Source organism: Hippichthys cyanospilos, chromosome 13, assembly GCF_059441005.1.
Source record: "Hippichthys cyanospilos isolate Australia breed blue-spotted pipefish chromosome 13, RoL_Hcya_1.0, whole genome shotgun sequence".
NCBI lineage: Eukaryota > Metazoa > Chordata > Actinopteri > Syngnathiformes > Syngnathidae > Hippichthys > Hippichthys cyanospilos.
In genome coordinates, this window is record NC_142381.1 from 16,727,495 (window position 1) to 16,871,673 (window position 144,179).

The 144,179-nt window shown below is 38.7% G+C and overlaps 7 protein-coding genes across 14 annotated transcripts; all 7 read left to right on the forward strand.

The window, feature by feature from the left end:
- The first annotated feature begins 3,844 nt into the window (after positions 1-3,844).
- frmpd3 (FERM and PDZ domain containing 3) lies at positions 3,845-27,057 on the forward strand. 2 transcript variants are annotated; one of them, XM_088432192.1, is made up of 15 exons: positions 3,845-3,885; positions 5,631-5,785; positions 5,878-5,980; positions 6,253-6,298; positions 7,937-8,041; positions 11,175-11,282; positions 13,449-13,580; positions 15,331-15,450; positions 15,759-15,895; positions 17,763-17,889; positions 18,802-18,891; positions 18,981-19,160; positions 19,249-19,384; positions 20,004-20,888; positions 21,422-27,057. In XM_088432192.1, exons 1-15 carry the CDS (start codon positions 3,845-3,847, stop codon positions 24,208-24,210), a joined length of 5,154 nt encoding a protein of 1,717 aa, XP_088288318.1. In that variant the 3' UTR covers positions 24,211-27,057. The 2 variants fall into 2 exon arrangements, with proteins under 2 accessions (XP_088288318.1, XP_088288319.1); XM_088432193.1 differs by lacking the exons at positions 5,631-5,785; positions 5,878-5,980.
- A 2,802-nt stretch (positions 27,058-29,859) lies between these two features.
- Positions 29,860-39,657, forward strand: LOC148414049 (ribose-phosphate pyrophosphokinase 1). 2 transcript variants are annotated; one of them, XM_088431925.1, is made up of 7 exons: positions 29,860-30,194; positions 32,985-33,174; positions 35,164-35,262; positions 35,332-35,456; positions 36,677-36,850; positions 37,055-37,214; positions 38,579-39,657. In XM_088431925.1, exons 1-7 carry the CDS (start codon positions 30,073-30,075, stop codon positions 38,669-38,671), a joined length of 963 nt encoding a protein of 320 aa, XP_088288051.1. In that variant the 5' UTR covers positions 29,860-30,072; the 3' UTR covers positions 38,672-39,657. The 2 variants fall into 2 exon arrangements, with proteins under 2 accessions (XP_088288051.1, XP_088288052.1); XM_088431926.1 differs by having other exon boundaries at positions 32,985-33,168.
- An 871-nt stretch (positions 39,658-40,528) lies between these two features.
- Positions 40,529-43,838, forward strand: LOC148414050 (solute carrier family 25 member 53-like). Of its 2 annotated transcripts, none has more exons than XM_088431461.1 (2): positions 40,529-40,755; positions 40,850-43,838. In XM_088431461.1, the coding sequence occupies exon 2, from the start codon at positions 40,903-40,905 to the stop codon at positions 41,773-41,775; it is 873 nt and encodes a 290-aa protein (XP_088287587.1). In that variant the 5' UTR covers positions 40,529-40,755; positions 40,850-40,902; the 3' UTR covers positions 41,776-43,838. The 2 variants fall into 2 exon arrangements, with proteins under 2 accessions (XP_088287587.1, XP_088287586.1); XM_088431460.1 differs by having other exon boundaries at positions 40,902-43,838.
- Positions 43,839-44,150: 312 nt separating this feature from the next.
- Positions 44,151-51,830, forward strand: tmsb1 (thymosin beta 1). Its single transcript, XM_088431462.1, has 11 exons — positions 44,151-44,310; positions 44,777-44,884; positions 45,797-45,832; positions 45,960-46,055; positions 46,767-46,802; positions 47,947-48,042; positions 48,323-48,358; positions 49,262-49,357; positions 50,463-50,498; positions 50,984-51,079; positions 51,250-51,830. The coding sequence occupies exons 2-11, from the start codon at positions 44,785-44,787 to the stop codon at positions 51,294-51,296; spliced, it is 675 nt and encodes a 224-aa protein (XP_088287588.1). The 5' UTR covers positions 44,151-44,310; positions 44,777-44,784; the 3' UTR covers positions 51,297-51,830.
- A 1,270-nt stretch (positions 51,831-53,100) lies between these two features.
- On the forward strand, positions 53,101-66,245 carry LOC148414052 (SLAIN motif-containing protein-like). 4 transcript variants are annotated; one of them, XM_088432186.1, is made up of 9 exons: positions 53,102-53,398; positions 53,760-54,385; positions 57,005-57,141; positions 59,317-59,439; positions 62,094-62,234; positions 62,501-62,830; positions 62,902-63,045; positions 63,877-64,162; positions 65,374-66,245. In XM_088432186.1, the coding sequence occupies exons 2-9, from the start codon at positions 53,766-53,768 to the stop codon at positions 65,426-65,428; spliced, it is 1,836 nt and encodes a 611-aa protein (XP_088288312.1). In that variant the 5' UTR covers positions 53,102-53,398; positions 53,760-53,765; the 3' UTR covers positions 65,429-66,245. The 4 variants fall into 4 exon arrangements, with proteins under 4 accessions (XP_088288314.1, XP_088288312.1, XP_088288313.1 ...); XM_088432185.1 differs by having other exon boundaries at positions 53,103-53,357; XM_088432188.1 differs by lacking the exon at positions 62,902-63,045 and having other exon boundaries at positions 53,101-53,357.
- Positions 66,246-66,629: 384 nt separating this feature from the next.
- znf711 (ZFX family zinc finger ZNF711) lies at positions 66,630-74,561 on the forward strand. Of its 2 annotated transcripts, none has more exons than XM_088432091.1 (8): positions 66,630-66,776; positions 67,762-67,835; positions 67,934-68,046; positions 68,867-69,694; positions 69,771-69,917; positions 69,994-70,164; positions 70,237-70,380; positions 71,893-74,561. In XM_088432091.1, the coding sequence occupies exons 3-8, from the start codon at positions 67,968-67,970 to the stop codon at positions 73,074-73,076; spliced, it is 2,553 nt and encodes an 850-aa protein (XP_088288217.1). In that variant the 5' UTR covers positions 66,630-66,776; positions 67,762-67,835; positions 67,934-67,967; the 3' UTR covers positions 73,077-74,561. The 2 variants fall into 2 exon arrangements, with proteins under 2 accessions (XP_088288217.1, XP_088288218.1); XM_088432092.1 differs by having other exon boundaries at positions 70,237-70,371.
- A 4,168-nt stretch (positions 74,562-78,729) lies between these two features.
- Positions 78,730-105,263, forward strand: LOC148414054 (BTB/POZ domain-containing protein KCTD12-like). The gene is made up of 2 exons (XM_088431691.1): positions 78,730-80,031; positions 104,025-105,263. Exons 1-2 carry the CDS (start codon positions 79,188-79,190, stop codon positions 104,609-104,611), a joined length of 1,431 nt encoding a protein of 476 aa, XP_088287817.1. The 5' UTR covers positions 78,730-79,187; the 3' UTR covers positions 104,612-105,263.
- The last annotated feature ends 38,916 nt before the right edge of the window (positions 105,264-144,179 follow it).

The window sequence follows — 144,179 nt, forward strand, 5'->3', positions numbered from 1 at the left end:
ATTTCTCTCTCGTTTATTTAATGTTAAATGTTCTAGATTGCCTGAACCTGACATTATTAATCAGTTGATTTGAATCGACTTCTTTGCCACCACCCTGATGAGGATAGAAAATGGCGGGATGACGGATTGCCGGGATGTTATTTTGAACCAATAGCTTCACCTTACAAACTCATAAAGTATAACGTGTTACTTATTGTGTTTATTGTTGCTTAGCAAAACAGATCGATGAAACGGAATTGTAAACCGAGCGACGGGTCCTCCAGAGTCACCTTATCACACGGTCACAACTGATCACCTATTTTGCAGAGCTGTTATTTTTAATGCAATGCACCCCTCAAGCTAATGATGATAAAACTGTCAGGCCTGGAAGAAATGTGAGTGAAGGTCATTTATTGCCGCCTGACCCAGAGGCCACGAGAAGCAGTTGCAGCCTGCAACACTAGAGGGCAGAGTGTCGCAGGTACCCTGACCTCCGTGCCGGAAGGGACGCCGAAATCTGGCCACAGCTGCTACGTGGGATCACAAAGCAGCTGGCGAGCTCTGCCTAAGATGCAGCGACCACATCGCTATTCTCATCCACCCACGGGCTTCAACGAGCTACACCGAGAGCTGTCGTCATAGCAACGGGCAGACCCGCTGATGCCCTTGGGGATCATTTCTTGACAGAGTTCCTCGGTGTCCTCCCTTTTGGCATTTGCGAGATGCTGGTATTGCCGGCTGGATATGTTTGCTTCAGTGTCCCCTGGCAACCTTCATTGCTCTCGCACTTCTTCTTAAAAGTCAGTCGAGAATTTGAATGCTTGTAAGCATCTTACAAAGCCGCAAAGACACATCCTTTCATTTCTGCTTCAGTGAAAAGCCCCTAAGCAAACCATATTCGTAAAGGTACTTGCTAAATGTCCTGGTGACAAACAAAACAGTCTCAGAGGTGGGCTCCATGAAACATCGGTCTCTATTTTTTGCCTGTTTTTCCACAGCACGCTACTTACTTAGCTCAGCATGATTGCAACGCTATTGATGTCATTCTCTTAGCAAAAACAGGTTCAGTGTTCCACTTCTCTCCGCAAAGGGATTGGGACCAATTGTGTTGATGTCCAGACAACAATAAGTGAGACCAAGAAATAATCGAAACGAGGGAATATCAAGCCACGGACAAGTACAAATTAGGGCTGCACGATGATGGCCAAAATATGAATCATGATTGGTTTTTGCTCATTATTGAAATCATGATTATTAATCACGATTATTCATCATGTTTGGCCAAACATCTATATAGTGCCCCTTTTTTAATCAAGCGGTATATAAACAAGGCTTCAAGGTTTGATACTTACAAATAATAAGAATAAGCTAAAATAAATAAATAAGTAAATAATTAAAACAAAGGGCACAAAGGGCAAAAAAACTAACTTGCTTGCTGAGTGCAAACCAAAGGAAAAAAATAAGCCTACTTAGAACCAAGCACATTAAGCAAATGTTAACCAATTAGTAGTCAAAATGTCATTTTTGGTCATTTCAAATCGTATTTATTCCAATTTGGATTTTTCAAAATGGGTCTCAATTGACAGCTAGTACTGTAAACATTTGGAATCAGGTGAAAATCTCAATGCCATTTTACAAAGGCAAATAATATATTAGGCTCAGAAAAGATTTTGACATGCAAACATGTGGGAAATATTATCCCTTGGGGGTCGGATGACAAGGGACTGTGGTTGATTTCACGTGTAAAAAAAAAAAAAAAGACTGATTGTTGGTCATCAGATTTTTCAAAAGGGCAGAAACTAATATTCGCCAAAATGCCAAGTATCGCACCAGTTATCGCCCAGGTCAGCAATCAATAATCTGGAATTCTTGTTGAATTTCCAATCCAGGGTTAGGATTTATAAGGAATGACACAGTAGTTCTGCATACGTGATTGTTCAAAAGACGGCAGCAGCGTTACTTGAATTGACTTTTTTTTAATTTGTATTATTTTGTGTTGTGCCATCACTGTCAACATGCACACCAAGTTTCATCAAAATCAGCTTGATTATAATAGAATTCACCAACAGTTTGGTTGATGTTACAATTAATTTGCTCTTAACTTGAAATAAATTATACTGTTCCCATTAAAAACAGTTGATAATGTGGAATCCTTGTTGAATTCCGGTTCAGGTGAAATCACATTTGTGAAGATTGACCCAGTAATTCCTGATATATGAGGGTTCAACAGATGGCAATGTAAATATTTGGGAAACCGTAGTTCAGAAACTCCGGCTCCAGTCGAGCTTAAATTTTAGATTTAGTGTTACGCTATCACAAGCATAGTTTCCTCAAAATCAACTTGGTTATAAAACAATTTAACAATAGGTTGCTTCAGGGCTAGGGTTCCAATTAATTTGCTTTTAGTTTGAAAAATAATCTCCTGCTCCTGTCACAGCATGAAAAATATTTCAATTAGGTTTGCTGAAACCTGGAGAAACCCTGTTAAAATCTCACATAACCCAAGAAGTGATCTTCAAGTACCCTTAGAGGGATTTATACCCCAATTTGAGAACCGGTGATCCAGAAAATAAATTGACGGACGTAGCTTGAGTCTCATCTGCCAGAGATTTGATTGGAGGTGAAACTGACATCCAGAGTGACACGCTGTTATCACTCTCACCTGATGAGTGAGCGATCCTTGGCACCTCCTTGAAGACCCGCCAGATGGGTGTCCTATCAAAACCTGGAAAGGGAAGCAGATGGCAATTAAAACTCATTAGAGGGGCAGAAAGGAAAGGGCAAAGAAATGCAGGTAGACTTGCACTGTCAAGAACCCGTGGACGTAATAACAGACAATGGATTATAGATGAGGGGGCAGTATTCATTGTCGAAGAAAATGATCATTTTTCTGCGGCAGTACCAGCTGGGACGGTCACATTCATCACTGCTGTTCACCTCAAATAGTGACAGACGAATGTTGAATAGTTGATTAGCTAACTCCAGTTTTTTCTCTTCCCAAATGGATTTTCCATCATGTACATAAGATTTTCAAAGATAGTTATGCACCACTGGAATTGTAGATGAGCCGTGTCCCTTGCAAGCCACTGTTAACACAGACTACAAGTGACAAGAATTTGAATCAATAAACTATTGACCAAAAGGACTCAGCCTCCAGTTACTGACAGTTTGTTGTCCGCCCATGGCACTCGCAAAAGTGTTTACTTTTACATCCATGCATAATGCTAACTCTAAGTAATCTTGACATGGTCTTTCTCTTCTCCCCATTTTAAAGCATTAATGTCACAGCAGATTCCATCTAGGTCAGATGCTAAAATGCTTATGTATTTCCATCACATTTGTGTGTGTGTGTGTGTGACTTTTTTTCCCGCCATAGACAATCCAATGGCAAGTACACACTCCCCACAGTCTAGCTGTAATCTAGCTCTTACTTCCTCCCACACAGGCATCTGTAAAAGGGAACGTGTGCTTCACAACAGCAGCAGAGATATTGCTTGATTCTCTGTTAAATACTTCATTTGCATTCTGTGATTTTATGCCCTTGATAAAGGTTGTTTTTAAGGCAGGACTCTTGTGTCAGATGCTTTAATCATGGCTATCAAAGGGAAAATCTGTGAATTTTTCACGCTAACCTTCCTTCTGCAGTCTTGTGATTTTTAGATATATTCGCGGACCGCATGTTCACATTTACCTTTTTCATTTTTCTCACTATTCACTTTTTGATGAGATGTAGACAAAATGCCCATTAAGGAAATGCAATTTAATTTTCATGTCTGTTCCATTTATTCCACAGGTGAATGAATTTGAAAAGGAGTTTAGCCTTTGCAGTGCAAACCTCTCCCATGCTGCTTCCTCCGCTCATGGGATGGCCGAGGTCCAGGATGGACACACATACGCCTGTGACAGGTAAACACTTTTAATATTTTTCAGTTATTTGTTGAGTTAGTAGTTAATGTTTCTTGACGGCCTATCAATTGATGGTATTAAATATAAATTTTCTAAGCAAGTACTCATGAAATTTTAGTAGAGATAAACCGATACGTTTTTTTTTCCAGACTCAATACCAAGACCAATTATTAGTAGTTAAAAAGGCCAAAGGCCAATGATAGATATTTGGAGCCGATATTCCTTTTGAGTAAACGGAAAAGCACTGGTGTGACAAAACTTAAATAATACAAATTCCAACTCATATAACGTATGAAATATCTCCAAATACTGTAAATATGTTTTTTGAGAATTTTTTTTCAAGTAGGCAAATTGTTGATTGTTGATTTTGTTGATTTTTTTTTTTTGAATGTTGATTTTTTTTTTTTTTTTTTTTTTTTTTACAAGCTCTTTGGGAGAGCAACATGTCTTAAAAAGTAAATGAAAATTTAACAATAGCTCATTATAGTTTTCTACAATAAGAAATACCAAACATTAAAATGTCGCTGATCTTACATTTCAAACAAAAGCAAAACGTTCCAAAGTCTTCCAAATATCATGAGAACCATAAAAATACAATTCAATTCTATAAAGCAAGTATTGTATTTTCCGGATAAGGCGCACTGGTATATAAACTGCAGCAGCAAAAAAAGAGCAAAAAAATGATTTTTGTCTCGGATAAACCGCACTGGACTATAAGCCGTAGGTTATAACATCAGATCTTTACGCAAAAAGATGGTATATGAGGTTTATAATTTTTTTTCGTTTTTTTAATTTTTTTGCAATTGTCTGCCAACAGCAACATCCTCTCTTTGACAGCCAGAACATGCCTGCATGTTTAGTCCCAACATATTTATAGAAAATGGATGGATGGATATCAGCTAGTTAAATAGCAGTTCAAAATTGAAATCAATACTTCTATAGCATCATTTTTTCTCTCCCTTTGTTTGATAGTTTATTTTAGTGAACATAACAACACATTCTACATAATTCATATACAATCATAAATACATAAATAAAATCACATATACTGTGTCCTGTATATCAAATTTACACATCACAAATTTACCCAAATTGTATACATTCTCTTATTAACTTTAGACATATTTTTAATAATATATTGTTTTAATTCTTTTTGAGCACAGCCATTGATTTACATCTTTTCAGTTCTATTTGATAGTTATTCCATAATTTGATACCTCATACAGATACATTTGCTTGCTAGTGGCTAGCAAAAAAAAAACCACACAAATAAGCCGTACTGGACTATAAGCCGCAGGGCTCAAAACATGAGGAAAAAGGCTTATAGTCCGAAAAATACAGTATTTTTCCTCAAAAAGGAGTTTGAATGTGTGGGGTCTATTAAAATGATCCCCGCAAGTGCATGACATCTACACCATGACAGTAAAACATGGAATTTGATCCCTACAATATAGCAAAAAGCAAGGGCATGCCCAAACAAACACACGCAAGCACACATACACATTTAAATGCATAAATGTTAACCTTCTTGAATTTTAATTCTTCTTAGCAAGTCAGTGCCCCAAAACTGGCAAGCAATTATTAAAACAGACCCTGGTCCCTTCCTCCTACTTTATGTGTGCTTTAGGGGGAAAAAAAATTCTATAACTTCAAAGAGACAGCATATTGACTCAACTTTGCAATCATATTGTGCCCTGTTTAGACATAGCCTCAAAAATATCCCATTATCTGTTATGTGTGTTTAGCTCTGCAATGTTAGAAGAGAGCCAAGATGGTATGGACAGTGGTACCCTAAGTCCTGCCACAGCTAGACAAGTCACCATCCAGCGGCACCCTACTCAAGGCTTCGGCTTCATTGCAGGCAGCCAGAGGCCCGTCATTGTACGCTCCGTCTCTGCTGGTGAGTGAGAAAGTGAAAAGGAGTTACATAAGATGATTTACATGAACGCGTTTAACTTGCTACGCTGGTTGCGTATTGCCATCTATCTACAGACGGACCCTCCTTTGGTAAGCTTCTCCCTGGAGATCAGATCTTGGCCATTAACGAGGAGACGGTGAGCGACGCGCCCCGAGAGAGAGTCATAGACCTTGTAAGGTAGCATCCTTTACTGTCCCAGGAGGGAGGGTGGGGGTCTATAGGACCAGGGGAACAAAAGAAAGAAAAAAGAGGGCGGCCCAAAAAAAAAAAACAATGCTTCTGCTTCTATGACCAATACATGACCACATGAACACAAAATGGTGGATGAGTCAGTCCTTTCAGCGCTGAAGGACAGAGAGGAAATTGCAGCTAGAAAGTGGCGAAGCTCTCCAAACACCGTTCCGCACATGGCATTACCTAACCCACTCCACTCTGTTGTCTCCCCATAGACGCTGCAAAGATACTATTGTTCTCACTGTGCTGCAGCCTCATCAGGTGCGTCCAAGTACCTCGATCTCATCATTTCTTTTCACGCATGTCTTGACAAGCACGCCCACACATTTGGTGCTTAATTATTTGAGTACTGGTCATTTCTCTTCCGCTCTCCGAAAAGCTCCAGGTCGTTCATTAAAATCATCCATCTATCGTGGAGAAACGTAATTTGCAAAATAAACTGCACGTTTGGAGTTGGTAAAATGATGACGTCAAAGTGTAGATGGGTGTGTTTTTTCAATTCAAAGCTGAAAAGAAATAGCATTTAATTATAGGTTAGGCAGGCGTCATTGTTTACTGTGTAAATTTTGGACTTTTTGCCTTCATGGGTTTGTAAAACTGATAATTAAACGCCCACCAACAGTCCCAAATAGTTTCTGTCGCAAGTAAATAATGTAATACCCCATCAATTCACTACCTAAGCCAACTTCAAATAAAAACACCAAGTATTACAGTACATCAATACAATAGCCTTGTTAGGTTTTCATTTGTAAGTTATTACCCGCAGCACTGGTTATGTTCAAATTAGCTTGACACACCCAAATCTCTGGTCGTTGCTGATGTTGAGGATGAGACATATGGTGCATTCAACTGCAGTCAGAAGTTTCAAACTCTTTCAAGATAAAAGGTCATTATGACTTTTGAAGACTTGCATTATGGGAGTCCAGGCTAGGCCAATCATTTAAATCATTGAAAGGCTTGCAAATGTCATAAGTTGCCCGCTACCGCCAGCCGGTGGCTTTGGGGTGTCAACACAAAAATTTCTATTGCACCATGTTTGCAATTTGCTGTTGAAAGGATTCATGCAAGAATCAGGGGAAATACAAGGTAAAACATCGGGTATCAATATGTCTAAGATTTACAATATTTCCAATTTTTAATGGCAGTAAGTGAGTCCGACATGGGCTAAAATTGACACCTATCGGATGTACTTCTCAAACTCTCGTTAGCAAGCATTTAGAAGAGACGGCAGCGTGGCATATTGAAAGTCGTCATGTTTTGACAATCAATGCAATATTTTAGCCTCCTAGGGGATTTTATATGTTTTTGATATCACACATCTAAAACCTCAAAAAGCCCAAATTGGGTCAAAATTTGATAAGAAGTCGAAAAAAAAGAACAACAAAAGACAAAAAAAGAACAAAAAATACAAGAAGAAAAAGAAGAATTTGTTAATGGTGCCATATAATTGTTTAATAATATAAAAGATTGTTACAGGGATTAGACTGAAAAAAAAAACCAAATCAACCTAATTAGAAAATTGCTCATCAGGAATGAATGGAGAGTTCAAATTTTGAAAAAAGAAAAAAAGATTTTTTGCAATTAGAAAAATAGAAGCATACCTGGCATTAATTTTTTGTGGTTGGAATGGTGAGAATCGGTCAAAAAATGTGGAAGGAGTAGCACTTCAAAAAAATGTGAGGAATAAAAAAAAAAAGAGTAATACATTTATAATGTTGTATGATAAAATATTGAAAAGGCCTTCAGGGTGTACAATTTCTTTTGTACCCAGTACCAACCATTGTAAGCATTTTAACATTCTAACCAGGATGGTCATTGTAGTTTTCCCATTACAGCAACAAATGGCCTAAGCTTTTTATTACTGCCGGGTAACTATTCTTTCTTTCTTTACATATCCAGTCACCTAAATCAGCCTTTATAAGTGCAGCCAAAAAGGCCCGTCTGCGAACCAACCCGCCGAAAGTGCGCTTTTCCGAGCAAGTGTCCATCAGCGATCCCGACTCAGTAAGTTTTTGCATCCGCGACTTGTGCATGCCAGCACCTATTGTTGCCCTTTCCCTCTATCTCCCACAGCTCATTTCTTTTGTTTGATCTGCAAATATCCTCTCTCAAGCCACTCTTCCCGGATGTGTGTGTGTGTGTGTGTGTGTGTGTGTGTGTGTTTCTTGGCGCAACAAAGAGAAAGCTTTTGGGTGAGAAGTTTAGCCTTGAATAAATTGCTTTGCAAACCGTTTAAAATTCTGCCATGAGCAACCAGAGCTTCAAAGTCACCAAAGGCCGAGCTCGTCTTGTGGTCATTTGTTATCGTGCGACAGCTGTGAGACAAGCATTGTCACACTGATGCTATTGTGCAACAAAATTGATGATGATTCTCTCGCTGGCCACGCCATCGCTCACCAAATTTTAAATGCAAATATCAGCTTTTGTTTCGCTTCAAAGTGTTGATGTCATGGGGGGGGGGGGGGGGGGGGGGGGTATTGGGGTGGGATTTGTGGATTGCTATTAAATGCTGTAATGAGCCTTCATTATAGACTCAGCAACACTATAGCTTAACATTCCCACTAATTTACTCAGAAAATTCTGAAAGAGGAAGCGCAAAAAACAATCTTCACAATAGTGTGTTAAATGCAGTCACACTAGTCTAAACATGCCATTCTGATTAATACTGCGGGTGTGGAATACGAAATCCACCCGATTTTACCCATGTCAGGGGCGGCCATTTTGTCTCTTGACGTCAACTAAAAATGATATCACATTTGCTCAGGGCTAATCACATGACCAATCAAGCAAGCTGTAATTGGTCATTAAAAGCCAGTTTTTGATCAATCTCAGGGGGAAATCATTTTGTTTTGATGTCAACTAAATGACTTCACATTTTCTCAAGGCTCATCACAAGGACAAACAGATGAGCTGTGATTGGTCATTACCAGAGCCTGTTTATATTTATCTAAGGGTTGCAGCCATTTTGTCTCTTACTATCAACTGAGGACATCAAAGTTGCTCAGAGCTCATCACGACCAGACAGGTGAGCCGTGATTGGTTGGTACCTGAGCCATGAGCAACTGTGATGTCAATTACAGTTGACAGCAAGTGACAAAATATTCACTCCAGAAATGGGATAAAAATGGGTGGATTTTGCTGATTAATTCCTACTTCACAAACACAGTATTAAGTTGCATGCCATGTCTGAAACGCTTGAGGGTTCATAGAACATACATGCAATAACAAACAGTGAAAACCAGGAAGTTAACACAATCTAAACCAATAAACAAAACAGTGATTAAAAAATGCAGCCATTTTAAAGTAAACATAGAAAATAAACACACAACAAAATACGGAGCAAAGCTACCACGTGAAGGAATAGACTTCTCTCACTGGGAAAAAAGTTTTTTTTTCCGTTCTTTTGTAATCAGCTGTACATCAAAATTAGGTTCCACAAAATTCAGCAATTTCTCCCAGTGAACCGACCTTACTTTTCTAACCTCATATTTAAAATGGGACATTGCCGTCCTCTATTAATTACTGTGCATCAGTAAAGTTGTCTACCAGTTTGAAATTGACAGGAGTAGCAGCATCAGACGCTCTCCCGTCCATCCTCATTGAAAAACGTAATTACACAATATACTTGTTAATGGCAGTGAATGACTTTAATAGGGCACAGTTTTTTTACCGCTTGAACCCAACAGATATTTTTATTAGTTTATTGGACAGGCGACATGAACTTTAATTACAGCTGATTTAGATAAGATTGTCCAGCCTGATAATTCCAGTATCGTGCAAATGTCACAATTTCCTTAATTACACCTTGAGACCATTATTGTCAATAAAAAATAGATTTTCTGTATCACCTCTCTTACTTAAACTAATTGTCTGCTTCTCTCGGGAATCGATCCGATTGGATCCGACTTGGAAAGAGGTTTCTACGAATGTTGCAACAACTCAAGTCGAGACAGTTGTGGATTAAATCTCTTGCCTCTGCTGATGAGAGCGCAAGCTGTTATTGACAAGTTAAAAGCTGAGAGCAGACAAGGAGGGAGAGAGATGAGGCAAAATAGTGTGCTGCCATGTTTCTCATCACACACCAACTTACCACTAACTAAGAATGACACTCAATAGAGCACAGGCCCATTTCAAGAAAATGTCCCTCTGGTTCAGCATAAACTGGGTGACTCCATTGGATTTTGAATCCAATATTGCATATTTCATTGAGAAACAGTAAAACATATACGTACGCATACATTGGGGCAGCAACTAATGATTATTGTGGTAGACTAATAACTGTATGTTTTTCCCCTAATCAATATCGTAGATACCGATTATTAGCAGTCAAAGACATTGATAACTGATATTTGGAGATGATATTCATTTTGAATAAAAGCAAAATTATTGGCATCAATTTTTTTTCAACAATTTAAACAATTTAAACACCAACTCAACCTTTATTAAATTCAAATTATTGACTTCAAAGTGTTGAAAACTGGTATCTTTCACCATACAATGCTAACGGAGAGAAGATGCCCGGAACAGCAGCTGCTAATGCCAAGTGAATACTTGCATTTACCAACAACAGACTGCTGGGCATCTGTTGTGGACACAGATTGCTATGTCAGATGCATTGTAGCAATAAATCTACAAACTGTCATGCATTAAGTTTGGATTTTGTTCTTACAATCTAAAACATAAGATATAAAAGGGCTTGTTTCAATGTACATTTAAGGAGATAATTCTACTCATTAAAAAAAAAAGCCTACAGTGTGACGCACGTTAAGAAAGCCTGCCATCTATAGTCCTCTATGGCTGCATAATCACGACTGAGTCATACCTTAAAAACCCTCCAGTGAGATAAAAAAAATAGAAGAGACAGAGAGAGGATGCCAATCACATTTCGGGAAGAATGGACAGCGCTGTGCTTCATGACTTGTTCAAACAAGTGCTTTGAGTAAAAGCAGAAGCCTTGGCTGCCCCTCTGTGCCTCTGCTCACATAAGTCTGCAGTGAACGTCTCCTATCTTATCATGCAATTTTCTATGCACGGGAGACATCCTGGCCATAAAAGATGCTGGATTCTTGACGGAGAATACAAGTGGGCACAACATCAAGAAAAATCCAGCAGCAATCTTTCCTTCCATCTCTTTCAGACAATGCTGAAGGACGACTCCTTGCTACTCATACCCAATGTGCTGAAGGTGTTTTTGGAGAATGGACAGATTAAGTCCTTTACCTTTGATAGCCGTACAACTGTGAGGGTAAGTAGCTCTACGCATCGTAAGTTTTTTTGTGCGAGTGAGTGTTGTAGTCAAGGCTAGACCAACCAACACCAAGGCATTAGCAAGACTCTCAGTATCAAGATTACGACAAGATCAAAACCATGCAAAGTCGAGATCAAAACAAGACCAAGACTTTTTGGGGCGGGAACTGAAGCATGACCATGACTTTTTAATGTTGAGACAAGACTAGGAACTTATACTACATCAGCCAAGACGTTATCACGAATATACTGTAAGTATCGAGACTGAGTCGAAATCAAGACTTTTTGAGGTTGAGAGAAAAACAAGAGCAAGATTTTTGGAGATCAAGACAAAGAAAAGTCTTTTGGGGGTTGAGACTGAGAACTAAGAAATTCAAACCACACCAACCAAGACATCATCGCGACAGTAAGTATAGAAACTGAGAGTGCCGAGAATTCACAAGGTCAAGAGGAAAACAAGACTAAGATTTTGGGGAATCAAGAGAAGAGATTAAAAAAAAAAAATAACAATAAATCAATTAAAAAAAAAAGTCAGAGACAAGACCATGACATTTTGAGGAGGAGGAAAGACCAAGAGTGTAAACCACACCAACCAAGACCAAGACATTATTGAGACTATAAGTATGAAGAATGAGAAAAACTTATGATTGAGCCCAAGATGAGACCAAGTCTTCTGGAGGTCAAAAGGAGGGCGGAGACATGACATGGCATCCTGGACAGCCATTGTCTCCAACTCAATGTGGTGCATTTTTCTTGGTCGGATTCAGATAAATCTGAGTCTGTGTCACAATTTTGTTAGTACTGACAAAAGATCCTTTAATCAATCAGTATGTTGTCTCACCAAAAAGACTCCCCGAGCTACTAGAAGCTTGCTTTATTTCAAACATCATAATCGTCTTTGAATTCCGTTTTTTTCTCGATAAACCATATATATTTCTCCATCAATGCACCACAGGGACACTTTGTTTTTGTCCTTACATCATCAATATATATGCAGTAGGTGGCATTTTTTTTAAAAAACAAAGAAACATTACTATCATTTATCGTCCAGAAAAATGTGTTGTTGTAATAGGTCCCTCAATAAATAATCTCAATGTAATACATGGACTAAAATCAAATCTGTTATGAAGCTGGTGTGGTGGAGTTTTGAGAAAAATGAGTCATTTTCCAGAACAGCTGGTCTCTTTCCGAGCTGCGGGGAGTTTGCGAGTTTTCTGGTGAAATCCTGGTATTTTGTTTGTTAAAACCTGTTCATCACACATGCTGAACTACTGACAGGTTCTTTGCAACCTCTCGGGCTTTGAGTCTTCCTCATTTCCCAAAGCTGGAAGTCTCACAAATGCTATTAAGAACCTTAAGCAACAAATAAAATTGCTCAGACTCTGTCACTCTCCAAGATGAATGTGACAACTCTGATCAGACTCATTAAACTGTCTCTATTAGACTTCTGGAAAGCACTCTTTGCCGGAGAGAAAGGGGGAACCAGAAACTGTTTTTACATTAAAGGAGAGATGAAAACAGTCCCTGTCAGCATAATTAAATGAAATTTCAGCATAAGAGGGAGGGGTGGATCAATAAAGAATACTGCGGATTAAATCAATGGTGCACCAAAACGCACAGTTGCATGGACATTATTAGCATGTCTATCCTGCGGCAATGGAGGCTACAAGTCCAATGATTTTGCGGAAAGGTTGATTGGACAATTTTTTCTTGTCTTTTACAGCAAACTCTCCAAGTTCCTACAGTAAAACTGCTTGTCCTTGCTTTTAAGAGATAGCAATTGCTCACCATTAGAACAAGAGCCAAACTACATTAACATGTCAGTGCTACAAGATCTCATGTCTAATAAAACTAAACATCGCCCATAGAAACAAAACCGCTCAGGAGCAAAAGTTTGACCGCAACCCTCAAATATTTAGTATGTACTATCTGTACAGAATAGATATAAGGAAGCTCTCCATTGCTCAAAATGACAGATATGACTCTGAAGCATAGGATAAGGAAGCACCCATCTCTACGATATCACTATGACAAAGTAGTGTGAATAAAAATACAGTGAGACCAGGGTGGAAATTGCCTCCATATATCATATGTGTATTTGTTGCAGTATTGCCCATGTTGAAATATTTTTCTGTCTAATCGGTTCCCTCCGCTCTGCATCCAGGATGTGATCTCCTCCCTGCAGGACCGCCTCTCATTACGATACATTGAGCATTTTGCCCTTGTGCTGGAGGCTGGCGGTCTGGACCAGAGTCAAAAGTTACTTCTGCTGCAGGAGAACCAACCCTTGACGCACGTAAATACAACATGTGTTAAAATTACGGTTGTGCGATATGGCTCTAAAAAGAAATCTTGATTTTTTTTTTTTATTCTAAACAAGTTGTATACCGAACATTTATTCAAAAGATTGGTTTATTCATAAAATAAATCCCGTGCAAACTGACCACATAACAATAACGTACACTGACTACCCACTTTGCAAACTATACACATTGCATTTTTTCCTAATTTTGTAAATGCTTTTAAAGGTATAATAATTAAAGTTATCTATGAATATTGTTTTCCTTCATTCACTCAAATTGTTCAGTGGCATCAGTTCTATCCATGTAGTTTAAATTTATTACCACCCACAAAAATTTGAAAAACGGTATGGTCTGTCTTTGTAGCCTGTGAAGTGACGATAATACTTTAAGACATAGCCATTAACTGGTCTCTACCGCCACTTACTGTCTTGAGGTGAAAAACAAGTCAACAAAGAATTTTCTGATTGCTGACAGTTTGACCGTCGCTCAATGGAATGTTGCAAAAATCACAGGAAAATTAATGTCATATATCCTATTCAAATGCATCTGAAAAATTGTAGTTATAATGGTTTTATATGGTCCAAAATTTGGACAATGATTATTTTTTTACACAAAATCTCGCACGTCCAGATGCAATCACATAGAAATGTCAGAATCATTGCATTTTGAAATGTTATATGTTTTAACCATCTGCTGGAAATTTCAGCTCCCTCGTGTTTTTCCCATCAATTCTTTTATGAGATCATAAAAAAACAAAGGAATTTTTATCATTTGTAACACAAATGCCACAAGGGTTGAATCCATCATGATGTAAACTTGAGATTCATAGTTTTTGCTAAGCTTATGCCACAATTATGACGTTAGTAACTATTGCAAACATGTCTTGTTTTCTGACATTCTGACACTTATGCAAAACCTTGATTTCACAATTTAGCGAATCACTAGTCAATAAGATTTGATTTTAAAAATGACTAATTAATCAAATCGATTCACTTTATTGCCCAGGCAAAGGCAATCATAACTATAAATCAGTCATTCAGGATGTTAATAAATTTTAATTGACACGATAATCCAGCCAAACATTTATGTAAAAAAGATTGCATTTATCCAAAATGATCTTGTCCAAAATGTTCAGACAACAATAATTCATCCATTTTTTAAATCAGTTTTAAGCGACTAGTGCCAATCTTTCATTTCACAGTTGAGCTCATTTTCAAATGGTCCATTTTAAAAATGATGAATCAGCTGAATAAATTAAATTTCTTGTCAGTTTTAATGTAAACATTCAGAGTTTATGCATAACCTGCTTAAATAGCACAATTAAAAAGTTAGTAACTATTGTAAATTTATCTCGTAAAATAATTGAGCAAATTTCTCTTCAGTGATATAAAATATTGATCATTGCTTCCCCCCAGAAAGCAGACAAAGTAGTTAGTAACAGTCTGCTTTCATAGAGAACTAGAGTTCAGAGATTACTTATTATTGAAAGTCAAGAATTCTGAGGATTTAAACAAGATTACGTTTCCAAACAACCAACTAATCATAAATGATTATCGAATCATTACATTTTTGAGTACTTGTCGATTAACCACTGCACCTCAAGTTTAAAGTAACATTTAACATTTCCGATTGTCAGACAAAACATGTGAACCACTGTTACTGCACTCAAAGACTGCATAGGGTACACTTTAAATGTCAACTAGGAAAGTAAGATTGTGGGTGATCTATTGTGTCTTCCCGCAGGTGGTGCATAGAACCTATTTCCAAGGAATGAAGTGTCTGTTTCGCATCTGCTTCTTCCCTAAGGACCCAGCAGACCTGCTGAGACGGGACCCCGCTGCATTTGAATACCTCTACATTCAGGTGGATGGAGAGGAATCAAAGACGCAAACATTCAGTATCATAATTCTGTTGGAGATGTGTCCCAACTAAGAACAGGCTATCCATAAGATGTAAAATCATATTCTGGACAGCTATATTGCTCAGGAACGGATGCTTTTAAAGGCTTCACCTGCATTTACCTCTAAAGTATTTCTAACAGGATTATCAATTCGCAAAGTTTGAACAATTACAAGTTTCACTTTAACTAATGGCAAGACTCAGACAGGGGTGTTAAATGGCGCTGTTTGCAATTAAGAGTGTTCTCGGCGTCACATATCATGTCTTCACAGAATCGCAATGATGTAATCAAGGAGCGCTTTGGCATGGACTGGAAATCTGATATCACGTTACGATTGGCTGCTCTCCATATTTACATCACTGTGTCTTCAGCAAGACCCAATCAGAAGATATCTCTGAAGCACGTAGAGTAAGTTAAAAGAACAAAAATGTCTATTCACTCTTTTTTTTTCTATCTTGACTTACTACATCGCCGAGAAAGGTTTGTTCATGTTGCGGTTGGATAAAATAGAAGTTGTATGCCCCCAAAACCCAAGTACAGTATACCTCACACGTAGAGTAAGTTAAAAGAACAAAAATGTCTATTCACTCTTTTTTTTTCTATCTTGACTTACTACATCGCCGAGAAAGGTTTGTTCATGTTGCGGTTGGATAAAATAGAAGTTGTATGCCCCCAAAACCCAAGTACAGTATACCTCACAGCAGCTCAGCAAGAAATACAAACTGCAAGTATTTATAGATTTACATGATTTTGTTTTTGGGCTATTCACAGTATTTCAAAATAATTTACCTTATTTTTTGGATTTTGGATTATAATCCACAATGTTCTTCTCATGATTTGAACCCTGCGATTTATAGTACAGGGCGGCTTAACTATCTTACCTTGGCCCATCAAATGTGTGCATCTATAACAAATATGAAATAGAACTGAAAAGATGTGAATCAACATCCATGCTCAAAAGAATTTTAAAAATATAATATTAAAAAGATAAAAAGCATGTATAAAATGAAGAAGATCAAGGCTTGTGACGTGTAATTTATTTTATATAGATATATATATATATATATATATATATATATATATATATATATATATATATATATATATATATATATATATATGAACACACACACAGTGCAGTAGACCCCTGTTTTTTTGTCCCCTCTTTAAGGCATTTCGCCTACTTTACGACTAACATCAACAACTGTCATGAAGAGTGGGGTTGCTTGTGTTTGTTGTTTTGCCTCCCTCTTGCGGTGTTTATAGGTAATTGCTCTTATTTTCTGTTGGTGTCAAACTGCCTCGCTGCAACGCGTCACTACAATGCTGGTATGCTATTGGTTAGTGTCTCGACATACTGATCTTTTATTGGTTGGTGTACCAGAAACACTTAGATGCTGGTCTATCTGCTGTTATGACCTGTGGCATATAGTCCGGTGCGACTTATCTGTGAAAGTTTTTTTTTTTTTTTCCCCCTCAGTTTTTGCTAGTGCGAGTTATATACCGGTTTATAGTCCAAAAATACGGTAATTTACCTGCAGACAAATAAAGTGTCTATCACTCTAGCCAGGTATCAAGCTGGCTAACTAGTTCTATCAATCTAGCCAGGTTTCAAGCTACCTAGCTACAGTATATCTATCAAATCTAGCCAGCAATCAAGCTAGCTAGCTTGATGTTTCAATCTAGCAAGCAATCAAGCTATCTTGCTCTTTCTATCAATCCAGCCAGCTATCAAACTAGCTAGCTATATTTATCAATCTAGCCAACAAGCTAGCTCGCTAATCTATCAGATTAGATAGCATCTAGCTATATGTACAAACATCCTTATTAAATGAAACAGTAATAAATTACTAAATAACTAAGCAGATTCATTTTGAAAGCTATACTATAATAATAAAATGTTACTGAAATTGCATAGTCCAACTGATAAAGGTTTCATACTGGCAACACTTTGTCACAAGAATTCCCCCCCCCCATTCTTTCAAAGGTGAATCGTGTTAAATGTCAACCTGCCTACGAGAATGGATTGCATTCATTTTCCTGAGAACACATCACCTTCACTGCCTATTTTTGAATTCATTCTTTAAATCCTCAACCTAGCAAGTAATTAGCTTGTGCAATCATCCACCGTGGCTGTAATAAGTTTCACAGACGATGGAGGCTGTAAGCTACAATCGGTGACATTTTCGTGAATCTTCCCTTTCAGACCGTGCTGCTTAGTCATTCTGTTGTACTTGTATTTATCTTGTATTCTAACCCTTTTTCTCTGCCACAGAAAGGAATTTGGTCTCGAGCCTTTTCTTCCGCTCACTTTGCTCCCAACGGTCAAGGAGAAGAATGTTTGCAAGATTCTGTCACAGTTGTTGAAGACCTACCAGCATCCACCACCATCAGGCAACAAGGTACTACCAATCATACGCAGAAGTCTTGTCTCACGTCTGAGGCTACTAAAGGCTAAAACACAACATTCTTATGCCACAGCTATGTTGTAAAAATAACCAGAAAATGATAAATGGACTTCCCCCTACACACCCATGAACGAGACCTCCAAAATTATGTGACAGGGGTATTTAAAAACAGACATCTTGAACTTAATAATCACTTACAACTGTCTTTACTCCTAAAAGGAATGTTTAAATTTGTGTTTTAATGAGATTAGAGAAGTAATTTTTGTAATAGGAAAATTATCAATGCATGAAACATTATATTCTCCTGAGTCTCACCTTATTTATTTATGTCCACTGAAGTGGACATTGTCTTTGGTCTATATCTGTTGAACTATTTGAGCTACTCTATTAAGTTTGTGTGCCCAATAGAGGACACCCTGGTTTTTCTAATTATGTCTCTTTTGGGTAATATGCAATTAACAACTGTTTTCCTGCGACAGAAGGGAAACAATAGTAAACACAATTGACTAGGCTGGGTTTCAGGGGTATATTGGGTCATTAAGGAGAAATCTGATTTTTTTCTGGAATGAATTTAAAGACATTTTTCAAACAGAATAGAAGAAATTAAAATAGACACAATGCACTGTATATTTGGCAAAATTCAATGGCTGTATTGCCATTTTTCTAATTGTTTTCTGAGTTGAGTGCAGATTTTCTATGAATATAGCACTGTTACAACAGAGGCAGAAAGAAAAACCCATTGTAGGCTGTGGACTGCTTGGTCAGTGTATGTAAGAATTTGTTTTAGTTTGGGATGCATTTGTTGCATAAGCATTCATTTTGAATGTTCATGATTAGCGCAACAGTGCCACCGAGAGGGCATGTTGGTGAAACTGTAGTTTGATTATTATTTTTCTCGCTTGACAGGTCCCTCCTCTTCAAGGAAAGCTGCAGTACTTGCGTGTCCTTAATGATCTCCCCCCTTTTGGGGGAATACTGTTCAATACAGCTGGACTGGTAGGACATTTTAAGTCTTTCAATACAATAACCAAAGAATGGCAGTGTTTAACTCAGAGCAATGATAAATGTCCTGGGTTAATCTATAGGATGAAAAGCAATCATCCACAACACTCCTGGTGGGTCCTCGACATGGCATCAGTCATGTGATTGACCTAAAAAACAACCTGACAACAGTCCTGACTGAGTTTAGTAGGATATCAAAGATCCAGCTCTATCGAGAAAGCCAAGGGGTGGCTCGTGTAGAGGTGTCGATCCACGAAGGCAAGGTATGACACGGTCTTGCAAGTTCTGCTTCAACAACGTTTCAAGTATGATGACACACTCCTATGGCTGTTTTTGTTTCCTATCCTGCAGCCCTTGGTGCTACTTATGGAATGGCCAGATGCCAGTAACTTTGCATGCCTCATCTCTGGCTACTACAAACTCTTTGTAGACCCCAAAAGGAACATCTACTTCAGGATCTCTGGTCAGTCTCACCTAGCCAAAACAGGTATGTTTGGAAGGCTTTTTCATCCAGTAGTAATTCAAATTCATTGCAAACTAAAACTCAGCCACGGAAAGTAATCCATTATCCAACACATTCAAAGTATTGTAAATCACAAGTCACACCCGATTGTCTCGTATAAAAAAAAAATCTCAACGTCAGAATACTTGGCGAGACTAGTATAAGACATTTGTTGGCTTGAATTTTCATAGATTAAAATAATGGGCAACAGTTGAATTAACATCCCATGGCACCATAATCTGTCTGTCACCATTTTGGCTCATCAGAATGAGATCCTCATTCCTATTCCAGCAAGTCAACCATGACATTCCAGAAATCTAGTGACACATTTTGCTGTGATCACAAAGCATGAACGAATCCACTGCTTTATACTGTGTCTACCTGTAGTCTGCATACAAAAAGGATTGTCATACCATCACATTCCACCTGAACCTAACCTTCGAAATTTCAAACTATTTCAACTTTCAACATCCATCTCTGAAATAACAACTATTCCCCATGAGACCATCAGCTGTCAGCCTCTGCTTTCCCATCTGGATCTTCTTAAAATAAATTTATTTTAAATGCCTCAAACTCTTCACTGCTCTGACAATTCTATCCCCAGATTACAGAAGCTCCCACCATTCACACCCACGTTCTGGGGCAAGCGGCTTACCAAGTGGAGGGCGGAGAGGGGACGAAAGAGAAAGCTTGCACAGGGAGTCAGGGTCTTCAAGGGCCATAGCGCCTCCAGAGTCTCAGCATCTAGGTCTGTGCCATTTCCACCTTCAAGAACAACAGTTTCAAGAGCTGCAAGCACACCCTGAAGCCGAGCTTGACATCAATGAGAACTTTATTTCCCAGGAGGCCGCTGATCGGCCCCGCACCAAGTCAGACCCTACGCAGCAGAGTACAGAGGAGGTGGCTGTTGTAACGAGCCCACAGGAGGAAAATGCTGGATTTAGAATCCGTGCCCAAACATTGGCTCAAACTCAAAAATTACCACGGTACTTCTGTGACTCCTGCAAAGACAGGCACAGGAAAGAGGATTTGTCAAAATCATCGAGCGGCGGGCGAAACACGGGAAAAACTTGCTCAAGTGGTTGCGCTTCTAGAAACGGGGGTGGTGTTGATCTCACGGCCTTGCCACCCCCTGGGAATGAGGAGGATGAGGAGGAAGAGCCACACAACGGAGGTGAAAAGCTACAACCACCTCAACCTGCAATTGCTGCCCCACCACCTGGCTTCAGAGACAACAGCTCTGATGAGGATGACTCAAAGAGAGCGCGAAAGGCTCCAAGTGGTGGCAGGACTGATGCCAGCACTGTGAAACAGAAACATATTAAGGAGGACGTGCCTGTGACACTTATTGATAATGTGGCCACCAGAACGGTCCGAGATCATGCCCAGGAACTTGACGATGCACTGGTCTCCACCTTGCAAGCTCTAGAGGCTTTGGCAGCTTCTGAGGACTATCCCCATCACCACCAGCAGCCAACACAGACTGCAGGTCGACAACCTCAGTCATGCTATGGACTACATCGGCGTAACAGTAATCTAATTATAACGCTATTGAACATTTGCGGCGTAAAATCCCCTCCGTTTTTGCTCAAGTAAAATGGTAACCAAATATTAGCAGCATAAATACGTCATAAAATGTGGAATTATGTGGCAGTGACAAATTTGTCAGTAAAAGAAGCTTATCAAAGATGAGAGCAAAATTGAGACAAGCTCTTGATAAATAACACGAAAAAGTCAACCATCTGATATTTATTCTATGCTAACAATCTATATTACTTTGGCACATCAGTCAAGCAAATGTAAATAAAAAATGACATAATTTCCTCTCCGGTCCAAAATGCCCCGTAATGCAATGACAACTAAGAGGAGCAAACATGTAATCCTTCAGGGATTTTGTGTGCTGTTGATCACACGTCTGACTTAGGATAAAGCATTTCAATAGTTCTTTTCTATCAGTAAATACATTATTCTCCATTGCATCACGATTACCCTGCTAATCTGCTTTTATTTCTTACTCCTCAGGGCTTATTGTCTTGGCTGCTATTACACCGGAATCATCGCTGGATTCAGGACATGAGACAAATTCCTCTGAACTGACAGATGTTTCTGAGATGGTCTCTGCAATGAAACAAAATCAAAACCAAGCCTACCTGCTAGCACACCATATCAATAAGGAAAGCCGCCTCTGCCGCCGCGATTTTCCCCTAGCTATCCCTGGCTGCACAGCAAAGACGATAGGGACAGGTGCATTTTCTGTGGGTCAGATACGTGCTGGATGTCCGCCCAAGCAAGTAATCCTCAGTAAGACTGTTCCCTTTAAAGTCAACCCAAGTCAAAACTCTGGGATTGTCAGTGTTGTTACAGAGCAGCGAGGCAATCAAGATACCATTCCGAATGAACAGACACCAGAAATGAAAGCAAACTTTGGTACTACAAAAGCAAACATCCCTGATCCTCTCCTTAAATCACCTGAAGACGTGTCTGATGGTTTAGCTTCAGCTCTAGTCACTAAAGACCCAAAGTTATCCAGTGCTTCAGGAGAGACACAAAGGCTAAATCTTCTCAATGGCGTAAAAGATAAGTCGACACCACCTCTAAATACAGACAAAGCCTTATCTGTTCTCTTACCGGTCGACAGGACTGCCTCAGCCAAGATTCCCCAAACTAATATGTGCCAAGACGCCGAGACTGCCTCTAGCGAGACCATGAAGCCTTCAAGTTCCACAGAATTTCTGCCGGTCGATGATCTTTTCTGCACATGCCCAGTGCAACAGGAATCCGGGCCTCAATTGAGAATTAAAGATCCACAGGTTCAGAAGGTAGTGGTGTTTCAAACATCATCCCCTACTGATGATGAGCATCTTCGAGCAAAAGGCCTCTTTATGGCGAACAGCAAAGAAAATCCAGTAAGAGTGGGAGTAGAATGTAGTTTGGCAAAACCTAGTCCTAAAGTACAAACAAAATACTCTCCTCATTTTCCTGTACCCTCAGAGAGAAAAGAAGGAGCTGAGAGCAAGATAGATGGCGCCCTTGGCAAATCCCATTCCGAATCACAGATATGCGCTACAAAATCATTACCTAATTTAGAAGACAAAACAGAAAGCCCCTCTTTGGAGAGAGTATCTACTCTACCACCTAAAGAAGCAAAGAAATTGACCAGTGTAAAGGGGAAGTCCCAGCGCACTGCCCCTTTTTCGAGCATTAGAAACCTACTTTCAGCGACGTTCCCAGCAAGAATGAGAAGAGAAACAGATGAGCGGAGAGCTCAGCTGCAAAAGGTTCGTCAGTACGAGTTGGAGTTCTTGGAAGAGCTGCTGAAACCCAAGTCCTCGCAAGGAGATTTTTTGCCACAAGGATCCTCACCCGTACCCTCAGGGACTCCCTGTGCCTGTCAGTTACGTACCAGCCCTGTCCTAAAAGCACCGGGGATCTCCAGGGAACAGCGACGAAGCTGTGACTGTAAGAGAATGTGTAGAGGTATGAGACTACCAGATACACCTGTTGGCTCCGCAACAGAAACGCAAAATCGAGGCAGGGACAGAACTATCTCAAAGACTCCTCCAACGATCTCCAAAGCACCTCACAGTGAAGGTGCCACAAGGCAATCTCAAAATTTAGAGGTCAAGACAGCACGAATACGTTCCATCAGCCTTGAGTCGAGGGAGCCACGGGGAGAGCAGGGCACCTGCTTGCCCGCCTGTACCTCACAAACAGTCTACGGAGAAGCACCACAAAGTAAAAAGCTCCAGAGGCGATACAGCATTGGTGAGCTGGATAACAGTACTAACGTGCCTGTTTATGCAGAGGTAAAGCCCAAAACCAAGAGTCTTGAGAAAGAAATGGAGCGAGTCCGAGCGACAGGATTACGGCTGCCGACCCCGGTAGAGCCTATTCATACACAGTCTCATCAGGCAGAGGGAAAGGGGAAAAAAGGTGTGTTTTACATTCAAAGCAACGAGTTACTGTGTGAAAGTAAAGACGAGAGCGGGGAGGTGCTGCTGACGTTGCCCAGTGAAGACAGCGACGACAAGGATAAATGTTGTTCATTCTGTTTCTGCTACCGGAAATGTGAGGCAGCAGATGAGAGCAGTGAAAAGGACGAACTATCATACTCCATTCCCCTCCAGGTTCTGCCAGGCATGGAACTTGACTCCAGTACATTTCCTGTCGTCAGCAAAACCCTGCAGGTTCTTAACGCAGAAGACTGCAGTGGAGAAGAGGACACAGAGAAAGAACCACAGGCACAAGAGATTGACCTAAGAGCTTGCAGTACGCTGGAGGGGAGCCTGGCACGGGTTGAGGCTCTACAGGGGAAATCTTTTAGCTTGCCTGATGGGTTCCTAAACGCCCAGTTGGATGCTAATGAGCTCCTCGCTATCCTACGTCAGTGTGCTAACAGCCCGCAAGCCGAGGGTGAGCCTCGCCTTCAGCCCCCGCGGATAGCAGAGTACAAGCAGGAACTGGCGGTGCGCTTCAAGGAATTCCGAGCATCCTGCCGGCGTGTGGCCAGCGTGGAAAAAAGCCCGACGTGTATGCTAGCGGTTGTCACAGCCAGCTTTCAAGTGCTGTGCGATTTAACCCAGACCTTTATCAAATTGGTCAGAGGGGTTCGCACCGAGACTCAGAGACAGCAGCTGCTACGAAAAGTCGAGGAAGTAGCTATTAACTATACTTTGCTCCTTCGCGCAGCCGAAGAATCGATGGGGCATTCAAGCAGCCTGCCGACCAAAACAGTTAGCCCTCAAGTGTCCTCCGACACCAATACCATGAGCTCACTCACTCGACCCATCAAAGTTCTTCCTGCCAAGTAAAAGGACAACTCTTGCAGGATTGTGAGCAAATCTAATACGAGCTCATTATGTATTCATTCATTGTTTACATTTCTACTGAATGTGCAATGGATACTCGGCAATGGAGATCGCGATGCAGCTGTTCCATCCCATGTTTACAGGCCCCGAGGTAGCCTTGTGGATATTGCTCTGAAATGTAAAGATACTGTACACCAAAATGCACAAATGAATAGAATAGTAAAACAGGGCTAATCACCTCATCACTATATTATCAAAAACAAATAGGTCAATATAGTATAATATTTTATATGTAGTGTAAATTTAAGTTGTGTCTAGAAAGTAATATAACATTTTGTGGGAAAAGATAGATATATTTAAAAAGTAATCATTTAAAAAGACTTTAAATATAAAAGAAATATACATATGCTCTGGACAAAAATATTTGACATTTTGTCAAGTAGCGACTGCTGTAGAGTGCATAGTTTAAAGCAATGGTCGGTTCAATGGTACTATGTCGGTATGTGGAGCTAAATGTTGTAATAAAATGTTGACATTTCTGTTGGCTGTGTTGGACATATTTAACACCTCCAAAAGAGGATTAGGGCAAGTGAAGAAAAATGTCGGCGGGGGTCCCACTTTTATCTCAGAATTTTGACTTTTCTTAGAATTCTCATTTTAAAGTCAGAATTCCTCTTTTGTATGAGACAGAAGTGACAATTCTGACTTCATTCTCAGAGTTACTTTGAAAATAGTCATGTCTATATCTTGTATGTCACTTTTCCTTTTAAATTACTGCTGTCATGGTAGAAGCTGCAAAAACAACCGAAATGATTGATGACAGATAACATGACAGGCAAGAATCCACTTCGGCCCGCCTTGCACTCGTTGGCGAGGAAGGATTTTTTGACAGGCACTTGATTCTGGTTCCGTTCCTCGTGGACTAGTAAGGAAGGGTTCAATTCTCAAATCAGGGATAGGGAAATCATGAATTTATGACACTATGCGCTGGTCCTCACAGGAAAAAAAACATTTAAAAAAAGTGAGAATTCTGAAGTCAGAATTCTGACTTTAAAGTCTAACTTTAAAGTCAGAATTCCGACTATTCTCAGAATTCCAACTTTAAAATCCACTTAGAATTCTGACATTAAAGTAAGAATTCTGGTTGAGAATCTGACTTCAGTGAAAATTGTGGGAATTCTGACTTTGCCTCAAGTGAAGATTCTGACCTTTTCTTAAAAGTGACTTAAAAAAGTGAACATTTGGATGTTTTGTCTGACTTTGAAGTCAGAAGTCTAAGTATTCTCAGAATCAAGTCAGAAAGTATTTAGAATCTGAGAATTCTGACTAAAATTCAAATTCTCAGAATAAAGTCAGAATTCTGAGAGTAAAGTCAGAATTCTGATTTGTGGGAATTATGACTAAAGTGGAGATTCTAACTTTCAATTCAATTCTGACTTTAATCTCAACATTCTGATGAAAATCTGTATCAAGTCAGAGTTCACTCAAAGCTCTTGAATTTAATGTCAGATTCTGAGTGAGAATTCTGAGAGTAAATTCAGAAGTCAAAATAAAGTAAGAATTCTGACTTGTGAGTACTCTGACTGAAGTGACAATTCAGACTTATTCTTTAAAAATGCTGATTTTAAAGAGTGAGAATGATTATTGTAAGAATTCTAGCGTGATTCTGATTTTGAAGTCTAACTAAAATCAGAAATCTGACCATCCTCAGTTATGACTAAAAATCAAACTCAAGTAAGAATTTGCTCAAACTGCTGACATTAAAGTCAGATTCTGAGAAATCTGAGAATAAAGTCAGAATTCTGAGTGAGAATTTTGAAAATGCAGTTAGAATTGTGAGAATAAATAACTTGAGTGAGATACCTAACTGAAGGGACAAATCTGACTAGTTTTCTCAAAATTTCTGAGTAAAAAGAGAGAGTTCCGACAGAATTTTGAAGAGTATTCTGATGTCTGACTAATGTCAGAAAGCGGACTTCAGAATTTTGACTTTAAAAATCGGAATCAAGTCAGAATTCACTCAAAATTCCAATTTTAACGTCATATTCTGTGAGGATTTGAGAATATTTTCAGAATTGCAAGACAAAAGTAATTCTTAATTCAGAGAGAATTCTGAAAACAACCTCAGAATTCTGAGATCAAATAGAGAATCCTGCCAACCTTTTTTTCTCCACTGACCCTAATCCTCTTCCGTATGAGACAGAAGTGACTGTGGGATACAGAAAAACAGTGCCAACGGCAACATATTAAACTACAAGTCATGCTGATCCTGTTGGTATGCACACACCTGCAAGGGGTATATCATGTAGCAGAGATCCAAGTAACATGCCTCCCGAACAATAACAAACATCCTATTGAGAGGGGGTGCTTTCATTATACAGAACAAATCTATTTTGCACCATTCTGCTTCATATGCCACTTGCATCTCACTACTTACTCATACAAGGAGCCGGTTCAATGTAAAACTGTAAACTCAATTCAAAAATAAAATGGTTTTTAGAAATTGTGCATAGTCACTGCATAATGTAAAATATGATATAGTTTTAAACATGCCCATACACAAGCAATGGAGTAAGATGAGTAGAACTTTGCACAGCTTCTGAATAGAATTCAAGTTGAGTATAATTATGTGTTTTTAATACCATATTTTTGCTTAATTATTCCTTTGCTCATATCTTACATTATTCTCAAATCAAAAGTTTTCATTGAATCCCTGGTCATGTTCGGTTGTCAAGCAGCGTATCAACTTGCTTTCTGCGTGCTGTTGTACATTGTGCATCTAGGAAGTATATATAAGAAACACAAAAAGTAGTTTTCTATGTATTTTAATAAAACTAACACACCTGCCCAGTGTCTGAAATCTTCTTTTGTGTCTCACCATCTTGTTTATCATTAATGAATCAAAAAAGGCTATTACAAGGTTGTGCTGACTTCATTTGTACACTGTTTAAAATTTGGTGCAACAGAACTGTGACCGCCATATGTTTAAAAATTTATAGAAGTTAAAAAAATAATAATTCTAATTTGATATATAAATAAGTAGTGGTATATGCTGGTAACGTATTTCTAAAAATAAATGTTTTATACTTCTGTTTTCCCTTTGTATTCATATGTTCAGCTGGTTACGATGGTACCTTTAGGAGTTACTTTTATACATTCAACATCCTCTAAATATCCACACAAATCATTATTTCTGTGAAGCAGTTATTTACTGACACTTAGCGTTACTTACTGTTCACGAGCACTCTTGATGTTGTCCATGATTGTTGTTGTGACATATTTCATTAATGTGCTGTACACTGTGTTTTTGTTTCATTTTTCTTCATGAGTTCTTCTTCCCTTTGGAACAGTTTTTAATGAAGGTTTTTTTTGTTTTTTTTTCCACTTTCTACAGTGGAAAAAATGTGGCAATATGTAAAGCTGTAAAGTATGTAAAATTAGATTCTACAAAGATACACTGTATACTGGTCATTATTTGAAATGTAAATATTAGGACAAGATAGTGATACGAATTGCCTTTCAAATAGAATATAGGTCTATAGCTTCTTATTTTGTAAAAAATAAAAAATAAAAAAAATACATATAGACTAACTCTTTATAGTAGTATTGTAACATATAGACCAAATAGAATTTAAAAAAAAGATTTGAAAGATTACAGTCGATTTAAAAGCATGAACATTTTGAGCATTTATTTTTATAAACACAAAACATATCAGACAATGATACTGGCACTACAATGGGCATCTTTGTTTTGCTATGTGGCTCTTCTCATTCACTCAAAGAAAAAAGTTTCCCCATGATGGAATTCATTGGTTTGCTGTTATTGTTGCTTTTAAGAGAACCGATTCATTCATGTTTTGTTTTTACTACCCGTGAGAGTCACTGTGGTCTTCTGTCTGTGTTGTCATATGTTTTGAGAAATAAAGGACATCCAAATCAGCTACTTGGAAATGGCATTTCATGACAAAGATGTCTCAATGTGATTGTTTTGACAACATTGTATTATCAAATAAGGATTTGAGCAAAACTGGGGTCATTTGTTTGCTAAAGGAGCGTGTTTCTTTTGATTAGATTTTCCTTTTGACAAAGAATGCGTTTAACAAGTTACATTTTAGATGCTAAGATGCTTTCATGAGGATCGACACCGTCGAGTGTTGAAGAAGGTACAAACTATATGAACAATAACGTACGCACAATTTTTAAAAGTACAATATCAATTCTTATGTAACTTTACCCTTTTCATCGGCTCTTCGACTCGTCACTTCCTGGTATTGCTCATTCATTTTCTCCAGCTGTAATAACTGTCCTACTTGGCCGGGAAAATTAATGATGATTAAAAAATAAACACGACACAATCACACTCGGAAAATGAACGGTATACTTTGGTATTATCGTACTTCCGTGGAGAATCGAACCAAAAGTGCAACCTTAATGAACCTAGACAAGCAAATCAGAAGTATTTGGGGTATTATTTCTGTGATGACAAATTTATTTTTTGAATGTCATTTTTGTTTCTTTCATTAGCGTAACTTGACAAAACTCACGTCAGATTCAAAACTGGAAACGTTTGATTTTTTTAATTACCGTTTTTGTCCAGCAGGTGGCAGGATATTTTAAACATCCCGGAAAATTCTACTTCGTTCTGCAAATATGCCTTGCATGTTGATACAAAAGAAAACTAAACCTGTAAGATGAAGTGTGTAGGTAAAAAGAAAAAGACTATTAAATGATTGTCAGTGAATCTTTTGGAATGATCTATATTTGTGCTTAAATTAGTTATTTAAGTTATACTGTAGTTTGGTAGTTAACACCAAAAGTAGGCACATAATACAACAACAACTAATAATAATAATAATAATAATAATAATAATAATAATAATAATAATAATAATAATAATAATAATAATAATAATAATAATAATGAGCTTTCCCGTGTTTAACTGGACTAACGCCAGTATTTGTGAATGGCACCAAAATGTTAATTTTGATTCTTTACCAGCCTATAACTCAAACTGCACAACATAGTACAGGAATTTTTAATACGGTCGTAATTACAGGCGATTTGCAATATATTTCGACTAAAAGTAAGCATCACAATGCAGGGTGGGGTAAAGTATGTATATAGAGTATTTTCAAAGTTTAGATGCAGCATATACTAGTTTTCACTGGAGAAAAAAAAAATAGGTAAAATCTCATTTACATTGGTTAAATAATTGTGAGTCCAGTAAGTATTATTGTCTAAGCAGTTCTGTTTATTTTGAAGTCGTTGCGCCGGCGGCATTTTGACACAAAAAGAACGTCGAAGGAGTTTGCATGACGATCGACAAACATATTTGTGTTTTCCGCCACAAGAACATCTTATTAAAGAACAAACACGTAAATTTTCTTGGGTTTGTCGCACTATAAATAGTGAATGGTAAAACCGCAGCGAGGCTCTCACTTTCTATTGGTACGTACATACTGTACATGCAAGTGTTATATGTTAAGTTGATTGTTGTTCTCGTCGTACATCAATTTCTTTCTTAGGACATTGCCTCGATCACAACAGACGTTTTTCAAGATGACATTAGAAACAGTGCGATTTTTTTGTTCCTTCAGTGTTATAAAATCCGAGTGTACGTGAACGCAGCATTCGCTGTTGACCATGTCCGCTGTGACGTCATCGCGATTAGCACTGAGTGAAAGCGTGCGCGCCGCACGGAGGGGAAAAGTGTTGCACGCGTGATGTGTCGGACTAGAGGTAGCTAGCTGGTCAAATTAACTTTTGAGCGTATCACTTCGCTGACAGGCTTTCGTTTTCGTTCACTAATACAAGCGGTTGCCGTCGCCTGCTTGCAACGACCCGACGCCCTGGACCGCAACAGAATGCCAAATATCAAAATATTCAGTGGTAGCTCACACCCAGACCTGTCCCAAAAGATAGCCGACCGCCTCGGTTTGGAACTGGGCAAGGTGGTTACCAAGAAATTTAGCAACCAAGAAACATGGTGAGTGTGTCGTTGTATTTTTTTGAACAAATTACATGCAACTTGCTAGCTAACTGCGCCAGTGTAGCCTAGCTAACGCAGAAATGTCCACGCATGTGTGGATTGCTGCTTTGTTTATTCCGAATCTCACGTTACATCATGTGCTTGAGCATTTCTTCGATATTTTTTATTCTTGAGATCCGGCTCAAAGTCCGTGTACTAGTGCACTCGTTGTCCTCACTAATAAGCCCATTTAAAGCACGAGTAGAACGAGTGCGTATCACGAGTAACGTTTTTCACACTACTATGGCCACATTTGGCCTACCAAGGCAATCTTAAAATAGACTAAACATAGCTTATCAGAAATGTCAGCAACACGTCACTAATCAACTCAACTTTATTTACAGAACGCTTAAAACAACCTTTCCTGTACACAAAATGATTTACACGGAGTAAAACATTTGTCATTCAATCAAGTTATGATTGATAAGTGCCGATACAAAATATCGATACCTCACCCGATGCGATCACTAACTAGGCCTTGCAAATTACAAGAAAATCTAATTGCCATTAATGTCATGAAATTTGAAAGAAAATGCTATACTAGCATTTACCTTTTTTTCTCATGAGTTGAGACCTGCGCATTATAGTGTGGCGTATCTGCATTTTTTTACTAGCCACCAGGGGGCAATCCACCTACAAAGTAGGGCTGTTGGATACCACTTTTGTTTCTCACTGATACCAGAATGAATGCTCAATTCTTGCTATGTATGTATGTCTTTCTTTAAAAAGATGTCATTTTTTTCAGGGTGGGTTTTATCTAATGTACTGCTGACACCTTTGTCTACTTAAAAGTTGATTGCTCATACTGGTATTGGTGGAAAAAAAATAATTTTATTCAAGAAAGACAGTTCAGACAAATGAATAACATACCATGAGGGGTGTTGGATACCACTTTTGTTTCTCACTGATACCAGAATGAATGCTCAATTCTTGCTAGCCTACAAGACCAAGGGCCAATATTACCAGTACTTACACTGTAAGTACAGGTGTCGAACTCCAGTCCTCGAGGGCCAGTATCCTACATGTTTTCAAACCCTTTCCCTCAAAAACACCTGATTCAAATGATTGGGATCATTTTGAAGCTCCTGCAGAGCTTGCTAATGAGCTAATCATTTGAATCAGGTGTGTTGGGAAAGAAAACCGGAAAACATGCAGGATCCCGGCCCTCGAGGACTGGAGTTTGACACCTATGACTTACAGTAACACTCTTGGTTTTGGGCCTTACCTCTGCATACATTTCCTGAAATAAATAAATACATAATTGAAAAAATAGTTTATATATCTCTTTGTGGCCATTTTCCCCAAAACTGCAACAAATTGCCTGATTTTTTTTTTTTTTTTTTTTGTCCTTCTAATTTCCAGCACATAAGCACAGATACCTTGAAATAAGGTTGGTATTGGCAACAATCCTGATACCTGATATCAAACAGAAAACATCATTAATCACAATGGGAAGTAAATATAATAAAAACAGCAGTGGACCTGAAATTGAACCCTGTGGAACACCATATGACATACGGGAAGTGCAGGACTCTCATAAATCGTCCTGTCAGCCAAATAGAATCCTAGCAAGTCTAGGGCGACTACTAAAGCTCATAGGTGCTGTAAATCAGCCAACAGAGCGCTGTAGTCCACCGTATCAACCGTTACAGTTAGATGCAATAAAAAAAGACAGTCTCCGGTTAGTCGAGTAAAAAACAGTCTGTGCACTGAATTATAATGGTTTTGCTTCTTAATTCATTTATGCTAGCAACTTCCCAATGCTCCTTTGCCCTCGGACTTGTAAAATAATACAGGCACAGTCAGAGGAATGCGTGATCAGAGATGTTTATAACCTGTATGATTAAAACAAAAATAATCGGCAGATGCTTATGTGAAGCAAAATGGCAAAAAATAGCCCCAATAATCAGCATTGCCAAAAGATTAGTTTTCCTTAGTGTATCCTAATAATGGTACAATTGTACTGAGAATGCTCTCGAAATGCTCCCAGTTACACAGAATAACAACCTGGCACATGTTTCATGTTTTGCTCATATTCCTAATGTACCTGCTTACGTGAAAAAAGTTTATTTTCATTTCTTGTTTGCTATTAATATACTAAGAAATACTAATCTTTTCATTTGTCTAACAGCTTTTCACAATTTTGTGGGGTACTGCAATTTCCTGTGATATGGCAATGTATCTTGTTCTACCTTTTATGATACAGACGGACTTTATTTTTGCTTCATCTTATTTTGTACCGACTTGGTGGTACACTGGTTAGCACGTTTGCCTCACAGTTAAGGGACCCGAGTTTGAACCAAGCTGGCTCCGGTCTTCCTGTGTGGAGTTTGCATGTTCTCCCGGGTTCTCTCCTGGCACTCTGGCTCCTCCCACACTCCAAAAACATGCATGGCAGGTGTATTGGACATACTAAATTGTCCTTAGGTGTGATTGGGTGCGTGAATGGTTGTTCATCTCCTGTGTGTCCCTGCAATTGGCTGGAAACCAGTTTAAGGTGTCAAATCAAAACTTCATGAATGTAAAAATTTACACTTTGTCTCTTTTTGTTATTTTGTCTCGCAAAGCAGACTGAAATAGTATGATTCTTTGCACATCATTAGGTTGAAGCAAAAATAATTTTTAATTGAATGGAAAAATTCCCTAGCGCATATGACACTCACCTATTGTTTATTCTGTTTCCCGCCAGCGCGTGTTTGCTTAGCTCTCGGCCGCTAAGTGATGTTTATCTTGTCACCTCTGTGACAGCGTGGAGATAGGCGAGAGCGTGCGAGGAGAGGACGTCTACATCGTCCAGAGCGGCTGCGGGGAGATTAACGACAACTTGATGGAGTTGCTCATCATGATCAATGCCTGCAAGATTGCGTCCGCCTCCAGAGTTACTGCCGTCATCCCTTGCTTTCCATACGCCCGCCAGGACAAGAAGGACAAGGTGGGGGTGAGGGACATCTGTCTAATTTTCTCTGTCATGCTGTCACGCCATCCGACGTCATGACGAGAAGCCTCTGGCCATGTCCATGCGCTCCATGCTGCTGCTTTTGGATTGGTTTGGATTCCTTTTCTTTGCTGCTGTCTTTGGTCTCATCTGCTTTGGTTGCAAACCTGTTCCATTTTGCACAACTGATTGCTTGCGAGCCTGCAAGTTTCATGATTAAAGGGGAACTAAATTTATTTAGCCATTTTCAGCTGTCACAAGTTCAGATATCTGTAGTATACTGTAAATTTTGGACTGTAAGCCACACCTTTTTTTCCTCATGAGTTGAGACCTGCGCATTATAGTGTGACGTATCTGCATTTTTTTACTAGCCACCAGGGGGCAATCCACCTAAAGCAAATGTGTGTGTCAATTTATGGAACTACTATGAGATAGAACTGAACTCCGAATCAATTGTTGTGTTCGAAAAGAGTTTGAAAAATATCGTATTCACATGTTGGAAATTAAACATTTTAAGTTGAATAAAATCTAAAAGTTTGTCACACGTTTAGATTTGATAATACATGAATTATATGGGTTGCGTTTATAGGTTCAGTAGGTTAATCACCTTTTTTCTCAATTCTTGCTGCTGAGACTTAGATTATGTTGCAGTTTATAGTCCAAAATTTACAGTAATTTGATCAGTAAATTGTTTGCCATATCTAAGCGATACCTTTTGTAAAAAACACATTTTTTAATTACTCTTGTCCTAAAATTGACGTCATGCGCTCAAGGCTTGTATTGCAGCCAAAAGCGGCCCTCCTCTTTTCTTGTTTTGGTCACATGACGTTTTCAAGCTGACCCGTGATTGTTCGTTACCTGTGAAGTAATATTCGCTCGACAGCTATTGGAAAATGTGGTTTTAAAATGCACATGCAAAATAATTTAGGCATGAAATCAATCATAGGGAAAAACAGTACTTTCTACTGCTGAAGTCAGTTTAGTAGCCTTGTATGTGGTGCCCTAAAACAGTTTACATGATGTAGTCTGATAATATTCAACTAGATCTTGCTCAAATTTAACAAAAAAAAACACATTAGTAAATGATGCCCTCTATTGAAAGATGAATGTGCCAAAACTTTTTTTTTTTGTTTTTGTTTTGTTTTTTCAAAATGAGGTATTTCAACTTCCCAAATTCAGTTTTGTTATATATATATATATAGATATAGATATAGATATATAGATAGATGGATAGATATTTTTTTAATGGGAGTTTTGTATTGAATTAGAACATCGTATGTCAATATCTTAGATTTGATTTTGCAGACATATATATGATATTCTGCTGCATTGTTTGAAAACAAAAAGAAAAGAAATGTTAACGTTTTATTATAAGTATTCTTATTTAAACAAACCGCAGAAGACTGGTCGCTAACTGAAGCTTTTGTTAGAATTTTACAGCATAGTGTCTCAAATTTATTAAAAGAAAATAAATACATGATCAGTGTGTAAATCTTCTAATATCAGTCTTCTGCCTCCTCAATTATCATTATCAGCTGTGGAAAAAAAAATTATACAAATGTGCAACAATGAGCATGTAAAACAATTGTTAGGCTTTGTGAAACTGCTTATGAAATGATCCATTTCCATGTGTTTAAATTGCGATATACAGTAGTTGTATTCTTTTCAGCTCAAGCGCATTTGATTGACTTTGCGTAGGATATCTAATCACTCAGATGTTATATGTCATAGTTCAGATCATATTGCATTTTCTGGAACACCATCTGATTTTCTTTGCCAGCTCATATTACAAAAGCTCATAATTTTTGCTTGTAACCAATGTTTGATGGTATCTTAAACTATTATCGATTCTGTGCAACATCATTACAAAGGCGAAGTGCGATTTTTCAAACGTGATGCTTAGTTCTCAGTTCAGTGCTATTTTTAGCCCCGAGTCATGCTTGGCCGTCATGTATTTTTCCTCGTGACTTAACCGATCCATTTTCATTGCAGAGCCGCGCGCCCATCTCCGCCAAGTTGGTGGCCAACATGCTGTCCGTGTCAGGTGCTGACCACATCATCACAATGGACCTGCACGCCTCGCAAATACAGGTCTGGGTTGTCCACGTCAGAGTTACCGGACGGAACTTTGACCTAGTCATTGCCGTCATTGTTTTCCAGGGATTCTTTGACATCCCAGTTGACAACCTTTACGCAGAGCCCGCCGTGTTAAAGTGGATTAAAGAAAACATACCCGAGTGGAAAAACTGCACCATTGTCTCGCCTGATGCTGGCGGAGCAAAAAGGTGAGCTGACAAGCTTGTCAGTTATCTCATTCAATCCCAAAGACGTATTTTTACGTCTAGACATTTAATTAGATACATTTACATAGTGTTTGGTACTAAATGAATAAAATACAAGAGAAATCAATTATTTTCAGTAATTCGTTACTAAAATAATTATTTTCTGTATGAAAGTAGTAAATAATTACTTTCGTACTTTAGTATCTAAGGCAGGTCCTGAATTATTCAATGACCTTAGTACTTTACTAGTCTTTCAAGTAATTGATTACTTTAACACTGAAGTAATCAATTTTGGTGCTTCAATAACATTTACAATGTACATAATCTATTACTTTTTAATACTAAAGCTCTAGGATTTTTTATTCGTTACATAAATTAATCGATTAGTAATTAACATGAAATGATTGATTAATTTAGGACTTAATTACCAAAAGTGATAACTATTTCAGGTCTGACAGTAGCTTAGTACCTAAAGCATGAGCTAAAGTATTAAGTGAGCTTAGTACGATAGTATATAAAATAATTGATTGCTTAAGTAATCAATTTTAGTACTTCAAAAAACTTATAAGTACTCAATTACTTTGAACGCTAAAGATTTAGGATTATTTATTACTTAATTAAAGTAATCAATAAATAATAAGCCTAAAGTAATTGATTTATTTAGTACTTGATTACCAAAAGTAATCTATTACATGAAAGTAGTTTTGTGCCGAAAGCCAGTACTAAAGTATTCAATGACCATCGTGCTTTAGTATATAAAGTAATTGATTTCTTAAGAATTTCAATAATTGATTTGAGTACTTTAACATTTACGTAGTCTATTACTTTGAATAATAAAGTACTAGATTATTTATTACTTAATTGCATAAGGTAATCGTAATTTATTTACTACTTTATTCACCAAAGTAATCAATAGCTTGAGTCACCAAAGTAATCAATAGCTTGAGTATTTAATTATCTACTTTAATTGATTACATAAATAAGTAATTCATTTAGTACCTGCTATTTTTAGAACCTCCTTTAGCCAAACACTTGAAAAAAAATCTTAAGTACATGTGGTTACAATTCTAGACTCATGCGGGGGGGGACATTAAATATGTATTTGGGATTGATTGAATTAATCTCTAATTTCTCATTTCTTGGGAAGAAAAAAAAAAGCGCTGGCCGAGACGGTGGAATATTTTCTTTCCTTGTAACTTGGCTTCTTGCCATTCTCCTGGCAGGGTCACCTCCATCGCCGACAGGTTAAATGTGGACTTTGCTCTCATTCATAAAGAGCGGAAAAAAGCAAACGAGGTTGACCGGATGGTTCTGGTCGGAGACGTGACCGCTCGAGTCGCCATCCTCGTAGACGACATGGCTGACACCTGTGGGACCATCTGCCACGCTGCCGACAAGTACCGCCCCCTCATTTTAAATTTTTGCGTTCATTTTCATTAACAAGCTTAAGGTCATGTACTTGGACCTGCTAGTACACCAGTAAGACAATTTCTGGTTCGTCTGTTGCGGCACTAATGACAATGCGCATCCATATAAAACTTAATATAATCATTCATTTTTCTTTTAAGTCTAATAGATTCTCTTTTTTTTATATTTATTAGACTGATTTCTGCCGGCGCCACAAAAGTCTACGCCATCCTTACCCACGGCATTTTCTCTGGACCTGCAATCTCTCGAATCAATAACGCCTGCTTTGAAGCTGTTGTGGTGACTAATACGATACCTCAAGAGGAGAAAATGAGGCATTGTCCTAAAATACAGGTAAACATTTCTTTTTTATGCTGTCTTGTCCATCAAAGTGCACCAACAATGCCATGTGTCTAACCTAGCTCATACAGGTTCTATAATACAGACTCTCTTCTACATAAGACGTGTTACATTCCAGACAGTCGTTAGTTGGCCGAATGTGTTCGTAAAAAAAAAAACACTGTGTTATTTCGTACATCAAGAGCTGCTCTGGGAGGGAAAAATCAAGTTGACTGTTGTCACTGCTTCCGGCAAGAACTTCAAAATAGTGTAAAAGTGTACCGAGCCCATTGGCGTTATATATTATACGCTTCTTGCTACGGTAGAGACTGACCTCTCACAGCATTTCCTGCTCAACTAAAATGGAGAGGATTGGTCGGGGGTGATTCTCTCCGTGTATTGTTCAGTATTTCATAGCTTTTGTGTCCCATCCCTTTTAGTTCCTGCGCAATAACGGTGTCTATTCTTCCCGCATCATTTTGTTCTTTGTTTTGCAATATCACTGCATAAGAGCTGAAGATTTATTGCAGTACACTATCAGCGGTGGAAAGACATACTGGGCGGGAGGTTTTTTACGATGGCGGTATCACAGAAAATACGCTAAATACCAAATCTGACTTACATGCAACTCGGTACGTTTCTTCGAATGTTCACAAATTGAAAGTTTTATGTAGAGGACTGTCTAAATGGGTATAAATACTTGAAATGTTAAAAAGTTTTCTGTGCGTAAATGTCATGCTTTTTAATGCTGTGACACAAACGGTAGATTTTACTTTTCAATTTAACTCTTTTCCTAAAGATCTGTATTTATACGTGTTTACAAAGTCTGGACATTAATTCCCATGTAGTAATTTACCGATTTTCTTTATTCAAATATTAGGGCAAAAGGATGTCTCAAACAATTTTGTGTGATTAAATGTAGTACCTGGGATTGAATCTTTCAAATACATAAAAATACCATCAACAAAAACACCTACTTCGAGTGCATTCAAAGTTCACTGACCTCTCACAATATGGGAAATCCGAAACGCATTCAACCGGCAACAAATGTATAACATACGAATATGAACACAAGAAAATATGAAGAATTTACCAAAAAGAGGAGTTTTTTTCTGTTTTTCTATAGTTTTTTACATTGTTGCCAAACCTTTTGTACGTCCGATACACGGTAACATAGAAATGACCAGAATTTGACTCCAAAATTAAGGGTTCGTTTTATGTACAGGTACAACTGATTGATACTGTACATTGTGTTATCGTGACTCCTTTGTAAACTGTAGTAGAGTATACTTTTCTTTCTTGCATTGTTATTATCCGGTTGTCACATTCATCCAAATAAAATAATAATCTGCCCAAAATTCCACCTTGTCAACTTCCAGGTTATAGACATCTCCATGATCCTCGCGGAGGCCATTCGAAGAACCCACAATGGCGAGTCGGTGTCGTACCTCTTCAGCCACGTACCCTTGTAACATTGTCTGCTGTTAGGCCAAAAAAAAAAAGAGGCATATCCTCCAAACACAACCCAATAGAGAATTTCCCCATGACTGGGGAAAGCAAGAACTATAATGTCTGTTACACAAATCCTACTCCCACACCAAATAGACCGTATTTATTGAGCTTGTCCACAGAGAGACCATCAAAGATTTTGTGGTGGTAAAATGTGAAGAGGTTTAAAGGCTATCATTGCTTTTTGGAGATATTGTATATGGTGGAAATACTGGAAATGTTACACACACAGGTGCATCTCAGAAATTAGCATCTCATATAACTTTTTTTTTTTTTTTCAGTAGTTCAATTCAACAAGTGAAATTTGTAGATGACACACATTGATTGTATTTTTTCAAGGTTTTACAGTGACTGAAAACCACAAATCATCTAAAAAATGGATTATTAGGCAAGACAATTTCAATGGTTTGGATGAGGGCATATGAAATAGATTTTCCTTGTTAAATCAATCTCAGTTTTACTTTTTGAGTCGAACTATAAAGAGAAAAAAAATATCTATAGTATTGTTTCTGGAGATGCACCAGTAACCCCCCCCCCCCCCCTTTTTTTTTTTATTTTGTTTTTTAAGATTTTGTATTTTAATTCCCAATGATATCATTTACATTTTAAGGAGGTGCCATTTATTCAGGTACACATTTTTAATAAAACTGAATCAAATTTACGTTTTGTCAGCAAGCACATACCGTACATGTGCCAAATGGACATAAAACCAATAGGATCATTTGAGGCGTTTGTCCTGTATTCATTTATGTGGCCATTCTATTGTTATCTTTTCATTAATAAATATGTGGATTTTATTTACTGCATTTCACTCCAAATGCCGTCCAGTAGCAAGATTTTTCTTTATCCCCCTTGTACTATTCTCAATGTCAATTATTGTCTTTGGTCACAGCGTTCATTTATGTCCACATGTTAAGTTACCTTTTAATAAAACAATAATGGCTATTCATCTTTGTTGTGTTTTATTACTATACATCTCTCCCTTGTTGTTTGCGTGGTTACGTTCCCCAAAGATACTTGCGGTAACCGAAATCCCCAAAGTAGATTCTGAACTTTTTTTTTCTTTTTAGCTTTTGTTCCCTTTTTAAGTTTGTTTCTTTAAAAACAAAGTACATAAACTATATTTTGTCAGGTTTGATTTTTTTTAGACAATTATTTTTTTTAATAAATAAAATTGCTGTTAGACTGCTATAACTTAAAAGGAAGAAAATATTTTTTAAAAATAGCAATGTAAACTTGCAGTGGAAAACGTCAAAAATGGTAAAAATAGTGATTATACAATTGCTACAATCAATATAACTACTTGCAATGAAAACACGTGGAAAACGTCAGAAATATTGTAAAAATATTAATCATACAATTGCTACAATCATAACTGCTTGAAATGAAATGCTTTGCCATGAGAATGGATGCACTAGTTTCTCACAACTGTCTAACAAATGACGAACCTGACACATGTTCATAAAAACCCGTGATAGAGCGAAGCCGATAACCGAACCGCAATGTAGCGAAGGAAAACCCCATTATTTAAAATCCTTCAAAATACAAAGCAAATAGCTTAATTTTGTAAAATAATTTTAGTAAATTACTCACACGACTATTGCCAGCTATTATTTAACTATTTAACACCAACACATTCACAAAGCTTCATTTTAATACATCTTGTTTTAATTTCATGGTTTAATTATATTCGAAAAACAAGCACGCCCATGTTGGGTGGTTGACTGACAGAACCAAATGACCAATCACGGACGATTTGACGCATTACTCTCGACCTATCGTTATTCTTAAGAGGGCGGGTCTATAATTGCTAAGCGCACCCTATCCTGTTACGTATAGACGCCTGCTACTTCGAGCTAGTCTTATAGGGAGAAGGGTGAACACGTTTTAATTTTGAATTTCTATTTTTCTGTGTTGTAAAATTGAAGATCATATTGGGCGTGGGAAATAATTTCGGTGCTTTCCGCTTTTTTTGAGTTGATAAAGAAATCAATGGTGCTAATATTTCGGTTTGTATGCTCTCCTTTTGCTGTTTGGTGACAAAAGAGTAAGTACAATATTGCTTCATTTATATTTCAATGTTTATTTTTTTAAATTTTTTTTTAAGGATTACTATTTTATATACTACTATGGTTGTCCAGGCTCAGGGTGAGGCACTTGAAATTGACTTGTGATGTCATAATTCATCTGAAGGATGGCAGGAAGTCCCAAACCCGCTCAAGATGAAGAACGCCTGAGGGACCCGAAGACACGTTTCCATAGCTACCTCCACGGTGGGACGTCAAGCTTGTTGTCCACGCTTATCGTCTTCCCTGTCTACAAGACAGTTTTCCGGCAACAAATCCACAACATCCAGATTCACCGCGCAGTCGAGCAGCTCCACAAAGAAGGCCTTGTCAAGCTCTACAGGGGTGTTACCCCGCCGTTATTGATGAGGACGCTCAGTGGGACGCTCTTGTTTGGACTGCAGGACACCTTCCTCCGCTTTCTCTCAACGCCCTCCCTTGTCGACTTCCCCCTGTCCCTGCGTCCTGCTGTGGCGGGACTTGGTGTCGGAATTGTAGAGGCGCTGGTTTTTACACCGTTTGAGCGTGTTCAAAATGTCCTGCAGAGTGGCCACAACGACCACCGCCTACCAACGTTAAAAAGTGTTCTTGTTAAGCTGAAATGTCAAAATTTGACCTCGGGTTACTACCGGGCTTTTCTGCCCATCACGGCTCGAAATACCCTTGGGAGCTCCCTTTATTTTGGTTTGAAGGGACCCCTGAGTGCCGCTGTTGCAGAACATGGGCTTTCCCCGTTAGTGTCTTCTTTTATTTCTGGGACTTTGGTTTCCATGGCAATCAGCCTGAGCTTGTATCCGCTGTCTGTGCTGGTAGCCAACATGCAGGTAGAGGTGCAGAAAGATGTGAAAGGGGTGATGGCCTGCTGGAGGATTTTGTGGAAGTCCAGGCAGAGGAGCGTCCTGTTACTGTATCGAGGTGGTGCCCTGGTTATTCTCAGATCGTGTATCACCTGGGGAATCACCACGGCCATTTATGACAGGCAGCAAAAACGTTCAGGGTGAGCACATATCACAGTAAATATTATAATAGAAATGTAGTATATCACAATGAACAGACTCTGAAATTAGCCAAAACTTCAAGTGTGGCCTCAAGTCAAATTGGTAGACTTATCGGTTCACTAAACCTTTGAGGGGAAAATCCAATATTTGACAAATTCAAACACAGGTTTTATGTAATTAAGAAAGTCTCCTCTCTAAAATGAAGTGTCCCAGTTAGGAGACATTTTTAAAATTCAGCAAAATGTGTCACACACCATAAAAAAATGTAGTTTCTAAGAAAAACTCATTTTTAGGCAAAAGATTCTTAGGCATCCATAAAATATTTTGTCCAATTCTTCGATCTTTACATCAAAGGACTTTCACATCAAAGGGAAAGCTTTGAACGAACACCCTAGGGAGCTGAAATTTCCCCCATTTAGTTATCACACAACCAGTAGTGTGCCAACAGTTGGCTAAAATACTGCCGGAATAATGTGGAAGAAAATGACCCAAAAATTGTGAAAATACTGCTGTACAAGGGTTAAATCCTTTTGTTAAGAGAATCGGGAAGCCAAATCCTATTTAGAAGAAAAGAAGAACATTATTTGTTTACTTCCACATTTGAGCAAGTGTTTATTGCACAGAAAATAGATGTGCAGGTGACTCCCATGTGCCTTGCATTTCTACTGTACTCAAGAATCAGAACAGCTGTATAATATCCTGTCTGTATTTCGTAGACAGATGCAAAACAATAAGGACAGAATCATGTTCAACGTTTAATGTTAATTTTGACGTGATGCAGATGTTAAGCTGTATTAAAATAGTTTTGGCTGACTCCATTAAACAGTCATATTCTTTAAATGTATGGGGGTGTATGAAAGGTTTTAAGCATCAGAAAGAATACAAGGGATATATTTTTTTTGTATTTCTCTCTATCTATCTATCTATCTCTCTATCTATCTATCTATCTATCTATCTATCTATCTATCTATCTATCTATCTATCTATCTATCTATCTATCTATCTATCTATCTATCTATCTATCTATCTATCTATCTATCTATCTATCTATCTATCTATCTATCTATCTATCTATCTATCTATCTATCTATCTATCTATCTATCTATCTATCTATCTATCTATCTATCTATCTATCTAATCCAGGGGACAAAGCAAGTTTTCCAATCCTAACCCCTCTCCCATTTCAAATATTTGAGGAAACAAAACAGAAAAAAAAATTAGCATCAGTAAATATAAAAACTTAATAAATCTTTTTTCCCGCGGATAGATTCAATGTATTCACCAACAGATTCAATTTGTTAAGAAGAATATTTGTTACTTTTGAGCTATACTGAAGTTTGGACAATAAAAATTGCAAATTGTATGCCTCCTTAAAACAAACCCTATTGATTTCCAATGATCTAGTCAAAAACAGCATTATAAAATAAAATGACACTTTAGCTTCATCACAAACACATTTTGACAAATGTCAAAATTCTTACATTTTTCAAAATAAATCAACTAATTTACGGCCAGGGATGTATTTTAACGTTTTTAAGCGTCCAGACAATAAATCCCAGATACTTTCGAATCGATTCAATACCAAAGTATTTGGTCCCAAAATCCCAGATACTTAAGTATCAATTTAAAACATAAGTAAAAAATGTGAAAATACATCCCCGGCATTGAATGAGATTAACTCAATGAATTGCTTGATTTATTGAGAAGTAATGAATATTTTCACAATTTAATGTAAAATAAAATGAAATTAACACAAATACGTTGATATATATTGTAATATTAATAACCCAAATTATTTCAGGGACCGCCTGCAGTCAGGCAACAGACCCCCGGGGATTCGCGGACCCCACTTTGAGAACCACTGATCTAATCTCGATTAACATCTAGTTTTCGAACTCGCGAGCTGGGGAGCTTTCTCGATTTAATTATCTTCCCATTGCATACGTATGCATTGCACAGTATGTCTGTCATCATGAAACGTTACCAGATGATGCGTATGACATATGAGAATATTAAAAACATCAATTATTTCAGAAGAGGTCCTTTTTGAAAACGTATTTCCTTTTTAAAAGAAACATTTGTCATGCTCATAAAGTGCAGGGTGGGTCTGGTTTATATATTTATTTGCAATGCCACGTGTTGTCCTGTAGATGGTGGTATAGCACAACTAACCACAAAGAACTTTTTTTTCCCCAGCAACATAGGAATCTCACAGAGTTTCACTGCCGTGAATACTCAGACAGTTCTTGCTAACTCGCATGTCCAAACAAGAGCAAAGAATTGGACTGTTGCAACGCAGGAATGGGAAACCATGCCCATAGCTCGAGGGGCCGCCTTTAATATTGACATCACGTCCAATTGAAGAAGTCTGTGAGCTTTGGTAGCCAATCGGAGCCAATGGCATGCAGGTGTGATTTCGCTGTACAGCTCACTTGGGCGTGTTGCTTCTAGTTAATAATCTGTTTGTTTAGCGCGATTCCCGCAGACTTTTTCTAACCTGCAGGACACTTTGAGAGCACCACGCGACTCTACAACAGGTAAAAAAAAATAAATGTTGACTATGATTAGTTGCACAATGTTGCTATCAGCAATAGTTGAGCAACATTATGGGCAAACGTTCCTATTAAAATTGCGCATTTAATTATAACCGAAAGTTACTTTTTTATAGCTCGTGTGATCTAATCCAGCTGTTTACATCTGGCACAATGCAACTTCACTTCTGTTTTCAATGTAATTTTTGAGCAGGGCTAGACTACAAAACATGTTATGAAATGTGCATTGTTTCATGTCCCCGCGGGAGTTACGTAACCTTTCGGGTTCAGTTCGGCACAGGCATTTTAATGGGCTTGGCGTGTGTACCTGTATGGGCATGAAGTGCAGACCACACCTATTGTGATGAGCACATAATTAGATTATGTGTTTAGTTTAATAAGATTGAACAATTTTAAGCATTGCTGCTCCATCAGAAACCTTTTTTAAAATTGTTCTTTTCTTTTCGAATAGCTTGCAGAATGTGCGACCAAAAAGTCAAAACTGAAGTGACTCATTTTGATAAAACCACTCTGCGGAAAACCGAAACAGAGATGAAAGTCTCACTTCCAACACAAAAGGGTAAGTAGGATTTTAAGTACAATGCTATCCCACGCACCAGTTATCAGCAGTGGCACACTTCCCCCCGTCAACTGTTTAAGAGCACCTGTAGACTTTGGATCGTGTGTCATCTGGGAGTACACACCCAAAGGAAAAAAAACACACACACACACTTCTTGTTCACTTTTTATTATGTACTTTAATGATAGCCTGCATTGTACTCAGGATGAAAATTTGCATGCTGCTAATAAAGAACAACATGCCAATTCAGTTTCGGGTTTTCTCAACTGCTTAAAGAGTTTGCGTGCAAACTTTCTCCTTAGGAGGGCCATATAAGGAAAAAATCTAAGAATGCAAAGGCCATTTTGAAATGATTTATCAGGCACGCCAGCATTAATGAATCAAGCAGTGACATTGTTAATGTTTTGTTTTGTTTTGAAAGCTGAGCAGAAGGCAAACAGTTGAGTTTTACAAGATTTTGTGGTGGGTGGAGACCTTGTAACCCATCAGAAAATATCAGCTCCTGCGCAGACCAGCAACTTTACCCTACTTCTACATTTAAAACCAATCTGTCAAAAGCTGACCATTGTTTTTGAGCTTTTACTTGGGAATCATTCATGAGACATTGTCACAATTTGGACCTTGACACAAAGCAAAACATGGAATGAACTAGTTTTGCTTGGGAAAAAAATGTTTACTAGTTGCTTAGTCAGAATTTATTGGGTGGCAAATGTCAAATTTAATGCATGTTGTGAAAACCGTAAAAATGGATGCCCCCGGGCCATAGTTTGAACATCACTGACTTAAGCAGTGTAAATATGAGTTGTTTGACACTTTAATGACAACTCTGCAGTATGGATGGTATTTTTTTTTTTTTTTGTGGCTGTCACAACTGTATCACCAATTCTTTGTTCTTGTTTGTCTTATTTTTAGAGATTGAAGAGGAAAAGAAAATTAATAAAGAGGAACGTGAGTGAGCTTTGTAAACTTTTTAGAAAGATTTTAACTCTGGCCTGCCATTTTTTTTCCCCTTTCCTGCCTTCAAATGTTTAGAAAGTCAAAAATACAATCAGATGATCATTGGCTTTTTCAACAGCTACCAGAATGGTCAACGACGAAGTGACGAGATTTAACCAGAAGAAGCTGAAGAAAACTACAACAAACGAGAAGAACACAATGCCCACCAAAGAGGGTATGTGGTAATTAATAAAAAAAAAACATAATCAAAAACATCCTGTTTATAAGTCCGGAGCAGTGGAACACCTCCTGGCCAACTTTATGTAGGACACGCCCAGTGAGAGAGAATAATTATTTTAATGAATTATGAAAGTGTTATGAAACTTTTCGGTTCTCCAAGCTACCTCAGATGTTTTTGGTTTTCTCATTGAGAGAAAATCTGGGTTACTCACACCGAATTTCTGACTTACTGTTAAAGAATTTGTAAGATCACAGCAAAAGGAAAACTTTTTATGGTATTTTGAGTAAATTGTTTTTATTCTTGTGAATTAGAAGATGATGTGCAATTGATAAAAATGTAAAAAAAAATCCAATGTTTTCATACTTTTTCCTCCTTCTAAAAGTGAAACAATCAAAGTAAGTTAGTTGGGTAGTGATGAACAAACGAAGCTTCATGAAGCACTATATTGTTTTGACGATGGCACTCCTGTTTCAAAGAGAGAGGGAGATTTCCACCTTTCCAGTGTTTCTTTAAATCAAGAGTAAAAAAAAAATACCACGATGCTTCATGAAGCTTAGTTTTCCATCACTATCATTGGGCAGGCAACACTCTTTACACTGCTTACTCATTTTTTTTTATATACACTTCCAGTGTATGCCCCCCTCCCCCATCCTGTCAGGATCATGTCTAATGATTTGTTTCCGTTTGTCCATTTGCTTTTTTTAGAGATTGAACAGGAAAGGAAAATAAATGAAGAGGAACGTAAGTGAATCATCTCACCTTCTAAATATGTACTTTATTCCATTTTCAGTTTTCATCTGCCAACAAGAAGTGACCAAAACTTGTGACCGTATTTCTGCCATGTTGCTTTGTGAATTAGATTTAATGTGCATGCTATTTATGCTGGTTACCGCCACAGTGATGGAAAAATGAAGCTTTATTTACATACAGTATAGTTTTTTTTTAGTCCTCTAGATCAGTGGTTCTCAGATGGGGGTACTCAAGATTTTGGTTAAAACAAATATGCAAGAATTTAAGTTCGTAAAACAAATTTTATATTCAGTACGTTATTCAATTTCCTTATTCTTAAAAGCCAGATTCTCCCCCATACTAGAATGGTTGAACCCAAAAGATCTCGACTATGATTCCAAAAAAAGACACTTTAAGTTGAATGTTTTTCTGTTTACAAGTATTTGTTCATAATTATGTTGTTTTGAGAACAAATCTGACACTTTGTTTATTTTCTGGACAAATATGTATTATTAAGTTCATGATTTATTTTTGTCAACAGAGCTCTACTGAAACTATAAAACAGGATGCTTTATGTTTAATATTTTTCTGTGGGCAAATATTTATTTATTGAGAACAGGCCTGACACTTTATGATGATTATTTTTTGTGGGAAAAAATATTAATAATTATTTCTTTTTGATAAAAGACATCTTCCATGATCCAACAGAGGAGTCTTTAGGCTGGATATTTTTATGTAGACTAATACAAATGAACTTTGAAAGAGTCTAAAGTTAAATAAATAAGACACTGATGGCATGTTTTAATTCTGTTTTTAAACCTAAAAATGCTTTGCACTGGTTAAGGAGTACTTGCCTGAAAAAATATTTCGCAGGGGGTAAATCACTGAAAAAAGGTTGAGAACCACTGCTCTTGATGGTACTCTTGGTTTAAAGCTACCACATCTTTAAACCAAGAGTGCCAAATGTAATCAATTTAATTGTACCAGCCCTTGACAGCAGCATCTAAAGGAATAAAAAGATATCACAAGTGCTTCATGAAGCTTAATTTTTCCCCATCACTTAACCACCGTGCAAAAGAAAAATTGCTCTATAACATCTATTAGTTTGCCTAGGCACCCATTTATACAGTAAGATGATCAATTGCTTTTTAAACAGCTGGCAGAATGGTCAACGACGAAGTGACACGATTCAACATAAACAGGTTGAAGAAGACGGAAACTGATGAGAAGTACACCCTTCCGACTAAAGAGGGTGGGTGGTAACATTTTCGTACATTGTCATCCCGTTTTACAGGGAAGAATATCTGTAAATACAAATCTGGTGGGAAATATAAGCTCAGACCACCATTTTATGTCTAATTTACATAAATGTAAGATTACAAAGGGTTCATATGCTTTTTCCTCCTACTACTAGTAGAAAGGAATCAAAAGGAAATTTGTAAATCTGATACACATACAGCATATGCCCCATTTTCCTCCTGTCCGTATCGTATCACCGATTTGTGTTTTGTCTCCTTGTTGATCGTTTTTAGAGATTGAACAGGAGAAGAAAATAAACGAGGAGGAACGTAAGTAAATCACAACTCCCTCAATCTTGGCTTCATCTCTATATGTGCCCATTTTGTTATTTGATCAAAAACTTTGACAGTAAGGTCCTTCCATGTCAAATCATCCAACATATCAAAACATTTTAACCAGGCCGATTTTGGATTTTAATGAAACTTGGTGTACTTGTTGAAAGTGATGTAACATTAAAGCTCCAATTTTAAATTGAAGTAATGGTTTGGGAGCTACACCCCATTAAATTTAGACATTTTCTATTCTCAAACAATCAAAGCAGGCATACATTGGAAAAATATCTGACCGGATGACCTTTGTAAGGCCTAGTACATGATGCATGAATTTCTGAATGGATGGATACTTTGCCTCATTCATAGTTGCAAAACACAATTTTACAGCTTCTAAAGTTATGTCCCAAAGAACATGTGAAATTAGGTTTTATGAATTGGGGGTGAAAAAGAAAATCCAGGTCACAAAAATTCATGTTAGTAAAATATGTGCCAAGCTTGAAAAATTCCCATCCGAAATTGTTGTTGAATTCTCTTTTCAATAAGATTTCTTCTGTGAATCGGATATATAAAGGTTCAAAGAAAGGAGGCCATACCCCTTTCTGCCCCAGAAAATGCTGAAATATGGTGGGCCGTAGCTCCAGTTGGCCTGAAATTTCATACAGTATTTAGTGTTATTCCATCACTATCAAATACCCCAAGTTTTGTTAAACCCGCAAGGTAATATTTTCTCCCTACTTGCTTTTGTATGTTTGATATATTGCATGTTCATTTTTTACCGGTTAGTGCCACGGAAAAGCCTAACAATACTTTAATGAATTCTGCCCTAGTGATGCAGAATTTCTTAATGGGTTACAGACGTACACAATCACACAATAAGATGATAAATGGCCTTTTATACAGCTAACAGAATGGTCAACGATGAAGTGTCAAGATTTAACATGAACAAGCTGAAAAAGACCGCAACAGACGAGAAGAACACACTTCCAACTAAAGAGGGTAGGTTCTAACAATTGAGTACAATTCTCTTTGCCCAAGTGTTAACTTATTCATTGCCAACCAATTTGATAGTCCTTTACACTTATCTTGGTTAAAAAAAATGTATGTTGGATCGACTGTCTAAACTGCAAAAGGTATACTATATTTTATGAATTATAAGGCGCACCTTAAATGAATAACCTTTTTGAAAACTATAAAGGCATACCGCATTATAAGGCGTATAGAATAGAAGCTACTGTAGTGTCTGGGGTTGCGTTATACATCCACTAGATGGAGCTGCGCTAAAGGGAATGTCAACAGAACAATCAGGTAAGTCAGTCAAACTTTATAAATAGACAATTAGAAATCAAGACTAAAAATGATTGGTGGAAAGTACTATCTGAAGAATGAGGGGGAAAACATACCTCTTGATTACAATAAAAGACTCTTTGGCACAATGCCGATGAGTTTAAAAGAATGTAATTATGATTCCATTAAATATTAAACTAGTTTTTTAATGAAATTGCAAGCAAAAACCTTAAAATATATTGTTTTGTTGGTTTCAAAACAACTTCTAGATTTATTTTTATAAAATTGTTTTCTTTTACAATTTTGTGCCTTGTCCCCATATAATTGCTTCAAAATTGGACTATATATAGCATATCAAAATTTCAAACAGGGTGTTATAAAAATTTAATTGTAAAAAATACATTTATAACTGAAATGCAGGAGGTAAAAACTAAAGACTTTACATGGCAAATAAGTTATTTTTTGTCTCCCAAAAATGAAAATTCACGAATTATGCCGTATAAGGTGCACCGGATTATAAGACACACCATCAGCTTTTGAGAAGATTGAAGGTTTTTAGGTGCGGCTCATAGTGTGAAAAATACGGTAATTTACGCCTGTGGGATTGAACGAGTTAATAGCCTCTGCAGAGTTTGAATCAAAGTAAGAAGTCTTCTGTTTTAATTGCTATTGTTAACTATGATAATCCAATATGTGCCTTGAGAGCCTAATTGTACTTATTACTAATTTGAATAATACAGCATGATTTGTTTCTTCTGTATTGTATTGTATTAATGATTTGTTTGTTTTCCTTTCTGGTATTTTTTTGTTCTTGTAGTGATTGAACGGGAAAAGAAAATAAACGAAGAGGACCGTAAGTGACTCACATTTCCCTCAAGCTTCATCTTTCCAACTTCCAAATAAGATTTGTTTTCCATCCCCTCATGTTGTTGGTATAAAGTTGTCACACTATTTCTGTTTGAAAGTCAGGCCACGTCTTTTATTTGCCCTTATTTTGGAATTCAGTTTCTAAACTAACAGAATAAAGCAGGTTTTGCTTTGTGGCATTTAAGGAAGATTTTAACAAGCAAAGCACTCTTTTCAGTCGGAGTCGTGCCATTTCGAAAATGTTGTGAAAAATGGCACGGAAGTGATACTATTCTAACAGCTTGGATCAGTGTCGACACTTGCCTGCTTGTTTGCCACTGTCACGACAAACGCCAACTTCAGCTTTCAAAAAAAGTGCCAAAACACACAAGAAAATTCAAACATTTAAAACAGGCATATTTTAACGTTAAGACTTAATTTTGCCAGAAAACATTTCATAGATTCTCACAGTGAGATTTGCTTTTTAAACAGCTAGCAGGATGGTCAACGATGAAGTGACGAGATTTAACCAGAAGAAGCTGAAGAAAACTACAACAAACGAGAAGAACACAATGCCCACCAAAGCGGGTAAGTGGTAACTTTTGAATACAATTTTAACATTTTACACATTCAAAAATAACTTTGTTGTTAATTGCCAAGCAGTGGAGCACATTGCATGATCATTATTTTCAATAGTAAACATTTTCTCCCGTCAATATCGGATAATTTCTTTCTCATTTAATATTTTTTGTTTGCAGACATTGATGCGGAAAAGAGAATGTCGAAAGGCAGCAGATGTTATTGACACCTCAAAGACTCACTTGGCCTCTTCCCTTCATCCATTTGATTCCATCCCATTTCCTGCCTCCATGTGCCAACATGAGTTGATTAAAACAAATATATATATTACTGTATTAATGTCTCAAAGTAATGCCATGTATTTTACTGCCATTTTTTTTTTATGTATCGATCATTTAGAAATAACCAAAATAAAGTGAGTTTCATTTTGTAGAATTCAAGACAGATTTTCACATTACTATTAATGTACTTTTTTTATGTTGTAAGTGGTGCATTTCAGGAGCTGTTGTAGAATATGGCCCTTCTTTTTTTGGTTACAGTAGTTAAATGTTGCTTTAAATTTGCCACGGAAATCACAAGGTGTCCTAATTCAGGTGTAGTAACATGAGTAAAATTTATACAAGTGAAAATCATGTTTTGATTGTCTTTTGAGAACAGGCATTCTTTATTGCCATGGGATTGTGCATTCTACCTTAATAGTAATGTCAATGTTTGTCAAGCACCAATTTATACAATAAAAGCAAATCACTGTTCAAATATACCTCCTTTTTTTCCTCTTTTTCTCTTTTTTTGTTTTTCTTTAAACTGTTTGCTAAACCAGTGGTGTCCAAATGACAGCCCGGGGGTCATTTGCAGCCATCCATATTTTAGTGGCCCATGTTAAATACAAAAGTACATTTTTGACTTTTAAAAAGTAATAAAAACTTTTGATTGTAGGCAATGTTATAAAAACTGATAAAAAGGCTTTTTCAACACGAGTACATTAAATACGACAAAATCAATGCAGCGTGAACACCTTTTTAAAAGACTGACAAGGCATGAAGGGAAATTCAATTGCATAAACTGGTCCAGCGTGTTTTGTTCTATTTGACATGAGTAGATTCCCTCGAGAGGGTGCCAGATGTGATTTTTCCACAACAGGCTTGAAAAAACATGTTCACATGCAGTGCAGCCTACGACTTTGAAAGTACAGATAGGACGGAGTTGTTTTCAACCTACATGGAAGAAAATTAAAAACATTTATAATAAAGTGGTTTTGAGTTGGTGTGGATACCACCCAGTTGTATTCCAGCTCCGTTGGCCCCACCTTCTTCACCTAGTACCCCCACATGTAATAAACGATCATGCAATAAATATTTGCACTATTACATTTATTAGTATTTGTATATCTAGTGGGAATTAAAATACAACTTAGTCATTATATTGATGTTAATTCTCCCCGTGAAAATAAAAATACATTTGTGACTATAGAGAACAAAAACGTCATAAATGTACATAAATTTAGATCCGTTGTAACCAAAATATACGTAGACCTCTTTACGTGCCAACTTTCAACTATGAAAATATCAAAACGATAACTTTAAAACTTTTAACTTTAAACTCTACGTTAAACCGATGCTTTTTTTAAGTTATAAAGTTTTTGGAGTGTCCTAATATATTTTTTTGTGACACCAGGCGAACATTTCTCACACGCTTCGTAAAACTCAATGTTGTCGTAATACTTGAGTCTGAAGAAACAGTACTTAATTTTAAAAATCCTATTGGATTTTTATACAAAATGTTGTTTTTATTTCGTAAAATGACGTAGCTAATACATCTGTTTTTTTATGATGGGGTTAATGTTTCAATGAGGAATAATCTTGTGATAGAAATTTCACAATCTTGTTTACGGAACATGCAAGTAAGTCCAAGTAACAGTAGTATAAAAAGTTTAAAACAGCGACCTCCAGTGGCTGTATAACAATAGCTGTCCATCACAAAACCCATAACACAATTTTTGCTTCCGCCCTCTAGAGGGCGCGCGATAACAGAAAGAACCGTCGGGGGGAGGGGCTCTGCAGTTATCGCTCACTATGCTAACTAAAGTACATCAACAAGCTAGTTAGCGACGAGCGACATGACTGCAACCAGGAAAGTATCGCTGGCAGTACACCATCAGCCTGAAGTGAGCGTGAGCGAGGTTTTTACGGGGACATTACTGACGACATTCACCAGCTTGGGATCCACTGGCTCGTTCATGCGGTGGCTGATGTTCCGGGGAGTTGTTTGAGCTCGGAGTGGCCGCCGGGTACGTTCCGTCGTTACCGCTCGCGAGGACAACACACACCGGTCGGTACATTTGTTTTGCTTCTAGCATATGTTAGCTAACATCGAACTATTGGTCATTTATATTATTTCGTTGCGGGGATAACGCTTCATTATAAGAGCAGTGCTGATTCTGACTAGTCATTTTGTATTGTGAATTTCTTTAAGATATTGTAAACGTGTTGGTGAATATGGACTTCGGTTCCCTGAAATGTGCTAAATTTGCCTGTCACTAAGATAATGGTTCGTCACCCATTCATTTTTTTTTTTATAATCTCTTGTCTGCGAAACAAATGATGATGAGTCAAATGGGTTTTTCTATCTTGTAAACAATCAGCCATCCATTCATTTGATGTCTTACTAATGTGAGTCCAATTTCCAATAGAGAACGATGGTGGTTCCAGAAAGTGCCAGCCCGGTCCCCCAATCTGACATTGGTAGCCCTCCTGGCCTCATGGAGAGCTCCAAGCTTGGCTGCGATGGGCAAGTGGAGGGAACTCAAGATTTAGCAGGGGTGGAGCTGGAGGAGGTCCGAAAGTTGCAGGAACTTGTTCATAGACTGGAAGTCCAGAATGAGACCCTGCGCAACAGGGGAAGCAAAAACATCATCAACCGAGGAGCCAGCAGCGAGAATAACCTCGCATTGGATGTCGATATCAATAAGCAGTTAAATTGTGGAGCGGAGAACCTGGTGGGAGAAGATTTGGAGCTGTCACCCCCACTGGAAAGCTTCGACGCTATGTCCCCACTCCCTGGTGCCAACAGGTTGGAGAATGAAGAGGATGAAGATGCAGCCGAGGATATCAGGCCATGCGGCGGCTTCCTTACCCTGACCTGTAGCGGCGGGCTGACGCAGGACCAAGACCATACACCGGACAGCCCCTCGCAAGAAAGTTATGAGTCTGAGACTTTAGCAGATAGCGATTCAGCGATGGATCAATCCTTTCTAGATGAGGTGGACGTTCTCGATTTGGAAGAGGAGTGTGCCCCTGTTGAAGATGGAGATAGTTGGTATGTTTTTTCAACTATGGTACACTACACAACTCATTACTGTTTCAAAATGTCCAAAATGCACGTATGCGGCATTAATGTCACATCTCATCATTTTTCTTTATACAAAAATCTCTGCAGTAAAATGACTCACACATGGACCCTCACAACTGAGTTTCTTCCCATAGGGCGAGTGACTATTATGTCTAATTTGGCTGTGTTGAATTTTACATCCTTCTGAGACATAAGCAAATGTTTTTATATCAGGGATGTGTAACACCACAAGTCATCTTTATCACCGGAGGAAATGCAGCCAGCTGGTAGGAGCGATTTCAGAATCATTGAGTAGATGTGAATAAAAGAGGCTGTTAATTGTCAAATAATAAATTTACAGCAACCAAAAAAAAGAAAACAATGAAAAATGTTCCTTGACTTAATTCCTGTTTGACAGGTTTTGGTGTAGTTTCTTTTAAATCTTGAGTTACAGGAATGAAAATTGATACAGAACTTTTTTTTTTTTTTTTTTAACATGTTGCTCTTTAACTCTCTTAGTCCTGAAGCGTCAAACTCCAGTCCACGATGTCCTGTGTCCTGGATGTTTTCCAAGTCTTTCTTTGCAACACCCCTGATTCAAATTATAAGGCTCGTTATGAAGCTCCTGCAGAGCTAACTGATGAATTTATCATTTGAATCAGGTGTGTTGCAAAGAAAAACTTTGAAAACATGCACGGCACGGGTCCTTGTGGACTGGATTATGACGGTTCTTAATTTAAAACAAGACACCACTAACTATAAAGCAATGACCCGAACACTCAGATTTAAGTGGCCGTTTGTATGTTTTGAATTATTACTGCCTGTTAATGCTTAGCTGTGTGCTCTAATTTGTTTGGACTACAGGTCATCTTTGCATTTGATAATCCTTGGTTTCTAATTTGAATGCAACTCATATCATTTCCCAGAGTGGCAACAGATAAAACAAACAGACTAAAACCAGCCAATTTAGCTGTTTAAGAGCCAGCCAGCTCATTTCATCATTAGCCATACCATATGTGCTTTAGAGGTGCATCATAGCCGGTAATCCTGGTAGGAACATAATCTGAGCTGGCCTGGCCTTGGCTGCTGCCGTGTGGATAAACTGCTTTGGGTGGGATTGCGCAGCATGTGACACGGGGCCCCAACTGTGACCGGGCTGCAACTGGGACAGAAACACTGGCGCGAAATGAGGCTGGCCAAGCTCTGGGGAGTGTGGCGGCCAATCGTGAAACAGGACTAATTGAAGTCACGGTTCGCTGTGCAGTTAGCTTATTTTCAATGGATAATAATGTTACCCTCAACATAATGATTTTCCCCTAATGTAGTGCATAAGCAAACCTTTATGATCGTATACTGCAGTTACACAAAAAATGCCTTCACAATGGGTATTGTGCTTATTTTTGGTCTTGGAGGTGTTCATTGAACATGTAACAATGTTAATTTCTTGTTAGTTCCTTAGTTATCTTAACTTACAAGAATTGCCTAAGGGTTTCGTGTTCAGGCTTTTGTTTGTGGGAAAACAAACAAACATTGGATGAGAACTTTGAATGCGTCAAAAATCCTCCATAACATAAATTCACAACAAATTGACCTCTTAATGTTCATGACTTATCCCAATAGTTTTCAAATGTGGATATGATTTTAACACAATTTTTACAGGTATCAGCAACTTTAATCAAAGGCTCTACAATGACAGGAAAAGTACGTTTCTTTTTTTGACATTTAATGCTCCGTGCCTGTGTAGCCCAGTAATGCGTACGTGTGCGCATGAGGGGGTAGGAACATAGGTGTACATGTGAAAGTCAGGGACAGCCACTGAGCAATATGGGCAATAGAGTTGTTTTATGTCTAAATATGTATGTATGTATATGTGTGTATTTTTGTAGCACCAAATTTTCTATTGATGATATACCACAAAAATGTTGTTTTCCCATACACAAAAAACGAATAACTTCAGGAACCATCACGCGATTTTCAAAGTTACAAGTAGTACTCAAGATTAAGTCGTTGTTCAAACTTCAACAAAATCAGAGTTGAATGTCTTTTTATAGACAAGCAGCAATATTTCTGAAGCCATAGGGGTTGTGAGTCTTGTCATGCGCAGAATGTGATGAACGCAAGGACTGGATTAATTCAACTGGGTTTATTGTACAGAAACGGACAAGCACAGAGAAAAAGCAGCGGAATGTTGCGACCTGAATATTTCCCCTTGTGTTGTTGTTCATTCTGCTGGGATTTTTTTTTTTTTTGCCTTTTGTGTTTGTCCAATGGAAAGATGATTTGTGGTTAATTGTGGTTCTGAACCAGTTGGTCCGCGTCTTTTGTGCACACACCTCAAAGGAACAGCCCATGTGAAAGTCACTTCAAAAGCTTCTGGCTGTTTGGTGTTACTGCGAAAGCTTGTGACCGTATTGTAAAAACAAAACAAAACACACAAAAAAATCACACATGACACAAATTTATTTTTTGCACATTTCTGCTCCTTGACATTGTCCTCAAGCTATGAGAATCTACAGGTGTGACTTGGCATTTAGTTTTGTCCCTTTGTAGCCACTTCCATTCTTGAATGCCCGGATTTGTAGCAATGGATTTCTTCATTGTTTGCAGGTTGTACGTGTCCCCTAAAAAACAAGTATCAGACGCAGGCCCCGAGTCTCCCTTGAAGTGGTGTCGGCAGGTTTTCGACCACCGCAGCCCAGAGACTGAGATGGCGTGTCGGACCCTAATCAACCGTTTGGACCAAAGTATGGGATTCACTTATTATTCAAATTTTAAACATGAGCTTGTTCTTAATCAAATATCAGTATTATAGCTGTCCATAAACGTCGACCTTGTTATGGGTTTTTTTTTCCCCTTACATTAAATGACATCAGCTGTGCTTGATGGCGGAACGTTTTCAATTTGCTACCTCATGTTTTTCGTATCTCAACATTGTGTTGTTATGGGGGGAGCTAACCCAAATCTTCTTATGTTAATATCTTCTAATTAGCCCAGAATATGAATTAAGCAGAAAAAAATCACCCATTTTTATCAATCTTAAGTAGGCTGCCAATCACGCTTCAGCTTGCATATCTATCTATCTATCTATCTATCTATCTATCTATCTATCTATCTATCTATCTATCTATCTATCTATCTATCTATCTATCTATCTATCTATCTATCTATCTATCTATCTATCTATCTATCTATCTATCTATCTATCTATCTATCTATGTACAGTATCTATCTATTTATCTATGTACAGTATCTATCTATCTATCTATCTATCTATCTATCTATCTATCTGTCTGTCTGTCTGTCTGTCTGTCTGTCTGTCTCTGTCTGTAATCCTGATCAATCGATCAGTCTTATCTAATTTCTGTATTACCAGTTTTTATCTGTGAACCAAGAGCACCATATAGAGGAGTAAAAAATATTACAAGTGCTTCATGAAGCTTCATTTTCCCATCACTTCGCCATACTTGGTTGTCACCAGAACAATTGTGATGTCATTTTCAGTCGACAAAATGGCCGTCTCCTGAGGTATTTTAACTTTAGGGGATTTTACTGCTTAATTCATATTCACAAATGCAATATTAATCAAAATTATATGTTTGGACTAGTGTGGGCACATTGAACATGACCCCCCCCCTTTAAAAATCACTATTGAGAAAATTGGCATATTTAACTCTTTCAGTGCCGAGCATTATCAGAAAAGGAAACCTCTAGAGGGCCAGTATATTTAGCATTTTCACTCATTTTTCAAGGCCGACGGAATATTGCGTGCAATGTCGATGTAAATATGGCTGATATCATATGAAAGATTGACTTCCATTCTTCAGTTAAAATTGATCTCGATAACCGCTATGTTGTATGTGTGAAAACTTTGCCATCCAATGATCACAGTTACCACTACAGTGCTCATTTGGCTTATATTAGGTAAGCATTAGTCAAGGGTGTCAGCTACCCTCCATAAAAAAATGTATTTGACGACAATCTTAATATTTATTATTGTTTATACTATTTTAAAAGACGAGAATTCTCGTCCGTGGCACTTAAAGAATGAACAAGCATACTGCATACTCCGCAGTCTGCACAGCCTAATGTGCGCTGCTTTGCATAATTTTTAGATATTCTTAGGGTGTTTTCTTGAGTTGAAGTAAATTTCTCCTCCAGTACACTCCTTTCATTATTTTAGCTTTGTGCGTCGTGTACTTTCAGCTCTGTGCAAAACCCAGACAAAAAAGCCATTCATCACGGTGCAAAATGACTCCAAAGGGTTGAGTCACTTACTCAGGGCTAACTTTGCTTTGGAAATGTTTGGAATAGGGGTAAAACTGCATGTTTTGGCAAACTGTAGTTATGATTTAGGCGTCAGTAGTAATTCACAGTTGCTTTGAAAACTGTACATCCTGCTTTACTATATTGTGTTGTATTTTACACTAAGTGAACATCTTGACTAATGTATGCTGAAGTTACTTTTAGTTGTAGTTCCAAAAGCAAGTCGTTTCAAATCATCCACTTTTAATAAGTATGTCTCCTAAATAGATGTCTCTCTTTTCCCTTTAGGGAAAAAAATGGGTGGAAACTGTAAACAGTCTTTCAGATAGATTTTAGTGCAGTGGTTTACCATGTTCACGCATTTCCTGCTCAGTTTAAAGACTATTTTATGAGGAGAAGGCAAATTTTGCTGCGCTATCTTAAACTAATTTTATTTCCCATAGACTCCCACCCCACCCTCGAAACTGTATTATTACACGACCGTATCATTCTTGCAGAAGATCGTCCCCTGTGGAAAAGTTGACCGTTTTCATTCGGCGTCTTTTGTTACTTTAAACCCTCACGTAATCTCAAGTTATCAATTACGCTTGTCCCACCTTTACTTTTCTTTGTTCCCCTTAATATGTCATCTTATCTCTTATTCTGCTGCCCCGCAGCATCCCGCTGGAGGAACATGTACAGCAGCCCGTCGGCAGAGGCAGGCTCGGCTGGCTCGGGCCTGATTTCTCCTGGGTACCACAAATCAACTAACAAATCGCTACTAACCTGTGGCAGCTCAGGTATGGCATGACATTAACACGCTGTGCTCCTCATGTTGCATACAACACTTTATCAGCGGGACTCGTGTCAGTTTTTGCTGGGAAGTGGGTCACTTGTCATGTGTGCACTAATGTGTCAACTGTTGGTCCACTTGAGGGCTTTTTTGCATGCTTTATTGGATCAGGGGCAAATCACATATACTTGAAATAATGAGTAATCTTTTTCCATTTTTAGACAATCAGTGGCAACTGTTATTTTTTAGGACGATATTAAATTGAAACCAAAAGAAATTGCCTCATTCAGCACCAGCCATTTTTACTGACTTCTGACAACTGACTTCCGCCCTCTACGTCCTCACGCGACGGTAATTATTGTAAGAATACAGCCGATATAAAAATGCACATCTGTGCGTCAAAACTCGGCTTGTGTGGCTGACTGAGGAATCTTCCTCAAATGGTGTCTAAAATCTTATCTTTAAATTACCATTAATAGGACGCACCCATATTTTGGCCTTCATTTTTGGGGAAAAAAATCGTATTTGAGTAATTATGGTAGTTAACTACTTGGTATTGAATGTGTGTACTCTTAAAATAAAAATACCTGTATGTCTGAGATTTAAGTTTATGGAAGAAGAGTTAAAGAAAACATTTACTGTTAATAACATGGGGGAAAGATGTCAAGTCTGTTTGGCTGTTACTTAAATTCCCGTTGTTCTTATATGGGGGTATACAAAGGCACTCCAGGGGGTATATATATATATTTTTTAAACTTACAAACCTTTATTTAAAATGAAGTTAATGGTTTCTTTATGAGAAGAGACCTTTACTATGACCCCAAAGGAGGATACTTTTCGTTGATATAATTCTCATGTGCATTATTTTTTGCTATCTTTTTAACCTCTTCCAGAAAAATATTTCACGGGGATCCAAAAATGATGCGAACCACTGACTTACACATATTGCATTCATGTACACTGCCCTATTACAAAGCTCATCCCGTTTCTGAAGTAACATTTGAACAATGTTACTGCTTGGACTTTAAACCCTCTTATCCTTAATAACAACTTTTAATTGCCTGTCAGATGCGCTTCATCGACCGTCACACATGAGTCGGCTAGTGTAAAAAGAACCTTGAAATCAAATAAAACTGATAACAAGTGGCGGCGGTGCATAGAACGTCTAACATTAGCAATCGACATCACACAATACCCACACTTTTTAACCACAAACTGGGGCGAAAGTCCTCAAACAGGTCTGTCAGCGAGAGGGAACAAAACAGGAAGTGGAAAAGTGAACAAAGTAACAGCTGCCAGCATAGCCTAGAAAAAGAACAATAACAACCATATTCATTAACACACCTTTCAGCAAAAATCATGGCTGGCAGTCATCTAGAATTCTAATTTAAAGGGTAAATGAAACTTGAGTGTACATTTTTGTCACTCTGATGATCTGTCTTTTAATCTAGCCAGAATACTTGGGAAAATGGTTAGAAGTTTTTTCAAGTATGTGTGAATTATACTTTGGTGTGGTGGGTAAATTTACTGTTCTTTTAATGATGTTTACATCAATGATTTGTACATAACCTGTCCGACCTGTCGACGGGTGTTACGTTTGCTCTCCTGATTTTCTCAACATTGCTAACGTTGTCAAACCCTGTAACAGTTTTTGCATGGCTTGTGGTGTGCTGATCCAATCCAATCCCAGGCTTGTGATCAGCCAGTTGTTTCTGGTTAGGCTTATTTGTCGAATCGGATGCCTCTGGTTTTGCCATTTGCACAAACATACTGTCTTAACAATGAGCAATAATCAGTTCTAAAATGAACTTCATCAATAAGCCTCTGTTATAAGTATTTTGTCAAATCCTCAAGGAATTTAGGGGAATCTTTTGCGTTCAGCTAGCTCAAGGCTGATGATGAGCTTCTTTGTGTAAATGCCCCATCAGTCAGGGCATTAAGTCCTTAATGGTTCTTAACCTAAATAATCTTCACAGTGTGAAGCATGTAATTTTTAACACAGTTGTTGTCAAACAAGTAAAGAAAATTGTGTTTTCTGAGGTTAAAGACAACAAAAAAATGAACCACAAAAAAATCTGAACAAGCCAATTATGGTAGTAGTTCAACCACTCTAGTTTTCATGCAACGTTTTGAGGCATTTTTCTTCCAAAATGATATTATTATCTTAGGGCAGTGGTTCTTAACTTTTTTCAATGATGTAGAACCAACCTAAAAAAAAAAATCATTTTAGGTTGGAAAAAAAGAATGTTGAAACAAGAGTGCTGTGCCATCTGTTTCCCATTTGATCAGCTTCGGAACTACAGTATACCTGTAGTGGTATCCATAGCCTTTTTTTGCCCCTGCAACTCCAGATAACAGACATGCTTCGTCTACCGGAAACTTGCGTCACTAACGACAGTGTGCAGCTATATAAAACTTTACAACCTTTCCCAAAGGAGCCACTATAACACAATTACGCAATAAGTTGCATCATATCCCAGTCAATTTGCTCTTAATTTGAAAAGAAAAATGAACTGTTTGTGTCAAGGTATGAGCATTAAATAACGTTTACTCCTACCTGCATAATCCCTTTGAAAATCTCACATGCACTGTATAATAATGATTTGACTTTCCATGACAAAATCCAACATGTTTGTTTTGATTTATCATCCAACTCGACAGGTGTCTCGAGTGTGCCCTCCGCCTTGAGCTCACAATCTTCCATAGACAGCGAGCTCAGTACATCAGATGACTCCATCTCCATGGGTTATAAACTGCAAGATCTGACTGATGTCCAGATCATGGCCCGCTTACAAGAAGAGAGTGAGTACATACTTAAGTCACCAAATTGCTACTGTGTTGATTCTTCAATTCAATTGTATTCATTGCTGTGGAATATTTTTAGGATTTAGGCGAGATCAGTAACATAGTCTGGAAAACAAATACTCTCGCTATATATAGACTTTGCATGTAAGTTAAGTGAAAGGGTCTTTGTTCAAACAAAACTAGGTGGTCGGTGAGCAACAAAATGTTATTCTAATACTGGTTGAGTACTTTTACTTATTTTCCATGACATAATTTAATATCAGGTCTGAGGCAGGATTACGCTTCCAGTTCAGCATCTGCATCACGTCGCAGCTCAACAACGTCCCTACAATCCCTTCGCCGGGGCGGCACCTACAGCGACCAGGAATTTGACAACTACAGCCTGGAGGACGAAGAGGATGGATTCAGTCCCGTGCCCCAACAACGGCGCCGCTTCACCCCCTCGCCCTTGGGCTCACCTCGATGTCTGTCGCCTTCCACCTCCAACCACGGTCAGGAGCAGGGCAGCAGACTCGGGGCCACACGCTCAAGAACCCCCAGACGTTCTCTTCAGGGCCCCAGCGCAGAGCTTCTCAAATTTGCCAAGAGTGAAGGTACGTAAGAGTTTTTGCGGTTTCCGGAAGAGTAGCCAACACTTCACTTCTGGTTTCATGTGCGATTCCAGAAGAGTTGAGGCACAGCATGCCTAACCTGGCCCCCCGCACCAGCCTACGTTCCCTGGAGGCAGTCCGAAACAGCCGCAGCATGGAGGCTAACCTCCAGAGCTCTGGCAACCGCATGTCCCACTTGAATCCTTCCCCCTCCTCAGGTAACCCCGCCCTCTTTTCCCCCCACCCTTCCTTTTTATAGATTGATAGTTGTGAAACCTATCCCTCAACAATCCACAACCCAGGTACCGCTTAGCTCTCAGTTTCAATACAGTATTTGTAATTAGGGTGCCGTATGTCTGTGTTGCTATCAGGAAACAAAATGATAAGCCCTGAGTCTTATCTGAGAGCTGTGAGCAAACACAATATGGAGAACTTATCTTAGATAACACACTTCCCTCAATGTCCATCAATAGGGTGCCACATTAAAAATGAGAATAAAATATTTTCCGGCGGCACAGTGGAAGAGTGGTTAGCACGTCCGAGGTCCCCGGTTTGCTTCTGGCTCCAGCCTTCCTCTGTGGAGTTTGCATTTATTCCCCATGCCCACGTGGGTTTTCTGAGGGTACTCTGGTTTGCTCCCACAATCCCAAATACATGCGCGATGGGTATATCTGACACTCCAAATTGCCCTTCGGCGTGTTTGTGGGTTTGGGTGCTCGTTTGTCTCAGTGTGTCCTGTGGTTGACTGGCAATCAGTTCAGAGTCTACTTCACCTACTTGGCCCTTCAGCACTAGCTGTTTGTTAGCCTACCCCTGACTTACAAGATCTACTGTATGCCAACTGTCTACCTTTTCCAATAGGTGTCCTTAATGTTTCATCTTTGTGATATGCCTCTATTTAAATTCCTTAACATAAAAGCTCAGTTCCCTGCATATCAAGCCCCATGTAAAATCCCTAATTTGCCGTAGACAATTTTTTCCTCTTTTCAGTACTCACTTCTACAGGGCGCCACAAACACGTAATTGAGACCGTGTCTTGTTTACTGAAGGTATGGCAGGTAGTCGACTGCGCACCAATGGCCAGTCTCCTCTTTCTCTGCGGGCTCCTGTGAAAGCCGTCGCCCCTGTGGGCTCAATGGCATCTCGTCAGCCTTCCAGAGGTCTGCCTGTCATCCAAGCCCCTCCCACCTCGGGGGCTCGCCGAGTCCAGCCCGCTGGCCCCGCTAATGGTGGACCCTTCATGCCAGGCAGAGCATCCACTGGCGCCGGGCGGACGGCGGTGGGCCGAGGACAATCTGTACCCACCAGGAGTAAACTGTCACAGCCGGCTAGGAGGTAAGCACCAGAAAAGTCAGTAGAAACTCTGGGTTTTGATGGTTTTTGTCATTTCAGAACTAATTAATTCCGTTTTACCACTCTTGATGATCATACGTGTAAAAGAAAAGCCAAACGCTGCATGATAAAACAAGAGTTAAAGTAAAATTACACACCCTTTAAAGGCAGCTGACAGGCATGTAATAGAATGTGTTTGAGCAGGAATTTGTTTGAGCAATATTGCCATCTCGTGGTCACATGTAGACATTGCTAGAATTAATACATGCGTCACAACGAGAGCTGTTTTAACATTTTGTAGTGTATGGCACCTGCTTGATAAAAAATATTTTCACTGACATTTAAAGGGGGAGTCAACCTAAAAGTTTAGTTTGCATTAAGTTCTATGTCACCCCAAAATTCTAAACATAGCATTTTGATTAATATTCCGTTTGTGGAATATTTTATTCATTTCACAGGGCAGCTATTTTGTCACTGGCTATCGCCTGAAAATGACATCACAGCTGCTCGGGGCTTCGCTATCAACCAGTCACGGCTAGTGATGGGAAAATGAAGCTTCACTTGGGATATTTTTTACTCCTACTCTTCGTTTGAAGATAAAGCTAGTACAATAGAAGTTGATGAAATTTCCACTGCGACATTAACTCAAGTACAATCTAGGCGTAAAAAAATATTACGAGTGCTTGGTGAAGTTTCATTGTTCCAACACTAATCATAGATCACCTGTTTGCAGAGTTAAGTCATACGACATACGCAAACTTGAGTCGCGATTTTGTCGTTACTTGAGCTCTGAGCAACTGTGAAGTCATTTTCAGTCAATAGCAAGAGGCAAAATGGCTAACCTCTGAGATGGATTTAAGAAAAAAAAAAATGCTGGATAATTCATTTCACAAACTTACGAGTAATCAGAACGCTGGTTTTACATTGGTCGGTTAGTTATAGAACATAATGTAAAGAGTTTTTGTGGTTGACCTCCCTTTTTTTAAATGACAGCTTCTCATATGTTAATGTATACAACTTGTTAGACTGAAGATTCCGTCTCTGCCTTGGGTGGTGAACACATGAAGGTCGTTAGCATACTTTTAAATAAGCAGTTGAATATTTCGAATCGTTACTTATCATGCTTATGATGATGTACCTTTGACAGTTGTCATAAAAAGTAATTTGATGTCCCTCCAAACAAAGGCAATATATAATTTGGGTTTTGCCAACAGGTCGTTGGGCATGGCTAAAATCTCAGATGAATCCTGGAAAGACGGCTGCTACTGACAAAGCCCGACAAACGCCTGACAAAGGTGTTCGCCGCTGCAATCATCGACTAACCTTTTCTCAGTGACATTTTGCGTAAAAGGACGCGTGAACCGGATTCAATCAAGACTCATCTCTTTATCTTGCATGAAGCATCGTTAACAAATACCCAGCATGGATGCATTAACAAAACAAGAAGGCACACCCCCATCAAATGTTAATATGGACAATCTCAAGAGCTTCCACAACAGTTTTTCGGGGTCATTTTTACTTTACTTTTTATGGTCATTGTGAGAAACTGCTGTAATTTCAATTAATTGTAGCTGTATTTTGATGTTATTGAAGATTTAAAGAAAATTGTTTATTTTCTGTGTAAATTCCTACTAGATGTAGGCACTAAATAACGCATGCTTGATATTTTTTTCCTCATTGGTGTGTAACTTATGGACAAGTCTGTCTGCTCTGTCTCGCACAATCTGAGAATTTCTAAATGCTGGCATTGTTCACGTTGAAATTATCGTCAGATTTGTTTTTGTTTACATTGTCTACTGCCCTCATTGATATTTAAGATTTAAAAAAAGAAAAAAAACTTTATGGTTTGTGCCAAGGTGCATTTGAACTGCAACAAGATTGATCCCCGTTCAGCAAAGTCATCATTTTGCTGATGCATTATTGCATATCTATTGACAGATGGGGAAGTTTTAAGTATTTTGGAATCTTATTGACATTCAAATTATGCAATACAGGCCTCCTGCCTTAGTACAGCTTTCACTCTCTTGTAGAGTACTTCTGAAATGAGAATTAAAAATGTTTAATAAAGCTTGATCTGAAAACGTCACGGGAATCTTCTAGTTCTTTCGCTTTTTTTTCCTCGCATGCTAACAGAGTTCTATTCTGGAGTATCGCTGCAGAAGCAGGATGTTGTCGTTTCCTGGTTGGGTGAGCGAAAATGCTACCACACCCATCGTCACAAAATGGCCTACAGGCCTCATCTGTGTAAAGTAAAAATCCAGAGTTGATCATCCGGAAATGTTTTCATGGGTTCCCGTGGCAATGCCCACGTTTGGTTCGCAAACATAATGCGCATAATGGATTGCCGTTAATAGAATGCCTGTTAGTGTAACTGCTCTCTTATGCATGACGCAAATAGTAAGGGATCAGCGGTAAACGAGGCCACGCATTGTCTGGCCCCCGCCCTCCCTCTGCTTGTCAGGAAGCAAGCTGATTGGCCGAGGCCTAGCAAAGGGTGCCCGGGGATCCAAAACTGCAGGCCGCACTTAGCTTACCGTCAAAAATAAACCAAAAACAATAATAGACTAAACGGACGAGGGGGAGAAACGCCAAAAGAGTCCGAAGACGACGCTATCAGGTAAATTTACTTGGGACCAATCCGAATAGAATGTGGTTTAATTCGCAAGGGCCCAGTCGGCCGTAGCGGGCCTCTTTGAGCCTTGTGGAAAAACAACACGGACATAATGCGGCACAGGCGGCGCCCAGTTAGCTTAGCAGGCTAGCTAGCCAGAAGGACGGTCGTGGGTGCATTGCTTTGAGCAACGCCCCAATTTTTACACCATCTCACGCTGATTCGTCGCCTCCTTCGGTGACATTATTATCCCCGCGCGGTTGCGAACGCGTTATCTCCGAATTGGTGCTTTTGAAGCCGCTAACGAGCGTCGAATATTAGCCGCAATGCTAAAACAAAATGGCGCCGGGCGGATCAGTTGTAGCTTGTTAGCAAGTTAGCTCCGCTGGGTGGGACGCCAGCAGTAGCTTGGCGTCGGGAAAACATTGCATAAGGCCAGCAAGAACTGTAAATACGGCTGATATTCAGATCAGAATAGAACCGTGTCCACATTTCTACATGCACACCTACAGACAAATATGCACATTAAACGCACTTATAATCAAGCGTACGTTTTTTTTTTTGCATTGAGCAATGATGTGACGACAGTGCATTTCCTCCCACTGATAACATGTAGGAGGACTCCCACTGTGGCAGGACTGGTGGGCTTGTCCTGCCCACCTAACGGGGCAGATCGTTTTTTTTTTTCCTCCCCCGTCAAATAAGCCCTCGCCATCAGACTCAACTAACTCCAGGTGCACAGTCAAATAAATGCACCGAGACGCCTGTAGTACTATTGGTTGGCAGAGGACGGAGCCAGTGGTCAACAACATATTCCACTTCCTCAGTGCATAACAGTGTGCATCATGAACTGTAATTTCCTCTGCAACATATATATATGTATACGTATATGTTCTTTCAGGGATATTGATATAATATATTATAATTGAGCTCAACACATTGCTCTGTTATTGTGTCTACTAACGTTTGCACTTTTATTTATTTTCACCAGAGGGATCAACTGATGTGAAGATGCAGATTTAATATGCTGTTTTTATTTTAAGCTTCTACGCATCAAATGTGAAGGTATTTCTTTTATTGTTTGGATATTTTTGTGTATATAAAGCATGACTTTTACTGGCTATATACACACTCTTATGCCGCTCATGATTTATATCTTATAGTTTTCAGGCTGTTTTCTTTTTCCCGGGGTTAAGCATGGACCAAGGAGGCGGTGTGTTGGAGTTACACACGCAGGAGCTAAAGATGCCCCACGCTATGATCATGCAAGATTTTGGTGGGTGGTAAAGGGCGTTTAATTGTTGCAAAAAATCATTTTAGACTAGAAATGTTCACAGTTTTAAAACCTCAACTCAGCTTTATATATACTTTCAATAATCACAGCTGCAGAGGATGTTCCGTACATTTTAGTATAACTCAAGTATAAAGACAGTTAAAACAATAACTAAGGGCTGCAACTAACAATATTTTAATAATCTTTTATTTTGTCAAGCCATATATTATGAATTGTATTTTAAAGAATGTTTTATTTTCTATCTTCTATTCAAAATGACTTTTTTTTTCAAATCAACATTGCTAAAAAAAATGTGGGTTGGTTGCTGTTTTGGCTGGTAAGTCAGAAATTAATGTCATAATGTTGTTGATTCTGATTTTCTTTGATTCTGTGTTGCCTTCGAAAAAGGCACTTCCACCTGGATTGTTTCTTTTTGTAATTTATGTTCAATTTGGGGGGGAAAGGTTTTGTATTATATAGTCTATTGTCACAAATACCTTCAAATTAGAAGGAAGCAGTATAACCATCTTGTCTTCTCCACAGGGAACCCCTTTCTCTCATTGGCTGACAAATTTCAATTGAAATATCCCAACAATTTTTCAGGGCCGACCAAATTCTCAGACTTCAATGTGTCAAAGTTAGCGTCAGGTCTCAAATGCTGACACTTGCTTAAAATTTGATTTAACTTGCGCAGATGGTTAGACTATTGGTGAGAAAAGCAGTGTGGACAGCAATTTTGTTTGGTCGATGTATTTGTTATGGGGTATTTTAGATGCATTTAAAGTATGTATTCTATCTTAAGTGACATCTCTTATTTTAACAGTTGCAGGGATGGGTGGCCTGGCACACATTGACGGGGATCACATTGTGGTGTCGGTGCCCGAGGGCATGCTCCTGTCTGACGTGATGACGGACGAGGGCATCCTCCTGGAGCACGGCCTGGAGGTGGAGGGCCTGGAGGCTCAGGTCGTCGAAGGCCTGGAAAGCGAAGTGGTCGAGGGTCTGCACGCCGACGTAGAGGGCCTGGAGGCAGAGGTGGTCGAAGGCCTCCAGACGCAAGTGGTCGAGCTGGAGGCTCAGGTTGTGGAAGGCCTCGAAGGAGAAGTGGAGGTGGAGGGTCTCGAGGCGCATGTGGTGGAGGGACTGGAAACAGAGGTGGACGTGGAGGACCTGGAAGCCCATGTGGTTGAGGGCCTTGAGGAGGAAGTGGAAGTGGAGGGCTTGGAAGCAGAAGTTGTGGAGGGTTTGGAGGTGGACGTCGAAAGCCTGCAGTCGCAGGACGTAGACGGCCACGAGATAGGCAGCGAGGACATGGTGCACTCAGAACATAGCGTGATCATGCCGGAAAACATCCTGGGAACGGAGGTTGCGATAGAAGAGGCTTTGGAACACCACCACGTGCTGACCTCGGACCTGATCCAGGATGCCAACCACCACGATGACATGTCAGACCAGGTGTTTGTCGCAGAGCTTCTTTCGGACCACCAGGATAACACCCTAGACCACCAACTTGTTGCCGAGGGCTTGATGGTGACTGAAGCCAATGCCGAGACCATCATCCACCGGCAGCTTCCGTCTGAGGCCGTTCCTTTGCAGATGGATGAGGACGACGACGGGAGAAGCAGCTCCGAAGATTACCTCATGATCTCCCGTAAGATCGTCTTCTATCTCAGACAGTACTACTAATCGCATCTCGTTTTTTGAGGTTAAATCTTTTTGCTGTTTAGTGGATGAGGTGGGAGAGAAGTTGGACATAGGAGACACGCCTCTGGAGATTAGCACTGAGGTAATGGAAGACAAGGAATGCAAGGAAGACACGGCCGCCGAAGTCATCAAAGTGTACATTTTCAAAGCTGAGGCCGATGATGATTTGGGCAAGTCGCCAAAGTAAAATTAGACTGAGTCTTGAATGCGAGTTTGATGAACTAACACCATTCCACCTCGTTTCAGGTGGAACAGAGGTGATTGCTGAGGATGAATACCAAAATGGCCACCCTGACCTGGAAGCTGCCTCATCTGGAAGACTCGGAGTTGGCCGTGACAAGATGGTCTACATGGCCGTCAAGAAGCAGCCCAAAATCGAAGAGGATGACGACGAGGACAGCGACGAGGACGATATCAGTATGTTCTTGTTGCCATGTGGAGGACTGTGAAGATCAAATAGATGTTATAGTCTATACTGACTCTGCGCAGGTAAGACCATAGATCAGGTCAAGAACGGCACAGCAACACCATTTCTACAGATCCGAGAAGGTTTACCCGCTAACCGTGTCCTCAAACCAAAAGCCAAGAAAAAGAAGAAAGGGGACACACGGCAGTGTCAAACTGGTAGGAGCTGTATGTAATTATTTTGATTGTCATTTAGTAGGGCTGGACGATTGTTTAAAAAAAAAAATGATTTTGATGATTTTGATTTTAATTTCTCTCACTCTTTAAAGCCTTCCCCCCAAAAAATACAGAAAGGCAAAGTGTGTTTGCAAGTTCTTGATGTGAAAGTATCTGAAATGCACAAACGTGCTGAGTTCACCATCAAGCTAAATGCACAACAAAAAGAATTAGACATATATTTAACCCTTTTGTAGTATTTTGGTAGTATTTGGTTTCTTTCCTGATGATGTGGAAGTTCCATACAATGGCCATATACCACATAAGGGTTAAATGCAAACCATTCTTAGTGTTTAAATCGTTGCTAATTCTAATACGAAAGTCAACGTATTATCCTATTCAAATGGTAACAGGAAATCAGCATAGAATTTGGGAGTGATATTTCTTCAAATACTGCATATGCACTCACAAATACTGTGGACACACAGAGAGACAACTAGAACACTATGATTTTTTTTTTTTTCCCCAAACTGAAAAAGGAGTTCTATTAACTCATTCACCGCCAAACCAGTTTAAATAGATTTCTGACATCTCGTTGCCAATGGAATGCTACAAAGCAACACAGTAATTCAGAGGTCAACAGATAGTGGCAAAATATATATGCATATGTTTTATATCAGTGGTTCCCAACTTTTGGATCACCGCGGCTTGGTCAACGCCTTAAATTTAGACTGCGGATGGGGGGGGGGGGTCTGCTCTGCTGTCTGCTCTAAAAACCACATCATCCTTTTCACTACGCCTCGGATTTATATTGATTTATATTTATAAGATTTATAAGAGTACTACATGGGTAAGCTGCCAGGCGCTAGACCGCACAAGCACACAGATTGGATAATTTCCCACGGCACACCAGTGTGCCGCGGCACAGTGGTTGAAAAACACTGTTTTATTTTACACAAAACCATAACACACTGTTTTATATTACACAAAATCATAACACGTCCAATACAGCTTAACCAAACACAACCCTTTTGGATACATTCTTTTAGTTTTTGTGGTAAGCTAAAGTGAACCTAGAAGCATCTTACAATGATAATGACTAAAATTTGGAAATATTTTAATGCAGAAAGTGGAAGCAATGCAACAACGACTTGCAACGTGTACAAGATACGATTTCGCACTGCGGAAGGGATAAGCATTTAACAACAAATATAAGACACCGCCTGAAAAACTGTTGCACGGATTGCGCAAAGATTTAAATGTTTTTAAAACCGCTGCTCCAGTTACGGTATGAAATGTGTCATGTTGGGGTAGCTTGTTTTAAAGTTTAATCACAAAAGGAGAGAAAATGGACGCACATCTTTTACCAATACATTCTCGAGGTAGCGCAGAGAAATCATTCGATTGTTTTCATAATAATTGTGATGATTATTTTTCCATAATGGTCCAGTCCTACCTTTTGATAAGGTAACTATTTGATGCCGAGCTAAAAATGTATCCGTTTCTTCACCTTCCCTCTTTCAGCCGTCATCATCGGGCCCGACGGCATGCCGCTGACAGTCTATCCGTGTCACATATGCGGCAAGAAGTTCCGCTCGCGAGGCTTCCTGAAATGCCACATGAAAAACCATCCGGACCACCTCCTGAAGAAGAAGTACCAATGCACGGACTGCGACTTCACCACCAACAAGAAGATCAGCTTCCACAACCACCTGGAGAGCCACAAGCTGCTGAGCCACAACAGCGAGCGCTCGCCGCCGGAATACGCCGAGTACGCCCGGCGCTACCACGAGTCCAGCCCGCTGGGCTCGGACAAACTCATCGTGAAGGACCGCGAGCCCAAGCTGCACCACTGCAAGTACTGCGACTACGAGACGGCCGAGCAGGGCCTGCTCAACCGCCACCTGCTGGCCGTGCACAGCAAGAACTTTGCGCACGTGTGCGTGGAGTGCGCCAAAGGCTTCCGCCACCCGTCGGAGCTCAAGAAGCACATGAGAACCCACACGGGCGAAAAGCCCTACCACTGTCCGCATTGCGAGTTCCGCTGCGCGGATCAGTCCAACCTTAAGACTCACATCAAGAGCAAGCACGGCGCCGACCTTCCCTTCAAATGCAGCCACTGCCCGCAGGCCTACGCCGACGCGCGGGAGCTTCAGCGCCACATGGAGATGGTGCAAGGCCACAAGACGCACCAGTGCCCGCACTGCGAGCACAAGAGCACCAACTCCAGCGACCTGAAGCGGCACATCATCTCGGTGCACACCAAGGACTTCCCCCACCAGTGCGACGTGTGCGAGAAGGGCTTCCACCGGCCCTCGGAGCTCAAGAAGCACGCCGAGACGCACAAGGGCAGCAAGGTGCACCAGTGCCGGCACTGTAACTTCAACGCCCCCGATACCTTCACGCTGTCGCGCCACATCCTCTCGCTGCACACCAAGGAACTGCCCTTCAAGTGCAAGCGCTGCCGGCGGGGCTTCCGCCAGCCGGCCGAGCTCAAGAAACACATGAAGACGCACAGCGGCAGGAAGGTGTACCAGTGCCAGTATTGCGAGTACAACAGTACGGACGCTTCGGGCTTCAAGCGCCACGTCATCTCCATCCACACCAAGGACTACCCGCACCGCTGCGACTACTGCACCAAGGGCTTCAGGAGGCCTTCCGAGAAGAGCCAGCACATAGCCAGACACCACAAAGACATGCTAATGTAACGCCGTCACACTTGAGCTCCCCGCCCCCTCGCCCCCGTCGATCTGTGTCACTCGCTCGGAGGTCATTTTAGTGTATTCAAAGTTAAATGGCGTAGGCTGTTGAAGGCGACCACATTCGTATATTTGCCGCTCTGTGTTGTAATGGGTGTAAAACTCCTAATGCCAGAACACGTTTTAGATGGGGAAAAAAATCTTAAAAAAAAAAGACAATACGCACTGAGTGGGACAAGTGTCAATTGTTTTTTTTTTCTTTCTTTTTGGTTTAAAAAAAAATCACGTAAAAACATATTCAGGGTTTCAAATGTCTATTTTTATACCCACTCAGCTGAAATGCTGCAGGAGAGTAACTGTGTTGGAAAATGAAACGCTCGCTTCAGGAGTGTCATTTCAGTTCGTCCTCTGTACTACCGACTAGTATCTTTATGAATCAAATTTTAGCTCCACGTTTGTTTTCACTGCCATTGTGTTGCACCATTCTCACGCTCCCAAGAAAGCGTTTTAGTGATGTGGACATAACGTGACGCACCTTAAGCCCACAAATTTTTTCCCACCTCTCTTTTTTTTTTTTTCTTTTTTTTTTTTTGCAGTTTCCGCAAAAAACAATAATGTGTGATACAGACACAATCCGTTCAGAATCTGTTCAAAGTTAAATCAGGGTTTCGGGACTGATCCGCTCAGTCGGGTTTAATTAAAAAAACATTTTTAAAACAAGAAAAAAGAGATTAAGATGGTGCTTACTAATGAATCGGAAAAATGGTTGGCTTTGTGCTCGCTAACCCCTTGGTGGATACATGCCACCCAAGATACATCGTGTGTGATGTAACCTTTACGATGGGCGTGCCCAGACAACAATACAGTTGCAATCATGCCTTACATCCGCTGGTCTTTCTCCCTTAAGCACTGATGGACTCAGCCAATCGGAAAATAAATGATTCTGTTTGTTTTTGTTTTTTTTTTACTTAAACATACTGTGTCAATACCATTCTCTCTGAGATTGTGGTTGAGTCAGTAGAAGGCACTTTAATAACTTGTATTGTTTTGTATTTGAATTACATGTGTGGGGTTGGCGTATGTATACTGATATATATACATATAAACCCCGGTATAAATGATTACACAGCCTTGTGAGTGGGTAAATGTTATCTATAGTAAGCGGGCACAATACAATTGTTGTGGAAATCGGTGGGTGAAAGCATTTCTTGTTCTTTTCCATGGAGAAGTGTTTGGTTTGTGCTCACTAACAAGTTTCCCGGGTCCTCATCCTGCAGTCCTAACATCAACCTAGCCCAATCCCACATTTGGGATTACGCTCTTGTCGTTAGTCTAAAAAGTATGCACATATGCTATCTCCATTTAAAAAAAAAAAAAAAAGTGGTATATACAAAAAGCCCTGCATTTCATGTAACTTAGTCTATATTTCCTTTCGGTCTGATTGTGGATGAAACTACTGGTGGGGAAGAAACCAAAATAAACAGATATCTTTTACGCTTGCTGTTCTTTCTGATAGGAATGGCTCAGATTTCATCCAATTAAAGATTTGTGTCAATAAAATAATGCAATCGGTTAATCCCTTATTACATTCAACTGCAGGCTTCTAATGAAGAAAACATCCAAAATAGTACTATGTGGCGTTCAACCATATGTGACGTGTGCTTTTTACGATGTCATTACAAATGGGTTAGGATGATAGCAAAAAGGGAAAAAAAATGTAACTTCTTACGCAGCAAATCCGTGGAGCGCGTTTTAAATTGGTCCCGGTCTAAACAAGTAAAATTGACTCCAAATAGTTTACTCTCAAGTGTAAATTTCACTTTTAAATTTTACTCTCTTCTGACTGGGACCAAATATAGTCGCTCTAGAGTCAAATGTACCTTTTACATACTAACGAAATGACGTTTTGGCTTCATACGAAGGCATTATTTCAGATAATACCTACAATTCACTCTTGATGGCAGAATCGCTTTGCAAATTTCCAGTTTCCCTCCACATGTCATAATTATGGGCGTCTTCAAACCGTGAGAAGTAAGTGAGGTTTCAAAATTTGACAAGACGTGTTAAAAGATGACTTAATTACTTTTTATAAAGGTTTAGGATGGCGATGGTTTGACTGGAACAAAGAAGACCACTTCACACGATCTCTTGTGGTAAGTGTCGTATCGTGTGTAAATGATATGCAGTCGGTTTAAAGCAAGCTACGTTTTATTTCGAACAATTTACTTGAAGTAGTACAGCGGTGCACTTCTTCAACAATTGTCTAGTTCGCCAACATAAGCATAACAACATCCGGTCGGGCGCTCATCCTGTTAGGTCTTTCAGAGTAAAAGCATGACAGTTACTACCACAGTAAGAATGTTTTGAAATGAGACGTGGAAGGATCCCAGTGTCCCGATGGATTGCCGTTAGTCTAAAAAGTCTTGTCAGTTTGAAAGTCTACTGCTCTAATCTCACACCCAGCTCGAAAATTTAAAAAACGTTTTTTGAAGCGCAAACAGTTTTACTATCAGCCTAACCTGAGCTATGCTTCTTAAAAGCTTTCATGATTGTTTGGGATTTTTCAATCACAAGAGTTACAGATTACAGTTAATTTACCCCCCCCCCCCCCCCCCCCCCCCAGCTGCCAGGAAGTGAAAACTCAGTCTAAACAGGCAGCAAGGCTACATAAATGCTTTCAGGAATTATTAGCTGAGTGCAAAAATTTATTCGAAACAATGTGTCTAAATTACTGTAAATTATTGCACTGAGTGGGGGAGCTGATGGACCGACGATCACAATTCAGGTGAACTTCCAATACTGGCGGGTCTGTAAATGACTGACCCCCTCAAAAAAATAAAAAACCCACCTCTGTGAAAAAGCTACATCGTCTGCCTTTCAAACAAAGTTAGCTAAAAGGTAGCGCTAGATCAGCTCCCTGTGACCCTGAAAATTGATGACTTTCGATGGTTTTAAGAGCCGTATTGTATGACACAAAGGACAACTACAACTAATGAGTTCACCCCAGCACAAAGAAATCTAACAGCCTGTTCCCTTCTTAAGAACATCTCTTGCATCCTGACGTGGTTGTCAATGGCAACCACCAAGGCTGCACTCATCAAAATGCCGCTCATAAATCCTCCCTTTATTTCTCAGCGTCATTTCAGTTGAGTGCAAAAGGCGCTCTTGTAAGGAAGCGCCACTCCGTGTGATGAGTCGCTCTGGCAACTCAATTATCTGCTTGTTTGGAGTCAGCAGAGCATCAAACACACACACACACATACACACACACACACCTCAATGCCTGAGAGCAGGGGTGTCCAAACTTTTTATGCTGACTGCCGCATACAGAAAAATCAATCCAGCAAGCACTTGAATAAACTTCGATTTCACATCTTTTAAGGGTGAAAAGCTAGGGGGAAATTGTTTAGGTACACAAATCATACTTTGGCATGGGGAAGAAAGTGGAACAAACCAATTTTTTTGCTCATGATATCAAATAAAAGAACTTATGTGAAAAGGAATAATATCATAAATGAACAAAAATGCTGATAATCAGTTTCCATTTAAAAGTAGAAAAAAAGTTTGTAAAGTATGTTTTTTTTCCAAATTTAACTCTTGTGCACACACTTTGCAAACTACACACACTGCATTTTTTCCTCCTATTTGTAAATGCTTTTAAAGGTGTAATAATGAAATGCTTCTTAAAACTTGTAATTACAATGGTTTAATATGGTTCAAAATTTGGATAGTTATTATTTTGTACTCAAAATCTCGCTGCAATCAAGCTGCAAATACATAGAAATGTCAGAATCGTGTACATATTCCAAATTTTACATATTTTAATCATCTGCTGGAAATTTCAGTTCCCTGGTGTTTTTTTTCCCATTGATTCTTTTATGATATTGTAAAAATATCAAAGGAATTTACATAATTTGTAACATGATGCAAAGAGGTGAAACATTTTGACATTTGCCACATATTTTGCGTCACTAATGGTGTGTGCTCCTCCTTAAAAACTGGAATAATATTTGTCATTCTTTTCAAAGAACCAAAAAACTAAAACAAACAAACAAACCACAATCAATATTTTAGAATATTTGTTGCCTAAAGGGCATTAACACCCCCAACACAATGCTATCCATTAGCCTGTTAATGTATTTCCCAGTTTGTGTTAGCATAAAGCTAGCATACTTTAAGACACTCTTTTACGATTTTATGGTGGAACAGGCTTTGCTTTTGCATGTGAAGTGTATTTGCACATCACCAGCACTAGGTGGTGCAGTTGCACTCCCATTGTCAAAGTTCTTGCAGGAGTTATAAACTTGTTAAACTGCTGTCAACAACAAAATCTAAATACCAAACAAATTTTAAACCTACAAGACATTTAGAAAAAAATGAATTGGATTAATATGGACTTTATAGCAGCATACAGCATGTATTTGCCTATTACGTGAACAGGAACAGCAAGGAGCTGGGAATTTAGCCATCGAGTTCGGTTTTTGGCAGTCATTCTTGACACATTCCACGCCCTGCGCTGGCCCATTCAGCAAGCGTGGAACGAACCAGATTTTTCTCAGACAAGGCCACATTGCTTCCAAGTAGCCACAGATTGTAGAACACAGAAGCCCTGTGGGAAATCACAGGGGGTGGGGGGGGTGGGGGGGGGGGGGGGGGGGGTGTGTTACGGTCAGAAAACAACATAATAAAAAGCTGCCGCTTGCTCACAAAAGACAAAGTTGATAAGAAGGACTTTAACAGTAGGTACATCTGTCTTTTAAAAAAATAAATATTTGCTTAACAATGAAAAACAATGGCCTAAATATTTTCTTAAATTGCTATTATCTGTGATTTCATCTGAGCGTATTTTTATAGTCTATAAATATCAAATATAAGTTTGGGTACATAATTTACCACGTATTTGATTTATGTATCAAGCTACAATAGAGACTAATTTTTTAATGGCCGACTTATTGATTGTATTATTTTTGCCGAAAGCCCAAAATACGGAAAGTACAGTACAAAAACTTTTTGGGTCACAAATGCAACAGCTCAAGGACAGTACTGCATAGTGCTCGCTAGATGTCACTGTAAGACCATTTTGCTAGAAACCGCAATTTCAGAAGCGCAGATCCCACTTTGTTCCAACACATAATTTTGATGTAGGATTTTCTTGATGGCTAAATCAGGGTTTTAAACAAAATTCTGAAATCAGGAGCAGCACGGCACGGCCAATCCCGATATTTGGAATCGCGTATCTCTTGGCTGCAGTGCGTCCAGTCCACGTTCGTAGATGTTGGATTTGATATGTTTATTTTTGTCGACCAGATTTCGTTGTGTTGCATTCAGACGTGATATAAGCAACGGGACTGTTTATTTAACCAGTCAAATTTCTAATTCACCATCCGACAAAAGTTGTTACAACCAACTTCCATCTGCCCACATGATCATTTATTATTGATGTATATGTATTTCAGGTTTGATCATGTCATCAAATGAGTATAAACATCTCGCATTGTAAAAGGTACAACATTTAGCGGCGCTGCGTGACATTGCAGTCCTTTAATATCCTGCAAAAAGGAAAAACAAGATGTTAATTGTAAGAAAGTTGACGCGTGGTGGTGGTGGGGGTCGCGTCATCGCAGGTGGGCGTGGTGTAGCGGGTGGAATAATGCGCCGCTAAGCCGCAGAAGAGCCTCAGTGAGACACGCGCACGCAGAGGGAGAGTGCAGCGAGCGGAGCAGCCGATCACCTCGTAGTGATGGAAACCATCCATCTCTTCCTGTACACCTTCCTCGTGTCTCACTACTTGTGGAACGTCGGCTTCATCTTGTGGCTCTTCGTCAGCGGGACGCCCACGGAGGTCACCAACTATGGATTGCCTCATTGAACTTAGCAAGGACACCCATCCGAGTCGTGATGGACACTTGTGAAATTCTTACGCTTCCTCTTCTGCGAACCCAAGCAGGATTTCCGCAGGATGTCTGTTGTGTTTATGATGAAAGCGCTTGTTAGAGTAGTGTGTGTGTAACGGCGTTTACCTGTTAGTTTTTATTTTGTTGTGGGGGGGCTTTGCCGTCAATAGATTCTCGCCAAGTGAACTTTGCACACAAGCAAGCATCCATTTGGAAGAAGTCAAACATGGCGTTACCCGATAGTGGCATATCCGCAGATGAGGCCCCCTTCCCGGAGATCATAGAACTGAATGTGGGCGGTCAGGTGTACATAACCCGCTACTCCACACTCACAAGTGTGCCGGACTCGCTTTTGTGGGAGATGTTCAGCCGTAAGTCAACCAAAGGACTGGCCAGGGACACCAAAGGGCGGTTCTTCGTGGACCGGGACGGCTTTCTCTTCCGTTATATCCTGGACTACATGCGGGACCAGCAGCTGGTCCTTCCAGACCACTTCCCCGAGCGCGGGCGGCTGCAGCGGGAGGCCGAGTTCTTCAACTTACCCGAGCTGGTCAAGCAGCTGACGCCCAAAATCAGCAAGCAGAACTCCCTGGGCGACGACGGCTGCCAGAGCGATCCGGAGGACTCCTCGCCCGGGGTGGACACCGCCCGGAATCTGGGCTCTCTAGGCGCGGCGGCTGCGGCTTGCGCCAGCCTAGTCCCCAGCTCCCTGGACGGGAAGCGGTCCGGCTTCATCACCATCGGCTACCGAGGCTCGTACACCCTAGGCCGCGACAGCCACACCGATGCCAAATTCCGTCGGGTGGCTCGCATCATGGTCTGCGGGAAGACCTCCCTGGCTAAAGAGGTCTTCGGAGAGACCCTGAACGAGAGCCGCGACCCGGACCGCCCGCCGGAACGCTACACGTCCAGGTACTATCTCAAGTTCACCTTCCTGGAGCAGGCCTTCGACAAGCTGGCCGACGCCGGGTTCCACATGGTGGCCTGTAACTCCACGGGCACCTGCGCCTTTGCCCACGAACAGACCGACGACAAGATCTGGACCAGCTACACCGAATATGTGTTCTACCGTGAGTGACGCTATCGAACCCCTTCATCTTGTCTGCAAGTGTCCCCTTCTAGCCTCAAGCCTTCTCTCTCGTAGATGTACTGTAGTTGTTCTTCTCCAGGGTTCCTCCCATGAACGGTTCCCCACTAGAGACTCTTTCCACCTTCTCCCTGGTCCCCAGACCCCTTCAGCTTAATCCCCCGCTGCCCGTCTCATCTAGTTGTCGTCTTGACCACGTCGCGGCTTACCCTGCAGGAAACGGACCTCCCCCTCTTCATGTTTCATCTGTGAAGCACAACCGTTTCTATGGTCTGTTGAAACACAAAACCTCGGTGTACGGGCGTTGGGAAAAAGGGCTTCAAAAGGGTGGCCATCTTGTACGGTATAACTTTCCCTCTCCTGGTTCAGCTAGGTCCCACTACTCTGAAATAAATTACCGTTGTAATTGGACTTATTATAAGCCTCGAGGGGGATGTGAGCACTAAACGTGTCCTGCGTTATATCCCGCATCATGCGACTTGGATTGTGCCATAGTGGACTTACCACTTCTTGGGCTCACAGGAAATCGAAGGATTGTTTGGGATTCCTTTCAAAAACCAGACTTTCAAGAGACCTTTTTGACGAAACAAAAAGGTCATGGTAGAGTATACATTGATTGTGCCAACATGCTTTTCAGCAAGCAGACAGAGGATTCGAGGGGGAAGGGGTGTTGCGTCACTTGCACCGCGCTGCTCAATATTTGTAGTTTTGTTAACGTTCCGTTGCTCGATAACCACCTCGGTGGGTCACGTTGTGGTTTCATGTCAGTATTGTTTTGAAGCTGTTTGCGTGATTGAATAGTCAAAAACAGGATCGGTTGAATTACGCTTTATAGCACAAATCTGATCGTTTCTCTTCGCTGTAGCTAATCCACTGCTCAAGAAACGTCTGCAAATCGTCAACATACCTCAGACTATGCCGGAACAGCTGCAGTCACAGCTGAAAACTCACAGTTGGAAAAATAGTTTAAGCACACATGCTGGTAAAAACAAAATAATACAAATTTAAAATTCTGCGAGGACTTTTAAACGGAGAGTCTTCAGGGTTTTTTTGTCTGGCATTTGTTGTGAAATGTGTGACGGAACGTCCGCCTCGAAATGTTAGGCGGCAAATAAGCCGTGGAAATGAAGTGTTCAACGAAAGGATTTGTCAAATAAAGGTTGTTCTTTCTAATTCACATGCATTGTGGATCCTAAATGATGTCTCGGAATCACCATGATGACACTCTGACAACAGATGAGTCAAAAATAAGAAAAAGAACTGATTCACTACTTAGGTCAATCTGATCTTTAGATAATTAGATTTGATTATACATTTCACCCAATTTATTAGGTTAGTCATTTTACCTAAAAGTTGTGTGGAATTATAACACAGAACCCAACACATTACAGATAACACAAAAACTTTAGTTTGTACAGAACAGAAATAACCTGATTTGGGGTTTAAAAAAAAAACACGACCAGCTACCACTTGCGTCATTTTTACACAAGTTTCTGGGTTATTCATTTTACCTTTAAGAAGTGTGTGTAACAAATGACCCATAAACAACCAAAAAAGTTGATGGTTTGTCGAAAATAACCACAAAATGTTTTTTTGTTGTTGTTTATTTGTTTGACACAACGTTTCATGAATTATTAATTTGACCCACAATTGAGTAATTTTTAGATTGTGAAATGGATGACACAGTAACAAACTGTTGGCTGAAAATGACCTAAACAACTCAAACAATTGAGGGTTGGAAAAAAAGGGGAAAAAAGAACCAGCTGCCACTTGTGTCAATTTGACTCAACTTTCTGTGTTATTTAATCCTCCCGTAAAATTATGTGAAATAAATAATTAGTTTCTTCTGAAAACCTGAATCTGTGTGGAAAAAAAACAAAAACAAAACATAAATCAGTTTATTTCTGTGGTTTTGTACAAAATAACTAAAACATTGGCGTTCTTTTGAGGGTTATTCACTTGTCCCAACTTTTTGGGTCACTCATATGACCCAAAAATTGTTTGAAATCAACAGCACATAAACAAAAACACTGATTGGAATAACCCTTCCAAAAGTGGGTTGATCTGTCCTGAATAACCAATAAAATCTGCTAATTTTGTGCTTTATTCCTACAACCCAAGTTTTTGAATATTTTATAACAAAATAATAATATTTTATAATATTTCTAATATTTTATAATATAATAATATTTTATAACAAAATAATCCAACATTGGATTATTTTGCAAAATAACAAAGTTATTTATTTGACTTTTGGGTCAAACCAATAACAATAACAATAAGTTTGTACAAATTGACCCTTGGGATCTGTCTCTTTTGACCCATATATATATATATATATATATATATATATATATATATATATATATATATATATATATATATATATATATATATATATATATATATATATATATAAAATTATTTTTTACTCTACTGTCACATCGTGGGACATTTTCCACACCACTATTACTCGATACACTCCGATCTAGTCAAAAATTAAACACTACCTTTGAACGTCACCTTATTTGTTTGTCCCAAGTAGTCTGCAGTACAAATGTGACGTAAAAGGCTATATCATACTAAGCAAATACAATCGGTTATTTAAAAAAAAAAAAAAGCATCACAAGTGTAGGCAGCGTAAACTTGGAACAAATTGTAAAATATTATCCATAAGAGACATGAAAAAAAAAGCCGCAGGTCAAAAAACAGATTACATAACCTCCATTTTAGCCAGTAGTTGGCAGGATTACTTCCATTCATTTAATTCCCAAGTTTTTGCGCATTTTGCCTGCTGTCAGTAAAAACAGCAGCAGGCCTAACAGTGGGTATTATATTCCACTTGAACAACAAGTTACGTGGTGGCGTATGTAGGTGAGATAAATCCTTTCGTAAACCTCTGACTCATGTAACACAAGATTATCACACACGAGCAGTTCTCTACGCTCAACCTGAGCTCTCTTGTCCGAGATGAAAACATTCATCAGCTTTGCACACAAACAAATGAGGAAGAGGGAAAAAAAAAAAAAAACCAGCTGCAAAATGCATATGGTTCCCTTCCTGCAAAACAAAGAGTCCTCTGGGAATGAGACCGTATTATGCTTGCAGTGTCTCAGTCCAAAGCCCAAAACAAACATGCAGCATTCCTCTGTCACTCCGCTCGGGCACATTTGGAAACCTCAGTTAGCAACCTGATGAATTGCAATCGGTAGGATTTTACCAATGTTGGGCAAGTTACTTCAAAACTGGAATGCATTATTTATTACTTATTACGATCATTTCAAAGTAATTACTTACATTACAATAGTACTGTGTTTGAAATGTAAAGCATCATACTACTATTGCATTACTTTTACATTACTCTCACCTCCGTAAATGGAAATATGGTTTTGCCTTTCTGACTGTCGCTCATTATGCTCATTACACATCAAACAAACCAACCAAAACTGTACAAATCACTTGATCGGTATCATGTATTGTAAACCTTTAAAGACATTTTCTATTTAGCTTCACAGCATAGTTATGCTTTATGTTTCAGGCAAAAACAGTTAGTGGATTCCACAATTTCAATAATAATATTCAAATTCGAGTTCAGTCGGCTAGGTTAGGGACAGACGTTTGAAAAAGAGATGGTTTCGTTGGGGCTAACGCTAGCAGCTAGCCCTCATCATCGTTATCGTGTTTAATGTACTGTTTAACCTGAGTTTTTGTGTGCTTCATCTTGATACACATTGACCAAAACTATTTATAGACTATTATTAATAACAAGTGTACGGTGAAAATTTGCGTTAGCTTACCTTGTCATTTTTGCTATAGTTGCAACCGGCGATCTCACTGACAAGGTTTCAAAACGCAAATCCACTTACGAAAGTGCCTGCATATCTTCTACGTAGGACATACTCTGCCATCAGAGAGCGCTAATTTTGTATACAATATATTTTGTCTTGTCCCTACTCTCAATCCTCCACCTCGTTTCTTTTGGCTAACTTCACGTTACAATGGCGTCGGTAAATGGTTTGTCAAATTACTGGTGCTATTTGGCAAAGTGGACAGCTTTTTAGGTGTCGCACACAACGTGCACCTAACTATTATAACTAACTATCTGACAAAGTGAAAGTAATGTGTGTATGTCCATCTTGTGTACGTATTGTCCATATTCAACCCGTCGCCTGCTGGTGCCGCATTCGTCTCTGCTGTAGTAGATACTAACAACAGGAAGTAAACATTTTGCCTCGGACTTTTCTCGTCCTAACTCACTATGGGGGTTTTTTTTGTTTTTTTTGCAAATTTGGGGAAAAAAAAACCCACCACATTCAGGCTAAAATTGCATTGGAACAAATTGTGTTACTCTCATTTGTACCAAGTAAAATATTGCTATTTTTTTGTGTGAAATATATTACACTACCGCATTACAGCAAAAAGTAAAGGATTACAGTAATTACATGACTTTTGTAATGCATTCATGACATTGTTTTCGTCATGCATTACTCCCAACACTGGATTTTAGACCAACGTTAACACCGTAAAGAGCGTAGAATCAAGAGAGTTTAATGCCGTCTTTGTGAATAAGCAAAAGAAAAAAGCAAAAAGCACAAGGTCATTCTTTTGGATGCTTATCTTGTGATGTACGCTGACGTAATGTCGACTGTGACACAGCTTCAAAGAGGGATTCTTTTTACCTAAAAAAATGCCACAAGTGGTGGTTTTGTGCAAGGTGGAGAACAAGAGATCCAACTTGTGTCTGATGTCTTGCCAACTTAGCCCAGTTTTCACTATTTTTAGTCACTTTTAGTGGCAAGTACTTTTCCCAAAAAGAGATTAGCACAAATGACAACAGTGGTCATAATGTTAGCAACATCATTCCGGCACAATGGGAGGAATATTGCCAAGAGAATTTTGCCTAATTATATCCATAAACCGTAGGGTTTATGAATCATCACTGTTTCGTTATACACCACTGTCAATACTATTATTGTAGAGACTTATGTATTTTCTTATACTCGTTACAGTATATCATATACTTATAGATAGCCGTATGTTTATGGGTCCCGACTAGCCTGATTAAATGGTTTGCAAATCTGCATTTTCATAAACCGTACGTACGAGATGGTGTATCATGATGTAAAAACCACTGTTAATATTATTGTTTTCAAAACATAAACATAGATATTATAAGCTCTACTAAGATCTGCTTATGCACTTATCTATATGTTTGACTCGCCGGATTAAATGGAATGAAAATATTTATACATGTCACTATGAGTGTGTGTATTTATATGTTATATCGTATTATGTTATATCATATTATATCATATCATATTATAACATATATTATTTTATATTATGTGTACAAAATTAATGTAAAATGTTTAAAGTGAAAAGAAGTAACTGCTTTTACTTTTGTATAAAAAAAATGCAACAATATATCTGTTTGACTAGCCTGATTAAATGCAAATACATAGTTTCCGTATATACGTATATATATATATATATATATATATATATATATATATATATATATATATATATACTTATAGACTTATCCATCACTGAATCGTTATACATCACTGTCAATAATTTATATTATATTAGGTGTACAAAATTAATGTTAGAATATTTAAAGTGAGAAATAATCCTATTAACCACTTTCAGTTTTGTAATAAAAAAAACTGCAGCACGTTATTCTCATATGCTTTACACATTAAAAAGAATACAGATGATTGCATGTACTTCTCACAGATTCACAGAAATGTAACCCCTCCCCATACATGGCTTTTGTGAAAAATTATCGCCTTTCTCAGCATCCTATTAATTATCTTATTCATTTTTAATGCTTTTCAATGGGCATCAATTTTACGTGATATGTCTTTATCTGCTGGGAAAACTGCAAATCCATTGAATAGAGCGCGTTGATATTAGCTACGAACAAGTAAAGAAAAACGTATAGCTAAATCTACCAAGTCATTTTCAGGGCTGACCTTTTTGTAGGATTTCCTGCTAAATTCAGACTAACTTTGAGTAAATCACGAGCACAAAAACGCTGAGTCACACCTGCAAAATTTTAGTCGCCGGCATTTTCTTGAGCCGTAGTGGGCCTCGACATTCAACAGCAATAAAACAAGCAACATTTTCACCTTTTGCCCACCCCAATGATTCATTGATTGCCAATTGCGCAACATCTCCATTTGCATGTTCCATTAAAACGGCATCTCGGGGAAGCAGTTCATTATTCAGCTGTAAAACTGCAAGGCAAAAAAAAAAAAAAAAAATAGTGAGCGCCAGTCTGTTCTCGCTAGCTCCCGGCGGCGATTTGCCCCTCGTCATGTCCCCCCCCCCCCTGTTGTCATTGTCATCCACATGGCAGCGCGCCTTTCGTATGATCGCCTTGTCTCTCAGCCAGCTGGGTCAGCGCTTTCCCTATTTGGATAGCAGAGGAGAGCGCAGGAAGGGATGTACATCAAAAGGGAAAAGGGGTGCTGAAAAGTGGGCCGAGGAGGAGAAGGAGGAGGTGGAAAGAGATAAAAGAGAAATGGGGAAGGGGGAGCGTTTTGCAAAGAATTTGATGCTCGTGTCTGTGCTCTCCCTAAGCTATTGCTTGCATGAAGAAACACCACTGTATGTTTTCCACGGAGGAAGCGGGCTCAAACTGACTGGCCTGTGATCGTGTTACACTAAACAGACAAAGATCCATGAGATTAGCCTGCATGTTATTCGAGTCATATTGATTTACAATGGCCAGAAAATGGGAAACTTGATATTTTTAGGGCAACCATATTCAGTCCAGGGGGGCATGCACAAATTAAAATCTACAAAGAAGCAATGTTTGGTTTAAAATACTCCATAGAGATGTTTTGATAACATTGATGGAATCTTTTTTTTTTTTAGCTCCTTAATCATTGTGCAGTATTAACCATTTTTGGGTCAATATCTTCCACATAATTCTCACAGTATTTTATCCAAGGAATGGAAAACTCCTGTTAGTATATCAACAGCGGTCATGCCATGTCAAACTTTGACATGGTGTCACTATCTGGGTGAAATTTCAGCTCCCTCGTGTCTTTCGTCAATGCTTTTGCTTTGATGGGAAATATAAAGATCAAATCATACCGCGCAAGGGTTAAACACACTTTAAAATGATACAAAATAAATCAAAATATTGAATACTTAGAGAGAAAGTGATAAAAGCATTAGATTCAGCAAAATTATTGTACAGAGTAACACCGTACTAATCAGGAAACTAATCGGGAGTGTACAGGAAACACATTTTTTCATGCTAACTAACTTAACATCTCACAGTATGCTGTATATAAGGGATTGGTAAGTGGACCATACACTGAATAGCCACTCAATTTATTTAACAAAATATCTAAAAATATTTTGAGTGATAAACTTGTTGTCTGTACTACTGTGGCCCTGCAATTCACTTATTCCCAGATTAAAAAAAAATGTGTATAAAAGATTTTTTTAAGGGGGGGTGTAATTTTGAATGTATTTAGAAGTGCATTCAAACTATTGAATATTGTTGAAATTATTTACAAGTACATTCAAACATTAGGTTTAAAAAAAAATTGAACATAACTGAAAACACATTTGAACGTAATTGTGTGCTAGCACTCCATTAATTGTGTGCTAGAATTCCAATATTGTTATGAGGAATGCTTTTTGACATTATGGGAACAAATGCTATGTTTTTAGCATTCAGCCGACAGATATTGGACAATATTATTTGCAAGTATGTTCAAACGTATTTGCAAGTATGTTCAAATGGATTTTCAAACATGTTTGAACCTATTTTTAAATACATTTGAACATACTGTACTTGCAAATCCATTGGAGCCTAATTGTGGGCTAACTGCTAAAAACACACACAGCATTTAGCTTTCCGGTACGTTCGGACGTATTATTTGCAAGTAGTGTTCAGATGTATTTGCAAGAAAGTTTGAACTTTTTGAATTTTAAAATATTTCTTTAACATATTTTTGAATAGGTTTACTTACTACTCGCATGTTCATCGAGTTTTATTTTTTTGCAAGCACGTTCAGACATTTTTCCACATATGTTTGAAAACATTTGCAAATTTGTTTAAATATACTTGCACGCATGTTTGAATGATGTTGCCACTCAAAAATGTTTACTTCACAATTGGCATCATACGTAAAAACGTCTCAAAGTGGTTTCGCCGTCAGATTTTGCCATCGCGCTGCTCATTCAAACCTTCAGCTGCAACCATCTGCGTCTCTTTGCTTATTCATGGCCCCTCAAAGTTGTTCAGCTTTAGGACCAGCATTCCATCACATCCTCTTTTGGCGTTTGGAGAAAAGATTATCCACCTTTTGGGGGGAGTTTGTGTGCTGGCAGTGCTCACTGGGGGTGCCACAGGGTCCACTTGAGGGCAATGCACTCCCCAGTTTGCCATTATGCTGAGCAGGCATCTGGCACCGATGAAGCCAACACAAACTCAGACACACACACACACACACACACTCACAGAGGGAGGGAAGATGTGCAGTAAGCCTCCCGCATGAAGCCAACAATTAGGAACTGTGATTGTCTTCCTTCTTTTCACTCCTCATTGTAATTTTTCATAATGCATTTACAAGCAAACGCGCCATTTGCCTCCGCCCTTTTCTCTCGACGGTAATAATCAGGAGATTGTGGAAATAACAAAAGCGCCTTTGCTACTTATTAACTGGGATGAGAGATAACAAATAATGTGGGGAAATGGAAGCGAGAGAGCCCGGGGCGTACTTTAACGCTATTATTTCCTCCCATCAACATGTGACGCAAGGTCGTCTCGCTTTTGTTGCGTCAGTGAGGTCAGAACTGCGGAGTGTGCATGTCAGTCTTGACGGCGACGCCCACGCTCGCATGTAAGCTCACATGCACCCGCGTGCGACGACGCTGGCTCCCAGCATCTTTATCTCATTGTGCGCTGGACTATTTTTAGTCAGTTAGGCATTGAGCCAGATGTGTACCTACTGCACTGCTATGTCCTCCAGCATGTGTACACTTCCTTCTCTTGGTCTATACATCTGCTGGAACATACTGGCCTGCATGCAAGAAAGTCAACATTCAACGAAAGTTGCAAACAGCGATGAACGGGCACCCGTGATGGGTCTTGTCGGAATTTCTTGACAGTCTAGACTTTTGGTTCTTGAACTTCACAGTTCCATATTTTTGAAATGTTGCTGCCATGCTCTGCCAACACGTAACTGTAAAGACTATTATGCAGTCGATACCTGCTATTTGCAGGGGGGTAGGGAACGAAAAGGAAATTTCCATATAATTGACGGTCTTTAAAAAACACTCACTGACCAATGCTAATTTTACCTCTTGAAAGTGTTGGGTCCCCGGGAATCGCGATACTAAAAAGCTAAGGGTCCCAACTGCGCAACAAAAAGGACATAGGAAGTTTAAGGTTCCAACTGCATTTACAAGACGTGAGCAAAAACTAACAGATATTAACAAATGTCAAAGGTAAAATTTATTTAAATATCAGACTGAACTTACATGTAGCATCTGTCATTGTCTTCTTAATATCACAACCACTGATATAACTTATTCCATTTTGGTGGAAAAAGACGCTTTTTACTTTGAGTGTCCAATTAATTAGTTTGAATGTATCTATTTTGTTCCACTTCTCGATCTTCCAAAGTGTTTCATTTTCCATTCTTTACTTTCTGGCTTTTTGTAACCTGATTGTGTACTATTTGACTTGACACTGATACTAAAAAAAAAAAATGCAGAGCATATGTTGTTTTGGGCCAAAAGATAGCACTTTTTTAAGAGACATATTTTCACTAATGAGATCCTGCGTAAAAACAACACAACATGACTTGTGAGATCAAAACAAATATGGTAGATGAAGTTGTCAAAAATGTTCGTAAGTAGACAATGATGAATATTTTGATGTCAAAAAATGATGCATCTTAGGGAAACTCATTGATTTAATAGTATGCAACCCTGTCAAAAAGTATGTGTCAGGACGCAGGAATGCAGGCAGACAAGAGCACTGACTGACAAGCTTAGACCGAGGTCACGCTGCAGAGATGGCTGTATTTCTTGTCACATGTTACCTGTGTTCATAAAACTCCTCTCACGCAACCGTGCCCATGCTGATTTCGTTTACTGTTTTCGTATCTTGTTTACTTTCTCACTCTCTAATGGCTCCTCCCTCATGCATGCACTATGAATGGCTGATAAATATTCATCATGAGAGCAAACACGGAGAGGTTGGTCATTTCATTGGTCAGATGTGATGAGACTGGGTAGCTAGCTCCTTGACTCATCAATAAATCACTTCACATTCAAAGCCGTACAAAGCCGTTGAAAAAAAAAAGAAAAAAATATATAGACTGTATATTAGGTACTGTACTTAACAATAAACAGTATGGCCTGGAAAATCCAGAACTGAACAGTTCCACTTTGAAACATTTCAAGATACGTATCAAATGGTCTTCAACCAAAAAGCCGTATCTTAGAACAAGCTAGCACATTTGGCTGAGTAATAACAATTTTATTAAATGAATGTAAAAAGAAAACAAAATAAGTCACTGTTTCAAATGCACACCTCCAAGTGCCAACCATTTGCCTGTTCCTGTAACAGTTACGATAAAACTTACAAAAGGACGTCACTTTGGCCTAGTGGTTTGTACATCCGGCTTGCAGCCAAAAGGTTTAAATCTCAGCCCTGCTCTTCATGTGTGTTTTCATATTCTCCCTCTGCTTGTGTGGGTTTTCTCCAGGGACAGCTTCCTCCCACATTCCAAAAATATGCATGTTTTGTTTAGTGAAGGCTCTAAATTGTTCATAGGTGTGAATTTGAACGTAAGGTGAGTGAATGACTTTTCCTCATTTCTTGCTCAAAGTCAGATGCGATAAGTTTCAGTTCACCCTTGGCCCCAATGACGACAATAAGTACAGAAATATAACGGATGGCATAAAATATCTGGGCCTCTTGCAAATGACCTTAAGTAGCCCTAATATATCAGCTTAATTATAATCATAAGGAAAGAAAACAATTTCATAAGGGACAAACAAATGTTTTATAGCAGATGTGGTATTTAGTTTAATTATATATTCTGCTGGCTTCTCCTCAATTTTGTGTTTTCTCCCCTCAAGAATCATAAATGTGTGATTAAGTAAAATTTATGGTCGCGTCACGCAAAGCATTAGACAAAAAGTGAATGGTTTCGGCAGGCCCGTGGCATATTTTGTGATAAAGAGGTAATTTGAGACATGTAAGGTCGTAGACAATGTCAAGATGAACAAGAGCAGAAACAGAGAAGGGGAAAGGGAGAGAAAAGTTAAAAAGATAAAAATAATTTGTAAGGGTGTTGTGAAAGTTATATCAATAAAAAGTTTGGCCAAGAATTTAATTATGAATACATTATTGCCATGGAACATGTCAGATTGTATTACCATAAAAGTTAGTCACCCCTTTCCTAGAGTTACACCATTCATAGTGTTAACAGTTTTTTTGTTTGTTGTTTTTTTTGCAAATACAGTAAGGTTTCTTTAAAAACTTTCATTGCCATCTACTGGCCTGGCATGCAAATGACAGTGTTTCCTTTTTTTTTTTTGCACTTGCGACAATTTTGTCGTCACACAAAAACTTTTGTCAAAAAACTAATAAAAAAAAGCTTGTGTTGCTTACCCCCTGGGTATTCTATCTATCTATCTATCTATCTATCTATCTATCTATCTATCTATCTATCTATCTATCTATCTATCTATCTATCTATCTATCTATCTATCTATCTATCTATCTATCTATCTATCTATCTATCTGTCTATCTATCTATCTATCTATCTATCTATCTATCTATCTATCTATTTTTGGGGGGGCACCTTCGCCCCCTTTATGTACAGAAATTGTAAAAATGTGACAATAGAAAAAGTAACTATGCTGTATATTTATATATTTATGACATTTACATTTAAATAGGACTATTTGTGATGTCATAATTAGAGTATTATGACTTTTAAAAACTTTTGCACTATGGGAGTCCAGGCTAAGCCAATCATCAAAGTCATGGAAAGGCTTGCAAATGTCATAAGTAGCCCGCTAGCGCTACCCGGTGGTTTTGGGGTGTCAACACAAACATTTCTAGTGGCCCGTTCACGAGTTGCCGTTGAAAGGATTGCTGCAAAAATTGAGGGAAATGCATGATAAAACATTGGGTTTTCAAAATGTACAAAATCGTCTATTTTTCCAGTTTTGAATGTTAGTAAATGAGTAGTAAATGAGCCCGACATAGCCTCTGTTTTTTGGTATGCTTTTCCTTTGATATCACACATCAACAAGTCCGAGTTGGATCAAAATACCCCCAGGGGTTAAAATGTCAGAAAACTGTTATTACTTGCCACTAAAGTTGATGCGGACATCCCTCCTCGTACCCACATCAACCTCCAAAATTACAACGATTATCCAACTATTTTTTTAAATTTCTCGGACGAACCTTTTTCCTTGCTAAGCGACGTAAATTTAATACATTTTCAGATTTTGCTGTTTGTCAAAGTAGATTTGTCAAATGACAAGTGTTTGTTTTTCGGATATTCAGGTTTAGTTTTCATACATTAATTTAGAAAAAAAAACTACGGCAAGTGAGGACAGACATCTTACGTTGCTGACAGCAAGTAAATTGCCATTTGAGTTCAGATTCTTCAAATAAACCAGCAGGGAAATTCCTAGAGATTACTCAAATTTGTTTTCCTAGAGACTTTCAACACCTGATTTGTTTTCTTTTTAGGTGGCAGTTTCTCTTTTACGTTGTCCGGATTTGTGAAAGATGTTATGCCTCCGAGGTATAAGCGAGGAGTTGTAAATGTGTCACTGTTGGCTGTTGCTAGGTTGGGATTCACCTCATAGCCATCTGGAGACCGGGCGTCTAATCTGCCTGCCTAATTATCAGTAATCTGTAGGGTCAGCTTTGTCCTTGGTGCTGCAGTCATGTTCGTTGTCTCCTATGCTACGTTTCACATTGCAGCTCAATATTTTCCATACACAGAGGGCTCTTGTGTGACAAAATTAATCTGTTCCGCGGATGGGGTTGCAAAATGAATTCGCCGTATGGCAGGCAATCCAAGCCTATGTTAAATAGCAAAAGCGTATAGAACCCCAGGTAAAAACATCAAAATTGTACTTACGTATTAAAAATTGGTTCCAAAATAGTAGTAAGTATAATAGTAAGTGTTACATATATATAATATACATTTATCCAACCAGAAAACATCATAAATAAAAAATATAGAAAGGATTTATTTACCTTTGAGTGGCGCTTGTTCTGTCCATATTCGCTAGTAAGTGTAGCATAGGCTAGGCTAGCTTCATATTTCTTGATTATCTCCAGCTTTGTTTCCATAAAAATCATCTTCTTACTTCTCTCTTTAACATCACTAGCAATCTTAAGACCCATGGCTAACCTTTTCAAATTTGAATTAAGCAGTAAAATGCACTATAAATACTGTTTTTTAACCACTCACGATAGAGCAAAGCTTTACCATTCCGCCATTTTCAAATTAGTGAGGCCGACCAAAAACTGACCAGCATCCCCGTGAGGAGACGCTGACCAATAGCAGACCAGCATTGTAGTGAGTGTTACATGGAGGCAGTTAGGCAACAGAACAGAAAATAAGTGCAATTCCTTAAAAACGCCTGCAGATGAAGACAAAACAACACAAATACAGCCAACCCCCTAGGGCACAGGTGTCAAACTCCAGTCTGCCAACTTTTCAGTTTTCCAACTTTCTCACTCAACCACACCTGATTCAAATGAGTTGGATAATTTTCAAGCTCCTGCCGACCTTGCTAATAAGCTAATCATTTGAATCAGGTGTGTTGGGGAGAGAAAAGTTGAAAACTTGCTGGATACCGGCCCTCGATGGCTGGAGTCTGACACCTATGCCCTAGGGTCATGACAGTTGTTTTTGTTGCAAAGCTGGAAAACTACCGTTGAGGGGATGAAAAAAACTCAGTATTCCACGTCGCAACATGAAAAAAACATAAACCAGGGATGCTGTAACATGGGGGTTCACTGTAAATCAAATATATATGAATAACTTAAACAGTGATTGTCTGTGTCTGCAAAGTTATTCTGCGTAATAGTATTGAATTTATAATTGGACCATACTTACTTTCAAAAATACCGTGAGGCTTGATGTTTGTTTTTTGTGTACATCACATGACATTGTGCTTTGTGCGTCACATCTCCGACTAGTTGCTTTCACCTCAGAAGTCGCATTTGTTGTTGTCATGTGAACAAGTGAATAAAAGATTAAATTTGACAACAACAAAAAAATCCATCACGTCCTGCAGGGTGTGAACAAAAAAATATCGGCAAAAATGGTACATTCTTGCAATTGCATTACTGCGTTCTTATTCAACACAGCGCTAATCAGTCTGCTTTCATTGAAAACAAAAATCTGTTGATATTACCTGTCTAGAAGCTTAAATTCTGAGCATTTGGAAAATTTCAAGTCTTTATATGATTAATTGCACATCAAAAACATATGTATTTATTAACTCATTCGGTGCCAGCTTTAGTCAGTTCCTTCTTTTCCCTTCATACTAAAAATGTAAGCAGCTGGGATGAAACGTATAGATTCTATAAAAATGTATATGGTATTTTCCATACTATACGGCGTAACTAAAAGCCTTGAATTTTTTTCCAAAATCTACAATACACCCTAAAATCCAGCAAGTCTTTTGTGTGAACTGAGTCCAAAAATTTGTCCCAATGTTATTGTGTGAATTTAGTAAGCCCTCCATTGACTGACTCGGACCATTTCCCGCCGAAACAGGGACGTAAGGGAAGGAACACATACAGCACATACACTAGCAGCAATAAACTAAAATGCGAAGATGACAAATACGTACAATACGTACGCCGGGGGTTATAAAGCATTCAGAGAACATTACGTACGTTCCCTTTCATTGTCGAGCGTACATTGGAGCATGCACCTTTTAATATCACGCACCCTATTGATGAGTTAAATGCGGAAATAAACCCCATAATTGAGACTGCGCATAATAATACGGTGCACCGTATGCTGCAGAAAATACGGTCAATACGTCTTTGGGGCTGAATGAGTAAATTTGGTGATGAATTCGGTGTCGATTATTTGTTAAAGCTCTATTTCAAATGGAGCCATCTTTTCAGTTTGATGCCGCAATGAAGCGCGTCATTAGTTTTCTAAATGACGGGCACCCAGCTTAATTTCGAGGCCCCCCAACTCGCCACTCCCCATTTGCTTTTCCCGTTTGGCAGCGGCTCCCGCCTCTCCTGCTGTTTGTCACTCATTTCCTCAACATTATGTAGATTGACAGCTTTGTAATTGCTCTGAGACTCACAAGTACACACAGGCGGATTTTGGACGCGGGGAACTTCAGCATGTAAATTTAGAGGAAACGAGCGTAGCGTCAAAACGTCTAATTACACGCCCACGTGTTTTTGCTCTGATGGTAATCAAAGAGAAAAGCCTGTCAGTGTGAAGTCTGGAGGTGGTGAGGCCAAGCACGCGGATCATTTCGTAAAGTAGATGTTAAGATATGTGAGCTACCAGAGGAGTAATTACATGTAAAGCGTTTAATAAGTGGCAAAATGTTGTGGAAGGCACCACACGGACCACCTCGAGCTACGGATGAAAGGCCCCCGTATCGCTCCTAGAGACGTAACAATCCACTTTAGCTCTGCCTCCTTCACACCACAGTGACGTTTCCATGGAGATGGTGTGAGCCTCGTGTTTGCAATCCTCCCTGTCGGCAGGTCACAACACTTAGCGCCGGTAACATGCGTTCTTTCCAAAGCAAGTCCCAATTGGTTGATGTAGCTCATTACATGTTGTTTGAAGGATTAGGGGCACACCGGGGAATGTGGGGGGGTAGTTATGCTGCCGTGGCACCCTAGTGTAGCAAATTGCCCAATTTCCCTTAATTACTTTGAAACAAGGGGAAAAATGCTGTTGTTTTTTTTATAATCCACTCGATGAGGTACTTCTACACAGAGTTGGGACAATTACCGTAATTCCGCAAATATAGGACACACTTTTTCCCCCCCAAATGAAGGCTAGGCTCGTCCTGTATACGGTAATTTAAAGATTAGACCATTCGAGGAAGATTGATCTGTCAGCCATATAAGCCGAATATTTATGTAAGATGCGCATTTTTATATCGGCCGTATTTTTAATTACAAAGGCTACCGTAAGGGGACGAGCCAGAGGGCGGACGTCAGTTGGCTGTTAGCAGCCAGCGCCTGTTGCAGCTGACAGCAGCTCGTTAACTGAGGTTGTTACGGCTTTATTTTCAATTGGAGAAGCGAGCAGACTGAACCAACGTCCCAGTCCATCCTTGTTCACACTCAGGAATATTACTAAAATGGAGAGGATCATGTAAAGGCTATTCAATCAATAGTGGCAATGGAACATTTGACTCATTTATTAATTGTGGTCTTTTGGCAAATACACACTATCGTAAACTTGATGAAATGCAGATGGCATGCAACTTTGAGTATTTATGGCTAATAGAACTTGCGCTGGAAAATCAAAAACATAAGGGAAAAGGAAAAAAAACAACGGTTTCGGAATTACACTGTCGCAGCATTCACTGACTGCTCACAATGTGGCAAATCTGATACACATGGAGGTAAACCCGCAAAAAATATATGTTACAGATACAAGAAAATAAGGTTTATTCTGTTTTTCGATAGATTTTACATCATTGCTAAACTGCTGGTGTGTCTTATACACAGAAAACTAGAAAAAAAATGAATAAAGATAAGGGTGTGTCATGGGTATTTTGACTGAACAGGTTAGGTCAGACACTAAACCGAACTGAATCAAAAGGGGTCGGACTTAACTTTTTGGGTTATTAATTTAGTCTAAAAAGTGGAATTCATTCAATTCTAACTCGAGTTTAGGGGTCTTTTATCCAACCCAAGCATTTGGATCAAACAAAAAAAAAAAACGAAACAACCCAGGAAATATTGGATGATAAACATTTCACCCACAATGTTGTGTTAAATACCCCATATGGTAAAGAAAACTGTTGAAAAAAATTATAATTTAGGTCAAAATGGGAATGACTCGCTACTTGGTTGAATTTGACTCATTTTTGGGTCATTGGGTACAAAACAACAAATTTTGGAGGGTTTTTAAGGGTGGGTTTTTTTTTTTGCACCCAGAATGTTGACTCACATTGACCCAAGTTGTAAATTGGGAGCTTGAAATATTTTTGAACCAACTGTTTTTCGAGGAACTAGGGTTGAAATCCTTGTCGATCTAATGGGGCCACTTCATGGGAAGCATGTGATCCTTGGTAGAAAGAAAAAGACTTGAAGTTAGAAAATGTTGGTAATGATAAAACTAATTAAAAATGTAGTATAATTTTTAAACACAGTTACACTGATTATCTAGCAGCCAATTTCTTGGTAGCTTTAACTAATCAGTATGTGCAAATTTTATCTCGTGTTGGGTCAAATCCTCAAACTAATGTGTTGGATATAAATACTGTAAGTCAAAAATGGCTTAGTCCCTTTTGGATCGCTTGGGTATTTCGCCCAATTTCAGTCATGTTTGACCCAACATTTGGGTAAAATTGAACCCAATTTGGGTATTTAAAAAAAAAAAAGGCAATCCTCTACTTGGGACAATTTGAAAAAAACATTCTGGGTTATTTCGCACAAAACAACCCAAAACTAAATGGCCTTTTATTTTAAAGCATCACAACAAATTGGATTGTTTTGTAATTAAAAAAAAAAAAAAAAAGAATTGTCAATAAGAGCGACTGGAGACAAAGAACACAACCTGTGTCTGACATCTTTTAAAAAAGGAGAAGTCAAATGTTTGGTTGTAGCGTATCGGCTGTATTGTCTGTTACCATTCATTGAGAAAGATTGGATATAAAATTGCTGTCTTTGGTGCACTAAAAGTGCAGGAAAAAATTGGTTTAAGGCAGCACTGAGCACTCTAAAAGGCACATTGGTTGCTCAAATCACATTTAGACAGATTCCTATGGGAATTTTGCCGCTCACTTATTAAAACCACAACCATTATCTTTCTTTAAAAAAAAAAAAAAGATTTTTTTTCTTAATAGTCTGACTTTTATTGTAGTTCCCTTTTCAGAATGTGTTTCTTTTCAACCGTGTTCCCCGCACGTTTAAAGAAAGTGCGGCAATACTGCCAACATTTTACTTGTAAGAGTAGCAGTCCTTTGAGGCGTTTCATTGTTTGACTGACATTTTGAGGGCTGATAGAAAGAAGATACAATGTGGACCTCCACCGAGCATTGTGTTGTGCAAGTACCCTTCAAACGCTGCCACCATTCAACACGGTGCTCATCCTTTTCAACCGAGCACACACACAGCTGCTGGTGCACCTTTTTCTAATTGGTCTTGTGTTCTTTTATCCTAATAATAATGGAAGAAGTGTATGTGTGTGCTTCAGATTGAATTGACAGGCTATTTGTGTTCAATGTGAAGCAGGCATCGTGGCACATCGCTATTAGTCATTTAAAACTGCAAGCTGCGTGCAAATTTATTAGTAATCTTTTTCTGTCAGGTCCATTCAGTCCCTTTTAATACCAATTGACTTAGTTATACCGTCTAGATTGTGTGTAAGGATGAATTAGAGTGAATAATGAATTCTATTTCACCGTATATCTTGGATTGCGTTGTGGTTTTGGCAGTGTCTCTCAAGAAATCTTAATGACTTTAGCAAAGGATTACTTTAAGTAATTACGTACTAAAGTAAACATAGGTACGCAAGTAATTGGTTAGTTGAGTACTACAGTAGTAAAGTGATTGATTACTTAGTACTTCATTACGAGTACTTAGGTAATCAATCGCTTATGTGTTGTCGTATGAATCTCAAGTATCTTAGATAATTGTCCTTAATTACTTAAAGTACTTGATTAAATGATTAATTTTAGTTATTACATACTAAAGTAGCCTATTACTTGATGCATTGCAGTAATAAAGGCATTGACTACTTTTGTACTTCACTACCTAAAATAATCTCAATTTTTTTTTAGGTGATTTACCCCCTGTAAAATATGTTTTCAGCCAAGTATGCCTTAACCGGTGCAAAACATTTTTGGGTAAAATTAATAAGTAAATAAACTTAAGAACCTCTCAACGTTAGTCTGCACTGGTTTATAAAATAGAATCAACATAATGTGTCCTCTTTTTTGAAAATAAAAAATAAAAACCCTAACCCTTAATAAACATTTGTCCACAAAAAAATTATCAACCAGGTGTCAGACCTGTTCTCAAAAAGAAATAATTGTAAATTCATATTGGCCACAGAAAAATATTAAATCTAAAGAGTCCTCTTTTGGGATTACAGTAGAGATCTGTTCACAAAATTATGTCATTAACTTAATCATTAATGAATATTTGCCAACAAAAAAATAATCCACATAAAGGGTAAGACCTGTTCTCAAAATAAATAATTAGAAATAAATATTTGTCCACAGAAAAATATTCAACTTAAAATGTCCTCTTTTGGGGTCATAGTAGAGATGTGTTCACAAAAAGAAATCATTAACTTGACAGGTAACGAGAGGTGGCACGGGACAAGTTGGGTCAAACCATTCTAGTATTTGGGAGAATCTGGCTTTTTTCAATAATGAAATTGAATAAGCTACTAAACATGAAAAATTAGTTTTATGAACTTATATTTTCCTGAAACAATCAATTACTTTGATAATTATCTTTACGGGATTTTTGCACATGTGTTTCTTTGTTTTATTTAAAATCTTGAGTACCCCCTGGAGTCCCCCCATTTGAGAACCACTGGAGTAAAATGTCTACTCAGTCAGGGTGAGCAACATAACAAACATCCCGAAGGATGTTTTGTGACAGGAAGGTGCTAAATATCAGCCGCTCTGACACGTCGGCGCCGCTATTAGCAATAACGATGGCAGCCGAGCCATGTGTCACATTGCACAGATGGGAGAGCGCCAGAGTGCATGTGTGAGAAACTACTTTGGCTTTTGCATACATCCCCGGAGAAGTGGCCTCTGGGAGCAAAAAAAAAAAAAAAAAAAAAAGCTTGAGTGCTCTCTTTCGCTCTTCTCCTCCACAAGGCTTAGCCATGGAGGAAATCATGGAGCCCATCCCCCAGTGGATTATTCCTCCGACACTGCTAAGCCCCCATACTCCCACGGCCAAGGCATCCTCAAACACATGTATTCATTACGGCAGATTCGGAATGCACCGTGCGCATTGAAAAAGCGGGTGGAGAACGTGCTTCTGCCAGCTCCTTTTCTCTCTTTATCTTGTGCCACTTTTCAAATGCCCGGACATGCTTTGGAGCACAAAGAGACATGGGGCCTCACATGTGCAAACACCCACACGTGTGCCCACGCATAATTGCACAAACACATAAAGTGGACCGTGCTCTTCCTCGGTGCACTTTGTCACATGTTGACGTTGGGAGAGAAGTGTGTCATTTCGCACATTGGTTGAGGCATCTAGTACCTTGCCGTCACTGCGGGAGCGCTGCTCTCGGGCGGCGGAAGATAAGCGCTTTGTGGATTTTCATATACTGTCACAGCTGGCACGTGTGATTTCATATCATGTGACTGGATGCACGGTATGCACGCGGAGATGCCGTTATCACGTAGCGTGCCGGGAGCTGACGAGATACACCAATGCGTACTTGCCAAATGTAATGATTCTCACGCTAGGGCCGTATCAATAAAGCTCAGGTTTGACTGACGCTGACCGGCAGGTATTCCATCTACAATATGGTCTTTATTGCTGTGGAATGGTGCTGCAGTGACTCCCGCTGAGAGGTGTTTGCTATTCTGTTCTCCCCTTCTACGATGAAATGAAAAAACATTGGGTGATCTTCAAACATTTACCGTATTTTTCAGACCATGGATTGAAACCCGGAGTCTCATTGAAGAGGTCTGTGTTTTGCCAGCCCATTCATTTTGTGTCCAGAGTTTTGTCCATTTTGTTTCGGCAAGACAGCAAAGTTACCATAATTTCCGGATTATAAAGTGCACTGGGTTATAAAGAGTAGCCTCAATAAACGGGGATATTTTGGGGAATTGGGTGATAAGGTGCACTGGGTTATAAGGTACGGTCTCAATGATCAGGAAATTGGGGAAATTTCAATGTACATGTATAGCAGGGGTGTCAAACTAATTTTTATCGAGGGCCACATTGTAGTTATCGTTTCTGTCAGAGGGCCGGAATACATCTAAAAATAATCTAAAAAAGTCACTCATTGCTTAAATTTTAACGTGCCCCTGAATTTCTCTAAAATCCTGAAAATTTAGGACTTAAAAATAGAAAAATGTGTCTAATAAACGCCATTTTCGCTTATTTACATCCTTACCTAGTTTTGAAATCAGAGGCTGGTAAAAACTGTTCAAAAGATAGATCTGAAACAGAATTTTTGTTTTTGTTTTGTTTTGTTTTGTTTTTAAAGACAACCTGCAAGTTTAGCTGGAAACTTGAAATCAAATCAGTATTTGGTGGGTCACATAAAATGATGTGGCGGGCCGGTTCTGGCCCCCAGGCCTTGAGTTTGACACCTGTGATGTATAGGCTGCACTGAGTTATGAGGCATAGTCTCAGTGAACAAGAATATTTAGGAAAATTTCCATCTGCGAGTACGTATAGGGCACACCTAATTATAAGGCACATTCTCAATGAACAGGAATATTTGGGGAAATTTCTATATATAGGGAGTACTAGGCTATAAGGCACACCAGGGAATAAGGCACATTCTCAATGCACAGGAATAATTTTGGAAAGTTCCATCTACGTATAGGGCGTACCGGGTTATATTGCACACTCGGCTATACGACACAAGGAAAAAATCATAACATATACATAAGGCACATGATCATAGAGCACACCATTGATGTTTGAGCAATATATAAAAAAAACACAAATGTTAAGTGTGCCTTAAAGTCACATAAGTAACTTATAATAATAGAATATAAAAGGTAACCCAACCCAAGAACACATGAATGTCAAACAGAAAACCTTTCTAACACAATTATGTGACTAGAGAAAAAGTACCGTCTTTTTTTTTTTTTTTTTTTTTTTTTTACTATTAGGTGCACTTAAGTTCACCTAGAGTAATTACACAAAAATCAACATTTTGTTTAATCAAGTGTGCCTTGTAAATGGATGTCGACTTTTCAGTTCATTGTCTTTAATTCAAATTATTTCTTGTTTACTTTCACTTAATAGTGTTCCGGCTTTCAATTCCAAGTCATAAACCAGTCAATTCCTCATCTTGATATTGTTTCATATAAATGTATAGATTTATAATAATAAAGTCGAAATGTTAAGTTAAAATATGAACACGTAATTGTTGAACAGAAAACATTTCAAACAAGTAATGTGGTTCTAACATAAAATGTTTTACATTTGTCTACAAATTATTAGTTATTGGCAAAAGTACAAAATTGAAAATTGTGCCTTACAGCCGTTTGTGCTATTAACACCTTGCACCTTATTACAAAATGTTCTTATAACACCGGGCACCGTAGAGTACCGTTTTCTTTATAACACCGTGGGCCTTGTAAATTGGTGCACTCATGTGCAAAAAATTCTAAAAGGAAACCTGCTCACTAAGAGCCACCTTGCGGTCCCAAAACTACAATAATTACTGTATATCTCTTCAAATCTCAGGGAACTGACAGCCCTTTCTCTCAAAGTAGAATCATTTGGACAGAAACCTTTCATGCGAAAATGAAGGCATTACCTGATTACTGCAAATGAATTAGGACTTAGTTTTGAAGCAGGAGAAAGTACACAACGTGCAAGTATTCACACAAAGATGCAAAATCTTCCTATTGTGAAAAATGTCTCACTCGACATCCGCGAGAGGTTTTCACACCATCTACTGACTCGCCGCGGGATAGTGGACACACACAAGCAGGTCCTCCATTCCCTATGTCTTGTTGTCGTTTTCTTCCCTGGTGAGTTATATCCCTCACTTTAAAGTCTCGTGTTTTTCTTCCGCTTCACTGAGAGCATCTCTTATTTTCTATCCACATAATGTGCTTCATTTAGGCATACCAAACAATAACAATTATTTTCTTTTTATTATTTGACTTAAAAAAGACAAAACACATTATCTATAATTTTGCTACGTTGGACTAGATAATTATAGTGATTATCTCCCCACGTTGTAATTTCTTGTATTATATTGACTATCTTATTTTCAATGTGGTATTTCAATGAATAACGAGGCAATCATAATTGGTACAATTTAAGTTTTGAAGGCGCAAATGTTTTGTCTACATTACCACACACAAATTGCAAAAAATAGGGTGGGTGGGTGGGGGGGGGGGGGGGGGGGGGGGGGGTCTGTGTGTAGGGGGTAACGGATTTAACAGGAAATCATTTCCGATGGTTTATTTTCCAAGCGAGCACTGAGGTTATGATACTTATGGATTGGACACAAGTAAAAATTGGGTTTCAGGAGTTTCATTAACTCATTTAGCCACTCACTCACTGTGCTTCGGAAAAGTTCAGCTCTGATTGGTTCCACTAGATGGGTACGAGCCAATAGGAGGGGACCACATGGTGAAAACCCAAATGTTACAGGGAAATGAAAAAAGGTCATCATATCGAAGACAGTGAATCGGTGTCGGTTCGTTTTTAATGCTATTTCAACGAAATTCAACTTTTTTGAAGTATGAAACAAAATAAAATGGAATACACTGTGAATGTTTTTTTGTGTGGAAATTCCTGAATTCAAATTTTTGTAGAAAACAAATAATGACACGAGAACCCTACCTCGAGTTTTCAGCACTTTGTTTCTCTCTGTACAACAAACAGAAACCATGAAAATGGAAAATTTTACCAAGTGGTCCATTTCTATTGGCCTATACCCCCATGTTGAATATCTGTGAGTGCTTTTTGAATCAATGTTGATTAAAAACAAAAAAATCCCCAAAAGAATTTAAAAAAAAAAAAACAACAACATGCTTTTGTCCTTCTTCAGGTGGTACATCAGTGATTCCCAAGGCCAACACGACTTCCGATCTCCGCCTTCTTCCCGAAGCGGCCATGTCCGAACCTCGGGCCGAATCGGCCTCGGTGGAGCCCAGCAGCACCAGTGCCATAAGCATGGGCGCTCGGACCCAAAGCCTCCCGGAAAGCAGCAGCATCCAAACGCCGGACGCGCCGCGACCCCTGGACTCCCCTCCACCCCCCGTGTCCCCTCCACTTCCTTCCCCTCCATCACTTCCTCCGGGAAGCCCCGAACTCCCCCCTCCTCCCCCCTTGGTCCCAACCCAACCGTTGCCGTCACCCAAACCTTCGCCTACCCCCAGTCCTGCCTCGACCCCACCTCCCGCCGAGAGCCCCCAGCGCCCAAGCAACCTCCACCTAAAGACACTACCCCGGCTCGTCCCGCGAGAAAATGGCGGTCCTCCTACTGTGGTGAACGAGGACGAGGAGGAGAGAAAGATGCTGGAGGAGGATCTTAAGAAGTGCATCGACGATATCAAAAAGATCCGCATGCCCAAAGTGTTTCCAGATCGCAAGAGGCATTGGCAGAATGACTTGCTCAAGAAGTACAATGCGTAGTGTTCATCCATTTTATACCGTAGAGTCCGAAGTATTTTCATGGTGCTTGCTTCCACTTTTTGTAACCGCTTTTGGCAAGTTTACATCAGCTCTACAATCACTGTATTTTCCGTGCCGTATTATTAGGCGGTGTCTCATTTATGGGCTCTATTTCTTTACTTTGTCCATACACTGTATAACACACTGTATGTGAGAACTTACAATATGTAATGTTCTCTGAATTGTTTATCGCTCCGAGCATTCGTACTGTACGTAATACGTAATATTCTTTGATTGGTTTATTGATGCTAGTATATGAACTGTGCGTGTTTCTTTCCTTACGTCTGTGTCAGCGGAAAGTGGTCCGACAGTCAAACAGAGGGCTCACCAAAGTCACACAGTAAATTATTTGACAGATTTTGGGACTCACACAGGATTTGGGCACACAGCATTGTAGGGTTGCAGGATTGCAGACTTTTGAGAAAATTAAACGCCTTTTGGTAAGGAAACTACGGTAGATGCTATCAACAAGACAGTACAATGACTCACAAAGCCAGTCTACTTGTTAGCAACACTCGAGTTTTCCCATTGTATACAAAAATGTTCTTTTAGGGATCTTAATGATATGCGCTTCTGTTCAGTAATTATTAAATAAATAAATATTCCAGTGAGACATCTTTGATCATGTGGTGGTTATTTTAAAATTTGCTTTTGATGTCACACAAAATTGTCAATAACAAGCTTGGTTAAGAGTTGATGCAGCAAACTGATTAGTATAACTATCTACGTGGGAAAAAATAAGATTGTTTTCTACCCCTGAAATTTTACCTTAAAATGAAACATAGTACACATTCACTGCCAATGACGAGTATACTCATCAATTACGTTTCTCGACGAGGATGGATTGGTTGAAGACGGTGTTTGTTGCTACTCCACTGTCAATTTTAAACTTGGAAGCAACTTTACTGATGCACTATCGCCAGTAGATGGCATCGATGCGGCTGTTTATAAAAGAATGAAAAAAAAAGCAAAATGTAACTACGTGTTTTCTTGGTGAAAAGGAGCTTTCTTTCATTTGGTAGATACGGTGTGATTCCTTTTTTTGATAACGTTTCATTGACTCGCACAGACCTTGGAAGATGACTCAAATTCAATATCCAAGAAACACCTCAAAGACAAATCAATAAAAAGTGTATTTTCAGAATACTGAAATTCCCGTTGATCATCAGCCAAAATGCCGAAGCCATCAATGCAGAGTTGAAAGCTTTTTCTGTCTCCGATGCTCGTGATTAAGAGGCTCAGCCGTTTTGTCCATTTTTGTGATTACATTATCTTGCAGCTCGCAATGGGGGGCGTTCAGCCGGAGAACGCAGTGTACCGCGAAGCAAAATGGGTTCTTAGTAGGGCCAGAGTGGGGAATAATAATGACATAACTGTGTGAACCAATGCATAAAGTGTTGAGCCACCTTCAGTGGGAAATGAGCAGGTGTGTGTACGTGTTCAAGGGCTGCCATTTTCGTTCACCTCGTCACGCTAATTTCATTTGCATTTCCCCGGTTGCATTTCCCTATTCCTATTTATAGTTTGCATTATATTCCATTAGGCACTAGGAGAGTGATAGCTTACATCTGAAGACTGCGGTTGCTTCTGCAAGCAGATCATCAGACTACACTTCCTGATGTCATCGCTTCCAGAGGACTGACAAATAACATTTGAAGGTAATATTATTCGTAATATTTCGACTTAACATTTTAACAAGAGCTTATGTATGAAATTTAGTTGACGGATGAAGGTGAATGACGTTTTCGTGATAACTGTAGTTTTCTGTCATAGAGAAAATATGCTTCATTTCTAAAGTATTTTTTGAAAGTTTTTTAATGCAATTAATCATGATTGATAAAGGTTTAAAACTATTAGGGTCTACATAAATTAATTATTAATTATGCGATTAATTATGCAGGGGAAAGGAGAGTTGAGACCTTAAAATTGTTTATGTAGATGAAAAAGTTTTCTGTCGAAGATTTGTGTTTTCGTCCATAAACCTGCTTTTAATGAAAATGCCACACACACACACACATATCAGTGAGCCCCGGTGTTACGAGATGAATCCGTTCCGCGGTTGAGCTTGTAAGGCGAATTCACCGTATGGCGGGCAATCCAAACCGATGTTAAATAGCTAATGCGTTTAGAACCCCAGGTAAAAACATCAAAATTGTACACATATTAAAAATTAGTACCAGAATAGTATAGTAAGTGCTATGTATGTATACTATACATGTATGCAATCAGAAAACATTATAAAAAATATAGAAAGGATTTATTTACCTTTGAGTGGCGCTTGTTATGACCATATTCCCTAGTAAGGGTAGCCTAGGCTAGGCTAGCTTCATAATTCGTGATTATCTCCAGCTTCGTTCTCATATAAATCATCTGGGACCCATGGCTAACCCATTCAAGTTTGAGTTAAGCAGTAAAATGCACTATGAATACAGTTTTGTAACCACTCATGATAGAAAAAAGCTTTAGCGTTCCGCCATTTTGAAATGAGTGAGGCCGACCAATAGCAGACCAGCATTGTAGTGACGCATTGCATGGAGGCATTGAAAAAGACCAGCATTGTAGTGACGCGTTGCATGGAGGCATTGAAAATAAGTGTAATGACCTAAAAACGCCTGCAGATGGAAACAGAACAACACAAATACAGCCAAGATCCTAGGGTCACGAGTTGTTTTTGTCGCAAAAAATACTAAAAAAAATACTATAAAGAGGGGCCAAAAAAACTCAGTATTCCACATTGCAACACGAAAATAACATAAGCCAGGGACGCTGTAACACGGGGGTCTACTCTGTGTGTGTGTGTGTGTGTGTGTGTGTGATATATATATATATATATATATATATATATATATATATATATATATATATATATATATATATATATATATATATATATATATATATATATATATATATATATATATATATATATAATCATGATTTGTGTACGGACCAGCAGCTTATTGCTAAATTGTGTTTAAGTGACTTTCTTGCAAAGTGATGTATGCCTTTTATTTTGTTGAGTTTTTTACAGATGTGCACAGTCATTAGTGACATTTTTCTGGCAAATGAGACAAAAATAAATGGTATACAATATACAGTAATATCTGGAGCTGCTGAACAAAACTTGGCTATGGGTACTGTCAGCGGTGTTGCTATGAAATTTAATAAATTAGACACGGATGACATGTCGCTGTTATTAATTGATGGGATAATACAGTTTGGTTTTCCATCCCAAAATGCTTTGCGCTGGTTCTGGGCTACTTGGCTAAAAATAAAAATTAAACTGAAAAAAAATGGTTGAGGACCACCTATCTTGACGGCTACAGTTTTGGAAATGTCCCTTTTTTGTTTGTGTGTTTGTTTTAATTTAAACCAATTTTTAACCCCCAACCCTAAACCCATTTGGATATGGATCCATTTGATATGGATCACATGTTGATGGAGACGTTCATCTAAAGTGCAACAGATAAGTGGCGTTGGTGTAAGGATTAGCAGCAGCTTAGTTTGAAAAGAATCACTAAAAAGCAGGCCATTTCGCTCCCAAGCTGCATCATGGGTTCGACCTTTGCAACGTGATGCACGTCACACTCCGGCCAGCTCCAACTGGCTTGCTGATTGCACCCAAATCCATGGAAAAGTTTTTACTTGGCAGGTCAATAAAGTATTGCTTCATCAGCTCCTTTTCTCGCTTTCCTAATCTCTCAGCATTGGCTTGGGGAAGCGCCAGCTCGCTGTCTAGACTCTGCAGTTCTATCAAAGCCCATTAGAATGCATGCAAGTCTCCCTATTATTCAAATTGTAGTTAACTGTGGCAGAAACCGCATGCTACTGTCCCTAACGCAATTGATTTGCATTCAGGCATCTCGCTGGGGCACCACTCGTGAATTCTTTTTTTTTTGTCGACTTCAACCTTCTGATGTTGGCCTTTAGACTTCCGGGCACGATGAGAAGTTTTCTGAAGTCTCTGCAGTTGAACAAAGGGAATGTTTTAAAACATGCTTTGAATTAAAGAGGTAAAGGAGCAGAGGGTGAGTATTTTTAAGGACGGGAGATCAAACCTTCAATCTGGATCACCTGATGGATTGGAGCTGATTACAGTCTGGCCTTCACGTTTTGCTTCACCAGGAAGTCACTGGTTTCATCTGTTCTTTTTTGCATTGCATTGTGGCTGAACATTTGTACTTGAAGAAATTCTATTCTTATTCTCTGTCAGTGACGGTGATAAAATTCAGTGATCCGTTTTTACGAGGCTCACTACCCTTGATGATTATATAAGCCAAAAAAAAATCAATATTTACTGGGCTGACTTTTATTTTCAATCATATTTACTTCATCACCATTATCCAGTTAGAAATTACTGTATTTTTCGGACTATACGTAAACCCCAACTTTTTTTCTCATGATTTGAGACCTGCGGCTTATGGTCCCATGCGGCTTATACCTATTTTTATACATATATACCATCTTTCTGCACAAATATTTGATGTTATGACCTGCGGTTTATAGTCCAGTGTGGCTTATCTGTGACTTTTTTTTTTCTCAATTTTTGATGCTGCAGTTTATATACCAGTGTGCCTTAGTCTGGAAAATAAAGTAGATATTTTCTGAGGAATAATCACTCAAGTCTCAGCCTGAAACTCAGCAGCAATATCTTTGTGTTTGTGTGGGTGAAGCAGAGTAAAACAGACCAAAAAACTTGGCAAATGAGTACTTTTCTGAGTAGATTTTCTGCTTAACTCATTAACCGCCATCCCAATTAAAATGTATTTTAAACTGTTATAGCTGTCAATGGCAGTGAGAGCTGTAGAAATTGATCTTTGATGTAGTGAATGAGTTAATTGCCTCCCCAGTTGCTTCTCAAAAGACAACACAGAAAAACAGTAAAATATTTAATCTGACAAAAAAAATTACTCAAAAAAGGTTACTATAAATATATAAATTTTCATGATAAAAACATATTACAGCAAGAGTTATAAAAGTAAATGTCACAGTATGTTGTACAATACTGACATTGTTAATAACTTGGTTGGTCAATGGCAGATGATGAGATTCAGCATAGTTGTATGGGCTAGAGATTCATCATATTGTGGTACCGGACTAAAATTCCAAACTGGACATATGGAATTGCTGTCAACATGCACTTAAAAGTGGATTCATATGCAGCTAGCTCTAGGCATTCAAATAGTTGACTTTATACGGTAAAACTGATGAGATGGCTTGTTGAATCCTGGATAATTGGAGGGATATTCAGTAATACTTGGACTGATGAAGGCTTGGAAATCATGTGAATCTCAACGTAGTGGTTTCTCAGACAATTTCAGCAAATGGTTTTCCTCTTGAATACAGACCAGGGATTATTTCAGTTTCCATTTCATCAAACGTTTCATCAGTTTGAATCAGTGATGAATTATGAAGCTAGCTTCTGATCGGCAACTTCTACATCAATGAGGAGTGCTGTCGTGATGCGTAGCTCTAATTGTTGATTTGTCCAATCTTGATGTTCGAGAAATATGTAGTCGATTCGTTGGAACGTTGGTAGATCCTTTGAACCTATCTCATCCAACACTGTAAATTAAGTTATACGGCAGCAAAACTAGAATTTTTTTCATTTATTTCATCTTTATTCAGTAAGGCAATGTGTGGAACATCCGGAATCAGTCTGGAATTGGTAACGCTGGTGGTTCCCTTGGAAATTTGGTACACCTGAGGAGACTGAACCATCCTTGGAATCAACCTCATCAAACATTCTTCTAAGTAGGCCAGGTTTGTGAATTAAGTTAAAGGATAGGAAAACTGGCAAGCATTTCCCAAGGGTCATCGTTTTTATCAATTAAGGTAATGTGTAGAACATCTGGAATGGGCCTGCAATTGTTAGCTTTTAAACTTCCATAGTTTTCCAGATATGGCTTCCTGGCATTCAGCAAGGAATGCATCAAACATCTTGGGTGAATGAATTTATCTTCTCGAGAATCGATCTTAAGAATTGTACTTGACATGTTGAAAGTTCTTTCAGTTTTCTTTCGGCCTGTTATATTTGAAAATTCTTATAATTCATGGAATATCTTGAGTTGGTTGAATGTGTGCAGCTTCGAAATCAGTTGGATTGATCCCACAAAGTGTACTTGGAATTTGGAAGTCATTTGTATTCAATGGTTCCTGGGTATTAGGTCCACTCATTACTGTGGCAGCATCATGTTCAGATTTGGCTTCCATGCTTTGGACAATTGCTTGTGGATATAAAGCTGGAGATGGTATCTCAAGCACTCCTGGTGTAGACCATGTTTCTACACGACGTTCTTGGAAAGGAAACATTGAAAACATTGTTGATGTGTCATCATTTTTATCTGTTTCTGCAAACCTTTGAAAATCTGGATTTGGTTGCATCTCATTAAATGTACTTGATGTGTTGAAAGCATATTCAGGCAGTTCCGAAATGCTGGGACCATGTTGGATCGGTGGTAATATATGTGCAGTTTCAAAACCATCAGAGGTACTGATTTTAGGACGTCCACTTTCCATATCTTGAGAATTTGCATATGGTAAATAAACTGCAGATTCAAATCCATCTGTGGCTACGTTCCCATCAAGTACTCTTTGTGTCATCCACGTTCTTGAATCGTATGGGTCTTGCAAAGACTTTTCCAAAGTGGCATGCTCATCTTCCATCATTGCCATGGATGGAACTTGGTTCCATAGTTTGAAAAATTCTGCTTCTAAATCATCATTGGAATTATCATGAAACAAATTGCTTAATTCATTGAGCTCTTGTGAATTAAGAGGAGTGAGGTCTTCTAAATCGTCATCATATTTCGTCTGTATCTCAAAGTTTGGGACTGATTGCCTGTGTGCCCTTGTGAAATTATTTGAATGATGTGCATCGCCGTAAGAAAGACTTGTGACTGCTCCTGCCTCATCATCTCCAGGGTTGGCTTGCACGCACTGAAGATTTGCATGTGGCAAAAGAGCAGTGGATCCTATCAAGGATTGGACCTCATCCAACTCACGTGACGTTGGCCAGATTACTGAACCATGTTGTTCTTGGAATGGAAAACTAGAAAACGTTTCCAAAATGGTATCATTACTACTTACTGCAATGCATGGAACATCTTCAGTTGGTGGCATAAACGTGACTGACTCACATAAGGGAGGCCAGGTTACTGAATCATGTTGGTCTTGGAATGGAAAACGAGTCAACGTTTGCAGACTGGCATTATCATCCCCACTTACTGCAGCGCGTGGAACATCTTCACTTGGTTCTCTAAATGTGGCTTCAACATCATCACTGGAATCAATCTCATGAAGGATTCTTGCAATGTTAAAAATTGTTGAATCTTGTAAATCTTTGGAATTAGAAGACAGTTTTTCCAGAGTGTCATCAAAATTAGGGCATGGAAAATATTGGCTTTGGAGAACTTGTACTTCTTTCAACTCATCAGTGGGATATGTCTCCAGATGCCTCATAGGAATTTGAAAGCGATTTAGGTTTTTAGAATCGCTGAACTCACTCGTCTGTGGATTTATGGCTGTCATCTCATTAAGTGCACTGGAAGGCGGATTAAAAGAATCAGGTTGTCCTAGGAAATAAGGACGAGACCATATTCCTAACGAGACATTATCTTCATCCATTACTACCCTGTCTGTTGTTGTCTGCGTCAAGCCAGCTTCTAAATCTCCACTCAGATTGATTTCATGAAATGTACTTGTGTCACGAAGCTCTTGAGGGTTAACAGTAGACAGTTCTTCCAATCTATGATTTTTAGCCAACCTAATGCAAGTGGTATCTTGGGTTGGGGACAGACTTGCAGCTTCTAAACCAACAAAGGAACAGGTCTCAGGGAGTTCACGCGAAATTTGGAACTCATTTCGACTTTGTGAATCCCCATTAGTAAGTCCAGTAGTTGCTGCACCTGTCTCTCCAGAAACTAACTGATGTTGTTCTTGGAACAGAGAATCAGGAGTTACATCCAAAGTGTTATCTTGAATTTGTATGGCATTACATGGAACAGGTTGAGTTTTTCTCAAATGTGCATCTTCGGAATCATAATGTGCACTTGGCATATTAAAATGTGTCAAAACCCGTGAATCCTTGCAACTTTGTTTGCCAGGGTACTCGCCTGCAGGTAAGCCCTCTAAGCACTGAAAAGATGTTAAAGATTCCGGATGATTCCTTGACATAGGCCACATTATTGAATCATATTGCTTTCGGGCAACAGTCCCAACTATTGGACTTTGCAATACATTTGAAGATTCCTCTTCCTTGCTTAGATCAGTCACTTTGATCATACGGGACATGGTATCTGTTGTTAAATCTTGTGAAACTTCAGAAGCAGAAGAACTTGGTGCTAACAAAGCCATTGCAGCTAATTCTGATAAGCATGATATGCCAGGGGCTGGGACTACATTTGGCTTTTGTAAAGTGTCTGAAGAATTAATCTGATCTTGTGTGCTTGAAAAGGTTTCAGCTATTGAAACCTGCTGTCCATCAAAAATAGGTATTTTAACTGTATTGTTTTCTGTGGCTACAGCTGCCATGAATGGAACACGTGGAATTGGGCATACACTTGCTAAATTGGCTCCAACACTGTAGCTAATCTCATCATGCATACCTGAGCTGACACAGGTTGGAGAATTCTGTTTCCTGTGACAAGTAGGACCAGGATGGACATCTTGGTCTATTGCTATTTCTTCAACAACTGAGTCTGCTTGCATGGGTTCATCTTTGAAATCATCAATGGGCTTGATTTCATGGCTCGTTGGCATAATGGAGGGATTTGTATCTTGGGGGTTTTCAACAGCAGGGTTTAAAGCTCTTGTAGATGCAACCCACTCCAACATAATGGATACGGGATTTTTTGAATCCTGTTGCTCTTGGCAAGCAGGACCAGAATGCATTTCCACAGCGTCGTCTTCTGTTAAAACCGCAACTTTGGAGGTTTGTGGCACTCTAGGTTTCAAACAGCAAATAGAGTCTGTATCATGGAGCGTGAATGATGAAAGGGAATTAGTTACATTCTCTGACTCCATCATGGTTTGATCATTTTTACACATAGCGTCTGTATTTTCAGCAGCATCTGACAATTCTAAAACACTGGTGGACATGATCAAATTGAACCAACTTGGTCTAGGACTGACAACAGGACTCCTTTCATATAGTGTAGTTGATATAGTGGGTGCTGTTGAATGACCAGGGTCTCTGGAAATAGGTACACGTGGTTCTGCGGGAGTCTGATCATCTTTATCCAGAACATTGTGTTTAAAAGCAGCTGTTGAGTCTAAACCGCTGGTGGATGTGGTCCAATCAAAAATACTTGAAATAGGGCTGACTGTAGAATCAGGCTGCGCTTGGAAAATAGGACCACATTCTGTCCGTAAAGTGTTATTATCCTTCTGTGTTACTTCAACCTCTGGAGTTGGTAGAACCTGTGTACAGTTGAGATCACCATCTAAAGGCGTAATTGCAGTTGTTTTAAAGGTGATAATTGAATCATCTGGTTCTTTGAAAAAAATGAGCCTTGATTCTGCCATTGTCTCCTCAGCTCCAACAACCTTGCTTTCATATGTGGTTTTTGATTCTAAAGAACTTGTAGGCTTCATCCAATCTAACATTCTCGATACGGCATTTATTGGTGACTCAAGTTGATCTCGGAAAGCAGGAGCAGTGTCACTTTCTAAAGAGTCATCGTCATTTAACAATATTCCATCATCTGGAGTTGGTAGTACAGGTTCAAGTTGGAAACAACCAACAGAAGCAGCAAGCATATTTGGTGAGGCGTTTGGTTCTGCGATGATTTCCACAGCTCGAGCCATATCTCTGTTTTCAACAGCGACTAACGACTGTATTCCACCAGTGGATATCATCCCATCCAACATATTTGGTTTGGGACTGATTGAGGAATCGCGGTTCTCTGGGCAAGTACAATCAAAAACAGTTTCATTGTCTTTTGCAATTATAGCAGCCACTAGAGTTGCTAACTCATGGGAGTTTTCTAAGCTCCCAATGAAATTGTTAAATGTCATTAATTTAGGGGAGGTAATCAAATCCTCTGGTTCGTTTGTGAATGTGATCCAATCCGACATACTTGATATGGAACTCATTGGTGAATCGCTTGTTTCTTGGTAAATTAGGCTAAAATTAATTTCCGAAATATTATTTTCCTCAATTGTGGCACCATTTGGATGTTGTTGCATTTGTGAAGGTTCCAAGTCACCAACTGTATCGGTAACTATTGTTGACACAGGATTTGTACTTGAACCATTTGGATGTGGTTGCATTTGTGAAGGTTCCAAGTCACCAACTGTGTCGGTAACTATTGTTGACACATGATTTGTACTTGAATCATGTACTTCTTTGAAGGGTCGAGAACTACGATTAACTATGGTCTCATCTCCCATGTTTTCACAAGCATTTCCTGATTCAAAATCACTGGTGGATGCTAGCCATTCCACCATATTTGATATGGGACTGGTTGGCGAATCATATTGTTGGCGCGTAGGTCCAGAATTCATTTCCAAAGCGTCGTCTTTCACTCTTATTGGAATATCCGTTAGGACATTTTTATGGTTGAAGTTGTTAATGAAATCGATGGGTTCAGTTAACATAAGTGGGGTAGTACAATCCTTGGGTTCTTTGTAAGCAGGGTCACCGGGTTCTCTTGTGGTTTCATCAGCTGTGTGATGAACATCTAAGTTTTTGAAAGCATCAGTTGATTTTCCCTTACCAGCGGAGGTGATCCGATCCAACTTATCTGATGTGGGACTCCTTAATTCAGCTTGGTCTTGGCAAATATGACTGCAATCAGTTTCCAAAGAGTCGTCATAATTTATATCAGCATCTGAAGTCGACAGCACAGTCATAGGATTGATATTTTGAACTAAATTTAAGATTTCAGTTGATATAAGTGGGGTATTAGAATCCTCAGATTCTTGATTAGCAGGGCCACTGGGTTCTGTTGGAAGTTCTTCAACTATGTTCCGAACGTCAACATTTTCAAAAGCATCAGTTGACTTTAACTCATCAGTGGACCCGATCCTTGGACTTGTTCTTAAATCAGGTTGGTCTTGGCAAATAGGACCACAATTTTCCAAAGAGTTATAAGTTATGTCAAAATCTGCAGTTGGTATCATAGTTTTAGGATTGATATTTTGAACAAAACCAAAGTTTTCCGTTGCTCTAAGTGAGGGATTAGAATCATTGGGTTCTTGGTGAGCAGGGCCCATGGGTTCTGTTGTAATTTTATCAACTACGTTCTGAACATCTAAACTTTCAAAAGCATCAGTTGACTTTAACTCATCGGTGGACGTAATCCATTCCAACTTATTTGATATGGGATTTGTTATTGTATCAGGTTGGTCTTGGCAAATAGGATCACAATTGGTTTCCAAAGGGTCACCATAATTTGTGTCAGCATCCGCATTTGGTAGCATCGTCCTAGGATTGTTATTGTGATCAAAATGGAAGTTTTCGGTTGATGTAAGTGGGGTATTAGAATCGTTGGGTTCTTGGTGAGCAGGGCCAGTGGGTTCTGTTGTAATTTCATCCACTATGTTCTGAACATCTAAACTTTCAAAAGCATCACTTGAATTTAACGCATCAGTGGACGTGATCCATTCCAATTTATGTAATGTGGGACTTGTTCTTAAATCAGGTCGGTCTTGGCAAATAGGACCACAATCAGGTTCCGAAGAGTCACCACCATTTATGTTTATGTTAACATCTGAAGTTGGTACCACAGGTTTAGGGTTGAAATTGTGAGCAAAATTGCTGAGTTCAGTTGATACAAGTGGTGTCCTAAAATACCCAGTTTTTTTGTAAGCGGGGCTGCTTGGTTTTTCTGTAGTTTCATCAACAAAACTTTCAAAAACATCGGTTGATTTTACTGCAGCATTGGACATGATCCAATCCAACTGATTTGAGATCGGCCTTACTGTTACATCAGGTTGGTCTTGGCATTTAGGACCACCATCAGTTTCCAAAGTGTCACCATCTTTTATGTCAACATCTGAAGTTGGTCGCATTGGCACGGATTTTAAACTAACTAAGAAATCATTAATAGTACTTGCAGTTGGGGAGGTTCTTGAACCACCGTTATCTTTGGAATAAAGTCCATTCGGTTCTGATGTGGGCTCGTCAGTTGTGTCCATCACATCCATGTTGTCAATGGTAGCAGATGATGCTAAACCAGCAGCGGATAGGATAGGATTCAACATATTTAATTTCACAGTGGTCGGTGACTCAATTTGCTCTTGGCAGTCAGGACCAGAATGCAATGTCAAAGTGTCATCATTGGCGATTACAGAATCATCTTGGGTTTGTAGCTCCTGTGTAAGTTTTAAATCATCATTGAAATTATTGAGTGTAGTTTCTGTAGCAAAAGCTATTGAATAGTCTTGTTCTTTTGAGGTGAGGTCACTAGATTCATCCATATTCTCATTGACTCTTCCTAAATCTTCCATGCCATCAAAAGCCTCATTTAATTTTAAACCACAGGTGGACATAGTCCAATGTGACATTTTCAGCAACTCATTATTATTGATTTTTGAGTCAACATCTGCATTTGGAAGCACAGTTTTACAATTTAAACTGGTTACCGTAATTGATGTTGTGGAGCTGCTTGATACTTTTTCATCTTGAGAAAAAGGTCCACTAGTTTCTGATGTGTTCTTGTTGGCTCTATTCATAACCTCCATGTTTTCTAAATCACTTGTGGAAGAGATCGAATCCAACATGTTTGAGAAGGGTCCGGTTTGTAAATCATTCTGCTCTTGCCAAGTGTGTCCAAAAGGTGCTCTCAAAGTGTCATCTTGGGCAATAATTGTAACAGCAGGGGTGGTTAGCGTAGGTTCCAAACCTTCATTGGTATTGATGCACGCAGTTGATGTAAGAGAGGTAGTTTGTTTATTCAAAGTGGGACCACTAGGTTCATCCATCGTTGCAGTAGTTCTTATGGTACTCAAGTCAGGCTGGTCCTGGTAAGCAGGTGAGCAGTCTGCTTCCAAAGAGTCATCATCTCTCAAATTTATTTCAACTTCTGGAGTAGAAAATATGGGCTCAGGTTTTATTTCATCAATGGAATTGATTACCGTGTTTGATAAACTTAAGGTACTTGAATCTTTTTCTTTGGAAGCAGGACCACTGGGTTCTGTTGCAGTCTCATCAGCTTTGTCCATATTGTCCATTCTTTCAAAAGTGTCAGTTGGTTCGAAACCACTAGTGGTCATATTCAAATCCGATTTACTTAATAAGGTCCTCAATTTAAGTCGGTCTTGGCAAGTAGGACTAGAATCAGCTTCCAGAGAGTCATCTTTCACTTTTATTTCATCATATGTAGTTAAGTCTTCTTCTTCGGAAGAAGATCCACTAAGTTCCAACGTTTTTCCAGCTCTGTCCATAATGTCCATGTCCCCAACAGTAGCTGATGAATCAAAATCATCGAATTTGATTGAATTTATCATATGTGATGTGGCACTGATCGGTTGATCAGGGTGCTCTTCGCAAGTAGAGCTTAAATGTAATCCAAACTGGTCATTTTTGGTGATCACTGCAGAATCTGGCTCTGTAGGTTTTAACCCATCACCAAATTTAATTACTGTAGTTCCTTCCATGTTCTCATCACTTCTACCTAGAGCCTCCATGTTTTCAAAAGAATTTTCTAAATCGATGGGAGATGTGGTCCATTCCGACTCACTGTGTGTGGGGCTGCTTCTTGAATCAGAGTAGTCGTGACTAAATTCAAAAGCAGCCCGAGGAGTTGCGGTTTCGGTTTCGACAGTGTGATCACTTTCATGAAGCATGTCTGAGATATTGCGGACTGTCGAATCATGCGTGTTTCTAGGATTGGCAATTTTTAGTGCTGTTACAGTGTCCACAATTAGATCTGGTACATCTGTTGTTTCAAGATAACTTGCGTCATTAAGCTCATCCAGTTGGCTTGATGTCTCTTTGGTATTAGGATCACAAGGTATTATTTCATTGTCAGTACTTCTAGCTAATGGAACAACTGTAGCTGTTGCATCACTTGAAAATTGGCAACGGAAAATTGATTCAATCTCAGTTAGCAGACCCGAATTCATGCCATTAAATGTATCCTGTTCATCTTCGGAAGTATTATCACAGGACTCTTCCTCAGTTTCACAGTCTGTGACAATGGTCACCTCTAAAATTGAAAGGTCATTAGCAGAGTCATCTCCACATGTGTGCCGGGCATCCTTGTGACACGTGCAGGTTATCAAAGCATTTTCTTCAGAAGGAATTGTGCTGTTTTCTGAACTGCTGGTGGATATGGCACAAGCTGTTGAATCGTGGTCATCTTTAGGTTCTGATAGCGAGTCACCATTTTTGTCCATTACTGCCATGCTGGGAACAGCTGGCACTGACTCTATACAGTAGGCTTCTAAATCTCCAGGTGGATTAAAGTCATCAGGCATGTCGGAAATGGTAAAGGTTGTTTTACCTTGTCCATCGTTGACTGCAGGATCATGAGTTACATCAATCGGATCATTCCTACTCAATGCATCCGTGCATAGAGGAACTGAATTCAGGAAATCCTGAGAAGGATTTAAATCATCTCCAGATGCAATTCTTCGTAAGAACCTTGTTCTCATCGATGTGCCTGAATCCATTTGATCTGTGAAGGCGTGATCCGGGCGTGCTTCATCGTCACTTATTGGTTCTGTCAAAGAACTTGAAGTAGACGCTATAGGTATTTCTTCTAAATCATCGATTTCTTTGTCTTGCGTAGGCTCACTTTTCTCATTGTAAAAAAACTGATAAAGGGCCTCCGCAGTTTTAGTGACAAAGGTACCCAAAACGAAACCCAGCAAAAAGATGGGCATATTGCCTCAATTGATTTTACAGTTGCAAAAAAAAACCCAAAACAAAACGGGTTACTCTTGCTATGGTGCAGTGAGACAAGTAAGGCATTTTTAAAAATCCTTTATTAAAACAAGTCCCACCGTGTATGCAAGGTCATCAAATGATGTTTACCTCTGTGACATCATTTCATGGCTGACTGATGAAATGAATGATCTAATCTTTATTACTTATAGCCTACTTAATGAGTAAACGTAATATGCAGAGCTGGACAATCTGTGGCCAAATCCTTCGCTGACAGAATGCCCACATTTTCAGTGTGTGGTTTATTGTGCGAAGCCTAGAAAAAAAAATACACATACTGAGCACCGACTTAAGCAGGTTTACGTTGGTGACAAGTGTTTGTAAATACCTGGTAATGTAATACATTACTTCAGGCACTAAGCACTGAAGTAATCAATTACTTTACACCCAAAGTATTCATTATCAATCAACGAAGTACATTATTAATTTCTTAATTTCTTTTGTACCTATTTTCTAAAGTAATCGGTTACTTAGACCTAAGTACCTAAACCAGGGATGTCCAAAGTCAGTCCTCGAGGGCCGCTGTCCTGCATGTTTTCCAGGTTTCTTTTCCTGACACACCTGATTCAAATGATCAGGATCGTTATCAGCTTTTTGCTGAGCTTGCTGATGAGCTGATCATTTGAATCAGTTGTGTCAGGAAAAGAAACCTGGAAAACATGTAGGACAGCAGCCCTCGAGGACCGAGTTTGGACACCCCTGACCTAAACTCTATAGGCCCTAAAGTAACTGAATACATCAACACATTACCTTAATTAATATGTATTCAAGTAATCAATTACTCTGCACATAAAGAATACAAAAACGATTTAGTACTTTTAGTACCTTAACTATTCAATTGCTTTTAGTGCTTTATTACCTAAAGTGATTGATTACTTTTAATTCTTAGAGTAATCAAATAATTTATGGACTTGTAATGACTTCCTTCAATACTTAATTATCTTAAGTAACAGCTAGTATTTCAGTACATAAGTGCTTAAAGTACTCCGTTTTCAGTACATAATACTCCTAGTAATCGATTACTAGAACCAATGACCAAAAATCAGTAATTAATTACCTACAGTGAATGATAACTTCTTGTATACTGTATATATATATATATATATATATATATATATATATATATATATATATATATATATATATATATATATATATATATATATATATATATATATATATATACATTGGGCCCCCGGGTTACGAACTTAATCCGTTCAGCGGCTACGCTCGTATCTCGAATTGCTCGTATAGCGGGCAATCCAAACCCATGTTAATTCGTGAATGCGTGCAACGCGTGCCGAAGCCTTAGGTAAAAACAACACACTGTATACATATATTAAAATCGAGTGACATAATCTGCTGTACACTTACATTACATAATAATTACAATGGATTGATAGCTTTTACCTTTAAAACGACGAGACTTGAGCTGGGTGTAAGCAGAGGGGGACAGAGCCCTACGCTCTAAATCAACACGGCGATAGAAATGCTATTGCTCTTACAGTGTTACAGTAACTCTTTCAGTCAGGGTGCAAATCACGCAGATACTAAAACATCATCCTCTTATTTCTTTCTTTACCGCTGCTAGTAATTTTAGAAGCTATGTCTAACAGATAAAGTTTGCAAAGTCTTCACAACATTCCGTTTTTCACTAATTTTCTCTCCTTACTTCCATCCTGTCCCATCAAGCTAGATAAAGGCGTTCGGCCAATAGCATATCGGCATTTCTGTGATTGACGTGTAACGCCGGCCAATAGCATCTCCGTGAGTGAGACCGGGTGACCTTAATCGACCAATAGCATATTCGCATCTCCGTGACTGACTGATAATTATTCGCACTTTTTTTTTAAACGGTTGGAATGTATTGACAATTAATTTAAAAAAAACACACACATTTAAACCAATGACAATTCTTTGTCCTGCAATCGGCACATTTAATTTCATGTCAGCTGTTTTTCCCTTTAGCTGTACAAACACTACACTTAAATGGTAATATATTTAGACACCGTGAGTGAGACAGTCAGTGTGACGTTGTAAGAGCAATAGCGTTCACGTTACTGCCCCAAGCATCTACTGATGATTAATACTGTCGCTACTGTTGATTTAACTGACGCAATTAGACGAGAACATATCTATATACTCAATGGCCGGCATGTCGAATTGCTCGTAAGCGGAGGACAAAATTCTCCCTGATCCACGCTCGTAAGGCGAATTGTTCGTAAATCAGGGTGCTCGTAAGCCGGGGGCCGACTGTATATATATATATATATATATATATATATATATATATATATATATATATATGAAACTTGTTCTTGGAACCTCTTGGAAAAAAATGCCACCTTGTTGTGGGATCTTAGTTCAGTTATTTTAACTTAAATTACCACCACCAAAATGCATGTTATGTTGTTTTGTTTTATTACAGTGTGAATGTTAAAAAACAAACGTGTGCCATTTATGAGAAAGCCAAGCCGGTTGTGAGCAGAGATCGCCTGGGTGCAATCAACAGAAAACACGCTGGAAGGAAAGACTGGCGATGATGTGTCACAGTTGTTCCATTTACATCATTAAAACCTGGAGCCTAATCCTTTCTCTACTTTAATCTCCTAATTCTGCACCATTTTCCCTCTGCTGCACCCTTTCGCTATTGTCTCTTTCTCTCTCTCTCTCTCTCTCTCTCTCTCTCTCTCTCTCTCTCTCTCTCTCTCTCTCTCTCTCTCTCTCTCTCTCTCTCTCGCTGATTTAAAATCGTGGGCTCGCTTTTACTGCTCCTCCGATACGCTCTCGCAGGCACACACCCGCATATTTCTAGTTTTTCATTAAGGTCACTTCACTTGACTTGCTCTTAAAGCTTTCACATTTGTGGCCATGCCGTGTGTGTTGAAAATGTTCTCTTTGGGCCCCTTTCTGTGTGACTTCTCAACCCTTGAACATATTGGATATTAAGTAAAGGATATAGAGCACTGAATTGTTCTGTACCCAATTTACTTGGCTAGCTCCAGCTTTTGCAATCGGGCACAGGATAAGCACTAAAGGTAATGGATGGATCATGCATAAATCGGTGTATTCCGGCATAATAGAATTCAGCACAACTTGATTGATAATACACTCTAAAAAGAGTTGGGTTGAAAATGACTCAATCTGGTATTTCTGTAGGTATTTGTGTTCTGTGGGTTGTTATCGCGCTTTTCTATTCTTTCTGTTTTGGACTTTTGTTGGTTTTTTTTATTGTCTTTGTGAGGTATGTGATTTTGTTCATGGTTTAAGTGAATGTTTTTGATCCCCTAGTTTCAATGTCTTGTCAGTGTGATTGCGTCCACCTGTCCGCTTTTAATGCTTCCCATGTGATGGCCAATCAGCCCCCTGTTCCAATTGTGTCTTGTCCAGGTGCTCCTTGCTGTCTCGTTTTGAGTGTGTTAAGTTTCCTGTTTCCTTTCAGTTCTTGTCGGGTCATTGTCGAAGTGATTATATTGATGTGTCGCTGTTTCAGTAGTCTGTTGTCGCTGTCATCTATTTTTTTGTTGCTTCCATGACAGTTTTTTTGAGGGGCTGACAAAACAACCTAGTTGGGAGGCTTTCTTTGCAAAGTAATCCAAAAATTGGGTTGTTTTGTGGGTTATTAACTTGACCTAGAATATTGGTTCAAATTGACTCAAGGTGGATCAGTCACTATTTTACTACTACTATTTTAATAGGTTTATTTGACCGAACTGTCTTTATGCCTGCATGTAGGGAACATTCCCCTTTATTGCTGTTTTGCAGTAGCTGCTGTGTGATCGCTTCCGTTGCCGTGCACGGCAATTATCACGGACCAAATATAGAAGCAAAATTTCAAATAGCCTGAGCCTCCTGCAGGAGAATTATATATTTATAAGAGCTTGTAATAATGGTCCAAACTCACAGGAGCAATGTAATAGCCCTCATAGTAGCTCATTTGCCAGTGTTGTTTCCACAGTTGCTCGTTTATGGCTTTCCTCGGTGGAAAATTCTCCAAAATGTTGGAAATGTTTTCTGTGCAGCAATAAATGCCCTGCTGACATGCTGACATGGCCATCTGCTGTCAACATGCACAGAAATGAGTCACTCAATAGCTGCACACGTGTTTCTTTTTAATCTCCAGCATCAGTGTTCACTTGTTGTTGGTGACTGGTTGCGTTAGAATGGAAAATGGTGCTCTTCTCAGGTTCGAAAGGGTTTCCGCTTTTCATAATACAGAATTTATGGTCCTAAAGCACATGTGCGACATGGTTGTAGAAATTGCACTCGAAAAACAATTGGGTCAAAAACAACCCAATTATGGGTATTTTTTTTTAAACTAATTGAAAGCTTGGATCAATTTGACCACATTTTTTATACAAAAGAGAAAAATGAAACTATGTTTTGACCCATATTCAATCTGTTTTTAGCGTGTACAGAATTTCAATAAATAGTAAACATAAAACATGGAAGTAAACAAACAGTATACGCTTTTCGATTGTAAATTCATTTAAAAATTATAATTTTGTAACCTAAACTGGTAAGATTTTAATACATTGTAAAAATACTAAAGCAATTGACCCAACTGGTTGGTTTATTCATTTAACCCTTTTGAAGTAATTTGACCATTTTTGGGTCATTTTCTTCCACGTAATTCTGGCAGTTTATTAGCAGAGATGGCACAGTCCTGATAGTGTGATAACTAAGTACTCTTGCCATGGTGAACTCTGACACGTCACCATCTGGGTGAAATTTCAGCTGCCTGTCTTTTTTCAATGCTTTTCCTGTGTTGTGAAATGCCTTTGATGTATCAAATTGTTGGACAAGGGGTGGAAGAATAATTCATAAGTACAGCCAGAAATATTGCAGATTTTCAGAATTTCCCTCTTTGTATGTAGGTGACCACTGAGTGACATAGGCCACCCTGTAGCTCCGCCCTTGTTCACATGACATTTGTAAGTCTGTTTCATGGAAATCTTGCATCTGGATTTGTTGGTATTCAATTGTGCTCTGGATTTGTTCCGAGCAAACAGACACAGCATGGACTCACAATTAGTCATTTCTGATTTCATTAAACCCTACCAGGAAGTTCCTCGTTAGCTTGTAGACCTCATGTCTGATTGAGCAGCAACAGCAAAATGATGATCCTTGACTTCACTACACAGATATGTTAGCATTTTCTGAATGACATGCTCTCTTTTACTCAACGCGTTTGGAGTGGAATCACTTTTGAATCTATACACAAGTTTGAGTCTGCGACACTTAAAAAGACAGTAGGTTTAAAACGTGACCCAAACTGAGTCAAAAAAGTACCAACCCAACTAGTTAGCTCATTTATTCAAACTAAAAAGGGACAAATGATTAACCTGTCAAGAAATGTTTTTTTAAAGGGTTGTCTTTTTGTGTTTCATATTTATTGAAGTGAACTGAAAAACTCAAAGTTGTATTTATCCTTTTTGGTCTAATTTGTGTTGTTTTTCATCTAATTGTTATTAGTATTGCATTAAAAAAAACAATTTGGGTCCAAAATGGGCAAAGAAAAATGTTGGGGTTATTTCATAAAAAGCAGAAATTTGGGTCAAACAAATAATCTGCAAAACAATTTTCTTTGGGGGCTTGTTTTGTGATTATACAGTACATTGGACCAATTTTGGTTATGTCCAAAGTTATGTCCATCTGTTTTTGACCCAATTTGCCAGATTTTATACATGGATCCAATTGCTTTTAGTTGAATACTCAAAAAAATGTTGTCAAAAACAACCCAGTTATTTAACATAAGTCTTTGGGTTGTTCATTTTACTCAAAATGTTGGGTCAAATGAGTACCCAAAACATATTGTGTCCATTCCCTTTCGGGTTATTGTTTTTAGTGTTGTACTCAAAAAGAATTGTCATAAAATAACCCAATTTGGCTCATAGAATGATATAACTCTTTTGGGTTTTCCGTGAAACCCAGAAAGTTGTCTCAACTGAATCACCCGGAAACCAATGTTTGTTTGACTTTGTTTTGGGAAACCAATTTATTGGGGTAAATAAATAACCCCAACAAATTTGATTCATCCCTTTCCAAAATGGGTCATCTTTAACCCAACTATTTTTATTGTTACATTCAAAAAGTTCTCAAAAGTAGCCCAATTATTAAACATATTTCTCTGGGTTATTCACGCGGCCCAAACGATTGAGTCCGAAACTAAGAACAGAGCTTGACCTCACAATTAGTCATTTGTGATTTCATTAAATCTTACCAGGAAGTTCCTTGTTAGCTTGTAGACCTCATGTCTGATTGAGCAGCAACAACATAATGATGAACCTTGACTGCATCACGCAGACGTCATTAGATTTACCATTTCCTGAACTGCACGCCCTCTCGTTTGAAGCAGCAAACAAATACTACAGGCTACATACAGTGATGTGATTTTGCTTATGAGAATAATTAAAAACATTCTTTAGCCACTTGGTGATTATTGGTTTTGAGATCTGATAAGCGTATGCTTATTAAAACAACGCTGTTTTTCTTGGTATTGTTCGAACGGCACATTTGAGTCTTCCCAGAAGCAAAGTTCATGCATTTTTTATGTGACCCGGGATGTGTGGCCCAAATGTTTTAGATACAATCCAAAAGTAAGAAATTGCAGCATACCCTAATTGCCTATAGAGATTCCCCAGTGATATCTGTCACAATATTAAAATAATGTATTTGACTATAGATCAGAAACTGTTGCTGCTGTCATGATTTCATCCATCTCCCTCATTTGCTATTATTATTAATTCATTATAATGCCAGCAGACAGCTTTACAAAGCCCCCAATGTGCTTCCTGACTTATTTAGCACACCGAGGAGGAAAGCTCATTTGGGAGAAGTAAATAAAGAAGCAGAATTGCAAATTTTCCGCATTCACGGACACGGGCGGAAGATGATAACGAAGAAAACATACTGACATGTACAACGGGGACATGCATTGTTTATATGCGTTTTTGCAAGGGAGCCGAAATGTCGGATGGAACAATATAAGCTCTCTTCAGGTTACTTCTCTGGGCTCTTTTGTTTGGGTGTTGATGGGAAGGTCCTTGAATGCACCTTGGCTGTATAAACTCTCAAGCTCGTGTGTGTCTTGTCTCATCTCCCACTAGATCCGAACACTGCGGCATAAACACAACTTCAAATGTTTTTCAGAGTATTTATTTAAGTATTACAGAGAGTCCCAAGGAGACATTTTCTTCTTTACTTCCATACCCGAGTAGTCGGACAGGATATCACCACCAACGGCCTACAGGTAAAGTAAGATAAATGATCATAGTAATTGTAAAAGTGTTATTCTAAATATAGGGTAAAATGGTGGTGCAGAAATGTGCTGATGACTTAGCTAACCTGATGCTAAAAACAAAGGGAGGTTATGAACTATTGACCTACCAGAGGCCCTAACACAAATAAATTATTCCACTTTGAAACTTTTTTTGGGGGTGTGTTCAGTATTTTGTTTCTTTTCCTTGTCAAGAGAAATAAAATACAATCTATAGATAGAGCTGTTATTATTGAAAGGCTTTTGAAGTGTTGAAAACAACAAAACAACTGCTCCATGAATTATTTAAACTTATATTTATAGTCCCTAGTCATTATAGTGCATGTTTTAAAAAAAATGTCATTGCTCCAAAAGTAAACTGCATTCAAATCAGTGCTGTTTATGATTTATTGACCCATCGAGGGCCCTAAAATGATCAACACTATTATTTCACTTGGTAAGTTTTTTTTTTTTTTTTTTTTTGGTGAAAGAACACATATTTTGTGTTTGTGCCTTGAAAAAAAACACTATTTTTGTTTTGTTTTTTAATTTAGAAAAACAGCATAAAAGCACATATATGCATATACACTACCGTGTACTGTATCAAAGTCAAAGTCAAGTTTATTGTCAATTTCTTCACATGTGCTTAACATACAAAGGAATCGAAATTGTGTTTCTCACTATCCTCTGCGTTTTACTTGTACAATAACAAAGTGCAGGTGCGTAAGACGAGACAAACCTAAAAACTAGATTCTTATCAATAGTAATATGCAGTATGTTAGGGCTACTTTGCCTTGTGTTGCTAAACTAAAAACTAAATACGAAAAATCAGGTATGGCAAGAGTACCCCAAGACAAGACATAAGTAGCAGCATATGATAAGACAATCCAACAGTACGAGACAAAGCAAGACAACTCTTATTGTGGCTGTCCCAGCTGTGTGCATTTGAGGTAGTTGCTATAGTTCTAAGTGTAATCGCTAGTGCAATAGAAGTATAATTATATATAAATATGGCAGCAGCAAGTCTGTGCAAATTTTGCAACAAGTGCATGAGCAAAGTTTGAGTTTAGGTGGGGGGGAGTCCAATGACCTAAACTTCGTCTGCCAGCTAGGTGTTTCTTCTGCCTGGGGCTGAGTGTGGGAGGGAGGAGGGGAGAGAGAGAGTTCAGCAGTTTCACGGGTGGGAAGGGGGGAGAGTTCAGCAGTCTCACGGCCTGGTGGATGCAGCTGTATGTATATACTGTAAGTACAGTATACATACAGTATATGACTATATATTCTAACTTATATACTTTGTGTATGTAAATTTGTACACATATATCTATATATTATCAGATAATTATGTCATTCGTTTCAATGCACTGTTATATTGGGGACTATTGTGTAGATCAATTTTAAGGTGCTTCAAGGGAGTACTAAAGAATGTTTTCTGAATCCTACTAATAAGAGAAGTGCTTTTGGTGATACCACCAAAAGCACTTCTCTTATTAGTACTCCCTTGAAACACCTTAAAATTGGTCTATATGATAGTCCCCATTGTATAGTAAGTATTGAAACAAATGACAAAATTATATGATAATATATACATATATATCTATACATACACATAGTATCTACACACAGTATCTATCTATCTATCTATCTATCTATCTATCTATTTATCTATCTATCTATCTATCTATCTATCTATCTATCTATCTATATCTATATCTATATCTATATATATATATCTATATCTATATATATATATATATATATATATATATATATATATATATATATATATATATGATAGATATCTATCAGTACTTTCTTCTCGATCGACCAACTGATCCCGCTCAACACATTTAGCACCCCGGTGTAGTCCTTTTCAGCTCTACAGTTTTGTTCTTTTCACAACAGATTTCGTTTGAGCACGATCACCATTTTGCCAGACCACATGCTGTTAGCCGTCCCTCGAAAGTGTCAGCCCACCTTGTACAAAAAGGTGCCCGCTGAATAATTGCTTCAAAATTAATTGAGAAAGGAACAATGCACTTCAGAGCGGAGAGCCCGCGTGTCATCCATTATGTAGGTGCTCTCACGTGGCTTTGAAGCGCTTGTGGTCTTACTGTATTCTTCTCCAAGACTCTTGTGAAGTCTCTATCATGGCCTGTGGCTGTGTCTCCGGCACATCAAGGTGAGCGGGTGGGGAGCGCACGCCCCGCCAGTCACAGCTATTTCAATGAACAGGCAGAATTTAATTAAAAACAGCACTAACAGAACATGCCGGAGTTATTCAGATTTAATCAGACTGTCGCACTGGAACGCTCGCTGGATGAATGCAAGCAATTAATGCGAGGCTGAAAGGGGTGGTGGTGGTGGTGGGGCGGATTGTAATTCCTTACTTCACCCCCCCCCCCCCCCCCCCCCCCCCCTCCCCCCACTTCTTTCTGCACGGTAGTTTTGCGTTTTGTGATAGAAGCATTTCATACTGCCATTTGTGAAATGCATTTGCAGATTTTGGGACTATTAGGAGTTATGTAGTTTTGAGTGACTTGTGCAGTATTTTGACCAATTTTGGGTCATTTTCATCCACATCATCCCCCCCCCCCAACACACACACACACACTTCTTTTCAGCACGGTAGTTTTGGCACTTTGTGATATAACAACAGCATTTCATCCTGCCGGTTGTGAAATGCATTTGTTGATTTGGGGATTATTAGGATTTATATAGTTTTGAGTGACTTGTACAGTATTTTGACCATTTATGGGTCATTTTCTTACGCATCAATATTTTAGCAATGGGATGACACATTCTTCGTAGTGTGATACCTAAGTGGCAGCACCATGTTAAACTGACATATTGTCACCATCTGGGTGAAATTTCAGATCCCTAGTGTCATTTTTCAATGCTTTTCCTTTATGTCTTTGATGTAAAGAAGGGTGAAGTTATGATCATTTGTGCTAGAAATATGTGGTTCATTAAGATGGTGTTTTATATAGTATTGTGTGTTTGCTTATTTATTAGTTGTTTTCAACATCTGCCTAGCAGACAAACAGACTTGTCACATTTCATTAGGTGCTGCTGTTTTAGGTTAGCATACTGTATTAGGCCAGAGATGTCACACTCATTTCATGTTAGGGGCCACTTTTTCCTAAATTTGCTCTTAAGTGGTGCTCTGTTAAGCTCTAAATAACATCAGATGGAAATATTATCACTGTTTTTGGGGGGGTGCTCTTTCAGTGCCATGGACGAGAATTCTCATCTTTTAAAACAGTACTAACAATAATAAATAATAAAATTCTCGTCAAATATGTTTGTTTTTTTTTTGTTGGTTTTTTAACGGAGAGTAACTGACACCCTTGACTAATGCTTACCTAATATAAGCCAGCACTGTAGCACTGTAGTGATTATTGTGACCATTGGATGGCAGTGTTTCCACACTTACAACACAAATATTACCTACACACAATTCAAAGTAAGAAATGTAAATCAATCTTTCATATGATAGCACCCATATTTACAGAGATAGCACACAATATTCTGTTGGCCTTGAAAGGTGAGTAAAAATGCTAAATATCCTGGCCCTCTAGAGGTTTCTTTTACCGATAACGCTTGGCATTCAAGTACGCTATCAATATGTTCCCGTTTATTTTATTTTATTTTATTGCGTAGTATTCTAAAATTTCACAACACAAATGAGTGGTACATTTTGCCTCAAATTTTTTTGTGACACATTTCATAATTATTTTATGTGGTTTTCAGATTAGCCTCCAGTAAACAAAATTAGCAAAACTGAAAATTTGCCATTTGTTTTTTGTCCTCATGGCCCAGCTTGGGCTCTTTGGTGGGCCAGCTCTGGCCCCAGGCCATACGCATAAGACCGCAAAAAATAGTCTTTTTTTTTTTTTTTTTTTTTTAACTTTTTCGGTGCCAAGCGTTATTGGAAAAGGAGCCTCTAGAGGGCCAGTATATTTTGAATTTTCACTCACCTTTCAAGGCCAACAGAATATTGTGTGCTATGTCTATGTAAATATGGTTGCTGCTTTATGAAAGACTGACTTCCATTCTTCAGTTAGAATTGATGTAATAGCTGTGTTGTAAATTTGGAAACACTGCCATCCAAAGGTCACAGTTATCACTACAGTGCTAAATCGGCTTATATGAGGTAATCATTAGTCAAGAATGTCAGATTGATTTATTATCGTTATTATTGTTATTACTATTTTAACAGACAGGAATTCTCATCCATGGCACTGAAGCACTGAGTCAAGTGTCTGAACAAATGTGTTTTGAACAAAAGTAATTCCTAATGCAAGCTCGATTCTATTTTCCCGAGGGGAGAAAAAGAGTTATTGATTTTGAGAGCCACACATTTGTTTTAAATAGACAACCCATTTAGCGATTAATAGCAACGCGGCGTCTATTAGATTAGTGACCACTACTTGAAGCAATGAAATAGAGTAACAGGAAGTGATTTACAGGTGTTTGTTTACAAAATTGTCCTTCTTCTGATTTCCCTTTATCTCAAGTAGGGTAATCTATATTTCAAATTGCTCGTGCAATGTCAAAGCTTTTAATATCGTATTTCTCTTTGGGTTTTACTTAGTTTGGGGTGACCCCCCAGGTAATTATATTTCTTAACTTCAAACTGTCAACAGTGCCTCGGACGTACTGGGAAATTATAATCCTCGTGGATTAGTAAATCGATACAAACTAGGCGAGTATGGCGCTGCAGTCAAACAATTAACCTATTGCAGGAATTGATTTTGTCCCCCATCAGCTTCGGAACTGAGAGGACGCTTCAAAAGATGACAACATGCTCAGATCAGCACAGATTTTCATCTTCGCCCAGGCAATTATCTGCTTTGGTAATCAATGCGCAACTGCTGTCTAATAGTCGATGGGATCGGCCCCTCAGCGGGCTGTCCAAATTACGGTGATTTATCAAGGAAACACTGTGCACTCACTGCCAATGATGCTGACTCAATTCACAGATGCATGGACACACACATTAAGGTTTCCATTAAGCTATTTGCTAACTGACTGTTTGCCGGTGAAGTAACACCTGCTCAGTCGAGGAGAGGGCTTGGCAGGTTCCATCGAGCAACAGACACCAAAAAGGTGGTCGATTTTCCGCCATTTTCATGTTTGACCATTTTTTTCAGGTCAGTGGTTGGGCTGCAGATGTATGGGCCAACGACCGAAATCACGCAGCAGGGTCTTGAACCCTTCCAAAGCTCTCTGGGGGCCAGATAAAAGTGCCAATCTTTGCCCGTTTTTATGTTTGGCCATTTTTTTTTCGGGTCAGCGGCTGCCTCGAAACCTTCAAAATTTCCAACGAGGGTCCTCAGACAGCTAAATTCATTTTCTTTCATTTTCTGTCATTTTTATATTTTAAAAATAGGGTTTACTGCCTGCACTTCTAGGGCTACAAATCATTCATGCTGGCTCTAAAAAGTTTCACACCTGCTGTGGAGGACCTCTGAGCACCGAGATACCAATAAATTCAAGGTGTCAAATGCGCAGATTTTTTTCTTTTTCTTAGCAAGACATAAAGGAGGCAAGAGTTCACCATCAACCACAACTTTATTGCCATTTGAAATCCACTTAGGTCTTCATGAAAAGTATGAAATCAATAATAGAAGAAACTAGACATGCTGAATACAAAATGCAATGATATGAAGTATATGAAAAAGATGTGAAAAGGAATTGAATGAGACCAAGAATTAAATTTGTTTTTTAAAGAATGTGTCATTGGGATTAAATGTAATTTTTTTTTTTTTGGGGGGGGGGGTGATTTTGGCATATTGTAAATCATCTTGAATAAACGGATCATTTACATATTTGTAAAGGGAACAACACAGACTTGTTTTGTTGAATGCCTCGTTGAGAATGACTGGGTAATTTTTGGGTGAAAATGGTCATTCTTGGCAAAACCATGACTATTGAGAATGAGAAAAGTACCAACAACCATGGTGAAAATTTCTGGAATATGTTGAATTTGGAACAATGTGAATCAAATGAGTTATGTGAGATGAGATGCATGTCAAAACATATATGGAATAAAACAGAAATTACCAGCGATTGCCTTAAGAAGAAATTTTGATGGTATTATTTGGCAAACAATAAATCTGTTGTACTGAAAACATAGTTGATATTCAGAAAGGACATACTTTGTGAAATAGTTTAATGCTTGCAATTTGAAAACTACTTTCAAGGTGTATTAAATGAGTTGAATCATTTAAAGTTCAAATGGGAATTTTGTAAAGGCGAATATCTAATTTGAATGGATGATAAACATCATTTGACAGTAACATAACCTCATTGAAGAATGAATGGGTAATTTCGATTTGAAATTTTTTATTTTTGGGAAGGAGAAAGGAAAAATACTAGCACGCAAGGTGTGAATTTTTTGAATAGGTTGAAATTGAAACGGTCTAAATCAACTGCAAATGTGAGAGGAGATGCATGTCAAAACGTGCGAGGAATAAAAAATTGAAATAACATGACAGCATTCAGAAGAAACATTGAAGGAATTATTTGGTAAACAAAAAAAATGAGAATCGAAGCAAACCTGATTCCCAGCAAATATTGGTGTTTTCTCATGTTTGATGACCCAGAATGCCTTTGAGCTGTGCAAATTCAAGAATTATATTAGAGACCCTCAGAGTTAACCTTTATTGACTCCAAATTGCAGTTTGCGGATGACGGATTCTGTCATCTCTTTTCACTGGGGTCGGTGGTAAGAGTAAATGTTTATGTCGTATTTTGCGTTGATATCAGTCGTCAACAAAGAAAGAAGCTGAAGGTGAATGGAGCTCCCAGCGCTCATCGGAGACTGATGCACTGTTTACACACACTCAGAGGGGCTCCATCGCTGTTGAGCTGCGGATTTCCGCTTGGAAGATATACTCCATCGCACATGCCTGCCAAAACACTCTCCGCTATGATAACATTTACTTTACCGCAGGTGGTGTGTTAGGCAAATTCTGTTTGATGAGCACACACGGCAACAATTTCCCCAGCAGATCAACATATTGCACACATCATGTCCCAGATAAGATGGGAGTTAATGGAACAATTTGTTATCGTGTCACATTCAGGTGGCGTTGAGAGACTTTTCTTTAAAGCGCACTGTAGTCCCATCCTGTAAACACATGTTTGCAGAGCCTGCGGGGCCGTACGGGGATAGAGAATATCAGCGATTCGGTAGCAAATCAAAGAAACCATCACTCCTCCTTTCCGTTACATCAGCATTTCTTATCACAATGTTTTATTTCTCTGCTTCCCTCTCACCTCTCTTGACAGCAAGCCTTGAATAAAAGATTATTTAACATTAGTATGGGTAGCGAGAGAAGGTGAACCAAGAACAGGAGGAAGCGTTTACAGATCGACAGATTAGAATATTCCTCGCAATGGCTAGGCCTGTTCACGGAAATTACTAGTGATGGACGAATTAACGTTTCATGAAGCAATTGTGATATGTTTTTACCTCTTCTAGATGGTACTCTTGGTTTGAACTCATACTTGGTTCAAAATTAACCCAAATTAGGACCCTTTGGACACAATTTGGCCTTATTTTGACCCAACTATGTTAGCGTGTACTCATTTTAGGACTATTTTCTAAACTCTCAAAAAAATTGGGTAAAAAATAACCCAAATTAGGTCAAAAAGGGACTGTCTCGACTTTTTTGATGATTTATTTAGTGAAAGGTCTTATTTAGATCTGATGTGGGTTATTTTTTATCTGTTTTAGATTGTACCATTTTTTACCACCATTTTCTAAACTTAAAAGAAGTGTCAAAAATAACCCAAATTGAGTCTAAAAGAAACTGCCTCAACTTTTTTGATGATTGAATTTAATTTTGGCCCAATTTGGGTTACTTTGGACCCGACTTTTTTTGAGTGTACTAGTTTTTACCAGCATTTTCTCAAATCTAAAAACATTTGGGTCAAAAATAACCAAGGTTGCGTCAAAAAGGGATTGCCCCAACTTTTTAAAATGATTTCTTCAATGAAATGTCTTATTTTGGCCCAATTTGGGTTATTTTTGACCTCACTGTTTTAGAGTGTACTAATTTTACCAGCATTTACTAAACAACAATGTAATACATAACCCAAATTGAGTCTAAAAGAAACTGCCTCAACTTTTTTGATGATTGAATTTAATTTTGGCCCAATTTGGGTTACTTTGGACCCAACTTTTTATCAGCATTTTCTGAAATCTGAAAACGTTTGAGTAAAAAATAACCCAAATTGGGTCAAAAAGGAACTGCCTCCACTTTTTTTCATGATTTCTTTGATGAAATGGCTTATTTAGGCCCAAGATGGGTTCTTTATCACCCAAACGTTTTAGTTTGTCAAATTTTACCAGCATTTACCAAACACTAAAATCATTCGAGTCAAAATTAACCCATTCAAAAGGGGAATTTCTTCACCTATGACAAAATTTGGATTATTTTTGACCACTCTAAACTCAATCAAATATAACCCACTTTGTGTTAACCCAAACTGGGTTAATTTTTACCCAGCATTTTATATAATTTTCTCAGTGCTATAATTTTCTTTACTTTACCGGTCTTTAACACCTTCAAAGAGTTCTCGACAGTGTGTAGTATAACTCAGCAGCATATTTTGTATGTATTTTTCTGATCTCTTTTCATCTCACTTTCTGTCTTATCAGCATTCCCGGATTTGCTAGTTAGTGTGCGACAAAGTCACTTTCTTCCAATCTCTTTTTCCTGCATGACAACAATGAGAATTGGTACAAAGATGCCACAATTCACATAAGCATGGAACTTTGCTTCCCTGTGGAATATTTATTCAGAGACTTTGATGAACAGAAAAGTGAGTTGGCGAGCTTTATCCAGACAAAAAAAAAAAAAAAACACGGCTTGTCTTAAAGCCTTATAGGTGGCAGATAGTGACAAAAGCTGCTTCCTGTCTGGATTGGAGATTGAAAATTGTGCAGTCGTGATTAAAAATACATTAACAGGAGCAGTACTCTGCTGTCTTCTCTTTGTGTACTCTGCCAGTTGGTGAAACAAGCTATTTGTTTTTGTTGGCTGTTGGCAAGAAGCGGTTCCCGCGAGAGGTCTGCAGTTAACGACCTGGGAGGAAAGTGTGTAGGTGTTCCAGCGACGAGGGATTAAAGGCGAGAACAAGGTAATCAAGACATCATTTGTCTTTCGGCTTTACGCAAAGCTCTGCATGTACTTTAGAATTGCATTTGCATACAGTGTGCGTGATTGTCAGTGCTATTGCTGACGGGAATATTGTGACATGTTGAGGATGATAGTCTGTTCAAAACAAAAACACAATTTTAGTAGTTTGTTTGAGTGATTTAAGATGATCGATGAATCGTTAGCATACTGTTTTTAAAATGATCCAAATGCTCAGAATAACTAAAATTGAGTCAAAATTTGGATGCAATTTTGTTTACTTTGGACATAAATGTTTTGGGAATTAGGCGCAACTATTTTAGAGTGTAATTATTTTTTGCCCAAATTTTTTTTAAACCATAATAACTGGGCATGAATAACTCAAAAAGGGGAAAAAAAACAAAAAAGAGGCCACCTAATGACTCCAATTTGGTTAATTATTTAACCAACTATTTTAAGAGTTGGACCCAATTTGGGTGCTATTTTTAGCCAACTGTTTAATCATGTAATTTTCAAATACTTTTTTTTAAAAAAAGAAAACAATGGGGTCAAAAATACCACAAAATGGGGACATAAAGGTCCCCTTTTTGACCCAGGTAGGTTTTTTTGTCTTTTACCCAAATGACCACGTTTGTATTTTGAAAGTTTGATCCAATTCAGGTTATTCTTAATCAAACTGTTTTCTGGGTTTGACCCAACTTGGTTTATTTTTTTCATCCAACTGTTTAAGAGTTCAATATTAATTATTCACATTTTTTAAACTCTAAAAACAGTTCGTCAAAAGTGTCCCTTTCTGACCCCCTTTTTACACCCAAATGTTTTAAGAGTTTGACCCAATTTTGGTTATTTTTGATGCAACTGGTTTAGAGTAATAATTTTTACCATCATGCCTTTATAAATGACAACAAATTTAAAAAATAATGCAATATGGGTCAAACTTTATTAAAAAAAAAAAACAACTCAATTTGAGTACAACTCTTAATGCCGTTGGGGCAAAAATGTAAATACACACTCATAAAATATGAAAAATGAATATATATATATATATATATATATATATATATATATATATATATATATATATATATATATATATATATATATATATATAAAATCTACATGTCTACATCAGAAAACATCATAAATAAATAAAAAAAACAGAGACAGGATTTATTTACTTTATTATGCCCATATTCCCTGGTAAGGGTAGCCTAGGCAAGGCTGGTTCGTATTTCTTGGTTATCTCCAGCTTCGTTTCCATATAAATCATCATCTACTCTCTTTAACATCACTAGCAATCTTGGGACCCATGGCTAACCCTTTCAACTTTAAATTAAGCAGTCAAATGCACTATAAATACGTTGTTGTAACCACTCGCAATAGAATAAAGCTTTACCATTCCACCATTTTGAAACGAGTGAGGCTGACGAATAGCAGACCAGCATTGTAGTGACGCATTGTAGGGACACAGTTTGACGTCAGCAGAAAATAAGTGCAATTACCTAAAAACGCCTGCAGATGGAGACAAAACAACACAAATACAGCCAACTCCCTAGGGACATGACAATTGTTTTTGTCGCAAAGCGGGAAAAATACCTTAAAGAGGGGACAAAAAACACTCAGCCATAAGTTCGCCATCTAGAAGCCTAACGTTGAACGTGACGTGACTGGATGCTCACTGCACGAAGGCGGTGCTATATTTAGCCACCATGTTTAATGTTGGAAGTTGTTAAATAAAGTTATTGAATAAAAAGTAGAAAACATGTTGCTCAACTATAAGTTAAGGCAACCATGAAGCATAGCGTACATGGAAGGCAGACCCGTGGACATTTAGCAGAAAATTCAAATCCACTCGCTTTTTTTTTTTTTTAACCCACCATGGCGAAAGAAGAACAAAACAAAAATTAGACCAAAATGACAAAATGAAAAAAATGACTTTCAGCATTGGCGTCAACACAAACAGATTTATTATTCGAAATTAAATGCAGAAACTACAGCTAGTCATTAAAGTCTTTCTGAGGAAAGAAAGAAGAATGGATTTTGTATTGAAAAAAGTGGGAGACACATTTTGGTGAGTCGAGCATTTGATTTATTATTTACATGTTTAATATGTTTTTGTCATTTTATCTTGTTCACATTCATTTAGTGGTAAAGAAATAAAATGATGTTCTTATGTTAATTTGTAATTTAGCGTACAATCTTGTGAAAGATGGCCTGCTTTTGGTGTAAACTTCTGTCTGGGTTTTTCCTGTTGTGGCTTTATTTTGTGGAGTTTGACTTATTTTGCTTTTGGGTTCGTGTTGTTTTTCCCTGGTGTCTGTCGTTAGTGTAATTTGTGTCACCTGTCATGAGCGTGTTCCAGCTCTAGTGTTTTGTGTTTCGCCCAGCTTCTGCGAGTAATAAATCGTTTTATTGATCCCATCTCATTCTGCCTCCCTGCATTTTGGATTCGTCTTCCCACATCCGTCACCAACATGACGCACCGACATGACACTTGGTGGACTTCATATAACTTTGTGGACAAATAACTTAAAATTATTATTAATTATTTTGTTCTGTTAGTATTACGTATAGTAATAAATTTCAATTGCTGATGCAAGTTTATTGGTTTAAATCCTCCAGAAAATAACCTGTATAGCCCAGTAATGCATACATATGCTTCTGAGGGGCCAAATCACTGACGGCTTAAGTGTGGAACACACGGACCACCACTGATACACATATATATATATATATATATATATATATATATATATATATATATATATATATATATATATATATATATATTTATTTATTTATTTTTTGGGAGGGGGGGTATTTTTGACCCACCTGTTTTAGAATGTAATCATTTTTACCAACATGTTTTGAAAAGTAATAAAAAACTACTAATAATACGTGAATTTCAAGTACAAGTACTAGTACAACTCTTAAGTCAAAAATGGGCCAAAAAAACCCCTAAATGAGTAAAAAATGTAAAAGAAACAAAATATTTTATAGTTTTAGTGTAATCATTTTTGAAATTTATGAACATTACATACCAATATAAAATTAGAACCATTAACTCCATCTGAATAATTATTACATTCGCTGTTGATGATTTCCGCTCTCCTCCACATTATCGGTTGATCTTGTCCACTACCTTAGTTCCTCAAGCAGGTCATCACTGACTTGCTCTCCATTAAGAGGCAACTTCCAGAAGACCTCAGTAACCCTTCCATTATAGCTCATGCAACTTCCTGCGAGCTCATTTGTAAGCCCTCAACCACATACACACACAAAACACACACAGATACGCATACAATGGAGGAATCCTGATCCGTCACCATCCTTCTCCCCTTGCTCCTTTTCTCGGCCTCATCAATAATTCAAGGTCCGCTGATGGCAGCCCCAAGCAGGGTGAGGAGCTGCAAGCTTTGAAGAGAAGGTCAGACCTCTATGGGGGGCTTCTGGGATGACATTAATTAAGACACTTGCAGGTGTCCGGACCCCCAAAACAAACACTCACATCCTGAAGGTGCGCTCATTACCCTTCCCCTCACAGCAGGGCCTGAACCCTGGTTCCACAATGTCAACACTTTCATGCCCTTAACTGCACACCTGGGACGAGATCGCATCTCGGTTCCTTCGTACGCATACGCACACATTCGATCCGTTATGGACACAGCACTGGTGGCTTTTCTATCTGCCGCTAATACCCCTCTGTTTATGCCACACCTGGTCCCCCCTCAGAGATGTGACCACAGATGTGACCCCTGATGGGCTTTTGCTGCCCACGCACCGTACTTTGCCTTTCCAACACCTTGTCACAAGAGTGATGGCTCACTCGCTCTCGTCACCGGGTTGTGCCGCCTCCGACGTGAGCCTGGCCCATCCATCTTCCCGACAAAAGACAGCAGAAGGAGGAGGATGGTAAATCAGTTAAATTGAAGAGAGAATGGGTGTTGGCTCCACACTTGTTATACTTACGCTTTATCAATGAATGGTAAAGTTACAGGTAAGTTGTTACCCTGTAGACAGTTGTTTCTCCCAGGCAGTATATAAAAATATATATAAATATAATATAAGACCAATAGCATATCGGCGTTTCCGTGACATAGTCATTTTCGTTGATGCAGCAAAGCGAAAAAAATAGTGCGGACACACTGACCGGCATGTTGGATTGTTCGTAAGACGAAAGGTTTGTACGTAAGAGGGGGACAAAAAAACGCCGCGGTCCACATTCGTAAGATGAAAAATACGTAAAACAGGGAGTTCGTAAACCGGGGGCCCACTGTGTATGTGTATATTTATATATATATATATATATATATATATATATATATATATATATATATATATATATATATATATATATATATATATATATATATATATATATATATATATGGCCCGCAAAATGCTGATTTGAGTTCAAGTTACTGTCTAAATGGCTAAAATTGCAAGTTGTTTTCAACTTTTAAAAACTAGGGGTGAAAATAATAACACTTTTTGTTCCCAATCTCTATTTTGAACAGTTTTTACTGGCCTCTGATCCCAAAATGTGGGTGTGTATGACAAAGACTTAAAATTTATTTGACTTCACAATTTATTTGGCCCTCTGACAGAAACTACAATTACAATGTGGCCAACGACAGAAATGAGTTTGACACCCCTGGTGTAGCAGGAGGGGACCACTTTGTGAAAACACACATTTTACAAAGAAGCGAGAAAAGGATGAAATGCATAGAAGCAATGTCAGACAGTGAAGCTACGTTCGTTCATTTCTCTTGCTATTTTCAATGAAATTTTGAAGTGTGGAATACAGAACAAAACTGAATATTACACTGTAAAAGTTTATTTTTCTAAAATGAGGGTTCCCGACGCTATGGCGTTAAAAATTAATAGAAAAAAAAACAAAGGGAGATTACAATCTCTGGTTTTCTGCACTGTTTGGCTATGTGCGACCAGACGAAAATCGAAAATTTCACCAAGCAGGCCCATTTTATTGGTCCGTAGCCATTTTTGAATCCCTTTCCACATGAGGTACACTTTTGTCAGTTAGCATCCAAACAATTCTGTATATAGTTACCGTACCGCACTATAAGGCGCACCTAAAAGCCTTTTTTTTTTTTAAAGCTGATGGTGCGCCTTATAATCAGGTGCACCTTATATATGGATCAATATTGAGATTGGGATTCGTTGATGGCGAATGAACTGATAAAGTAAACTTTACCTATTTCTTTTGTGTGTTTACAGTTGAACAAGGTTGGTCATATTGACACTGAGTTAATATGCTATTGAAAGTTTAGAGTTATTATTTGAGTTATTATTGTTATTACTTTGAGTATTACCATATTATGACTGAAAAAAGTTTTAAAATATGTCATTAATTCAGGGTGCGCCTTATAATCCGGTGCACCTTATATATGGAACAAGTTTTGAAATATGTCATTAATTGAAGGTGCGCCTTATAATCCGGTGCGCCTTATAGCGCGGAAAATACGGCATATATTTTTTTCAAGTCTGTTTAGTATTTTTTAAAATACCGGCTCTGTCTTTGGGAATCAATAGTAAACTAGCTCCCTAACCTGACCTTTGCTGCATTACTCCTTGTAATTTGCTGTTTTAACGAGTTAATTCCCCTTGAGTGCGATCAATAAAGTCTTATGTTGTCTTATAAATAATGTGCACCGGGACATTTCTCCCAAACTACCTTACTTCTTTGGTCTGCTCTAAACACCTTTTTGAATACTAATTTGTTCAGTTAGACAAAAACAATGATAATTATTGGATATCGAACAGCCTTTCAAAGCTGCCTCAATGGAGTCGTACTTGAACGATTACGTGAAACCACCACAGCCAATTTGATTTTGTGGCCAAAATTCAGCATTCTAGTGATGAGCCAGGCTGGTTGGAGCCCACGATTTGCCTTAAGGGATTTCTTGAGCTTGTCTTTCCTCCATGATAAAGGATGAACGGCTTGTCTTGCCTCCCCGTATAGAGTTGGATTTAAAGAGGAAACAGAAACTCTGCTCCCTCCCCTGCTGCCCGTGTTATTGATTGAAGACTAGCAGGGGGAATGAATCATCGCATCTCCATTGGTTCGGCCAGACGGCATGCTCAAGATTGAAATAGTGTCTCTCCTATAGCACCTGAGGCCTGTCGCATACTAAAAAGCTCTCAAATATGCAAAGGGTAATGGTGCGCTAAACTTGTGTGCTCCCGATTTTGAGCGCCGTACCCAGAAGGCTTCTCTCATTCACGGTCTTTTCCGAGCGCACTCATTTATCTTTGACCTCAAGTAGACAATGTCACGCCAAATATTGGTTTTCATGAGCCAGCCAAGGAAAAAAGCCAAACCGAAGCAGAGGTAATTGGATATTAACCATGCTCCGTTCGTTGATTTATAAAGTTGCCCATGTTTGTTGGTGAGACCTAAATTTTCATGCGGGTGGACACTGGTGCACAATAAATCTATTTTAGAATCAGCGTGGAGTCACGTGGTGGATATCATTACATAGCAAGACCAACGGGTTGATTGTAATGGACACTTACAAATACGTATCGACATAGAAAGCGGTCATTAACAATCAGTCAAGCTCACACATAAAATGAAATATCTTATCCAGTATAGGTAGTATTCATTATTGAGCAGATGAGATCTCATACAACATAAGATAGGTCATGAAATTTCTCATCCCTGCACGATACGATGTGATAAGACCAGATAACTATGAAAAAAACCTTACCTTAAGATTAATACATAAATATGAAGGTCTTTGTTTGTTTTTGCAGCACAGTACTTATGAAATTAATTAGCTACAGAAGTCATTTGTAACTAGATGCGCTTTTTACATGTAAATAGCCTAATTTGTTCCAAGCCTCCCAAAAATGCTTCTAACCACTATTGATTGTGATATTATTTGCAGCAGTTGACAATATGAGTGCAGTTAATTAGTTTGCATTGATATGGCGCTGGTGTGTTGGTGGTGCACATAGAAAACTTTGTTTAGTTCATTTAATTTGTATGTTTTTAACTGCAACTTAATTCCCAGTGATCTCGGATCATTTACAAATCCACGAGCAATATTATTTTTGACTAATTTTGAGCAATTTAGTTAAGTTTACATAGGTTTAGTTGAAGGTCATGCAAAGTACTTCCTGCGTTATGTTGTTCAACATATGTTGCTAACGTGCAGTCAGACGCGACAGCATGCAATTGATTCAAGAGATAGTGCTCAGCGGTTTGTTTACAGTAGCCCAAAGTGGTATGTACAAGATTTATGTGAATATGCACAATGTCAGCCATAACTAATGTCAGATTTGTGTTTGTTAGTTGTACGGTGTGAACTGTTGGTAGAAATTGTTGATGAAGCATATAAAGGATGGACAAGCCGGAATATTAATAAATGATAAAATGCATTAAAAACTGTAACGAATACATATTAGAATTAGCATGTCAAGCAGTGACTGTGATGACGTATTACATTACAGTCTTGTTTGTGCGAGCACTGGTGTCCCATGTGTCATTGTTGTACACGAACAATTGTCGCCTTTCATATTCTAAATTTTACTTTGTAACAAAAGACAATATTTTTCCGAAGAGGCGTTTCAGGACCTGAATTTTTCGCAACGAGACGGTCGAGATGACTTAATTACACTGACCTTTTATTGTCAGCTTTTAGCACAGCATCTTGTAAAAATTAGCCACTCACTAGCAGTGCTTGAGTGCCCCGAGAGCAGTCAGATTACTTTTCAGAGGCTGTTGAACGGACATAAATGACTCTATACACGTTGATGCTAACAGCTTGACACAGATTCGGTTTCTTCAGATAAAATTTGAACAAAACAGGCTGACCGAAATGTGTGTCCTGTGGTTTTGAAGTCATGTAGTCTGTCTGACTGACCAAATTATGGGAAGAAAGTAGTCAAAAATCCATCCATCCATTTTCTATAGCCGCTTATCCCCACAGGGGTCGCAGGCTTGCTGGCGCCCATCTCAGCTGGCTCCGGGCAGTAGGCAGTTGCCAGCCAATCGCAGGGCACACAGAGACGAACGACCAATCACCCGCCGAATCACACATAAGGAGAATTTAAAAGGTCCAATTCACCTGCCTTGCATGTTTTTGGGGAGCAGGAGGAAACCGGAGTGCCCGAAGAGAACCCACGCAGGCTCGGGGAGAACATGCAAACTCCACACAGGAAAGCTGGAGCCAGGTGGATTTGAACTGGGACCTTAGAACTGTG

What these genes read in the sequence shown, in the direction of transcription:
- frmpd3 (XM_088432192.1), top strand. Translation starts at nt 3,845, where the DNA reads ATGGCCGAGGTCCAGGATGGACACACATACGCCTGTGACAG. An exon ending in AGAGTCATAGACCTTGTAAG is followed by an intron (nt 5,981 to 6,252) that starts GTAGCATCCTTT and finishes GTCTCCCCATAG; the next exon opens with ACGCTGCAAAGATACTATTG. An exon ending in GTCTCACCTAGCCAAAACAG is followed by an intron (nt 19,385 to 20,003) that starts GTATGTTTGGAA and finishes TTCTATCCCCAG; the next exon opens with ATTACAGAAGCTCCCACCAT.
- LOC148414049 (XM_088431925.1), top strand. Translation starts at nt 30,073, where the DNA reads ATGCCAAATATCAAAATATTCAGTGGTAGCTCACACCCAGACCTGTCC. An exon ending in TGCACGCCTCGCAAATACAG is followed by an intron (nt 35,263 to 35,331) that starts GTCTGGGTTGTC and finishes ATTGTTTTCCAG; the next exon opens with GGATTCTTTGACATCCCAGT. An exon ending in GATGCTGGCGGAGCAAAAAG is followed by an intron (nt 35,457 to 36,676) that starts GTGAGCTGACAA and finishes TTCTCCTGGCAG; the next exon opens with GGTCACCTCCATCGCCGACA.
- LOC148414050 (XM_088431460.1), top strand. Translation starts at nt 40,724, where the DNA reads ATGCTCTCCTTTTGCTGTTTGGTGACAAAAGA. An exon ending in TGCTGTTTGGTGACAAAAGA is followed by an intron (nt 40,756 to 40,901) that starts GTAAGTACAATA and finishes ATTCATCTGAAG; the next exon opens with GATGGCAGGAAGTCCCAAAC.
- tmsb1 (XM_088431462.1), top strand. Translation starts at nt 44,785, where the DNA reads ATGTGCGACCAAAAAGTCAAAACTGAAGTGACTCATTTTGATAAAACC. An exon ending in CACCCTTCCGACTAAAGAGG is followed by an intron (nt 48,043 to 48,322) that starts GTGGGTGGTAAC and finishes GATCGTTTTTAG; the next exon opens with AGATTGAACAGGAGAAGAAA. An exon ending in CACACTTCCAACTAAAGAGG is followed by an intron (nt 49,358 to 50,462) that starts GTAGGTTCTAAC and finishes TTGTTCTTGTAG; the next exon opens with TGATTGAACGGGAAAAGAAA.
- LOC148414052 (XM_088432186.1), top strand. Translation starts at nt 53,766, where the DNA reads ATGGTGGTTCCAGAAAGTGCCAGCCCGGTCCCCCAATCTGACATTGGT. An exon ending in AATCAACCGTTTGGACCAAA is followed by an intron (nt 57,142 to 59,316) that starts GTATGGGATTCA and finishes GCTGCCCCGCAG; the next exon opens with CATCCCGCTGGAGGAACATG. An exon ending in CTGTCACAGCCGGCTAGGAG is followed by an intron (nt 64,163 to 65,373) that starts GTAAGCACCAGA and finishes TTTTGCCAACAG; the next exon opens with GTCGTTGGGCATGGCTAAAA.
- znf711 (XM_088432091.1), top strand. Translation starts at nt 67,968, where the DNA reads ATGGACCAAGGAGGCGGTGTGTTGGAGTTACACACGCAGGAGCTAAAG. An exon ending in TGAGGCCGATGATGATTTGG is followed by an intron (nt 69,918 to 69,993) that starts GCAAGTCGCCAA and finishes ACCTCGTTTCAG; the next exon opens with GTGGAACAGAGGTGATTGCT. An exon ending in GTGTCAAACTGGTAGGAGCT is followed by an intron (nt 70,381 to 71,892) that starts GTATGTAATTAT and finishes TCCCTCTTTCAG; the next exon opens with CCGTCATCATCGGGCCCGAC.
- LOC148414054 (XM_088431691.1), top strand. Translation starts at nt 79,188, where the DNA reads ATGGCGTTACCCGATAGTGGCATATCCGCAGATGAGGCCCCCTTCCCG. An exon ending in CACCGAATATGTGTTCTACC is followed by an intron (nt 80,032 to 104,024) that starts GTGAGTGACGCT and finishes GTCCTTCTTCAG; the next exon opens with GTGGTACATCAGTGATTCCC.